The 144,179-nt window shown below is 38.3% G+C and overlaps 1 protein-coding gene, 1 long non-coding RNA gene and 4 other non-coding genes across 7 annotated transcripts; 2 read left to right on the top strand and 4 right to left on the bottom strand.

Moving 5' to 3' along the window:
- Positions 1-26,521: 26,521 nt before the first annotated feature.
- MTF2 (metal response element binding transcription factor 2) lies at positions 26,522-85,875 on the bottom strand. 2 transcript variants are annotated; one of them, XM_072644031.1, is made up of 15 exons: positions 85,430-85,875; positions 53,814-54,012; positions 53,614-53,695; positions 48,986-49,081; positions 48,465-48,565; positions 47,875-48,023; positions 43,900-43,995; positions 43,140-43,208; positions 42,001-42,124; positions 33,367-33,434; positions 32,844-33,014; positions 30,702-30,810; positions 30,512-30,564; positions 30,308-30,412; positions 26,522-28,973 (listed from the first exon to the last, which is right to left on the bottom strand). In XM_072644031.1, exons 1-15 carry the CDS (start codon positions 85,432-85,434, stop codon positions 28,616-28,618), a joined length of 1,785 nt encoding a protein of 594 aa, XP_072500132.1. In that variant the 5' UTR covers positions 85,435-85,875; the 3' UTR covers positions 26,522-28,615. The 2 variants fall into 2 exon arrangements, with proteins under 2 accessions (XP_072500132.1, XP_072500133.1); XM_072644032.1 differs by lacking the exons at positions 53,614-53,695; positions 53,814-54,012; positions 85,430-85,875 and adding an exon at positions 50,942-51,043.
- Positions 85,876-103,653: 17,778 nt separating this feature from the next.
- Positions 103,654-131,489, top strand: LOC140527238 (uncharacterized). The gene is made up of 3 exons (XR_011974725.1): positions 103,654-103,974; positions 125,341-125,432; positions 129,325-131,489. It is a non-coding gene; the product is annotated as an uncharacterized lncRNA (long non-coding RNA).
- Positions 131,490-135,500: 4,011 nt separating this feature from the next.
- On the bottom strand, positions 135,501-135,572 carry TRNAD-GUC (transfer RNA aspartic acid (anticodon GUC)). The gene has a single exon. It is a non-coding gene; the product is annotated as a tRNA-Asp (tRNA).
- A 2,857-nt stretch (positions 135,573-138,429) lies between these two features.
- TRNAE-UUC (transfer RNA glutamic acid (anticodon UUC)) lies at positions 138,430-138,501 on the top strand. The gene has a single exon. It is a non-coding gene; the product is annotated as a tRNA-Glu (tRNA).
- Positions 138,502-139,586: 1,085 nt separating this feature from the next.
- On the bottom strand, positions 139,587-139,669 carry TRNAL-AAG (transfer RNA leucine (anticodon AAG)). The gene has a single exon. It is a non-coding gene; the product is annotated as a tRNA-Leu (tRNA).
- A 1,964-nt stretch (positions 139,670-141,633) lies between these two features.
- Positions 141,634-141,705, bottom strand: TRNAD-GUC (transfer RNA aspartic acid (anticodon GUC)). Its single transcript has one exon. It is a non-coding gene; the product is annotated as a tRNA-Asp (tRNA).
- Between the last annotated feature and the right edge of the window lie 2,474 nt (positions 141,706-144,179).

Below are 144,179 nucleotides of genomic sequence, written 5' to 3'. Positions count from 1 at the left end.
GGAGTTCAGCTGCTTCGTTGGTTAAAGAAAGAGACTGAGACCAAAGTCAAAGTTAAACAATTTGCCCATGATCATAGTTACATGGCAGAGCCAGGTTTTAAAATTCAAATTCTCTAACTCCAAATTCAGCACTTTTCACCTTGCTGTGTTACTTCTTCCTATTTGGTGCATAAGATTTAACTAGTCAGAACCTTGGTTGAGATCGATATACCTCTACTATAGCCTACCCTTGACCTGCCAGTCTAATAACCCTCTAAAAGAAGGGAGTTGAAATTAGTCTGATGTAACATGTTAGGATTTGTAGTGCATTCATGCTGACTCCCGCTGATTATTGCTTCTCTGAGGACTCACACTGTATCCATTTAATAATCTATTCTAGAATTTTGCCTGAGGTTAACAAATCTATAGGCTGATTAAAAATGTGCCCTCTCCTTTATGAAAATGTGGGCTCCTGGAGCAGCTAGGTGGTGCAGAGTCCCTGGAGTCAGAAGGCCTGGTTCAAATCCGGCCTCAGACACTTAATACTATCTCCATGACCCTGAGCAAGTCACTTAACCCTGATTGCCTCAAAAAAACAAAATGTGATCTGCTCATCTCTCTTCTAACCCTCCTCAGACATCACAGAGAGTGATTGAGGGACCACATCTGCAAAGTTCACTTGGTATCCTGCAGTAGAATTTGCCTAGGTTAGGAAAAATGAAGCTCATTTAGACCAAGTAATTTCTCTTGTAATATTTTTTCACTCAACTTGGCCTTTAATTTCCTCTTAATTAATTTTGTTCTGCTTGTTAGAATCTGAAGACCATTCTTACCACACAATACAGAGTGAAATAGGAATCATTATTCTATTTTCCATCCTGTGCCATTGAACCATATGTCCCACGTACATGGTTTTTGCCTCGCTCTTTTTGCCCAACTTAGTGAGGGGAAATCCGCTTTCCTCAGACCTCAGTTCATTCTGACATTTAGCCTTCCTGGCGCCTTCTTATAATAAATGCTACTTTTTTGGGTTCTTCAAAGGCTTTATATGTCCTTTGAAAAGTTTGGGGTCATTGAAGATCTCCCCATGAATTGTCATTCTATTTACTCTTTTTTGACAGAATCATGAGTGATTAGCATTAGAATTTCATTTTTAGTGCCCCTCATCAGTCTGCAAGGACCCAGATCATGGAATTATGTCTATATATATTTTGTCTGAATTTTAAAAAATCTGTTCTCTTAAAAATAGTCTTTAGTAAATATTTGACTTTGACCAGCATTCCACTCCTTGGTAATCAAGGAACTGTACTTTTTCCCCAAATTTCTCTTCACAAATCATCTGTCACTCTTTTAATAGTTAATATTTCTCTAGTACTAGATGGTTTACAAAATTTTTTTTCAAAATAGCTTTTTGAAGCAGAGAATACAAGCATCCTGTGACTTAAAGCGGTGAGGTCCAAGGCAAAGCTAGGATTGGAACGCAAGCCTTGTTTTGTTTCTCTTTCACCTTGTTGCCCGTCTCCCTGACTGGCTACAAGCAGCAGCCCTTCTGCTCACTCATTCTGCCTTTTGGGAGACAAAACTGACCTCAGGTTTTCCACCACCAGGAACAGAATGAGACGTCCAAATGTGTAGGACTGCCATGTCTTCTCTCTGCTGATTTTGTGTACTTCATTAGGAACTCTGTTTCCTCCATTAAACAGTTACACCAACATTGATTAAGTGCCTACTGGTCCCATCCAATGTTCTGGGGAAACAGTGACAAAAAAATTAATCCTTGGTCTCAAGGACCTCACATTCTATTAGTCAGATGATATGTAGTTTTATTTCCACATTAATACTTTTTTCCTTTTTATCTTTACCTGAATATTTTCCGACATGTTTTTCCCTCACATTTATGATTTTTACTTAAAAAAGATCTCTTTTGTACAACATTCACACTTCCATTACCACATTCTAACTGTATATCCCATCCTACCAAGTCTGGGTAGTAAGGCCATATTTACTCAAGTTTGATGTGGTTAAATATACATCTAAGGCCATAGACAGTATTCCCAAATATTACTGTCCTTCTCTTCTCTTCCTGGTTCATCATCATACTTGATACCTTCTCTAATATCCAGATTTACAGTTGTATCTTCAGTCTTTGTCATGAATAATAATTGAATGAATCATCTGTGCTGTTTGAGTACACCCTAATTTTCCTGCTTATAAATAGAAATCTCTCTTTGAAACAGAAGTATGAATTGCATAGGACTCTAGCCCACTGAGCAGCCTTCATTCTCTTTTCCTTTAACAGACCTTTCAGAAATAATGGAGGTTTTTAAGATTTTCCCAATTAGATAAAATAGTTTTGCAGCTATGCCCATACATTATATATTGAACCATTTATTTTACATACTCATTTGCCTTCATCCTAAAATACTTATAATTGGTAGTTGCTTTAAAAAGGGAGAGAAACCACAGGAGTTTACTAAGTTAAAGCATTTCACTCTATTCTCAAGAAAAAGAGTTAAATATTGCTGGTTCCCCCTAAGAAAATAAATGTTTTTTTCTAGCCCTACACCAGGGAGGAGTATATTTACTGAATTAACTATGTGAAAAACTAGCAAATATTTTTATATTAATTATAATGCTCTATTATAAATCTTTGTATGTTACATGTATACCAGGGGGTTTTAAACTTCTTAAAAACTTTTGTTCTCATAGTTACTAGCTTAGAAAAAAACGTTACCACCAGCAGTTGTGTCGAAGCTCAGCAAAGAATCTAGGCCTAACATAAATAGCTCCCTTTTTGTAACTAAAAAAGATTCAGAAGAAACTTTTAAAATTGTTTAATTGTGTAACAATTTTTCAACAACACATTTTTTAAGAGTAAATTTAAATTAACATGCAAATTAACATTTCTTCCCTAAAATGGGTGAAAAGTACCACCTTTTCTGCTTATCACTGTGTGACATGTGACCACTTGTATTAATGTACATTTAATTAGCTATTATAGTAAAAACTTAACTTTGAGAGATGTAGGTAAATTATTTTTGTACAAAATTATTTGGAATCTGATTAGGTCATCACAATGATCCGATCATATTGTAAATCCCCACGGGAAAAGAATTAGCAGTTAACTAATGGCAGGACCTCAAAAAACAAAAACATAGTGAACATAGTCATAACTTGCATTATTTTTTTTCATGTTGGCTTAAATTTGTTTTCCTTCTGTGCAGTATTTTGCAAACCCTCTATTGCATTTTTTGTGTGCAAGATTTAAAATGATCCTATAATAATATGAACTTGCTTTATTTTATTATAGTTACAATTACTAATGGTATTTAATAGATTCTGTATGGTCACTTAAAGTATATGGAAAATCAGCCACATTTAAGTTGAGTATGATACAGGAAGGCTGAAGGCCAAACTGACCACGATGTCCAGTATCAGGTTCCTGTAGCAGATTATAAGTTTGGGTCATTCTATGGTCTGGGCCCAAGTCATGGGAGGACTTGAAGGGGTTCACAGCTACTACTCAGTATTATTATTCAGCTGCATTAAACACTAAGTAGACTTTTATGAGTTAGCCAATGAACTGATTAGTCACTTTTCAACATTAATTTAAAGGAAAATGTGTCCTCTGTTACAAACAAATGACTTAGAAACTTTTAGATCATGCTTTGTATTGCATTTTTAACAAAGTAAATATGGGATTCACTTTGACTGCCTTTACTTTTACCCCCATAATTGTATTCAAACCAGAATTGTAATATAGATGTACATATGCAAGATACATTTGCAATATCAACCTTAAAAGTGGGCATAAAACAACCTTATTTACCCTGACATACAGGGAGAAAACCCTTAGGTAAGGATGACCATAGTCCTGACTTCCTAAACCTGAGACAATCAGATCTAAATTTTCCACAGGTTGGATACCATATGGAATCCATGAATCCTTCCGTAATTGACCAAAAGAGTAATTGCTGTGCACTGTTATTATTAGAGCCACTTCATCTCCAGGGGTCTAGGTGTGGCCTGTACGTCATATCCAAAGGAAAAAGAAAAGGTGTCCCTCTGGGACAATGTAAGTATTGCTTATTAGCAGCCCCATGTGCTTTAATTCTCTTGTTACTTTCTAGAAAGGAAAAGATGCAACCATAATTATAAAAATATAACTCATAAACCAGGGTATAGGTGTGAACTCCTGCATCTTTTCCATGAAACTGTGATGAAGATTTTTGTCTACCTCTTCCATATAGCTGGCTACTACTGTATGTGTGATCTTTACCCAGCACTGACCTTTCTCCAGCTGTACTCAATATGAGTTCTGCCATTGATCTTAGACAACTGTTCTAATAAACCTTTGCATTAGAAATACACTTAATTCTCAATAGTTATTTTATTTGGAAGATAAGAAACTGAAGCTGAAAAGTATGAAATCTGTGGCTGCATTTTCATAGGTACTAAGTGAAAAGAGAAGAGATTATTGTCTTAGGTTAATATCTTGGATTATGAAAAGATAAATCCCAATGCTAGGTTTCAGAAAAAGATGATATACTTTCATATTATTTTAAAAGCTGTATTATCTTCACACTGTTTCAGCTGTCAAAAGTTGTTGATATTTTCTGTCAAATAAAATTATACTAAAAATAGTCATCGTAAACACCTTGGTTGTATCTTTTTTTTGGTTAAATGCCATATAACACATTTTTGGCTTAGGACTAACGCATCAACTTCTTTTCTTAGCTCTGTTCAGTGGATAATTATTCACATGCCCATCTTTGATTTGGATGACAGTGTATAGAGAACAGCAACAGTATTGAGATTATATTATTTGAAGACAAATTAAGACAGGTTTAAGTATAATCCAAGGTAAGATAATTATAGTATCTTTTAAACCCAAAAAGACTCTTCCTGATGGGTGAGAGTTCGTACCAAGCTGACTCCAAGTCAAACCCACCACCCTTCTGTGAACCAGGTGGGGGCTCCATTAAATCTTTAAAGGCACATTTCTTGGATCATCTGTCTCCAGTTGGTGCCATATAGTTCCAACCAAATTGCCCCTTTTGGATTTTCCTGTTCTTCTCATCCCATGAAGGACATCTGTAAAACTTTTAGCAGGGATGACATAGTTCCTCACAACTTTGTGATATTAAGCATCAAATGCTAAGAACCTTTACAGCTCCCAGGCTTCCCTAACCCTCAAGGGGACCAACAATGCAGGCCCCTTTTCATCTAGGTCCTCCTCCACATAGGGCGTCATCTAGCACCGACTTTCTAGTACAACTGATGAACACTTGGCCCCTCTTGGAGACCGCTCCCCCAGCTCTTTATTGCTTTTGTCTTCCTGGTTGCCAGAGAGTCCAACTAACTATGGGTAACAGGTAGTTTTTTAAGGCCCCAAACACACTCTGGTTACTTAGGCTTTTTGCTACTTAGTACAAGGTAACCTATCTTGTGTTTTCCCTGGCCATCAAGATTTCAAAGTAGGACCCTATCCCCTAACTAGAGTCCATGATGGCAAATTCAAGCCTCATTCTATTGCTTATACCTCTCACCCACCAAGTTCAATGGTAGTTCTCCTTCAAATGTTTAATTGATTCACTGACTTCAAATGATCTCTCATGGATGATACACTAAAAAGAGCACAGGATTTGAAGTCAGTGTACTGGGTTCAGCTCCCATCTCCATAACCTCCTACCTGTATGACATTGAGCAAACTTCTTAACTTCATCTGTGAAATGAGGGAATAGGACTAAGTGGACCCCTAAGGCCTTTTTCAGCCCTAAGTGTATCATCCCACGACATTGGCACTTAACTATAATGCTTGTTGATTGTTTCTGAGATTCCAAAGCATAAGTTGGTAGACTTGCCCAGTTATCAGCAAGTATAAAGCAAAGACTATGTCATTCTGTTCCTGGTGACATAGAAATAGAAAGGCCATGCATCGACTCCACTGAACTTTGTATCCTACATATTCAGTGAGATGTGATTAAAATGTTCTAGCTTGAGGCTTCCTTGAAAATAGTCAAATGTAGTTCTAGACTCCTTGATTTCTATCTACCTATCACTTCCTTGAGTCGTTTGCTCTTTAAATCTCAATTTGGGTCAGAATGGATCATGGTGGGGAAGCCATACCCAGAGAATTCCCTCTCCCGTACTGCAGTGGCTCCTGGTGGCACAAGCTTGTGTATAGCCAATGTTCTGTTGCCATGAGGATGCTGCTTAAATTCTTTTATCTCTGCCTGAAACTGGGTAATGTAAACACACCAGCTTCAGGGATGCACTGGTGCTTATACTCTCTAGGGCAAGCCTGCACAACCTGCAATCCACCAAAAGATTTTGGGCAGCACCTGAAAAATATAGAGGAAAACATCTACATTCTTGGGGGGCTGCCCAAGATCCTTTGGCATGCCTGTGGGCTATAAGCACCCCATGGGCCTTAGGTTGTGCAAGTCTGCCCTAGGGTAAGCAATATGAGGAGATCTTTTCCTTGAACACACCAAGCATCGCCTCATACTGATTAAAATTCATCTGCTCTCATTTTCGGCTTATAGAATCTGTTCCATACCAAATCTAGAGTTGTATCTTGTCCCAAGGATCCAGAATCATCAAAGGCCATGGATTGTAGGTCTGAGATAATACCAACTGGATTATTGTGAACTTCTGTTGGAACTATTATAGTCTATTTGCATAACTCCAAATTCTGCTACTTTGTCAATAATAGAATGTCCTCTGGGGAGCTAAGATTGAATCTCTGAGGGTCACATCTTCCTTGTTTTGCCTATAATACTTCCTATAGCATCCTGCAGCTGCTCTTGACCTCAATTATACAAGGAAAACTGCCATTCATGGGACAGACCATCCTAGCTGAAGCAGCAAGGCACCCTGAGTGGTTGACAGCAGCATGTACCAGGCAAACTGAATCACCATCCTGACCACTGTTCCTCCACTACATTGTGGAGTACTGGTCCAGCTTCGCTATCACCTCCAGTAGTGCTGACCAACTGCCATCAACAGATAGGCCCAAGAGCCCTGGGAGTGGCAGCACCCTCCCATCTCCAATTATCAGTCCTCCTTTCCAGACAAGCCATTATGCTGGGTGCAACTCCTCCGAAGAAGGGGTCCACCAACTATCAACCGACTGCCACTCATAGGGCAAGCAAGCCAGTCTAACTGAAATAACACCTTGAGGGAGAAACAGGAGGCAGGTGCGCCAGGCAGGTCAGACCATCACCATCACCACCACCCCTTGACCTCCCTTTCCCTTCAGACCCTGATGGAGACAGCCAGAACTCAGAACCCAAGAGTCTTAGAAATATCATTGCTTCCAGACCAGTGTCAATGGTCATCATCCCAGGAAGCAAAGACTTCAGTTACAGCCTGTAAGTTACAATCTGTAGACCCTACAATCACATCTATTGAAGAATCAGAACCGAAAGTTCTTGTTAGCAAAGTCTTTGGTACTGTCAAATTGCTCAGCATCAGAAACTGATGATTGTATTAGTAGAAATGTTATTAAAGAAGAGACTTTACCCTCAGTTTTGATGCAGTATCCTAGGGACCATGGCACCTTTCCATCTGACTTGCAGCTGAAATCTTCCATATATACTGTGAGCTCCTTGGGAGCAGGGACTCTCCTGCTGTTCTACTTGTATTGTCAGGGCTTTGCACTTAGTGAGCACTCATTCAAGTGAATTACATTTATGTTTGCTAATGACATACTATCCAGGTGAAAGTTCCAGACTTATCAGAGGATGGTTTTTGGTTTGATGGCCTGGTTCCATGTGCATCATCTATTGCCCTCATTTTCACAAGGATTCAAACACACAGTGCCTAGAGGAGAGGGCATCCATACCCACATTGGTTTTCCCTAGCCTATAGTGTAAGATCCTAATTGACTAACATAGCTGGTCTGGTAACATAACCCAGTGTCTGGTAACATCCAACTTTGCACTTGTCAGAATATATCAATAAATTGTCTGTCCAATAAGGCTCAGTATTTGTTTGCAGGTTTCAGATGTCAGTGTGCATGCAACACAGACACAGACACACACACACACATGCACAGCCAGCTCACATACTCATTTCTACCCTCCCTTAGTATATGGTAATTGCTTAATAAAAGCTTTTTATTCTTTCTATTGCATAGAGATTCAAAGGGGTGGGAGGAGGGAGGGGAAAATGGATTTTCCACAAGGATGATACCAATACCTAGAAGAAATGAAGCTAGAACCAAAAAATAAAAACAACAACTCTGGATGAAAGAATTGGAAAGAGAATAAGTATTTTAGAAAAGTGGAAAGCCTTACCCAAGAAATAGAATCCTTGGAAACTACAATAGACCAAATAGAAATTAATAAGTCCATCAGAGCAAAAAATGGCAAAAGAATCTCAAAAGATTCAAAAAATAAAAGAAAATGAAAGATATCTACTATCAAAAGCTGCTTAGCTCTTCTCCGGTCTTGCTGGGGTTACAAACACAAAGATTAACAAACAGAAACAGGTCAGGATTTACTCCTAACTCAAAAAAGAAGAAAAAATTTTATGTTACTTGTTAGGAGTGATAAGCTCTTTATCTACTCTTGGACATCAGCCTTAAAACACTTCGCTTCTCTGAATCAGCCACTCCTGACTCCCATCTCAGGTAAGTGTAAGGATTCTTAACCTGGGGTACAGAAACTTGGGGTTTTAAAAAATATTTTAATATCTGTATTTCAGTATAATTAATATTCTTTGTAATGCTTTATATTTTATTTTATTCATTTAAAAACATTCTGAGAAGGAGTCTATAAGCTTCACCCGACTGCCAAAAGGATCCATAACACAGAAAAGGTAAGAACCCCTGATCCAATCCCTCCCTGCCTTTTACAGACGAGAAAACTGAGGTTCAGAGAAGGTTCATTGTGCCCAATCACGCTAATAACTAAGCAGAGTTCACAGGCTCATAGGCATAAGCTGGAAGAGATCTTAAAGATCATAGAATCCAACCCCCTTCACCCCCATTTTATAAATGAGGAAGTGGAAGCTGAAAGAAGGCTAAGTGACTTACCCTGGGTCATTTAGCTATTAACTATCTAAGGCTGTCCATTTCCAAACCAGGTCTTTCAGACTCAAAGTCAAAGGCCATCCACCCACTACATCATGTTGCATCATTCCTTTCACCACTGCAAGCTCCTTGAATGTGAGGACAAAGTTAGCTTAGCAGAGTATGTATAGTTCCTAGGATAGTGCATAGGAGAGACCCTTGGACACGAGGGTGTCTAAAAGTTTCTGATTAAATGAAATCCACAAAGGGGAATGAGAAGGGGCCTAGAGAAGAGATAGCTGTGTAAAAGACTTGTATAGACTTGGAGCTGTATTGTGTAAGTGGATGACTAGACATGTTAGTAGGTTTCTAATGTAGAAACATTACAGTTGCAAGTACATGACCAATATGTGAGCCCAGAAGAGGGATTAAATAATTTGTCTGAAGTCCCACAGCCAAAAGAGATCTGAGGCAAAATTTTAACTCACGACTCTTGACAAGGCCACTCCTCTTTTCAGTATACCATAGCATTTCTCCATAGTGTAGTGTTGAACTGGGAATTTGGGGGGCAAGTCTTTTCTTGCATTATTTTTAGCAGCTTTACTTCACTTCAGGGAGGTGCCACCTGGCCTGCAAGTACTTCCCAGAATCTGCCTACATCATTTGTTACCAGGCCACAGTCAAAGCTCTTCCAGCTTGTACTCCACAGGTATAGCTTTTGGGAACTCCAAGGTCACCTCTATGGTACAAGGAGGCATCAGGAGGGGACTTCAGGAAGGGTTACAAGAAGAATAGTCAGACTAGAGTGTACTTAATGCAATATCTGAAACATGCAAATCTATTCCTGGTTATTTTCCTGTTAGAGACATACTGCATATATATCTCCAGCGGGAAGCTATTCTAGCTTACACTACTTAACAAAAAAATATGGCGGCTACTATGCTGGCCAAGCCAGTATTGCTTCATAAATATACCATGCTCATTCCCAAATTTAAGTTTTTAGTTAAGCTCTTCTCTCTTCCTCAAAGGCTCCCCGTTTTATTCCTGAGAATAAACTGCCTTGAATTATTACTTGCGTCTTGTCTACAATTTAGTTGGGGGTATCTGCAAGACAGGGACAAGACCATAATTTTCTTGGTTCTGTTTTAGGGGGCAGGGATAACCTTAGCACTTAGTACCATGAATCAGCTGTCTGGAGAGGAGGTAATAGATTCCCTCTTAGGTTTTCAAGCAGATGCATCCCAAAAGAATTTTCTACTATAAATGTTAAGATTCACTGTAGTAGTAGATTATGTGCTACAGTGGGAGACACATTCCTAAAAATGCTTCAATTAAAAAAAAAATTAAGCCTTGCCAATTTCTTTTTTTTTTCTTTTCATGTACCACTTTGTTTATTTCTATGCCATTCATACAACTGGAGAATTTTCAAGCTTAAAATGGAATGTGTTTAAAGAGCCAAAATTTAACGTGAAAATATTAAGGGTGAAAAGTGTATCTTTTTAGAAAGCATTTGTCTGTTGCATATTTGCTATTTATGTATTAAAGTAGCCTTCTAAGGGATAAATGTGCTTTTTTTGGATGTAGTGATCAGGAGGTTCTCTTTATTCAATGTATTAACTACAAATATTTGTGTCACTTGTCTCTAATACAAAACAATTTTAAATAAAAAGCAAGGAAAATGGCATACTATTTATAAATAATAATGAACAAACAAACAAATAAATAAATGACATCACACTGACTACAAAGAGTTCTGGATCGCAGCCACCCTGCTATACACAACCTTACAGACTACAGGAAACCCATCTAACAGATTCCTCATTCTGCCATTTTCAATTTCTGTGACCTTTTTTTTTTCATTTTTAACAGTGCATATCACATAAAACAATTCCAACTTTTGGTCAGGTGATACTTCTTTTTAAAGCATTTACAATATAGACCACAAAAGAAATTTTTTTTTAAACATTAACTAACTGAGACACAAATAATATTTACGTATGCTAACTTCACAAGCCCTTGTCCTGTCTCCACAGTATTACTAAGAATTAAAGGACCCTAACTTATTGTCGTTGGTCTAAAGTCCTAACCCTAATAGCTTAATTTTAGACTTAACCTTGGATGTTCCCCTACCAATAATCTATAATTTAATAGATCTGCATTATGCTTACAAACCTTTTGACTACAGGAAATTGCTACTAAGAGTAGGGACATTCCAGGGAACCAATATCTCCCCAACTTCATGTCAGTTCCAGGTAGGAGTAGATTGTCAACTTGCATTTAGTCAGGCTTAAAGTCTGCCAGGTGTCAGTGGGGAAATTGAGTTTGGAGAATCCTACCTCTGCCCCCGCTGAACAGCCACTCTCCCACCCTTCCCATGGGATCACCTTTTGCAATTCATACCAGCATCTCACAGGCTTACTGGCATCATGGATTGGAGGCTCAGACCACCTTTCTTGCTATCCATACCTGGAGTTAGACTCAGAGGAACAGTCACTTAATAGTTCCATAGCATCTTAAAATAGCAAGTTCCAATAACCAGGTTTCAAATATGACTATAATGTCACTTTGGCTAAGGAACATGTTTTGAGGCAAGTCTTAAGTGGCTTACATGCCTTTCTATACATGTTCTAGTTCCTGATTAAATAGTAATCATAAAATCAAATTTACCATTAAAACCTTAACTTTTCCATCAATGCCAAATTTTATCTGAGGTTACCTGTCTCTAGGAAATTTAGACTAATATTCTTTTTTTTTAAATTTATTTAACTTTTAACATTCATTTTCACAAAATTTTGGGTTCCAAATTTTCTCCCCATTTGTCCCCTCCCCCCACCCCAAAACACCGAGCATTCTATTTGCCCCTATCACCCAATCTGCCCTCTCTTCTATCATCCCTCCCTTCCTTTGTCCCTATCTTCTCTTTTGTCCTGTAGGGCCAGATAACTTTCTATACCCCATTACCTGTATTTCTTATTTCCTAGTAGCAAGAACAGTACTCGACAGTTGTTCCTAAAACTTTTGAGTTCTAACTTCTCTTCATCCCTCCCTCCCCACCCATTCCCTTTGGGAAGGCAAGCAATTCAATATAGGCCATATCTGTGTAGTTTTGCAAATGACTTCCATAATAGTCATATTTCCCTTCATCCTATCCTGCCCCCCATTGCTTCTGTTCTCTCTTTTGATCCTGTCCCTCCCCAAGAGTTTTGACTTCAAATTGCTTCCTCCTCCCATTACCCTCCCTTCCATCATCACCCCCACCCTGCTTATCCCCTTCACCCCCCACTTTCCTGTATTGTAAGATAGGTTTTCATACCAAAATGAGTGTGCATTTTATTCCTTCCTTTAGTCAAATGTGATGAGTAAACTTCATGTTTTTCTCTCACCTCCCCTCTTTTTCCCTCCACTAAAAAATCTTTTGCTTGCCTCTTTTATGAGAGATAATTTGCCCCATTCCATTTCTCCCTTTCTCCTCCCAATATATTTCTCTCTCACCCCTTAATTTCATTTTTTTAAAGATATGATCCCATCCTATTCAATTCACTCTGTGCTGTGTGTGTGTGTGTGTGTGTGTGTGTGTGTGTAATCCCACCCAGTACCCAGATACTGAAAAGTTTCAAGAGTTACAAATATTTTCTTTCCATGTAGGAATGTAAACAGTTCAACTTTAGTAAGTCCCTTGTGACTTCTCTTTGCTCTTTACCTTTTCATACTTCTCTTCATTCTTGTGTTTGAAAGTCAAATTTTCTTTTCAGGTCTGGTCTTTTCATCAAGAATGCTTGAAAGTCCCCAATTTCATTGAAAGACAATTTTTCCCCCTGAAGTATTATACTCAGTTTTGCTGGGTAGCTAATTCTTGGTTTTAGTCCTAGTTCCTTTGACTTCTGGAATATCCTATTCCACGCCCTTCCATCCCTTAATGTAGAAGCTGCTAGATCTTGTGTTATCCTGATTGTATTTCCACAGTACTTGAATTGTTTCTTTCTAGCTGCTTGCAATATTTTCTCCTTAACCAGGGAACTCTGGAATTTGGCCACAATGTTCCTAGGAGTTTCTCTTTTTGGATCTCTTTCAGGTGGTGATTGGTGGATTCCTTGAATACTTATTTTGCCCTCTGGTTCTAGAATCTCAGGGCAGTTTTCCTTGATAATTTCATGAAAGAAGATGTCTAGGCTCTTTTTTTGATCATGGCTTTCAGGTAGTCCCATAATTTTTAAATTGTCTCTCCTGGATCTATTTTCCAGGTCAGTTGTTTTTCCAATGAGATGTTTCACATTATCTTCCATTTTTTCATTCCTTTGGTTTTGTTTTGTGATTTCTTGGTTTCTCATAAAGTCATTAGCCTCCATCTGTTCCATTCTAATTTTGAAAGAACTATTTTCTTCAGTGAGCTTTTGAACCTCCTTTTCCATTTGGCTAATTCTGCTTTTTAAAGTATTCTTCTCCTCATTGGCTTTTTGAACCTCTTTTGGCAATTGAGTTAGCCTATTTTTCAAGGTGTTATTTTCTTCAGCATTTTTTTGGGTCTCCTTTAGCAGGGTGTTGACCTGCTTTTCATGCTTTTCTTTCATCTCTCTCATTTCTCCTCCCAGTTTTTCCTCCACCTCTCTAACTTGATTTTCAAAATCCTTTTTGAGCTCTTCCATGGCCTGAGCCCATTGAATATTTATTCTGGATGTTTGGGATACAGAAGCCTCGACTTCTGTGTCTTTCCCTGATGGTAAGACTTGTTCTTCCTCATCAGAAAGGATGGGAGGAGATACCTGTTCATCAAGAAAGTAACCTTCTATGGTCTTATTTTTTTTCCCTTTTCTGGGCATTTTCCCAGCCAGTGACTTGACTTCTGAGCGTCCTCTCCACACCCACCTGGCCTCCTGATCCTCCCAGCCAGCTCTTGGGGTCTGAGATTCAAATGCTGCTTCCCAGCCTCAGGGCTTTTGGCGGGGGTGGGGCTGCTATTCAGTGTGAGATTAAGTTCAGGTGCTCAGGTGGGGGCAGGGCCACCAGGCGAGGCTCAGTTCCCTCAGGGGGTTTATGCAGAGACCTTCAACAATGGATCCAAGCTCCTGCCTGCTTTGGGAGCCCTTGTCTGCTGCTGCCTCTGCTGCTGCCTCCCAAGGGGGCCTGAGTTATGGGGACTCCCCACTCCCCCCTGGCGAGCCAAAACGACTCTCTCACTGACCTTTAGCGCCCGTGGGTGGAGGGACCTGCGCAGCTGCTGGAAATTCCATCCCTGAAGCCTGCTCGGATCTGCTCCTCTCAGTGCCACATGGCCAAGGCAGGGCTGGGCTCTGCTCTGGTCCGGTGCACAATGGATCTTTGGTGTCGTTTTTTCAGGGCTCTCTGGAGCAGAAATCTGCTCTGCTCCGTTGTTCTGTGGCTTCTGCTGCTCCAGAATTTGTTGGGAGTTCTTCTTTACAGGTATTTTCTGGGCTGTGGGTTCAGAGCTAGCGTATGTGTGTCTTTCTACTCCGCCATCTTGGCTCCTCCTAGACTAATATTCTTTTCCCGAAACTAAAGATGTCTTTGATTTATTCTCAGTAATTCAGTCAATTGTTTTAATACTAATTGCTTTTACATCACTTTGTAACATGTCCAATTTTTCTCCCCATCACTCCCCTCCCCCAGCTTCCTAATACCTTGCATTCTGATTACTCCTTCCCTCAATGTACCCTCCCTTCTATCACACCCTACCCTTCCCTTATCCCCATCTTCTCTCTTTTCTTGTAGGGCAAGATAAATTTCTATGCCCCATTCCCCGTATTTATTTCCCGGTTATATGCAATAAAAATTCTCAACATTTGTTACTAATACTTTGAATTCCAACTTCTCTCCCTCTCTCCCTCCCTCCCCATCCCCAATGAGAAGGCAAGCAATTCAACACAGACTAAATATGTGTCATTTTGCAAAAGACTTCCATAATAATAATGTTGTGTAATACTAACTATATTGCCCTCTATCCTACTCTATCCCTCCTTATTTTTTTTATTCCCTCATTTGACCTTGTCCCTTCCCAAAAGTGTTTATTTCTAGTTACTCCCTTCTCCCATTTGCCCTCCCTTCTATCATTCCCCTAATCCCACTTGTCACCTCCTCCCCTACTTTCCTGTAATATAAGACAGATTTTTCATATCAAATTTAGTGAGCATGTTATTCCCTCCTTCAGCCATATGTGGAGAGAATAGCTTCACTTTTCTCCTCTCCTCTTCTCCCTTTTCTCCTCCACTGAACAAGATTTTTCTTATCTCTTATGAGTTATAGCCTGCCCCATTCCATTTCTCCTTTTCTCCTCCCAGTATTTTCTTCCCTCACCCCTTAATTTTTATTTTTATTTTTTTGCATGGATATCATCTCTTCTGATTCAACACAACCTGTACTCTCTATCTATATATGTGTGTGTGTGTGTGTGTGTATGTACAATCCCTCCACCTCCCCAAATACTGAGAAAAGATTCAAGAGTTATAAATATTTTCTTTCCATGTAGGAATGTAAACATTTCAGCTTTAGAAAGTCTTTTATGCTTTCTCTTTCCTGTTTACCTTTTTATGCCTTTCTTGATCCTTATGTTGGAAAGTCAATTTTCTATACAATTCTGGTCTTTTCATCAATATGAATGCTTCAAAGTCCTCTATATCATTGAATGACCATTTATTCCCTTGAAGTATTATACTCAGTTTTGCTGGGTAGGTGATTCTTGGTTTTAATCCCAGTTCCTTTGACTTCTGGAATATCCTATTCCAAGCCCTTCCATCCCTTAATGTTGAAGCTGCCAAATCCTGTGTTATCCTGATTGTATTTCCACAATACTCAAATTGTTTCTTTCTAGCTTCTTGCAGTATTTTCTCCTTGACTCGGGAACTCTGAAACTTGGCCACAATATTCCTAGGAGGGTCTCTTTCAGGACGTGATCAGTGGATTCTTTCAATATATATTTTGCCCTCTGGTCTAGAATATCAGGACAGTTTTCCTTGATAATTTCATGTGAGATAATGTTTAGGCTCTGTTTTTGATCTTGGCTTTCAGGTAGTCCAATAATTTTTAAATTGTTTCTCCTGGATCTATTTTCCAGGTCGGTTGTTTTCCAATGAGATGTTTCAGATTATCTTCTATTTTTTCAAACTTTTGGTTTTGTTTTTTAACTGCTTAGTTTATCTCATAGTCATTCATTTCCCTGAACTCAATTCTCTCTTTCAATGAATTGTTTTGTTCAGTGAGCTTTTGAACCTTCTCCTCCATTTGGCTAATTCTGCTTTTTAAAACCTCCTTCTCCTCATTGGCTTTGTGGACCTCTTTTTCCAATTGAGTTAGCCTCTTTTTAAAGGTGTTATTTTCCTCAGCATTTTTTTTTTGGTTCTCCTTTAGTAAGCTGCTGACTCGTTTTTCAAGCTCTTCTATTGCCTGAGCCTAATTTAAGTTCCCTTTGAAGGCCCTGGAGGCAGGGGCCTTGACTTCCTCTGATGGTATGCCTTGTTCTTCCCTATCTGAAAGGATGGGAGGAGACACCTGTTCACCAATAAAGTAACCTTCTATGGTCTTTTTTTCCCCTTTTTGGGGCATTTTCCCAGCCAGTTACTTGATCTCTGAGTTTCCTCTCCACCATCACCTCACCTCCAGTTCCGCCAAGCCAGCACTGGGGCCTGAGATTCAGATGAGCTGCTCCAATCCCCCAGGGGCTTTAGGCAGGGGCAGGGCTGCTATTCAGTGTGAGATTAAGATCAGTTGCTCAGGTAGGGGCAGGGCCACCACACAGGGGTCAGTTCCCTCAGGGGTTTTACAATGAGACCTTCAACAATGGATGCGGGCTGCGGCCTGCCTTGGGAGCCCCAGTCCACTGCTGCCTTGGCTGCTGCCACCTGAAGAGGCCTGAATTATGGGCCCTGCTCCCTTCTTGGCCAGCTGAACAAACCCTCTCACTGACCTTTAGCACCTATGGGTTGAGGAGTCTGTGCTGCAGCTAGAGATTCTGTCTCTGAAGCCTGCTCTATCCTGCTCCTCCTGGTGCCTCGAGGGTAAGACTGGGCTGGGTTCTGCTCTGTATCCAGTGTGACAGACCTTTCCCATTGGTCTTTCAGGTCACTCTGGGCTAGAAATCTCCTCCACTCCGTTGTTCTGTGGCTTCTGCTGCTCTAGAATTTGTTGAAAGTCCTTCTTTACAGGTATTTTATGGGCTGTGGGGGAAGACCTGGTATATGTGTGTCTTTCTACTCCACCATCTTGGCTCCCGCCTTGCCAATTTCTACAAGACACTATGCTAGGTGTGAGAACTATACCACAGATACACAAATTAGTATGATTCAAAGTGGAACATGATATGGCTAAAGAAGAGAACCAGACAAAGTTCAAAAAGAATATAGAGAGTTTTCATCGCAGGAAGGAGAAGCATTTGGGGAGGACAAGATTCAATGAAGGTGTCACCTGATCCAGGCTTTGAAAGTAGAAAAAGAGTAAGTTGAAGAACTAGTAAGTTAGAATGTTTGAGGGTTTATCAATGCCTTTTGAAGTCTCTAAGTATCTTAAGTGGGTGACAAATTTCAATAGAATAAACTTCTCAGGGGGAGAGGCTGCTAAATGGTAGTGATAGATGAAGAGTCTATAAGTAGAAATAGGAAACAAAGATTATATTCTGACCTTCCCTTCTGCTTCAAAATGTGACTCAGGTGTATGAGAGAAAATGTAGCCAATACTAGAAAGAGTGATCAGGGAAGCAGTGTCATCAGGAAGGAGTCAAGTCTTCATGAATGCTAGAATATTAGAGTGAGGAAAGATTGGATAAAAGGACGTTTAATTATGGAGCAGGTGTTCTAGAAGACATAGGGGAAGGAGTGGGCAGGTTTAGAGAAGAACATTGGTAGGAGCTGAAGAAGCACGAAGGTTGAAGTGGATGGAAATAAAGGAACAGGCAATGCAAAAATGAGAGAGGGTACATCCAGTACTAGGGAAGGTAATCAGGCAAAACAGGACTGTTTTCTGGGGAGAGGCAGGTTTGTGACTGCAAGGAAATGGAGCATGCCAGTGATGAAGAAATCTAACAATGAAGGGTAATTTGTTAACAGAATAGGGGTTCTAGAAGATATAATGGAGAACATAGTTCTAAATCCTTTTTACTTCACCCATCACATTTTTTCTTTTAGTGATCTCATCTACTTATCACTACTTTATTACCTCTATGCAGATGGCTATCAAATTTATCACCCAATCAAGATTCTGGTAACTGTTATCCAACAACCTCCAGGGCACTCCTACCCCAATGAGTTCAGTACCTGGTTCATATTCTCTGTTATAGAAGAAGTCATTTTTTTGGCTTTATACCTGGAGCACAGTGCCTGGCACATAGTAAGCACTAATTGCCCCACTGACTGACTTCCAGATCCTCTCACCTGTCACTTCCAGCAATCTCTTTTGAGGTTCTTCTAGAGCATCCTACATAGAGCATAGTGGCTATTATCTACTGACACCCAGGTCTGCCTCATTTCTCAATGATGTTGTTTAATACCTAGCTAAGTCTTTCTCTCCATCCCAACCTATCCTTATACTCAGAGACTTCAATATACATGCTGAAGTACCCTCAAATACCTTTGCTCCCCAGTTTGTCACTCCTTAATTCCCATGATCTGCACCTTCACTCTACCTCAGTCACATACAAGGACGGTCATACACTTTACCTCATCACCACTCACAAGTACTCAACCTCTATACCCACAGTAGCATTTCTTAAAGTGATCCAAATCTATCTTTCCAGTTCTCCCAGAACCTCATGACTTTATAAACCTATTTACCAACCTCACCAAAATGTTGTCATTCCACTATTCCCAGTATACCACCTCTGATTTGGTTTCACCTTCCTTCCTTCAGAATTTTGAGCTTTTATTGAGTTTAGCTCTATAATGTCCTTGACCTTGAGTTACATCTTCCACTCTCCCAATCCCACTCATCTCTTGCCAAACCCCAATCCTAAATGACAACCTTTACACTGATCACCATTTTCTCCATTCCTGCTCATATGCTGAAGCCATATAATAATGCTCCCATATAATAATGTTCAACTCAACTTTCAATGCCATGCCTCTTTTTATTCTTCTGATTAAATATCTGTTACTATCCATTGTAGTTGCTCCAAAAAACAAATCTCTTCCCACTCCACTTACACTATCACCTTTCCTCTCTCCCCCCAACATATAGGACCTTGCCTCAGACAAAAAAAAAATATTAAGGCCATACATCTCAAATTCTTCTAGCCATTTCCCACTTCAAATCACCTCAACTGGATCCTCCCACTCTTCTTTTCTCCATTTTACAAAGGATGAAGTGGTCCTTCCTGCCAAGGTCAACTCCAGTTGTACCCTTTAACCTCTATCCTGTATCCCCATTCTGCTTCTGAACTCCCTATTTTCACTGAAATAACTATATTCCAGTCATCCAGGGTCACAACCTGAGTTATCCTCTGCTCTTACTCCCCCCTTCCCCATGCCATATTCAATCACTTGCCATCTTGAAGATACATCTTTCATGTCTGCTTCTATTGACATCAAAACTACCCTAATGTAGGCCCTTCACACACACACACGCACACGCACGCACCCCTCTCCAGACTACTGATATAATTGGTTCCCCTGTATTTCTTCTCTACAAAGCAACAGCCCATCCAATGTACAAGTACAAACATGTGACTTTCCCAGCAACTTGTTATCCCAAAGTGGAATGGACTATTTTGGGAAGTAGTATGCTCTTCCATATTGGAATTCATCAAGCAAAGGCTGGGATGTTCATATATTAAGTATCAGAAACAGTATAGTCTAGTAGACAGCGTTGGACTTGGCATTTTGAACCTAGGCTCACATCACACATTTGACACTTAAAGGCAGCTGGTGGTGCAGAAGATACAGCACTTGACCTGAAGTTAGCAAAACTTAAGCTGAACTCGTCTCAGACCCTTACTAGCTGTATAACCTTTGGCAAGTTATTAACCTTTGCTTGTCTGTTTCCTCAACTATAAAATGGGAACAATAACCTCCCAGTGGTGTCATGAGGATCAAATATTTGTAAAAAGTGATTAGCACAGTACCTGGCACATAGTAGGCATGATATACTTATTCCCTTTTCTACCTTTCCTCTTCCCTCTTATATGCTAAGGGACAATAGGGAAGCTGCAATCTTTCTGTGCCTGTTTCATCTGTAAATTGGAGTAATCTTCTTTGTAGGACTATTTGGAAGATCAAATGAGACATTGTTTGGGAAAGAGCAACTCCAAAAATCTATGTGAATATCAGTTATTCTGTTGCAGAGTCCTGTTAAGATATGGGCTAGACTAGATGGACTCTAAGGTTCCTTTTAACTCATTTTATGTGATGAATACAGCACAGTACTTGCGGGGATGGGACTGGAGATGTTAAGTACAGAGGACTGACCCTTGGCAAAGAGACAGCAACACTCATCTTTTGAGACAGGAACAGGAAAGCAAATGATAAATACAATACTTAGGAAAATTCTCCTTTTACTTTTGGGTATGTTCATGGGTTGCTATATCTTTGCCACATTCAGTTACAGCATTCTGAAGGAATGCAAGCTAATTTTGATATAAGTTTAAGGAAAAAATAATGTATTCCATTCTAAAGTTAGGCACCACAGTTTAAGTGATTTTGTAATGTTAACGAAAATATTCCAATAAAAACATTTCCTTTCAGAATAAATGGCCCAACTTAAGTTTAAATTATATTCCAAACATTGAGCATTATTAAGAACTTATTCAAACATTTTAATATTTTCATAAGACAAAAATTAATGTGATACCATTTAAAATTAGTCTTATGATAAATCTATAACAAGAAATAACTATCATTATAGCATTGAAACTTTATATGAGAATATCATACATCTACCAAGTTTCTGCTTATTAAGTCTGGATCAAACGTGGAAAGAAATGTACATATGTAAATACATGTACGTTTTTTCCTTTTAGTCTAACATTTCCAAAAATTGCATGAGCTTTAACTATGAACAATCATTTCTGAAAGAGCAAAATCTCCCTCTAACAAAACTATAATTTGAAAAGTAAATTTTTAAGAGTTTTAGAAACATGAATTAATTTCATCATTTAAGTTATTAGATCATCCAAGGATATTTTGAGCTTTCCAGTTGTTCAAAGAATTTAAAATCATTGCTAAAGTATGACTGTCTTATTCTCATCTTTTCTGCGACCCTTTATACTTATGTTTAATCATTTTATGCCTACTAAACAATTTTTTTTCTCCTCTATAAAGGATTATGACAACTGCTATGGCAAGATCCTATTGTTTTGTGCTTTTCTGGAACCAACAGTCAAAGTGAACTGTCTGTACAACCTTTCTTTCCCACATTACTTCTGCTAATTCCAGAAAATGCTTATATGGCTCAGTGTTCTGGATGCTAACTCTTGTATTCCTTACATCAAAGATTTTGAATAGGGACCCCTCCATTCAAATAAGTCCACCTATTCCAATCTTCTTACAGTTAACACTTCCAGGTCTGGAAGTCTAAGGCACTGTGCAAATGTAGCATTAAGGAGATCTTGCTTCTAGTTCCATCTTGACTACTGTTAGCTTCTAGTAACCTCTGACTTTCAACAATCATTTGATGTAATTAGGCCTGGGTGTCCCTGAGTTAAGAGAATAGGATGAGATTATTTCTAAGTCCCTTCCAGCTCTGACTCTGAATTTCTGGGAAACCTAGATTGTTGATATCAAACTCAAATAGAAGTGTGATTAGTGAATCCATGCAGAAGGATCCATATGAGCGGCACACTGACTTAGTTTAAAAAACATAATACTACCTATGTTTTACTATATTTTTACTTATTTTAAAATATATTTCTCAATTACATTTTAATCTGGTTTGGGTAGCACTCAGAGTGCTGATGTGTGTCTGGCATCTCACCTAGACCACCACTCCAAAATTAAAATACAAAAAGTCAATAAACATTGAGGAGAAAAGCTGTCAATGTCTCTATGTACTTTACTTCAAATGAAGAAGTATATAGTCACATGCAGAATCTGATTAAAAGTTTTTTTATAAAATAAGGTAACACTTAATGAGGTTAGTTTTTCTGGGTCAAGTTTAAAATTCCTTAGATTAAAACCAAGTTTTAAAACAGATAAAATAGATTACTAACTGTGAGAACCATGAAAATAACACTAACAAAAAAAGAGGAAGAATTCTACTAAAAGGGAAAACTATACTAGCATGATAAGAGCCATTCTCAGTAGAGACAAACTTAGCCCATACATCTCAAAAACCCTTGAGAACACGAACATTTTACTGAAGTGTAATAACTGACATTGACAATTTTAACCCTGGGTCATCAAGAAAACCAATATATTCTAAGAAATCAACAAAGTGTGTAATATATTATTAAAAAATATTTTATAAATTTTTAAAGCTTAAAGGACAAAGTTTAGGGCAGTAATATTCTATCAACCAAAGGAATACGTGTCATTTCTTTTTCAGAAACTTCAAAGCAAACCCAACAACATGGAAGAATGGGGTAAAAAGGAGGGCAAGAGGCACCCTCCAGTGGAAACCAGTGACGAAAGGAAAGCTGGTAATACATGGGACAAAATCACTCCGAAGTTCACAATTTTGTCAATTTTAGGTCATCCCTATTTATTAGGTACAAGACTTGTGACTTCATTAGTGTAGGGAACTCCAGAGTAGGTAAATTCCCTCCTCTGCTTTGGACAGGTGACTGCTGTATAACTACTGCTCTTCAGTCTCCAGAATCACTGAAAGGTCAAATTACTTCCCCATGTGTAGTTTCCCACTGGATTAGAAATTAAAAGATGAAATTCAGATCCTGGTTCTGCCATCTAACTTTTGTGACTTTGGACAAATCACTAACCTGTTTCCTTCTCTGAAAACAGGTTGGACTAGATAACCTTTAAGCTACTTTCCATCACTAAATCTATGATCTTATTATCAGCAGAGCTCAAATCCAGGTTTTCCTGACTCTAAGGCCAGCCTTCTATACACTAGGCCATGTTTTCAACTGAGGTAATGCAAACAGAAGCTATGTAAAGAAGTATTTTGTCATGCAGCAACAATCTAAGAGCTCAGGTCTCTCTCCTATAATTTGTAGTAGTGGCAGAATGTTGATATTTTTCAAAAATATTTTTGCCTCTTTATTTTTACATATTCATTTCCCAAATATGTCCATTCTCTATGTCCTCCTCAGTGAACCATCACTCGTAACTTATATTTAAAAGAGGGAGAAAAATGGCAGTTCATTTAAACTTAACCCATCCATAGACTGTCTTAATAATATCCTAAGGGCATCAATCAAAATGGCACTTTTGGAAAACTCAAGTAGAACCCTTTCTTCATGTAACTAAATGGCTTAAATGAGATGTAACAAAAGCTTCTCTCCAATACATCTTCTACAGCTGCCAAGGATTCCTAAAGTACAGGTCTGACCATATCATTCACCACAACAAACTTCGGTGACTTCCTTGTTGTTTCTATGATTAAATACAAACTCCTGTTAGGCATTTGAAGGCTTTGTTACTACCTGCCTCTGATCTGCTTTCCCAGGCTTACTGTAGACTACTCCCTTCACGCTTTCCACATTTCTAAGTCAAGAGGGCTTATTTTCTGTTACTGACACACATTTCCTCTCCCTTCCCACTCTTTTGTACAGAATGCCCTGATGCCTGGAACACTTACTTTCCTCTTCACCTCTCTTAGAATCTCCACCTTCTTTCAAAGCTCAGTTTGTGTTCTACCTCTCACGTGGTAGGCCTTTTCTGATCTCTTCACTAGCTGCTTGTGCTTACCTTTTAAATTATGTATTTACATTGTATATTTTTATGTATCTCAGTTTACATGTTATATCCCCCTAGTAACACATCCTCTTTGGTTTTAAAATGATAAACGATTGCTTAGTGGATGGGAGTGGAAGTGTTGCTAATTTGAAAACATTTAAAATTAAAACAGGATGGTAGGTCATGACTCCCAGATACTTATTTTGATAACAAGTTCACACACGTTATAACTACATCTGTTAACGAAGCTAAAATCAGAAGGCAAACAGGTAACTGGAGGGAAAAAAGTCTTTGAAGCAAGTTTCTCTGACAAGGGTTTCATTTCCAAGACATAAAAGAAATGGATGTAAACAATGGATATAAACAGGAAGTTTTTTTAAGAAAGAAATTCAAGCTATCAACAGCCACATTAGCAGAGAGGCAGCTGGTGGAGAAGTGGATAGAACTGGATCTAGAGTACAAAAGGCCCAAATTTAAATTCAGCCTGAGGTTTATACTGAGCAAGTCACTTAAACTTTGCTTCAGCTCCCTTAACAGTAAAATGGAAATAATAATAGCACTTATTTTCCAAGGTTGTTGTGAGAATCAAATATGATAGTATTTGTAAAAGTATTTAGGACAATGCCATGCACATAGTAGGCACTATGTAATAAATGTTTTTTTCCCTTTCTTTATGAGGTTTCAAATCACTAATACAGAAATGAAAAATTAAAGTAACTCTTAGGTTCCATCTTACCTATAACCACTGGATTGGCAAAACAGAGAAAAAAGGAAAAAATGTTGGAGTGGCTATGGAAAGATGAGAATTTGGAGTTATGTCCTAAAAGTTACTAGGCTGTACAAGCCCAGTAATACCACCTGGCCTATATCCCAAAGAGGAAAAAGACCCATACCTACAAAAATATTTATAGCTTCACTTTTTGGGATTTCAAAGAACTAGAAGCTAAGGGGGTGTCCATCATTTGGCTAAACAACTCAGAGCATAAAAATGTACAGGAACACTTCTGTGCTATAAGAAATAATGAAGAGGACGGCTTCAAAGAAACCTGGGAAGACTTGTATGAACTGATACAAAGTGAAGTGAGTAGAACAAGAACAATTTATACAATCACAACCATAATGTACAGACTAACAACTTTGAAAGACTTAAGACTCTGATCAATGAAATGACCAGTCACAATCTCAGAAGATACACAATAAAATATGCTACCCATTTCCCTAATGAAAGTGATTAAGCATTCAGATTAAAATAAATTTTTTTGCACATAGCCAATGTAGGAATTTGTTTTGATTCACCATACATATTTATTACAAGAGTTTTGTTTTTTACTTTTTTCTCAATGGGGTGAGAAAAATATAAGGGAAGGAAAAAAATATTTTGTTATTTGGTTCTTTCCACATGATATTTCATGCCATGTATAAACAGTGACTTAGATTAATTGTCCCCATGGAAAAACACTCACATTAAAGTCTCTACTTTAGATATGTTTAATTTGGGGGAGTTTTTCTCCCCAAAAAAGCATGCCTGATCAATTACCACAAAAGAATCAGAAGAAATTTTTCAGGCATGTATACTTAAGCATTCATATAAAATTTGGAAAAAAAAAATTCCCACATTTAAGGCAGAACTCATATAAATATATTCCAACCAATACAGTTTTGTAATAAAGTCATTATGTCTTATAACTAAATCCCACTTAACACTGCTGTATTTACTAACATTTTAAAGATAGCTCCTATGGAACTACCTGCTACCTGTATACTGTTTCATCTAATATTGTGTTTCCCTGGTACAAGTAAGTACCATTAAGGAAGAGTATACGTATAAGAGTCATTTAAAAAATTACTTTCCAAAATTACAGAGACATTTTCTTTTCAATCAATTACAAGACCACTCCCAATCTATATAACCACTGAATTATATGACAGCCTATTATTATTTATACAAATCAGATCATGTCTCCTCCATCCAAACCTAACAGTACACAGTAAAAAGCCTCAGCAAGAAAGAGTTGTACATTCTACATCATTAAACATATACTGTACATAAACACACACAAAATACAAAAATGGTCTCACACTTCTAGTTTGATATCACTTCTTGGCAACGTTTGTTACAAGAATATAGAAGACCTTGACAACTGCATTACATCTTACAAAAGACAATGAGTTTTTACTAGCACTGTTTTGATACTTGCATTCTGGTCACATTTATCTGAGATTCTAAAGATTAGTAATTTCTCAGTAGCAGAGTAAAGAAAACCACTGGTTAAAAATAAACTTCCTTACATGACAATTTAACTGGAAAATGAATTTTAAAAATGAGTATATGTTCCTTTTCGGTATGTAACAAACTTTAAAAATCTAATTCTGGAGCACCCTAACATATAGATTCTGATTTTTTCTGACTTGTAGATGTCCCAATACAAGCGAAAGTTGAAAAACAGGCTGAAAATTTAATAGGTTATTTTTTTTTTTGAGAGAAATACGTAACTTAAATTATCTAATAGGTAGGATGGTTGAATGTCAAGCTTTTTACTTGTTAAGCAGACAATTTAAGATGGACTTGAAATAATTATTTGGAGGGAAAGAGGGAGTATGAGGGCAGTAAAAGTTTTCCACAATTAATTATAACTAGATATATTAGCAGTGGAGTTGGAAAATCCTTACCTCCATGGCTAAGCGGTCAATTACTGCACCAGTGTGTATTTTCAAATAAATACAAAAGCAAAACTCATTATCGCTTTTAAAAATACACACAATTTAATGTTGGTCTGTTTTAATTCTAAGTAAAACAATTCCAAAAATACAAACTGAACATCAGAGCCATGTGAACCACCAAGATAAAATCAAACAGACATTCACAATAATTAAATCTAAAGACAGTTTAGCTGGATAAATTGTCTTCCAAGCGTGTAATAGAAAGCTTTACTACAAATACTGCTGGTGTTCAGTTAGAATTAAAGGACTTTGGGAGAATTAAATAATGTGAATAACAAGTGGAGTGAATCATGTTACACGGGGTTTATACTTTTCCATTACCCCTAGATTTAAACAAACATTCAAAAATCAACACAAACTCTGTTATGAAAATATTGCAGCTGCAGAAAAGGCAACTTTAAATGAATAGCTAGGGGGAAAATCAGGTTCTGGAAGCGGCAAACAGAATTGAATTTTTAGTTTGCACTTTTGTAAAGCTCCTTTATATTTGGCTGACCAAGAACCAAGCACAAGGACAACCACGTTCTCTGCTTCTTTTGGCTACGATGTGACAGAAAGAAGTCATCTTTTGAAGATGTTTAAGGAAATAAAGCAACTTTCTTTATAAACAGTCAAATAATCAATTAATGGAATAAATAAACACTAACCCACATTTTTAACCCATCTTCTATGACATCTTACACATTTTTTCCATTTTGGTGGCAAATTCCCAATTTTTAAGCTAAAACAACACCAGTTAATTTTTAAGAGTAAAATGAATAGCCACCAAAATATGAAAATTCTTCTGTTTACTCTTTGGCTAAAAAAACCCCCCAAAATAAAACAAAAATAGAGGAAAACGACAAAGAAAATACATCTAACACTGGTGATAAAAAAAATTGTCTTTTTACATGTAAAATAAAGTTATCAATTTAAAACTTGGTACATTTTATAAAAACAAGAGGTAATGTTGTAATAAAAACAGTGGCAGCCTAAACAGGCAACATACTGTTTGTGAACCCTGTGCAATAAAATACTTTGTTCATACTACATTTATCAAACATGACTAACGTTACTACAGACACTGTAAGAATCTTTTGTGGGATTCCTACAGACTTGTTAAAACTGGGAGACATTTACAATCATAATGTGCCACAAAAACTTGAATATGTTACTTCTAGTAGGAGATAATGTTCATATCTGATTTTTGTTTTAGGTTCTGAACAGCTGAGTTGCAAGGACCAGAACTGAAAAGCATTACATGAAGCCCATGAACACTGTTGTTCACACCCTTCCATCAGAACACACTGCACTGCTTTTGACATATTTCTCTTCATACATAGCAAGCAACAGCACCTGATAAAGCCTGAGAAGAAATGCTGCTGTGTAAATACTGCAACTATTCCTGAAAAAAGAATTATGGGACATATATATACTCCAAAGCTGCCCATTCCCATAATTTGTATTGCATAGGTCACATAATCACACACATATATATACATATAGTTATGTATATATATATATATGCACATGCAAAGAATATATTAAGACGACAATGAAGTCTAGTCATGGAGCAATTTACAGGCTCAATATATTTTTTACACTTTGCTTGAAAGAAAAATTTCAATATTTTACAGTCTTTCAGTAGGCATTATATACACTGCACTTTACGAAATCTAAAAGGTATTGAAATAGAAATTCATTTCTGCAAACATTTTGGTAACAAAACAGACAATGTTTCTCCAAAGACTTGTGCTATCTACATGATCTGTTTGAGCTGAAACCCACTAATCACAAGAACTGACTCAATGGAATACCTAGAAAAATTATCTAACACCATGCATGAGTTTGAATCATTTTAATATCCTATCCTAGAAACAATCTACAAATCTTAAAAAAATTAAGTCTCTGTTCTGATTTTAAAAGATAGTTTTTATGACAATATCCATTTTGTTAACAGGTACATGTTAAGGCTAATATTTCCTTGTGATGTTTGGTGTGTGCGTGTGTGTAGTTGTGTGTGTATATGTGTGTTTTCAGAAAGAGAGTAAAAGCAAGCTCCTTCAGGGCTCTGAACTGTACCTACAGAAGATGCGAGTGCAGTGAACATAATATTCAGTCAGTCCTACAGTCAGGATGCAGTTGCTCCTTCCCACTCCACCAGATACTGCACCTTTCCATCAAGTGTCACCCGGCGAGCCAATACTCTGTATTTTTCACCACATGCTATTCTACCTGCAGCACCAAAATAACTGGTAATAGAGTTCTTTAGATGATTAAGCTGTAATTCCTGATCTGCTAAATTATTAAGAATCTCTGTGTTAAGTTCATCAAACTGATAATCTTCTTTGCCTTCATCATCTTTCACAATTTCAGAATTCTGCGTCTGGAGTGCTTTCCGAGGAAGGCGCCCCCTTCTCCTCCGCAGGTGTGGTATTGCAGCAGGCCACGATCTTCCTGTTCGAGTTCTCTTTCTGGAGTCAGATAACCTAGAATATATAAGAAGGCAACATGACGTGTAAGATTAAGAACATAAGGCTCATACAGTGCTTTCTAAGTATCTTTCAAATTTAAGTGCTGCAAGCCTATTACAAAACATGAATACATTCAGTGAACAAAATAATAATTAAAGATCCCATTAAACATAATGTCGTAGAGTTAAAATGAGTATTGGCCATCAGCTAATCCAACCTGTACCCAAATGAGAATTCTCTGCTCAAAGAGTTCTTATCCTATAACTTTTTACTGAAAAGTGACCTCTTCCAGACTTATACTTTCTAGCATTCTATTTGTTATTAAGCCATCAGAGCAGTTATTTTAGTGTTTTTTGCCCATCTAGAGGTTTATCCTCATGAACTTTTTCTTCTCTAAAACTCCACATCAAAGCAGCATTGGGGGTTAACAATAAAGGACTCAGAATTGGTATTCCCAATTGAATTCTTATGCAAAGCAAAAAATAATATGTTTACCTAATTTATTTATTTCAATTAATTAATTTATTTCAATTTATTCCAATTTCAGATTGGATTTTTACAAGACTGAGCTTCAACAAGCTTATTAAAGAGTTTATTTTTGTGCAACAGGGTTTTCTTAAAGCAAACCACATCTATCTCTCACGTTAGAGTCATGAGAAACCTACAAAATGGAACATGCCCTGAAACGCTAATATATTTAATTTATACTGCAAAGGTGTTTTGAAAAGTAGAAATCACTTGACAGGTTTAACACTAAACTTGGCAATTCTCTCAGCAAGTACACATTGTGCTGCTTTGCAAACTTCTGAAATGATCTGCTACTATCTTTAAAAAGAAAGTCTAATGTGCTTATGCACGTCCACTTTATCTCCTGTTAAAGCTAGGCCAACAGTCAATCTGCTGCTTTGAATTTTTTTCCTCCTGATTTTGAGGGCCAAAAGGCCCTGGGAAGTAGTACAGATTTTTCATATCACTCCCTTACTTGTTGCTGTAAATGGTTCTTTACATCCACCAGTGCCCACCTCTCTCAGAAATTGGTAAGCAAATTGTGGGCCAGCCCCTGGGAGGCTGTCTCCACTTGAAAAGCTTAGCAGGTTAATTTTGCAAAATGTAAATTGCATTCTTGGCTCTTATTGTGCAGTCAATACTAGAAAGTTTCTGTGTTGAGTTCTGTATTTTTGTAGCATTTTAGATAACGCTGTGTTTGTATTTTTGCTGTGTAGAATGGAAAGAAATTATATTAAATAAACCTCAAGGGTTGGGAAAAAAAAGTTCAGAAGAAAATCAGTACAGAAAACTACTGCTTCAAACAAAAGAATAGTTGTTACTATTATAAAGATAGTTGTTACCCATAATGCCTGGAAATAGTAGATGAGGTAGTTTCTTTTGCACTGGCAGCACCCGTGAAGTCTACATCTGAGGTATTAGATGAATGCGCAGTTCCATCCGGTTTCCTAAGACATAAATGAGGATACTTATGATAAATATCTTACGTAAGATTAAACTAAACATTCAAAAATAAATTCCATGAAGAAAAACAATGTTCTATTTACCCTATGGAGGAAGGTAAATCCAAGGCAGGATTTTCTGGAACTGATTCCTTTTCCTTTAAATATAAGAAAATTATTTAAGTATGAGCACTAAAATAAGTTTTAGAAACCTTACCAATTAGGAATATAATCCTTCCTTGCTTTTTCCCTGCCTAACATCACTTTATGAAGATATAAGCACTCATATACTTACCAAAGAAGATGGTTCAGAAGTCTTTTGAATCATCTTTCTTGTATATGGGCCAGGTGGACGACCTACAGATTTTTTCTTTCCTTTCTTTTCTATACCATTACTTATATCCCTGCAAAGAAAAAGATATGGCATATGTTATTAAGTGAAATTTTATTAAGTAAGGTGATTTTTCATTTAAAACTCTTTTTAAAAATGTACTTGTGGCTACCAGAAAGCTATTGCAATAGAGCAGGTGGTGAGGCGATAAGGATCTGCAACGGGACTGGGACAATGTCAGAGGAGAGAAAGGAGCACATAGGAGATATTGCAAAGGCAGAATCAATAAGATTGGATACAACAGAGTGAGAGCAAGGTGGAACACCCAAGTTGAAAGTCTAGGTGTTTGGAAGGATGGTGGTTACTAACTTACTAACAGGAAAGTTAGTAAGAAGGGAAAGCTGGCGGTGTTTGGATGTGTTTAGTTTAGGATAAGTAGCTTGGATATGTTGAGTTTAAAATGTCTATGGGACATTCAGTTCAAGATGTCCAATAGGCAGTTGAAGATACAAGACTTGAGGCCAGCAGTGAGTAGAGCTGGATAAACGTAAATATCTGCACAGAGATGAAGACTGAAATGATGGGTACTGAAATCACCTAAGGAAATAGTACATAGAGAGAAGAGGGCCTAGGGCAGAAGCTGAGAAGGACATTTCCTGTTAGTGGACAAGACCTAGATGAAGATCCAGCAAAGAAAACTGAGAAGAAACAGTCAAGTGGGTAGGAAGAAAACCAGGAAAGAACAGTTTTGGGAAAACCTAGAGAAAAGAAAGTATCAAGGGGAAGGGGATGAGAACAGTGTCAAAAGCAGCAAAAATGTCAAGAAGTGTGAGAAGTGATGAGAAAAGGTCATTAGATTTGGCTATTAAGAGATCACTGATTACATTAGAAAGCAGTTGCAGCTAAACACTGAAGTCAAAATTCAGACTGCAGAGACCAGTCATCTCTAGTTGTCCTTTTTAAGAGGTTTGGCCATCCAAGTCAGGAGAAATATGATAACTAACTGGGGGGAGGGGGGCCAAGAGGGAACTCTTGATTGCAGTTGTGAGAGGGGAGTTCCAACATGACCATGGGAGAAAGGAGATATTTTATAAATGGAGGCAGGGACCTTACAAACTCCATGCATTTGGTGTTTAGGAAGACTACTCATCCTACCTCAAGAAGAGAATTAGAGCTCCTGGGAGCAATCAACATCCAGAAGTGGGAGACAGGGACTGAGACATTTCTTTGCAAAAGGGGAAAAACACTATCATGGGAGAGTATAGGAGGTGGTAATGAACAGAATCAATCAATCAGAGACACAGAAAAATTCCTACCAGGGGCAACATTTTGGCATATCATCTTCAGGAACTGATATTTTTAAGAATGGGGTACAAACAAAAATAAGGGGCAGAAGGAAATCTATAAGGCAATAATATAAAAACCATTTAGAAGAAGCTCAAAATAGGTACCTTAGAAGTTTTAATTCCATGACAAATAGAGACTAAAGAAAAAATAAGGATAAGGGTTAAGAATCAAACAAAAAAAGTTAGACTAAACAGAAAAAGGGAAGAAAAATAATGAAGAGAACAAGGGAAAAAATCCTTTTTAGATTGAGAAAATTCATTTAGAAGATGAAATAAAAAATAACAAAACAAGTTGAAAAGGAAAAGAACTGGGGGGAAAAAAGGAAAAATTCAGCTATTAAGAAAAAGAAACTAATTACGCAAGAGTCCCAAACTAAAGAAAAAGGTAACACATCGGAGGGGTGGTGGGACGGAGGGTGAGGGGAAGAGAACCAGTGGGAACAGTATTGCATTAAAGTAGATTAAGTTTAAAATAACTGAAGAGACAAAGTGCTATCTTTATTCAATAAGGGCAGGTGAGGAGAGAAAAAAACTTCCCAAGTAACATTAATTCAAACTAAATAACTGAGGTTTTAAAAATACCTTAAAGTAGAAAAATGGCTGAATTATGTTACAAATAAACCAAAAATATTATATTGATAATATCAATGTTAATGTTCAAAACATGCCAAGACCTTATTATTAATTTATCAGCTAAATCTGGAAATGAGTTTATGTATAAGTAAAGGAAAAAGTTTAGACTAGAGAAAAACTTTTTTACCTTGGATCAGGGATAGGTTTAGATGCTTTTCTGCCTTTAATTTTGAATTCATGAGATGTTCCTTCAGGTTCTTTCTCTGCTTTAAAAGCCACATTTGGTGGCACAGGAGGAACACGAATTCTCAATCCAAATAAATGTTTCTTCTTCTTTATTTCTTTTCCTGACATAAACCTACATTAATTAAAAAGGATATTTGAAAAATTTTATATCATTTTAAAAATAATTTCAAGTGATATTCTGAAAATTGTTTTCAAGAAATGTCACCAGCATGAGAAAATGATGAAATTTTGACATTTTTGCAAGAACATACAGTCCATTGCTACTACTTTTATGCCTTTAAAAGGCATCATTTTTGCCTTAAGGCTTAGGGTACCTGGAAAGAATAGGGCTGATAAAGTTTAAAATGAAATGTACCTCTACTTTAAATAATGCTTCTAAATCCCACAGCTCTTAAACAATGCCCTCAATCCTTATACTTACTAAGTGTCTCCCGCATGGGGATACATAAAATAAATCAACTTACATGGTCTTGTAATCATTTAATGCCTCCAGAACATGCTCATATCTTTCAGATTTTGGTGTGTCTGCCAGCTGTGAAGTATCAAGAAACAATTTAACATACTACAATTTCAGCAACTAAGAATATACAGGTGCTTTGGACATTAGATCTATAGTTTTAAAAACATTTCTATGGTCAGAGGAAAATAATTCATTAAAATTATTTTAGTGCCAATCATGAAAATGTCTGACTGTATTCTGCTGCCTTGCCTTTATGGGTTTTAGTATAAATACCTTAAAAATACCAGAAGAAAAAGTATTTAAATGGGAAAGGTGGGTAGATACTTATACCATTTTATCATTCAACATCTCCTCCTGAATAAAGTGGTAAGAAATATTAGCCTCTGTAATTTCTAAACGTATCAGCAGATGTAGCATTTAAGTTTTGAGGCTATTTCAAACCACAGTCAGACCTGACTCCTACCAAAATACTGCAGAAAATTTCCTACAATCATAAACTGAAAACCTTAAAAAAACCAAACCAAAAAAAAAAAAACAAACTCGAATATTTCATTCAGGAAAGGATTCAATACTGATCAACTTGGACCTTCAAAAGATAATTTCCTGCCTCTTTCTCAATATTTTAGCCATGGAGCTCATCAAAGAAATCTTAGCTAAGCCAACGGATCAATTCAAATTGACTTAACAAAGTAACATTAAAATCACTAAGTCTTATGCAAGTATCATTCCGAAAAAACATAGAAAAGGACAGCAGTGTTCAATAAAGCTGCTATATATGTATGTATCATGTAGTTCAGTCTACATCAAAACTGTCAGGTGCTTCATCTGACATAAGCTGAAATTCCCAAGAGTTTTTCAAGAACAGTTCAAAATCAAATATACCGAAAACATCTTCTAAGGAGGCTCAAGTCCATGAATATTAATTCAATTTTTTTTAAAGATTTTTAAGTTTTAAGATCTGTCATGAATTTCTGAAGGGTCAATGGAGAGATGTTACTTCCTTAGGAGAGAGGATAAAAGGATCACAGAATTGGATGTGATCTCAGGTCATCTAGTACAACTTCTAACTAGATAAATCTTTGGCAGATGATCTGTTAGGATCATAATTCAATTAAAAAATGTATTAAAGACCTACAAGGCACTGTGTTAGGTACTAGCGAATAGAAAGATGAAAAACAAAACAGTTCCTACTGCATGGAGCTTTTATTTTTTGTTGGGGAGGAGGAGTGGGGGTTTAAGCAAAATGTACCACTAATGCATGCCAAGAAAAAAAATTACAAAATAATTTTGAGGTGGGGAGAAATTACTGTTGGAAACACCAAAGAGGTTAAACTGTGAAGAAGTTGGGTATTTCCAAGAGGCAGACAAGAGAAGGAAGTACTTCAAGCATAAGGGGCAGCTTTTTCAAAAGGACACATATGGAAGATGGAATATCATGTATAGGAAGTATAAAGTAGGGCAGTTTGGCTTGAGCGTAGAGTGTGTATGAGGTAGAAAAATATGATATCACTATGGAAATACAGGTTGGAGCTAGAACACATATGAGCTTGGGTTTTATATCAGAGTGATAATAAGCTTCTTGAGTAGAGAATAATGTGGTCAGATTTGTGCTTTAGGAATATTGATTATGAAGTTGATTCCACTATTCAACAAAATCAAAAAATTTAACAAATATCAAGCACCTACTTTTCCAATGTGTTAAAGCTCTGATTATTAGGGTTTTTTTTCTTATGTTTAATCAAAATCTTCCTTCTTGGAATTTACATGCACTGGTTCTTAGTCTATCTTCTGAAGCAATGCAAAATAACCTCATTCTCTTTTCAACATGATAGCCCTTTAAATATCTGAATTAGGGTGGGCTTTTAGGTCTTGGGTGCAGCCTTTTGATTGAGTCTGAGTTTTACAGAACAAATCCTTTTATTAAGGGGATTTACTCTGTGAAGTTTGGAATCAAAGAGCTGCACTTGAGGACTTAGAAGGCCCACCTGTAATCGGAGTATTTGAAAACTAACATATCTAAGTCCAAGCTTATGTTAGGGTTTTTAGCAGCTGCATCAACACTGTTTCATATTAAACTTGTGGCCAACTAAAGTCATGGGATATTTCACATGAATCTGCCAAGGCATATTTTATTATACTTAGAGAATTGAAATTAAGCACAGAATTTTCTATTTATTCTTGTTAAATGTCCTCATTTTGTTTTCAGCTTAGCATTCTAGCTTATAGGTAGCATTTAAAATTGTGATCCTGTCATCTCTCCCATCAACTTCCCCAGTTTTGTATCTTTTTTAAGTCTGACAAACATGCTTTGTATTGTCTTCACTCAAGTACTGATAAGAACACTGAATATGCCAGGTGAGAGGCTACAGTCTTGCAGCTGATGATTTAGCAACTTCCCTAAAAGTGAACACTCGGTCATTAACCTTGGTGAATTTGCTAAGCCATCATTTCTCTCAACATCTATATTCCATCAGCCCATCTTACACAATCCACAACATTTTCAAGGGACATACTGATAGATGGCTTTATTGAAATCAAGATAAGCTCTGTTTACAGTATTTCCTTGATGTATGAACTGATAACGCTAACAAAAAAAGAGTAAGATTAATTTGCCATGGCTTGTTCTTACTGAAATCATTTTGACTCTTACTATATCCATTCTCAATATTCACATATTTTAAAATCCGTACCAAAAAACTGCTGAGTAATCAACATTAAACATACCAGTCTATTGTTCTCATAATTTTCCTCTAATCCTTTTAAAAATTGTGACATAATACTTGTTTCTAGTCTTCCAACACATCTTCTATTTTCTAAGATTTCTCAAAGATGAACAACATTAACTCTAAAATTATAACTACAAGCTTTCTCACCACCATAAGAAAGTTATGTTAAGGTTTGGATCTAAAATTACTAACTGCTCCTTTACTTACATTATGACTTCACATATTCTGGGATAATAATAATTCCCTTCTCTAAATGGGTAAAAGTGAAGTCAGGTAGAAGAAGTGATGGTGGAAAAATTGGCCTGAAATATCAAGGACTAATAAGCCTCACAACATTCCACCTATTTTCTAAGACAAAACTGCAAAATTATTGCATACTTTCCAATACAAAACATATTCTTACTAGAAAAAAAAAACAAACAGAAATAACAGAATTGTTTTCCTTTCTGTTATTTATTTCTATCATAAAGTATAAGGTCTATTTCCTTCTATTTCTATCATAAAGTATTAAGTCTTGATCCAAAAAGTGGCTTTAAATGCTTTTCTGATGGTCTTTAGCATTTTTTTAACTCTCGGCTTATCTTTGCCCTTTAATTTCCTGACTGACAATCTTTTATTAAATTGGTATTTACTCTTTTTTACACATTCCTGTGGCTATCTGCCTATCCTCCTGCTTTCTGTATGTCTTTGAAAAATTTGTGTTCAAAGTATCTCCCAATGCAGCCACTGATTTCTTTAATTTATACCCCCTCCTTTCAATGGCTTGTTTATAATTTTGTTTTCAGACTTTCCTATCAACGTTCCCTTTTTACATATTTCTAGTCATATAATAAATAGGATCATATTTATTTTCTTCTCTGAACGTGAAATGTGATTTCCTAAAGTCTAAGGCAAACTATTCAACTATACACATTATTCCTGTCTGTTTGCCAATCTAAAATCAGAAATCATGGTCTTTTTCTGCAACTTCCACAACGCTAGCCATTTTCTTCTTGTTAGTCAGAATTAAATACAGAACAGCAGTTTGTTCTCAGAGATGAAAGTGGCAACATGCAATTGAGGAATTTACCAAATATTCTGAATTTAGAAGAAGATTTCTTATAAAAGGTTGCATGGCATCAGGGGAAAAGTCAGATTAGAAATCTAAAGACTAATTGTTATGTGACTTTGGGCAAGACAATGAATAATTCTGACCCTTCATTTGTTCATCTACAAAATGGGAACACTACCACTTAACCTAATTAACAGGTTTTTTTTGTTTGTGAGGGTCAAATGAGATAATACACATGAAAGCATTTTACACATACTATGCAAATATAATCTGACATTATAGTTGAGGTCCCTTAATTGTTATAGCTTTCTCTCCTGAAAGTTTTCTAATCTATATTAAGAAAGCACTTCCATTCAGTCAGCTAAGCATTCTATAGTATATTCCTGCAATAACATCACTTCTGTCTTACCCTACAAGAAAAGAAAGAAGATGGGGATAAGGGAAGGGAGGGATGTGATAGAAGGGAGGGCAAATTGGGGGAAGGGGTAATCAGAATGCATAGTGTTTTGGGGTGGGGGGAGGGAGAGAGATGGGGAGAAAATCTGGAACTCAAAATTTTGTGGAAATGTTGAGAACTAAAAATAAATAATAAACATAAAAAAATAATATCACTTCTGTTTCTTTCATCCATTATTCTAACCCAAAAATACCTCTCCACATTATGTATTCTTGTAGAAATAAACTGAAAAGATTGTTTGGGGGACTGCTTTTGTATTGCTGTTTTTAAAACATGAATGCCTCAAGTATAACCTATGTCAAATTGCTTTCTCAATAAAGGGGGAAGAGGAGAGAGAGAGAGGGAGAAAGAGAATTTGGAACTCAAGAGTTTTAAGAAACAAATGTTAAAAATAATTTTACATGTAATTTGGGGAAAATAATAATTTTTTACAAATAGACGCCTTATACCAGCAAACTTCACTTTTTTTTTGTTGAGAGTTCTTCTTTACAGGTATTTTATGGGCTGTGGGGTAAGAGCCAGTGTACGTGCATCTTTCCATCTTGGCTCCACCCTTCACTTTTTTTTAATGACTAGATTATTATTTCTTGACTGGATGCCCTTGATTTATTGGATAATTTGTTCATTACAATTTGTATAGTACTAACCTAATCTGAGAAGGCAAACTACTTTAGCAAAGAATACACAGAGAAAGGGTGGGTCTAGATGGTTCTGAACTAGTTGGTTCTATACAACTCTAGATCCCTTGATTATGTCTCTATCTAGGTTATAAAATTAGCCTCTCATTCTGACACCAAGCCATGAGCTAAAATACTAATTAAAACATATCTAAAAGCTCAAAACAGATTTAACTCATTTTCAAAACTATTCATTTGTCTTTATAAATAAAAAGCAATCTTTAAAAGTATAAACTAAGAGGAAACTAATTCATACATAAATGTTATATAGTCTGCTTCTACAAAGAGTTATTATTCTTTAGTAGAGTTTTTAGATTCATCTCAGCTATTAAAAAGGCTGCAGGACTATACAGACTAGGCATTCATTTTAACTTTGTTCCTTAGTGACAAAACTAAAACAACTTAACAGAGAACTTTTCTTATGAGAAAAAAATCATTTATATATGAAACATTCAAGAGAGGCAGCACAGCGTATGGTGGTAAAGAACACAAAATCTGGAGCTAGAGAATCTGAATTTTTAAAATCTTGTCTCTGCTATTTACTACCTGGGTGGCCTTAAGTAAAATCTCTTCTCTTTGATAATATTTTCTTGTCAGCAAAATGAGATACCTGAACTAGCTGAACCTCCAGTTCTCTTCCAGTCATAAACGTTAAACATATTTGGAAATGAGATCATCTCACATACCTAAATACCAGGAATTTTAAAAATGAGAGAAATCATGTTCCAGAATTGTTAAATTTTCATAATATTTACGTTACAGGTATTTAGGGTATAAGGTAAAAAATGTGACTTGCCTCAGGTCATAAAGGTAAGCAGAGTCAGGATTTGAGCAGAATTTGAACCCATGTCTCCATTACACTACTCCTGGATTTGGGTCAAGAGTAAGAAGGATCAATTTACATGTGTCTTTACTATATTCTAAAGCCAAAAAGGGTAAAGTCCTACATTAAACTAATTATCTAACTTATTAGCTGAGGGTTTTTTTAAGAGAGAGAGGGTGAGAAATTACACTTTACCCTATCAGAGATTCAAGTTGGGGTAGGGTAGTTTTAAAAAAGGGAATTCCTTCTGGGGTTAGTATATATTCAGTCCTATCTCCTATACCATCTACAATTCTACATAACAATAAGAATTAATGTTCAGAATCATGACCCATATTCAACATCTATAATCATTATAGAAAAGCATAATACTTCTCTATAGTTAATAGGCCACTCGCCATTATAACATAGATTAAAATATTCATGTAGCTTACTGCTAAAAAAAAAATTGGAAGCTCAGTCTTTTTGGTAATTTGATCATTACAAGATATTCCATACAAGATTCCATTAAAAGATATTCCATAATGGCTAATGTAATGTACTAATAGGTTTTAGAAAGGTCTTCGATATCAAGAGGTGAAATAAAAAGAGGTAGTTGGTTATTTTTTCCTTAACCTTTAATTAGGCTAAATATCTGAAACATATACCCAAAGTCTGGTGGCTCAATTAAATTTAATTTAAATCAAATGAATTAAATTCATTTCTTTAAGATACCAATAGAGCTCTGGTCATTGCTCTAAAAACTGTTTTTAACACCATTTCCCCAGTCTTATGGAGCAAAGAGAAACTGATAAGACTTTTGTATTTTTATGACAATATCTGTAAACTACAAAAACACAAAGCATCATCCCACTGGTGAAGAAAATCTTTTTCCAGAGGTGAAACAAAGACAAAGCAGTTTGATGGTCCTTAGTTTTAGAAAATTAACTTTCAGAAATTCATAAAAAGAATTTTCTTCCATAGACTATTATTCAACTTTAATTTCCTTTATTTTTCTCATAGAAATAAAATCTAAGCCATAATATTTAAAACATAATATAACGAGAGCATTTTAACTAAAACCAATTTCAAAATTCAGTCTTAAATCTGAGGCTGTAGTATGTAAAGCAAATAATTACTGAAGAATTTCATCACTTTAAAGAATAAGAGTACTAACAGGCAGATCCTAGGTAGGTCAAATCTAGATGTATCTGCAGTAGTGCTGAAAGTACCAGCCCCTAGAAGAAGCAAAGTATTTTAAAATGAACATATTACACTGTTTTCTAGATATACAAACTTCTAATGAAAAAGGAGATCTTAGTCAGCATTTTAATCTTATTTTCCATTTCAATAATAATTATTTAAAATATGAGATGGACAAATTACTTTTTTAAGCTGTTCTCTCAAATTTTGTCCATGGAGGAAACAGTACCAAAGGTAACTCATATCCTATTTTTTTTTTTTTACTATTAATAATGTTACTTGTTGTAATTAATTAACCAGCTGTCAGTGGACAATATACCTGAGGAAATGCAGAGAGTGTATCAACTCAGGCAAAAATGTACAACCTTACTAGCTAATGAAAATGTAAATTTAAAAAAACTTGAAAAACTAATGTCTGTGAGAATATAGAAAAATTTGAATTCTTACAACTTCACTGGTGGTACACTAAATTTGGTTAATTTTTGTGGATAACAATCTAGTAATATACAACAAACATAAAATTCTGAAACTCTCCCCCAGGGAAAAATGTAACAAAAAAGTAATCTATACAACATCAATACAACAATCGAGTGAAAGGTCTTTTCTTTAACATATTAAGTCTTCTATTTTATATGATTTGAATTTACCTTTAAAAATTTCCCATTATCTACAGGCCACCCATAATACAATTTTCATTCCTGTTAAGTTAGTACACATTAACTTATATCTTCAAAGTATCAGTTGATGCAAAGCTAAAATCAACACAAACATTCTAGATATTTCACACTAAGCTGAATCACCTAGCAATAAAGAATACTCTATTCCTCAATCTGAAAAAAAAAGCTACAATTAAGTTGATCTCCCTGCAAATGAAAGAGACAAATAAACGTGTTAGAATTCCTAGATAATCTTCACTTCGGCCAACTTCACTAGCTAACCTGTCTCATTCTGAAAAGTATATAACATTCTTTTCATTCCAGTCAAACTTACAAGGGAGTCAAAGTGAAAGGTAAAACCTCATTCATAGTTCCACTTGCTCAAATTAAGTTTGAAAAATTATGACATCAGAAGAAAAAGGAGGCAAAGCCAAGAGCATATACTAATGAGGCAGCCTGGCACAGAGGAAAGAGAACTCCTGGACTCAAAGTCAAGAGATCTAAGTTTGAAGCCTGCCTTAAGATACTAGCTGTGTGAGCATGGGCATGTTCCCTTTCAACTTGGCAGGGCTCCCTCTTTTCTCATTCATCTATACTATAAGAATAGCAAAAATTGTACCACCTAACTCACAGGGTTATTATGAGGAAAGTGTTTTGCAAATTTTAAAATCACCACATAAATTTAAATTATTTTAACATGCAAAACTACAGGAGTTCCCAGTTCCATCCTTTACCACCACCATTTTCAGTCTTTATTGTTTAAAATGGAACTAGGGAAGTTTTCTTTCTTCTAAACTGTTCCAGTCTCTTTGAACATTATGTCTACCTTTTATAATCAATAGGCAATAGCAGCAAGATGGGGCAACAGGCCCCATATATTCTCACTAGAGTTATTTTTCCCCAGAATCAAAAATAATTTTACTTTAAGTTTGCAGACCCTAAAGGCACAGAGGCCTCACTCAAGCAAGTTTACATACTTAAAATTATGTCTTACTCGCTTTAATTAACCAAAAAAAGAGAGAGAGAAAGTAAGAGAAGACACCTAATAAATGCTAATGCCACCTACCTCTCCAGGGTGCAATCTATCCCAGTTTTCATTAATGTAAGTCATAAGTTCAAGTTCAGAATCAAAGTATTTCTTCTTGTGAATAACACTTAGGTTGTAAAGGCAAAGGTGTGCTATATCTACCCTGAAATTCAGAAATTGTCAAAACTTATGAAAATAAATTTTTGAACATTCTAAAAAAAAAAAAATCACATACATTTGCTTTCACAAACAAATAATCAACAAACTTCAGTGGCTCCCTATCACCTCCAGGATTAAATACAAAATACTCTATTTGGTGTTCAAAGCCCTTCATGACCCATTTGCTACATTCCTGGTCTTCATACACCTTATACCCAAACAGGTGTTATTTGAGAAAGGCCTTCTTGCTGTTCCATGAACAACAACACTCCATTTCTGGCTGAGGGCATTTTGTCTCCCTGTTTCCCAGGTCCAGAATGCTCTTTCTCTCCATCTCCACTTCTTGGCTTTCAAGTCCCAATTAAAATCCCATCTTCTACAGGAAGCTTTTCCTGACCCCTCTTTAATTTTAGTGCCCTCTCTAAATTATTTCCTACACGTTCCATTATGTAACTTGTTTGTACATAGTTGCTGGTTTTTTGCTTCCTCTTTACATTTTAACCTTCTCAAGAGCAGGACTGGTTTTTGTTCCTTTCAATATCCCCAAAGCTTATTAGCTGGGTCCCGTCCATAGTAGGCACTTAATAAAATTTGACTGACTGAAACAATTAGTAACCTAGTCTATAAATAGTGATGGTTTCTGAAATATTTCTTCCTTTCCGTTCCCCAGGAATTACAGTAGAGTGAATGCTACATAAAAGTTACAAGGGTATATTTTAAATATAAGAACTATCTATATCATAACATGTTACGTCTAAGATAAAAAAAGGATAATTCAAATATGAAAACTTTTGAAAAATAGAGCATGTAGTAGAAACTGACTATATAAACATGGTGATTTTACTAGCCAAAAGAAAATTAACCTGATGAAAACTATCTACAGGCTCAAGGAAAGAAGAAAAAGGACTGAGGACAGAGTCCTGGAGGGACCAATTTTTATCTAAATACATTAAGCATTTCATCCTAAGAAGTCTAAGTACATGAGGAAAATGCTGTTTTTGTTTAACACTTGTACTTACCATTGTAAGGGCAGACGTTTGAGGTATTCTGGTCCAGAACTACAGACAGAGCAAATGAATGTATAAAATCTAAGGGAAAAAGAGAAAATCAAACATATACCAAATAACCAAGGGCACCCACATAACATTCTAGGTAATGTTCACCAGGCTAAACTTCAAGAAGGCTCACAAGGTGAGAACATGCTTCTGATTAAAGGAATATTCTGATTAAAGGAATATATGCAATTGATCTGGAAACTGAAACTGTTCACACCCCAGGAGGAAGAGGTAGGAGGAGAGAATCACACAACAGGATGGAGTAAAAAGTCTCCTAATCTTGGAATCAGGAGACCTCAGATTTAGCTTTCCACCTGTCACTGTGACCCTGGGTGTTATTTCACATCCATAGGCCTCACTTTGACTATATACAAAATGAGGTGTTTGTCTAAATGCAGTAACATTCCTTGTGGTTCTTAAGAGTCCAAGATATCCTATAATTTATGTGTGTATGAGTTTTAACTTAACGTTATATATAGTTACCCAAGTATGATGAACCAAATCTATTTCAATTCTACTCTTAAACTTCCTACGCTGCTATTTACTGATGCAGAATTTGTTTCAGATTTTGAAGCACAGCATAGATTTTTCCACCTTTGGGGGAGGTCAAATTTTAACTCTTAAAAAAAAAAATCAATGTTATGAGTTAATTGTAGGACTCTAAAACAGCACAAATATTAAGCATATTTAAAAAAAGGAAAAGTAGTAAAGTTTGAATGCTTACCTGTCACCAAATAACATTGGCTTTTGAAGGCATTGCACACAAGCCTCGTGAAACCACTGCTTACATTTGCAGCACTGCAACATTTTTAAATACCAGCTTCAAAGAAAAGCATACGTGAAAATTATTACTTTTCCATCAGAATCTTTTAAAAAAAGCAACATTCTTTATATATTAGAAAAAGGTTTTGTTGATTTTTATGAAAATTTCATGTGTTTTTTTTTGATTATGAAGACAAGGTGTATTTTTAACTGATCTCTATATCTGACTTAGCCCTTGCCATACACAAGACTCTCAATAAACTTTTGTTGCAGGAATTTACAGTTTTGCCAAGGATGAAACAGCAACACGGTGCAATGACCAACTATGACTGACTTAGCTCTTCGCAGCAATACAACGATCCAAGACAATTTCAAAAGACTCGTAACAGAAAATGCTATCCACCTCCAGAGAAAGAAGTATGGAGTCTGAATGCTATTCAAAGTATATTGTTTTCACTTTTTTTGTGGCTTTTGCCTTTTGCTGTTTCTTCTTCTACAATATAGTTAATGTGTAAATATGTTTCCATGATTGTACATATGTAACTTATAGCAAATTGCTTGCCCTCTTGAGATGGGGATTAGGATGGACCGAGGGAAAAATTTGGAACTCGAAATCTTACAAAAAAGGAATGTTGAAAACTATCGTTTCATGTAATTTAGAAAAACAAGATACTATTTAAAAAATATATAGTGGACTTGTAATACTTAAGACTGAAAAAAGAACCCTTTTTTCCCTTTCTTCCTGGTAACATCAGAGTTTTCCTTACCATATGACTATCAGCAATCTCCAACTTAGAATAATCCTAACAAAAGTGCATATATGCTTTAGCCAGTGCCCAGGAAGGCACACCCCAGGAGGAGAGAAACAACAAAACAGGATGCCCAAGCAGTGTAATTGAGCCTTAACAGTCATGGAAGAATTGTAAAAAATTAGATGCAGGTCTAGATGTAAAGAAAGGGAAGAAGCTAAAAATAAATAGGGCAATCTTTTAAAGTCTAATAATCTTCTACATAAATTCCCAGAAAGACCTGACCTGTAACAGGGGTATTTTTACTACCCTCTTAAATATATCCATCTTACAAATTATCTGAGATTTTTATCATTTGGAAGAATTCTATTTTTTAAAATGTAAGTGCCCATTTGAATGTTGGGGGATTGTAGAGGGGTGTCTTGTCATTTACAAATTGGCATGAATTAGTTTGGCTTCCCCCCCCCCCCCAAATAACAAGATGCGTACTAAAAGAACTAAGAATTTTGATCTAGGTAAAGTTGAAATATGTAATTTTGAAACATGAAACACTTTAGCAGTTAAGGTAGAATGAATTGGATTCCTGAGGGAGTGGGGCACTAGAAAGTATGAAAAAAACACAAAAAAGGTAATAGGATTTCAAAGAAAAATACCCACCTACTTTAAAAGTATACCTAGACCTGATTTTGTACCTAAGTAATCTGTCTTCTTTTCTGCACAGTTTTTGTTCCCAAATCCTTTGACTGACCCAAAGCTTAAACTAGTACTGTATCTCTGTTATAGTGTGGCTTTAGAGAGTTCGAAACACTTGTACAGGCTAGTCTGGAAACCAAATCACCATTTACTTCTAACTCTTGATTAGAGCAACTAAAGAATCCTCTGAAATGGTTGCATTATTCCAATTTGCACTATAAATTTCCAATAAAAAACCAATTACTGTATTTTATTATACTTATTTTTATATATTATAAAATACTCATGAACTTGAATATATGCACCAATCAGGACATAGCTGTACAACCTTGTTTCTCTGGAAACATTCTCAGAGTTCCAAACAAGTCCTTCCAAATAAATTTTAAGAAAACTTACTAGTTTATAAGCTGGGCCCTCACTGTACTCCCTTTCAAGATATTAGAAGACACCCTGTTTTCCAGAGCTAAGGCCCAGCAAGCAAGCTGTGCCCTGAGTTTGGCATAACAACAAGCCTTTGAGCTCACCCTCTGGATGATCTCAGTCACAGCAAAAACCCAGAAATGTTTCTGGCTAAGAAGTCAAAAATCAAACTTGTCACACTGTTGCTGTTCAGCCTAATTATCAGGGCTATAGCTCATTGCTCAACCACTGATCTAAGTACTGAGATCTCCCCACATTAAAGAGGACAGCTGCCCTCCCCCCACCCCCACAAGAGGGGCAGGGCTCCAGAACATATGTCCTTGATTGCAAGCTGTTTCCTTCACTTTGAAATTAAACTTCTGTTTGATCCCTGATTCTCCTTTTGCTAGCCTGCTTTGTTCAACTCTGACCACCAGTTAGAGGCTGGTTCCATCCCTTATCACTTCAGTTTCTTCAACAAGCACAGCATAATAGAAAGAACACTACATAAAATCAGGAGACCTAATTCCAATTATTTACTAGTATTGACCTTAAGCAATTCCCTAAACCTCTCTATTAAGGCTCAGTCTCTATACCTATCTCACAGTGTTGTAAGGAAAGCATTTATAAAATTAAAGAATCAAGAGTTAATATTATTATTATAACCATCTCCAGCATACTGTGTTGCCACATCCCAGTATTATACCTGAATATCCAGCATCATAGAAGACAAATTTAAAATAGAAAATGGAAGATCTCATCAAAAGAGCAAATGGTGGTGATATGAGGAAGAGACAAAAGCAATCCTATCATTCCACCTAAATGACAAATGGCAGAGGTATGTGTGTATATGCATGCATGCAATCAGAGGAATATGGTGTTTCATATGGAGCAATTCACATAGGTATAGAATCTTCATGTCTTTCCTAACACCATGAAAAACACTTCTCTCTTATTAGATAAGTCTTCAAGTGATTAACCACCTGGTTCCTGCAGCGGCACACACTACTCCAAAGCACAAGAACAAAGCCATCATTCCAATTCACTATACCTTAAGGGCTCTGTCTTTAGGAGCTACTCAAGTATATAGCCATCTACCCCTTGGACCTTACTATTAGGTGGCTCCAGAATGCTTTAGTTGATAAGTCTGCTTCTAATCCATTGTCCACCATAAATGAGAAAAAGAGAAAACTAACATGATTAAATCAATAGTTCAAATGAAATTCTAAGCCCCTCTCTGGACCAGGATGGTTCTACATACCTAATAGTAAAGCATATAGCCTTTGCAAAAGTTATCTTACAAAGTTTTTTCCCCGTTTGATAGTTTACATAAATACTCTGTGATTGGTTGATGTTACTGAAGTCTGATCACCCTGTACTATATTTTCTTACTAAGAAGAGCTGCTAAGTCCTATCACCATTATTCTGAAGAACTACGTGGCCAACGTCACACAGCTAGCAAATGTCAGAGGCTGGACTTGAACTCAAGAATATGATTTAAACCTCTTATACATTAAAGTACGTGTGAATTAGGAGTAAAACTAGGAACTGAGAGGAGAGTATTGATCTAGAACTAAGATTTAAGCATCATGTCATCATTTATTAACAAACCTAATTTTAAAATTTAACTCCTCTTCTACTCTCAAATGTCTGGCTGGAAAATTCTTTCATTGAAATATAGAAAAACAATTTACTAACTGTGTCTATCTGAATATGATTATATTCAAGTAAGCTTGCACTATTGCTGAAGAATCCTGAGCATATTAGGTGCTTAAATAAATGTTTAATTGAATAAAACATGATTAATCATTTTTACCACCTCCACCTGACAAGAGTAGTAAAATCTGATTTGACTTATTACAAGTCCATTTTGTCCCAAATTCACATCTAGAGGGCCAATAACAATAAGGCTGACATTCACCAAAGAATAGGAAAATCAGGAAAATCTCAGACCTGATTGGGAGATACAGCAGTAAAATTTCTTCTCTAGATTATTAAGTCAACATTACTAGTATTTTGAAGTCCTCTTAAATTCTCAATAAACAAGGACTTATTGACTGTGTTAAATAATTGAGTAGAAAATACTATCTACTTACTCTCCAGGGCCTCCACAGTAGCAGTAACACTGCTGAGCATTGGTTTTATGACCTGGATCCCATTCTAGGTCTGCCACACTATACGGTAAAGTCTGCTTCATGACTTGTAATGCTTTGGCATTTGGTCCTTTCTTAAGAGCACCACCCCTCTATATTATATTAAAAAAAAAAAATCACAACAAAGACAATTGGTTAACAATGAAAGCTAAATTTTAAACACCATTTAAAAATCAATGACTTTCAATATGTCTCCAAAGTTTCCGTTTTAAATATTGTTTTAGAATTATTCTTAAACATTTACCCTTATTGCTTCTGTCATTTAAAAAATACAAGTCAGTACAAACATTTATTAAGGATTCTTTTATCATTCTTTTCTCTTGCATCACTAATTCAACTTCAGAAATGCTGTCAACACTGGCAAGGTAGGTGTAGTATAGTAATCTTTATAAAACAAATTGTAAAGAGTACTTGTTTCTATACAGCTTTAGTTATTCTTAATTTCCCACAAAGTTACATATAAACGAAAATTAAGATAGAAAAATTTACAAAATTGAATTAGGGCCAGAACACAAAAATCTTAAAATATATACCTTTGTTGTTGTTGCAAAAACACATTGTCGACAGAGCCATTTTTCATCAGAATCAATCACACTGGAATCAATATTAGGTGTATGGCACAACTGATGATACCCTAAATTTTGAAAAACAAATGAGATGTCCAAATATGGACAAGTGATTCACCAGAATTTCAAGGGCATATTCCAAAATAAAATTATCTTGCTTTCAACATTTAATATTCTTCATTAATATGCAATGTTTTTTCATTTTGCTATAAAAGTATATGTCAAATCCCTTTTTAGTTCTTGAAGAAGATGAACACAGAATTCAGTTTCTTGCCAAAATATATTTCACATTTCAGGAGTCAATAAATTCAATTATTACATAGAATTTATTCAAAGTAATATTATGTAACATTATGTAATATTAGTTACATTTAATATAAGTCCTCAAATGAGCAATGTATCAAAATATTTATTACTCTTATACAGAGAAATCTGTCTTAAGACTAAGAAAAAAAATTAACATTTTAATGAAGTCATATCCTACTCACCTTGCCCACACTTATCACATATAACCATTTCATTAGGAGCTTCTGAATACTCTTCCTGACATATTGTACAGACCATTTCCCCACTTCCAGTGGCTCCTGAAGATAATTAAAATATTTTTAATAAAACAAAAAAAAAATACAGTGAATACATAAAGAAGGCTTCATAAAAGTCATTTCCATGTACCAGAGAATGGCTTGTAGTAACATGGCTTTGTTGACAGAGTTCAGTAAATTTTCATTAAGTAATACTTAATGAAAACTTAATGAAAACTGCTATTTTTTAAAATGAAGCACTTAGTTATATCACAAAGCAAAAGAAAGAATGGTCAACAATTAAAGCCAAGAATTTCATACTTCCGTCGTTCTGCTATGAAGTAGCAACTACTCTTCTTACCTCTATGACTTATAATGTTTCCTATGCCAAAAATATGTTTCTTTTTCACCTATTAAATTTCTACACACTCTTTAAAGCCCAATTCAAATTGTCCCTCTTTTCCCAGTTCTGTATCTTCTCCCATGGACCTCACATAGCCCTTTGAATTGTGACCTTTTAATGCATTTATCATGTAATAATACATATCTATCATCTATGTTTGTACCCTATCTCCCTACTTAACTGCAGCCACGTAAGCTCAGAGAGAATAGGAATAGTGTCTTCCCTAAATCTTTTATCTGCCCATCCAGTGCCTAGCACAGTCCTCTGCTTATATCAGAAACTTTACAAGTATCTGTTTTCATTCCTCTTAATCATAACATTCCTCAATCATCCTATACCTTTCAGAGAAAAGTCTGCCTAAACTCCAAAACCAATCACCAAACAAAATAGAAAATATCTAGGTAAGGGGTAGTCATAATGGCACTTGACTGGTACAAGCTCTTTACTGGGTAAATCATCTCAAAGCAAACTTTTTAAGTGACCTAATTATTCTTTTTAAGATTTATGTTGCTATCAGAAGATAGATCCATTACTTGTGGAAACTTACATATTCATTCTCTATGCATTAAAATATCCATTTCTGGCTCATTCCTTGTAGTGGGTCTCTTGCTTCATACCTTCTCCTTCTGGGGCTACTATAGGCACTAAAACTTGAACCACAACTGCAAACACAACCCTTTGTCATTTTAGTGGCAGCAAGAGCAATAGCAATGCAGCAAGGCAGGGGGAAGAACACTGGACTGTCAGGGGATGTTTCAAATAGGGTCAAATGGGCTCAATGACCCACATAGATCTTCCCTTTTCTTGCCACTTGCTACCACCATGAAAACACTAGACAAATATGCTTTTTTACTGTCTGGGAAGCAGCAAGAAGGAGGGGAGTCACAGGATCACTGGAACTAGTCAAGAAAGATCCACATTAGAAAGTATCATCTGATAGAATCTTAAGGGGGTCTGTCAAGTCAAAATTATCATAACAATACTAAAACACTTTTTGCTTATTAAAATGCTCCTCCCTTTTCCAATTATGTATTTATGTGAGACCACATTTTCTTTACATACTTCAACCAAAACAACACACTTCAATAGACTGAATGCAAAAACAGATATGACAATCTAGCTGTCTTCCATTAAACCAGATTTTAAAAAGAATAGCAAAAAGCATGTAAAAGAACAATGCCACTCTTTCTCAATAATTTGTTTTGGAAAATATAACTATTTTCATTTAAAATATGTGAACATGCGATGGATTTATTGGTTATTTTAAAATGAAATAACATTTTTAAAATCATGTTCTAATTTTTAGTACAGTAAATACTGATATAACCTACATAATAAGCAAAAAAGTTCTTTTAGGTCCTCAATTTTAAAAGTATAAAAGGGTCCTGAGAACAAAAAGCTTGAAAACCACTGTTTTGAAGTATAAGTGAACCCTTACTATGAAAAGACAGTTCAAAAATCCAAATTTACAAATCAAAGTCTAAAAATTATCTTTTGGGATTAGAGATGATTCAGCCTACTAAGGTCATTGTTGTTGGAGCCCTGCTGTCCCTTTAAATCCTTTGGCTTAGTCTGTTCTCACTGCCTCCTCAGTTCCATCTTCAAAGCATGCCACCATCCCTCTGAAAAGATTAATTACAGAATGGTTACTTCTTTAGAATTATTTGAGCTTTTGAGTACCTGAGAACTAAGTAACATAATCACACATAACGTGACTCAACTCTTCTATTTCATAGTTTTCTTCAACAACTTAACAAGCATTTGTTAAAACATCTAATAGGTACCATAATTGTGCTTGGTGCATGGAAACCTTCCTTGCAAGAAAACAGAAAATGGAAAACTCTAGTAATTTACTATATAATTATGACTTGGGACCCAAAAACAGAGCTCGAAAACTAAGTTTAGTTTTCTAATAAAGTAACCATTACGTAGGGAAATTACTCCCTATAGTGCTGGTGGCTAAAGGGCTAGTAGAAAAGGCCCTGGAACTGAGATAGCAGTGACAATGTATTAATCAACTTTAGACGCTCTACAGAGGGTATCTTCTATGGAAAGTACTTCAATAGAAAAAAATCTCTATATCAGAGTTCTAAATGAACTACTAGCTAATAGTCCCACTTCTATGTTTCCTTTCTAGGTTGGACACAAATCCCCTTAGATTCCTTCCTGATTATCTATAAGGAAATCCAGAAATGGAGCTTCACTGGGCTCTTAAGTATACTTAGAATTTTGATATAGAGATTTCAACATTCTTTGTGCAGTTAAAGGACTTTCCAGAGAGAATACATCCTGTAAAGGGCCATACTTACCAGATTTAAAGGGCAGCTGTTAAACAATGATCTCAACAACTTCCTTGAAATAAGTATCTGCAATTATAATGTATGTTAATGGGAAAATTTTTTTGATTTGTTATGTTAAAGCAAGGGTTACCTGAATTTATTCTGACGCCAATCCAAATCTAATTATTAACCTCATCAAGAAGTAACAAAAATAATGGAGCTGCAATTAATACCATACTCTTATTTATATATATTTTCTACTATAACATGGGGGAGCATTTATTTATGTGTATTTCACTAGGTCCTAACTGTGACTCATAGGATCATGTTGTTGTTGTTTAGTCATGCTCAACTCTTTGTGACCCCCACAGACCATAATATGCCAGGCCCTTCTAACCTCCACCACTTCAAGTCTGTCCAAGTTCATGTTCATTGCTTCCATGACACTATCTATCCATCTTATCCTCTACTGTCCCCTTCTCCTTGAATTTTCAATCTTTCCCAACAGCAGAGTCTTTTCCATTGAGTCCTGTCTTTCCATTAAGTGGCTAAAACATCTGACCTTCCAATGAACTCAGGCTCATAATTGTCATTTATGACAGTTCATAGAAGTGCCCATTTTATCTAACAATATTTTTTCTTATATCAGTAATGCTTTCAACTTCCATCACATGATAATTCTACTGACAAAGATCCAACTCTGTATGACCCAAATGATCTCTCAAACACCAATGAGATATAAAAGTATCTGGGACTAGGTTGATGATTTTTTCCCTTACTTTTTTTTTTTTGAGGCATCAACAATCTACTTTAATCAAGTACATGCATCATTCCCTTAGTTCATGGGAAAAAGTCAACACCCTGAACTTCAGAGAAAATACAAACAGAAATTACAAGCAAAAATTACAAATAGAAAGAACAACAGACAGGGCTTCCAACTGTTTAACCATAGACAATCCATACATCATTACCAGAGAGAGAAATAACAACATCTGGGCTTTCAAAGCTGGGAGGCTTCTCAACATAGCTGCCTACAGTCTCATCTGGCACATGAACCTTCTTCCAAAAAATAAGCCCCAAAGCAAAACCTCACCTCAGAGTATATATATACTCTTTTTTTCCTTTTATTTATTTTTTTTAATGTTCTACAATCACTACCATAAAACTTAGATTTTTACCCCCCCACACACCTACCCCCCTCCCTCCCCAAGATGGCATACAATTCTATATAGGATCTACATATACTTTCCTATTGAATATATTTTCACTATAGTCATGCTATGTAGACTAACTAAAACAAATTGAAGAAATAATAAATCAAAACATAATACACACACACACACACACACACACACACACACACACACACACACAAACACGATCTGCTACATTCTGCGAATGAATTCCATAGTTCTTTCTCTGAGTGTGGAAGGCATTTTGCCTTAGAAAACCATTGGGAATTTTTTTTTTAGGTTCTTGCATTATTACGAAGTTCCAAGTCTACCAGAAAAAACTCTCGCACACTGTGGTCATTGCTGTGTGCAAAGTTCTCCTGGTTCTGCTCCTTTTGCTCAGCATCAGATCATATAAGTCCTTCCAGGCCTCTCTGAAGTCTTCTTGTTCATCATTTCTTATGGCGCAATAGTACTCCATTACACAATGATAGGCATCCCCTTGACTTCCAGTTTTTGGCCACTACAAAGAGTGCTGCTATAAATATTTTTGTACCTGTGGGACCCTTTCCCATTTTTATTATCTCTTGGGGATACAGTCCTAGTAGTGATATTGCTGGGTTTTCCCTTACTTTCTTAAAGATGATACGCTTATTTTAATAACCATGTTCAAGGGGCTGAGACAATTTTTAAAAAAATTAAGTTTCAGTATAGATCACTTTCAAGAAAAATAACACCTGCCTGTTTGTATGTCCTTCCAGAGAACCCAGGATTTAGAACTATCTTCAAATATGATGAAGCAGCTCTGTTTCAATATGTTTATCTGTAACACAGAAGAATATTTAAGATGATCTTTCTAAAAATGATAAGCTGAAAACCAGGATATGATTTTATGTTAAAATTTAAGTTGTGATAAGAAAAAACTATTTTAAATAACTTGCCTTTTTGATAGTTCCAAGATAAAATAAGCCATCTGACCATCTAGCTAGGACATCCTGACCTTCTTCAAATTTACATGCTGGCTTTTTGGCTTTTTGTCCATCCTGTAAAGACAGTTTGGTCAAGGATGTCGGTGTCTTTTGGTTTCGACGTAAAGGAGACCGCTTATGGACCAATGAATTACACGCCCCTGTAGAGTCTCTGTTGAGGAAACAGAAGTCATCAAAAAAATAAATAAATAACCACATCCTAAATCTACAAAGCCCTCACAAAAATTCTCAGGCAAGTGGTACAATAATTACACCCATTTTATAGATACAGAACCAGGGTCAGTGAGGTTAAGTGACTTGTTCAGGAAGCACCTGGCTTGTAAGTAGTGAGGCCAAAGTCAAATGCAGGGCTCCTCACTGCTACATCAGCAGTGCCTTTACTCTAGCTCCCTTGCAATGTACACTGTGGCAAAGCAGGCTGTCCCTATTAGAACAATGTATACTATGCTCTTTGGATATGCTGTGTGAACTATGATTATACTATACTGCCTAAGGAAGAAATACATGTAATGTATCTTTTATGCATATTTGTACTAAAAACCGGATTTGACATTTACAAATGGATCTGTCATAGACACAACCATATAAATAAAACAAAACCTATCCAATCAGGTCCAGAGGTACTGATCTACAATCTGGTCTGGTACAATGATTAATAAAAATACTTGCTACAGAAAAGAGTAGCAAGAAACTCAGGGTCATGTCTGCTAACAGACGTGGAAAAAAAGCAAGGTAGAACACTTGTTAATATTTGCCTAGTTGCCTCAGGTAGCTAGGTGGCACAGTGGATAGGATATTCAGCCTGGAGTGAGGAAGACCTGAGTTCAAATGTAACCTGATACTTACTAGCTGTGTGACCCTGAGCAAGGCACTTAACCTCTGTTTGTCTATTTCCTCCATTGTAAAATAAGGACATTAATAATAGCACCTACCTCCTAGGACTGTTGCGAGGCCCAAGTAAGTATTTGTAAATTACTTAGCACAGTGCCTAGCACAAAGTAGGCACTATACAAATGCTTATTCCCTTCCCCCCCTTTTCCATCTCCACGAGAGGAAGGATCAGCAATCATTCATTAGTCACATATTGTCTTCTGCCTCAGACACTTACTAGCTGTGTGACCTTGGGCAAATTACTTAATCTCTATTTGTCTTAATCTTCTGGAGAAGGAAATGGCAAAACACTCCAGTATGTTTGCCAAGAAAAGCTGTAACGGGACTACTAAGAGGCAAACAGGACCGATCTACTGAACAAAACAAGGTGGCACAGTAGAGAGGTTGGCCTATAGTTAAGAATATCTGAGAATCTCAGGCACTTACTAGCTATATGATCCTGAGCAAGACACTTTGCCAGTTTCCCCAAATGTAAAATGGGGCTCCCAATAGCACCTGCCTCACAGGTTTGTTCAGAGGATCAAATGAGATAGTATCTGTGGAGCACTTAGCAGAGCGCCCTGCACATAGTAAGGCCTTAATAAATGTTTACTTCCCTTCCTTTCTTCTGAACCCTTCCTTCTGAAACACCAAATTCTGGCTTTAAAAGACTATGTTTTAAAAATACAAATATGCCTAGAAAAGTTAGCACCTTATACAGTATCTGCTAATATCACAACAGGAATTGGCTAACAACCAGCTGAGAGTAAGAAAGAGACACAGGATTAGAAGAGTTCTGGGAAACAGTATTTAAGGGTAAGAAGAAACATGGATAAGGGGATGGGGGTAAGGCTAAAATAAACCACTTTTTCATGATTTTGCCAACAGCTGGTCCGGATTACACTTCTCAAAATCATCTCTCGTAACAGAGATTCTGCTGATTCTTCTAGGCATTATGGACTACGAAACATTAATATATAGATTTCATTTTAAAGTTTCATTGATGTCTTTCATTTTTACACTATCATTTCCTAATATACTTCTTCTGCCCATCCCTAACTTTCCCTTGTAACAAAAAACAAAAATGTTAAGTAAAATAACCAACAGAATACACACAACACAACTATATATTTGTGGTCCTCTACCTTTCTAGTGAGCATTAAGAGATACAAAATTATCATGTAAAGTTTTTTCTTTCTCTCCTCCCTACCCCCTTGCCCTAGAGATGGCTATCATTAGACACAAATAAGCATACACAAACACATAGGTAAAATTATTCTATACATACTTCTATTAATCAATTCTTTCTCTGGATGCAGACAGTATCTTTCTACATATGTCCTTTATAGATAATTTGGGTATTTACAATAGATTATAGCTTATTTGCTCAAAGTTATCTTAAAACAATATTGATGTTACTGTATATAATGTTCTCTTGGTTCTACTCATTTCACTCATTATTTTGTGCAAGTCTTTTCATGTTTAGGCTTTTTAAAAAAATCATCAAGCTTATCATTTCTCGTATCACAGTAGTATTCCGTCACAATCATATGCCTGAACTTGTTCAGCCATTCCCCAGTTGACAGGCATCCCTGCAATTTCCAGGGGTATGTATCAAGTCCTAGCCTTACACTCAAAAAATTAAATGTATTAAACACAGAACTGGGGAAGCATACTTAGTACGCAGTATAAAAAAGATTTGGTAGTTTTACTGGTCAGCAAGATCTATGAGTCAACATTATGGCACAATGAATAAAAATCTTAAGCTAAATGAATAAAGTATCCAGAATGAGGGAGGTTACAATGCTATTGTAACATACCTGAAATACTTGTTCAATTATAAGCACCACAGTTAAGGAAGGACTAGAGGATGAACAGAATAGTGAGGGCACTGAAAATCATATTACAGGATTAGATGTGGGAATTGAGATTTGACCTGGAGATGAGATTCAGGAGTGACATGACATGACAACTCTCTTAGAAATTCCATTTAGAATAACTACAAAATGTACAGAATACCTGAGAATCTACCAACCAAGATACACTGATGAACTATATCAATACAACTGCAAAACACTGTATAGAAATAAATAGTCCTAAATAACTGAAGAATTATTAATTGCTGAAAATTGGGCTGAGCCAAAAGATAAAAACGATAATACTATCTAAATTTATTTATTCAGCTACATACCAATCAAACCACTAAAAGATTACTTTATAGAACTAAAAAAAACCCCAAACAAAAATTATTTGAAGGAACAAAAAGTAAAAAAAAAATCTCAAGAGAATAAATGAAATAAAGAGATAACAGAAGGGGCCTAACTATACCAGATCTTAAATTCTATTATAAAGCAAATTATAAATAATTTGGTACTGGTCAAAGAATGGAAAATCTGTGAACAGATTAAGTACAAAAAAGACAAAAACAAATGAATTCAACAGTCAATTTATCAATTTGATAAAACTAAGGACCCAACTCAAGTAAAATCTTACAAAAACTGCTGGGAAAATTGGACAGCAGTCTGGCAGAAATTGGGTTTAGAAGACCAATACCTCACACTATAACATAAGCTACAAATGGATGCATGATCTACATATAAAAAGTCACATCATAAACATTTTAGAGGAACAAAGAAAAAATTACTTTGTAGATCAATGAATAGGAAAAGAGTTCATAGAAAAATCAGAGGAAATAAGTTGGACATACTTCACTACATAAAACCAGAAAATTTTTGCACAAATTCACTGTAGTTATGATGATGAGATGCTGACTGATATACGGATATACTCACTGTCAAATAGGGTGTTAGGACAAAGCAAAGATATGAACCCAGGTTCTGATTACAAATCCACGGCTGTTTCCTCTACTTGGTGCTCACGTTTTCTTTCATAAACTTGTTTTGACACATCACTTCTAAATAAACAATTCATTTATTATACTCTCTAAATAAACAATAAAGCAAAACTTTCTAATATAACAATTACACTTGATAGCACAGCAACTTCCCACTCTCTAGGAGTCAGAGCCATTTAATAGAAAGGAAAAGTGTTTTAAACCTCAGTCATTTGGAATCAACACTGAATAATGTATTTGATCCAAATTCTATTACTTATTTAAATGACTGGTTCATTTTCTGGGAATCATTACCTATATACGCAGCATCACAACTCAGAGGTTATTTAGCTGAAGCTGCTCATTCTATAAATGAGGAAACTTGAGGTTCAGAAAGATGAAGTGACTTGCTCAGAGTCACCCGGCTAGTAAGTAGTAGACACGGGATATGAACTCAGGTCCTCTAACTCTAAAGCCAACCCTCTATCCACTGTGCCATGCTGCACACTAAGAATTATTCTCAAATTTTCCCTCTCCCTCACTCTTCCTTCATATGCAAGCAGTTGTTGAGTCACATGACTTCAATCTCTCTCATATCTTCAACCTTCTTTACTTATATGGCCACCTTAGCTCAGGCTTTCATGTTACCTCCTACTAGAAGCCTTTCCTAATTCCCCTACAGTTATTACTGCATTCTCTTACCTACAACAGCAGCAGTAGCTAGCATTTACATAGCACTTTTAAGGTTTCAAATTACTTTACTAACATTATCTCATTTTATCCTCATGTCTCTGGAAAACAGATGTTGTTATTATTCTCATTTTGAAGATGAGGAAACGGAGGCAGCCAGAAGTGAAGTGAATTGCCCAAAATCATACAACCATTAAGTATCTGCGGCTGTATTTAAATTCAAATCTCCTTGACTCCAGGTCCACTGCTCTAAAATTATTATTTATATACTTATCTATTTACATGGCTGAATAGTAGAATATAAGCACCTTGAGGGTATAGTCTTTTAAATTTTATCTTTCTAGCATATCTAGCCCAGTGCTTGGCACATGGTAGGCAATTGATAAATTCGTTTTGGAGCAGAAAGCTAAAAGTTTTCAATTAATAGGAATGTAGCTTTCCTGGGGAAAAAAATGAAGGAAAACATTTATTTGGTCACTTTTTTCTACTCTGTAGAAGAGAAAAAAATACTCTTGTAAATTATCTTGGGTGTGATTTTTTTTTTATCATCAACAAAAAAGAAACAAAACGTCCCACAGAATATAGTGAGTACAAACAATTCAGCAATGAAACCAGTACACTGCATTTAAAAAGACAAAATTTTTTAGCTTTCAAGTACACAAATGCTGATATATGTTCTGTCCTTTATCTTGAACCAATAATTAAAGATAGATATTGGGTAATGAATTAAGCATTATTTGAAAAACTTTCAGTCAACCACTAGTTTATTACCACTATATGTACATTATTATGTGCAATAAAAAAAGGGAAGGTATTAGGTTGAAATATTTATTGTTGCCTTTAAATGATGAACAGTGTTTCTGTCCACAAATTTCTATATTAACTAAAAGGGAGAAGTGAAAAATCAGAAGGGAAGTATTCATGAAAACTGTCACGGTGATTTGTAAAGAAGAAGCAAATATTACCTTCTTTAATTTCATATAACTAGATATTCAAACTGGGTTGGAACAGAATTGAAAAATCAGGGTCAAGGCGCTGGCAGAAACAGGCTAGAGGTATGAATAGTCTCACTAAAAGAAATTGTGTGTATGAACATGGATTTGGACAACTGATTCACTATAAAAGCTCAGCTCCTAATGAATTCAGTCTCAGAATTAAGAAATTTCATCAACTGGTCCCATCACTTCTTGGAAATATAAGAAATTTCTGCAAATCTGGAAACTCAACAGTGGCCACTGGACTGGAAAAGACCAATTTATATCCTGATTCTATGGAAAGGAAACGTCAAGGAATATTCAAATTACCAAACAATTGCACCAGCCTTTTTGCTAATTTTTTTTTGCTAATTCTCAGTTCACATATTGCTGAAGTCTAGCTTGCAGAATCTTAAGCATTGCCTTGCAGGGTGATTTTCAAAGACACAGAAGAACTAGAGACCAAACTGCCAACATTAGCTGGATAATGGCAAAAACAAGGGAATTCCAGAAAAATATCGACTTCTGCTTCATTGGCTACACTAAAGCCTTTGACTGTGTGGATCACAACAAAATGTAGCAAGTCCTCAAACAGATGGAAATACCACATCATCTTACTTCTCTACTGGGGAACCTGTATGCAGGCCAAGAAGCAACAGTTAGAACTGAATATAGATTGACTTAAAGATTGGAGGAGTATGATAAAGCTATATATTGTTACCTTATTTACTTAACTTATATGCAGAGTATATCATGAGAAATGCCAGGCTGTATGAATCAAAAGCTAGAATTAGATTGCTGGGAGAAATACATACAGATAATACCATTCTGATGGCAGAAAGTGAAGAGGAATTAAGAAGCCTCTTGAAAACAGTGGGAGAGGAGAGTATAAAAGTTGGCTTGAAGCTTGACATTAAAAAAAAAAACCTAAGATCTTGACACCTGGTCCCATCATTTCTTGGCAAACAGAGGGAGAAGAAATGGAAGCAAGGTTAGGTTTTATATTCTTAGGCTCAACAATCACTGCAGATAGTGACTCAACCCATGAAGTTATAACACACTTGCTCCTTGGAAGGAAAGCTACTACAAACCTGCATAGCATACTAAAAAGCAGAGATCACTTTGCCAAGAAAGGTCCCGTAGAGTCAAAGCTTTGGTTTTTCCAGCAGTAATGTATCACTATGAGAGTTGGACTATAAGGAAAGCTGAGTACCACAGAAGTGATGCTTTTGAACTGTGGTGTTGAGAAAAATTTTTCAGAGTCCCTCAGAGAGTAAGAAGAACAAACCAGTCTATATTTAAAAATAAATTAGTTTAGGCTATTCACTGTAAGGTCAAATACTGAAACAGAAGCTTAAATACTTTGGCCAAATAATGAGAAGATGAGGCTCACTGGAAAAAACCCTCAAGTTGGGAAAGATTGAAGGCAATAAGAGAAGGGGATGGCACAGGATGAGATGGACAGAAAGTATCATGGAAACAACAAACATCAATTTGGACAGACTTCTAGAGATAGTGGAGGATAGAAGAACCTGGTGTCCATGGAGTCATAAAGAATCAGACATGACTGAATGATTCAACAATGAAAACAATTAACAGGTAAAGCATGACCTAGTGGAATTTGGTTTCAAAGCAAGATAAGATGGTAATAGGATAACTTTATGATTTATCCAATTTTCCAATGGAAATTAAACTGACATTTCTTAATACAGCAAATTGAACAAATTTTTAACTTTCTTGAGTTCTCTTCCATGAATAAAAATGATGTATTTTATCAATTTTTAATCCATAATTGACTTTAAGGATTTATATCCACAGAGAGGGGATCATTATACACAAAATTCATAAATCGTCTTTAGAAATAAAAAATGAAGTTCTAAAATGAAGACAGTAAGCTATATTTTTTTTTATCCAAGAAAAACCTGCTTCAGGGAACCAAATGCTTAGTTATTTCTTCATATTAGAAATGTGGAATTTTGAGAACTAAACAGAACCCTAGAAGTGACCTTCTACAATAACCCACCTGTATCATAAATCCCCTTTACAAACACTCTCCCCTCCCGCCCAATCCAGTCTCTGCTTTAAGACCTTCAAGAATAAGAAGTTCACTACCTACTAAAGTAGAGCCAGGGGAGGGGAACTTTTGGTCTCAAGGCTACATGTGGCCTTCCCACTTCCTGGGTACAGCCTTTTGACTGAGTCCAAGTTTTACAGAGCAAATCCTTTTATTAAGGAGATTTGTTCCGTGACGTTTGGATTCAGTCAAAGGGCCGCACTTCAGGACCTAGAGGGGGTACATGTAGCTACAGGATCCCCACCCCTGGTAGCCCATTGCACATTTTTTAATGGCTTTAACTTTAACAGAGCTTTCCCCCAAAAGTTGAATGAAATCTCCCTCCCTGTAACTTCTACATGGTTCCAGACATGAATTTAAGTCTAATTCTCTTCCACGTAACAACTTTTCAAATACTTGGATGTGTCACCTTCATAAGTTATCTGTTATCTTCACTAGAGGCAAGAAAAAGGCCAGGTGGCCATTTGCCAAGTATGTTTATTATAGAATGCATTACTGTTCAGATACAGGTTGATGACCTCTAAAGTCCCTTCCAAGAGGGGCTGTGTAAAGGAAAGCTTACAAAGGCACTGTTGGTAGGAGCTGTAAATTAGTAAGCTCATTCTGGAAAACAATTTGGAATTATGCAAATAAAGTGACTTAAAATGTACATACTTTTTGATCAAGAGATTCCACTGGTGGGCATATAACTAAAGGAGGTCATTGCCAAAAAAGGAAAGCACTATATATGTCATAATTTATAGCAGCACTTCTTTATAGTTGCAAAAAATTGGAAATAAAGATGCCTATCAACTGGGAAATAGGTAAACAAATTGTGGTACATGAATGGAATGGAGTATTGAGCTATAAGAAATAGCAAATGTGACATACTGAAAGAAGTATGGAAAACTTATATGAACTAATACAAAGTGATATATAATCAAGACCAGTAAAGGAACAAGCACAAAAATTACAATTTAAGTGGAAGAAACAACAGAAACAGAATGCTGTAAAATTATAAAAACAAGGTTGTTCTTGTCAAAGAAGAGATATGAGAAAATACCTCCCCCACTCCTTTGTAGAAGATAAGGTCCTTAGTTGTGTAACACTGCATATAAAGTCAGATTTTCTAATGTGTTGATCAGTTTTTAATTTGTTTTTGCTTCTTCCTTTTTTTCTAAGAAAGATGCCTCTCTAGGAGGTAGAGGGACACAAGAAGAAATGTAGGCAATGTAAAAACAATAACAATGAACATTTATTACAAAAAATAAAATCTCTTTTAATTTAAGATTCTGTGATTCTGACAATGTGTAGCCCAAGAGTACATTAGCCTTTTGGCTGGCATCAAACCTTGCTGAATTGCATTGGAATTGCATTGGACTTCACAGTTCAACCCAATAAAACAAGACATTAAACAGTTTGTCCAGAATTCTGAATCTCCTTCCCTGAGTGTCTTTACATTCTAGGTCTGATCCTTAGTTGAAAAACCATCAGCTAGAATAACCCATGAATCTCAGTTTGCTCATCTGCAAAATGAATGAAAATGAATTTATTAAGCATTTTACCATGTGTCAAGTGATATGCAAAAGGGTTAGGAGAAAAAACTCAAAGATAGTCCCTAACCTCAAGGAAGTCACATTCTAATGGAGGAAAGAATGCATATAGGAGAATTACTGTAGTCTGGAAAATTACAAGGATGGTGAAAAAAGTCATAGGATAATTGGCTTCTTTCTGGGAGCAATGGCAGTACTTTTTTGATTATGGTTTCAGAAACTGAAGAAGAAAGATGAAAAGGACAGAGCATATATGTACAGAGGGAAGGAAAGTAGGGGAGTCGGTAGCAGGATTGTTGTTAAGAAAAGCATTCTGCAAATTTAAGAAAAGGTCATCCATTGTGTAAACACTTACCAGTACTACCGTTAGTCTAGTAAAACATTATATTGACTACTATAGATGTATAATATAAAAAAACAGTTGAATGGTAATTAGCGTAGCCTTTTCAGTCTTCTGTCCATAATAACCATGTTCTTATGTTGCCTTCTCTAACACAGAAAGTGAGAGGTGCATTCTGTGGCTAAAGTGCAACAATTCCCCTTTTTTTGCAACACTAGATCCATACAAAAACTGTCTCCACAGAGTAGGCTTCATTAGCAATGAATTCTAGCTAAAATCACCCACATGGATAGGTTCTCATTCTGCTTATGGCTCCCCTTAGTATTTCCTAATCAAATTTAATTTCTTTGTTAGTTATTTTGCTGTACTTTCCAGTCTGAAGAAGAGATAACGTAAGTAAAACAGGAGTGTTGAGTAATTCTGCTTTTTCTCTATCATCTTATTCCTTCATTTCTCCTTTTCTAAAAAGCAAGAGTCCCATCTCTCCTCATGACTCTTGCCTCCAACACTGCTTTTTAAAAAGTAAAAAAATCTAATTGTATTTATTATGAACTTCAGTTGATATTAGCCTTTAGCCTAACACAATTTTCCCCTGACCCTGTCACTTTTTCCTCTCAATTTTCCTCATTTACTTACGTTTGGATTCTACCTTTTGTACATTTCATACCCTTAAGTCTGAGATTATTTGACAAACTCTTTCCACTGTCATATCAGTCTCTTAAGATGCTTTTTCCTTTTCTTTCTCATCAAAATAATTTATAATGGCATAATCAGGATCTTGTTCTTAAGGCACCAATCACTCACGTAAATTTCCCTTTTAGATTTCTTAATCACGGGATACTAATCAAAACAGAGCAATGAAGATTATTTCATATCACAACATTCACAATTACGAATTACTTGTCTAACACATTTCAAAATCAGTTTTACTGGTATGCTGCAGAAAAAGTCCAAGGCAGAAAAAATTTTTTTAGTTAAAAAAGAAAAATAGCTATCATTCAACTGCACCTCAACTTTACTGACCACTGTGTTGTTTCTTCATTTTAAGCTTCTGGTCAAAGTCCACTTAACATGAACTGTTATCGTCGACCTGAAAGTTTGGTTAAAGGAGGAAACAGAATTTATACTGTTTATTCTCTTAAAGTTAGCAAGATACCTGTTGCATGGAGCCAAAACATAAGTTCTAACTATCTGATAAAAGAATGACTAGCTTGAAATACGTTTTAGAACAATTCCAAATCAGAATCTCTCTGGCACTCAAATTTATGTTCTCCATATATGTTTTAACCATATTATGAGAAAAGAATTTTCTTAATAGGTTGTAAATACAGTAACATAAGAGGTGACAAAATGTCGATTGAAATCATGACTCAGGATATCCGTTTTCTTTACTATTAACATGACATAACATGGTATAAGTCCATATAATGTCTCAGGTTAAAGGTCTCATCCTTAATGGTCATAAACAGAAAAAATGCTCTTAAGTCAGCCCCATCTGGCCTTGTTGACATAGGAAAAGGTATTCTCTGAGCTTACTCAGAGAATAAATGGCTATCTGTTAGGTTCAGATTCTTTTTCTTTTGACCGATTAGTTCAGGCTCTGGTCCTTATTGAGGTTCAAATGATATTAAGTGATTATTATTATTATATAGTCAAGTTTCTCATAGTTTGTATTTGTGTATGTGGTTTTTAAAAACACAAACATATGATTTTCTATTTTGTCCTGTTGCAAACTGCCTTCCCCCTCCTCGCAAAAAACAACCACCAATGGGCAGCTAGGTGGCACAGTGGATAAAGCCCCAGGTTTAGAGTCAGGAAAACCTGAGTTCAAATCCAGCCTAAGATGCTGGGGTTTGATTTTCTTTTTAAAAGAAGGAGGGGAGAGGGTGAGTACTGCTGAAGAACAGGTTGCAGTGGCTACTATAGTCTTTCCTTACCCTTAGAATGTCATATTCATTCCTGAAAAATCCTTCTAGGTCCAATTCTTGGAAGGTAAAAACATAAATACAAAGAATGTTAATGGGAAAATTTTTTATGTGTACCTAAGACCCCAAATTAGGATTCATTTGTGCCAAAACACCATTGAATTGCATTAAAATGGACACACTTCAAAAGCAATAATTCAGACTCCTAGTCAAGAGACTCATCTTTGCTCACTGATAGCTCTAGAACTCAATGTAAGCCCCAAGTCTTTGGTCCCAAGGAGGTCTAAAAATTCTTTTCTATTATTAGTTAAGTGTCATGGAAATTACTGCCCTCCCCCTCAGGGTAGTTCCAGAACAAACCCCTCCTTACTCTTAGTTGAGGGTGAGGGGAGGAGGAAGGGCAAGGCTGCCCTCCAATTACCCCCATCTACTCTAGGATCAGCTAAACCCAAGGCAATTCCACCCTTACTCCCACAAAATTAGGAAATATATGTGTGTTCAGTTCCCCGCCCAGCATTTCATTTGGTGTCATCAGCTCAAATAATAATTGTGCCTTTTCTCTTATGATTGAAAAACTAAGGGTCATATAAGGTTTTGTGGAATCCTTTATACATTGCAACAAAAATTCCTCAAGTTTCTCCACGATGGGATGCCTCTTCCAAGACATTCTTAAATTTGTACCATTAACAGCAGTCTCAGCAATATATATGTGTGTATATATATACATATATATACACACACACACACACACACATATATATATAAAATCTATATCTATATATTTCCCCCTTTTGAATGCAGATAAATGGAATACCAGTATCTGTTACCTTATACTTCATCAATGTCATCATAATTACATTAAAAAGAAAGGTTTTTTCTTTCCAAGCTCCTTAATTTTTGTTTTACTTGTTTTATAACCACTTCCCTCATTTTAAGAGATATTATAAAGAGCCTAACTCAAAAACTAGCGTTCATTCAGCTACTTATGAAGCAATGAAATTCAGAATGTCCTGAGTAAATGTGAAGAAAAATTTCATAAGCTCAATTAAGTGAAACTCCTCAAGTCAAGTTCTCCTAACCCAAATGGGTTTATCTCAAGAGGCAACAGAGTGGATGGAGTATAGGACTTAGGAGTTAGGAAGGGGTTTGAATCCCGTCTCAGACACTTAATAGTTGTGTGACTTTAAGCAATCATTTAATCTCCCTAGGCATCCTTTCCTTATATGCAAAAAGAGGGGTTGGACCTGATGACCTGTAAGGTGGCTTCCAGTTTGGTATCTTTGATTCTATAACTATATATTCTAATAAAGGCATTTTTTCTTTTTTAATTTTTTAATTAATTTTTTTAAACTAATTTTTAGTTTTCAATATTCACTTTTATAAGATTTTGAGTTTTAAATTTTCCCCCTCCCTCAGACAGCATGCAATCTGACATAGGTTACACATATACAATTGTGTTAAACATTATTTCCAGATCAGTCATGTTGTGAAAGAAGAATCAGAATAAAAGGGGAAAACCATGAGGAAAAAAAAAAAGAGAAAATAGTATGCTTTGATCTGCATTCAGACTCCATAGGTCTTTGTGGATAGCATTTTCCACCACGAGTCTTTTGGGATTGTCTTAGATCACTGTAAATCGCTGAATAGAGCGGTCTATCAAAGTTGGTCACAGCACAATGTTGCTGTTACTACTGTGTGTAATGTTCCCCTGGTTCTGGTCACTTTACTTAGCATCATTTCATGTCAGTCTTTCCAGGTTTTTCTGAAATCCAGAAGGCATCATATCTTGTTTAATCTTTGTATCTGTCCCAATACCTAGCATAGTGCTCTCATGCTACACACACACACACACACACACACACACACACACACACACACACACACACACAATTTATTTTGCTGAACTGAACTAGTGAGAATGAAGTAAACAAATTGTCTTCTCACTACTACTGGCCTTTTACCCTTACGCCATGCTGCCACCCCTCCCCGCTTTAATTGTTCCTGTAGAACCTCACTACTCCTGTTCACCGTCAATTCTACTCCATTTTTAGGAATCCAGCAATGGGCATGAGAATCTGGGAATCTCAGATTCTTGGTAACTGGCACCTATGGCAAGGAGTCATTGGTTCCAAATGCTGGAGATCAGGGAAGTGTTCTTGGCATCTCAAATTGAAACACTACACATTTTCTAAAAGAAACATGGAAATGAATGGTTGTTAGGATTCACATCTGATACTATAGTTTTACTATATTTGGAATTTAAAAGACCTTCACAGAAAAGTTTAGGATTGTAAGCATTTAAGACACTCCCATGGGAAAATATGTTAAATTTTAAACAATTGCCTTACAAATGACTTTGGGAACCAAGTCTATTCATAAATTGCAGTCACAAAATTTAAATATTAATAACTTAAAAAGTATATATCTGCTTATGGTCTCAAGTAAGATAGCCAATTAACCAGAATATTCCATTCTTAAATCAATTTAGGTAAAGAATCAGAATTTATTCTTCTTTCCAACATGATTAATGATTAATGTGGAAATATGCTTAATATGATTGTACATGTATAGCCTATAACAGACTGCTTGCCTTCTTGCGAAGGGAGGAAGGGATAAAACTTAAAATTCAAAAACTTATAAAAGTAAATGTTAAAAACTAAAACCAGATAAATAAAGAGAAAAAAGTATAAGAATTTAATCTTTACAAAAATGGGAAAATATGACAAGTTTAATGTAAACCTTTGTTGTTTAGTTGTACCCAACTCTCCATGACCCCATTTGGGGTTTTCTTGGCAAAGATACTGGAGTGGTTTTTGATTCCTTCTTCAGTTCATTTTTACAGAAGAGGAAACTGAGCCAAACAGGGTTATGTGATTTGCCAGGGTCACACAACTACTAAGTGTCTGAGGACAGATTTGAATTCAGGAATTAGAGTCTTCCTGACTCCAGGCTTGGTACTCTATCCACTATACTTAGCTACCAATGTAAACCTTACCCTACCTTCAAACCCTGAAGTGTTGTAACGGCACAGCATTACCTATGGGTTTCCTCGCATCAAATTTTTAAATTTATATTGTCCTTATTGTGTCCAGTTCTTGACCAGTTAAGCCAAATATAGTTCTTAATAAAAGTAAGATTTCTTTTTCTTTTCACTTTGAAAGTGAACTCAGCTTTGGGCTCAAACCCAAGCCCGACATAAATTCTATATGGTGAAGCTACATTTCCCTTTCAGACATATCAGACTTGAGCCCCATAGGATCAAAACCAGCATGGGAACTGCCAGTTCATCAAGCAATGACCAAATTATTTTCAGCTCCAGTGACTTTCATACACTTCAAAAGTTACATGTAACTTTGGAGTACTTAAAATTCATTTTTCAAAAAGTGGTAGTAACCACAGGATGTGCCATTATTTTATAAAAAGTAGTTTTTAAATGATACTTTTGTTTAAAATTGTTGCCACAAAAATTTTCAAACCTAATACAGTACCTAAAAAAAAAAACAACTTGCCACAATTAAAACATGTTTTAAGCAGAAAATAACAGAACATCCAATGAGAAGGCTGCATACATAACATATTTTACTTCTACCAGTATCACTGAGATATTCCTGGGAACAAAAAGACAAATTCTAAAAGAAGAAATATGTAGATCAAGTCAACAAGAATTTATTAAGCCCTTATTCTCTGTGTCAGACACTGTGATAAGCATTATGGATACAAAAAAAGGCAAAAACAGTCCCTGTCCTCCAGGAACTTGTGATATAATGGAGTAAAAGTATGGAAACAACTGTGTAAGTACAATATACAAACAAAATTTGGGGTAATCTCAGAAGCAAGGCACTAGCATTGTGTCGTCCTTTGTTGCCGAAGATCATGCCATCAGAGAAATGATGACATGACTTGTACTTGACTTTGTTTTGAGGGAGGGAGGGCTGTGCAGGTCACCAGCCTCACTTCTCCTCCAGAGTCATCTGAATCCAGTGACCAGATATTCATCAGGATGCCTGGAAATGACCCAGGATGCACTGGGAGACCTTAGGTCCTTTAGGCTAAGGTCTCTGCAGGTACTCACTTAGGGTGAGGCAATGCCCATTCATTGAATAGGCCTGTTTAAGAAGTAGCCAGGACATGGCCCTTTTAGTGAGGCTAAGAAAAACAAAGACACTGAGGTAGACCTTGAAAGTCTTCTTACAGATGATGAAATTTTAGCTGGGGCTTGAAGAGAGAAGCCAAGAGACAGAGAAGAGAGAACAAATTTCAGGCATGAGGACAGCAAATGAAAAGGCAGAGTCAGGAGATGGGAGTGTCCTGCTTGAGGAACAGCAGCAAGGCTGGTGACACTGTAGACTATCTGAAGAGGGGTAAAGTGTAAGAAGGAAAAGAAGGAAGGAACCAAGTTATAATGAGCTAACAGATGAGTTAACATTTGATTTTGGAAGAATAAGGAGCTGTTGTACCATTGGGGAGTCACAGATCCCTATTATTAAATAGTGAGGAACATGATCAGGATTGCACTTTAAGATCACATCAGTAGCTGAAATGGAAGATGAATCTGAGTAGGAAGACACTTGTGGCAGGGATACCAACCAGAAAGCAACTGCAATAATCATGAGGTGATGAGGGGATGAACCAGGTTTGGTGGCAGTGTCAGAGGACAGAAGGGGGCATGTACAAGAGATTTTGTGAAAGTAGAACTGAACTTGAACTTGCCAACAGTTTGGATTGGAAGTGGTGGTGGTGTGAGAGAGATTAAGGAGTGAAAGATGATGCCTGGGGGCAAAGCCTGGATAACTGGGAAATTGGTAACAGAAAAGGGTAGGGGGGTTTTGAGGTAAATACAATGAATTCAGTTGCAACCTTCTTAGCTGCATGTAATATGAATAGACCCAAAGAACCTCTGCAAGGTTTTATATATGCTATACTGTCTCAAAGGATATTATATAACACCTTAGAACACAAGATCCAACAGTAAAAGTATAAAAATACACTAGTAAATTTTAAATCAATTTTTACAGAAAAAATGTTAAAATAGTACATAAAATCAGTAACTTAAAATTATGTTTTACACTCAAATATCCATGTATTTTAAAATTTTCATTCTATACAAGTACTCTAAATGTATAAAACTGTCAGAGTTTTGAACCATTAGAAGTACAATGCTAAATACTGAATGGTATAACAAAAATGTTTGTAAGAGAATTAAAAGACATAATGACTAGCTAAATCTTGATGTCACAATTATAACTATAAACAAATACATTATCTGTATGAACAGAGTGGTAAAGATACACCTGTCCAAGGAGTTAGAAGTGGACAAGCATACACAATCTGTCCAAGTTGACATCTCTCCAGTAGTATATGATGTGTGCATTCTACCACAAAGAATCACCAAAAACTGATCAAAATTGATTTATATAACTGGAAATTTGGCATTGGTTTATCAATGAACACTGCTATGATGATACAGAATCAGTTGATTATCACTGTTTCAACAGAATATAAGTAAAACTCTTTATAAGCTGTTTTTTTAAAAAGCTTTTTAAAAAACAAATATCCACAAAACTAGGTCCAATGTCAAATTACAAACACAAATGAAATCTCCAAGTACGAAAATTATCTGCAATTTAGGTTTCCTTCTAGAAATCCTGTTGAAATGAGTATTTTATCAAATCTCTAAAAAATAGTTTCATGGTTCTCAAAATATTAAAAAATATTGACAAACAAAACACATATGAACTTAAAAGAATACTGATACCAATCAATCATACTCTTCACTAAATAGCTTGTGATACTGATAGGTTCTGAGAAAAAGTAATAATAAAAACTATGAATTTGTTAAACAATAAGTCATATTATTTAGCCATCTTATATTATTATATTATCTTATATTAGCCATCAGGCATTTCTGGAGAAATAAATTCTAAAAGTTTTCAATTTGCAGAATCTGACTTTGAAATAAAAGTTTCCATCTCTGCAAAGTTTGACAACAGCTACATCATTTATCTTTGAGGAATTACATATATATTCCTAACCCTTTTTCATTGGCAGTAATTATAATTAAGTTGTATTCCTCAAGCATTTATCAGCTTTGAGACCAGGGAAGTAGGCCCAAGAGAGTGTTGAATGATAAGGAAAGCAACTAAGGGTTAAAAAAATTCCCTAAGTTGACCAAAACAAACAATTCCCAAATAGGTAATTGAGAGTTGTCTGCATGTATGCAAGCCCAGACACTGGTTTTCACTTTAAGTACGGAAGACCCAAAGAATACTCTAAACATGATAATCACAAGTTTTGTCAGACAAAAATAAATGCATTGGTTGAAAACTACAGAGGTATTTATTATAAGCCTGATGGCAAGGGAAAAACAAAAAGATGAGCCACCCTGTCATCTGGCAAGTCACTGTATCCATCCCAAGATGCAACTGTGAGTTAAAAAAAAAAAAGTGATGAGCTTAGTTTTACTTAGTTTCATTGAGATCAATGAACACAATTTCGTAATACCTACTGTTGTAAGTTTGCAAAGCATTTTCTCAGCTCATGTTACCTTCATAACTATTTGAAGTAGGTAGGAGGATTACCCCAACTGACAAGGAAGGAAACTAAGACAAAAAGAGATTAAAATGACTTGTCCAAATTTCCAAGGTCCAATAATTAATCAGTAACAGAATCAGGACTAGAGACAAGTCTGCTAATTTCAATGTGATACTCTTTCTGACCTTAAGTTCAGAAAAGTAAGAAAGATTCCTACTGTTTTCAGATCTTCCAAGTCAGCTCCTCACACTTTGGTTCTCAAAATATTACACAGGATCAATATTACTTTTAGTCTACAATGTGAAATCATTCAGGATTTCTAATGGACTATTTTAGCTACAGCCTCATCTTTGGTATTTTAGTCAAGGGGCTTCTCCAGATCCAGGGCAAACAGGTTTCTACTGGTAAAGGTGGATATTTTCCAGGTCTGGTCTAAGTTGGTTCTACAACATCCTACAGTATATGTAGTTTAGGAAACAGACAGATCCAAAGTAGTTTTGATAGAGAGAGAAAAGCCTCCAGTAAACTATTTCTGAGCTCTGAATTTTCAAAACCCCTTTCAGAAAATTTCACAAGCAATTCACAACTCTTCAAACACCAATGAGAACGTAGGAAATTAAGCTTCTATGAAACTGCCAACTTCTATAAGCACAATTGTAATGTGGGTTTTTTTTTTTCAAATGTATGCCTTGTCTCTACTACGAGACTATAAGCTTCTAAGAGGCAGGTGCTGTTTTCTTTTATCTCTCACACTTTTCCACATCCTAGATATTTATTTGCTAATGATAACGAAAACTGAGAACAATATGTTTTGAAAGAGAATCTGATAGATTTTTAAGGCTGAAAGATACAGTGTTAGAGATTGGACCTGTGGTTTCAACTCCCTCTACCAATGCAAGTGGGCACCTTATCTCCAACTTCTAATCTTAGAAGCTATTAAAGCACTGAGAAATTAAGTGATTTGCATAGATAGGGTCACACACAGAGAGAGTGAGTGTGTGTGTGTGAGAGCGTGTGTGTGCCCACGCCTATAGGGGTCTGAGTGGCTCTGAGGTTGACTTTCTATTCAATTTGCCATGCTACTCCTTAGAGAGTTGAGAAAGCACAAGATGTGGAGTCAGAGGACCTAGGTCAAATCCTCATTCTTTTACTTACCACCTGTGACCTTAGACAAGTCACTTAACTTCTCTGGGTCTCTTTCCTCATTTGTAAAAATTAAATTGGACAAATTATGATCTGTATGCACACTATCAACTCTAAATCTCTGATTCTCCTGACTGGAGATTACCTCTCCCAGAGCACCATGTAAGAGCTTCTTTTAAGCCCTAACTAAAAGCTCATCTTCTACAGGAATTCTTTTTCAACTCTTCTAAATTCTAGTGCCCTCCCTCTGTTAATTATTTCCTATTTAGTTGTTATATAGCTTGCCTGTACCTATTTGTCTGTTGCCTTCCTCTTTAGATTGTAAGCTCCTTGAGGGCAGGAATTACCTTTTGCCTCTTTTCTGTATGCCCAGCAAACTGTACATTTGACACAAAGTGCTTAATAAATATCTGATTACTTCCTCTTCTCTGACCACCTCCTCCACACCAATAATCTGGTTCCTACCCTTTCCTCCCTCTACCCATCCCCTTCAATTTTGGAAGAATGATTATAACCATATAAACTCTACCCACTGTTTCTGAATGGGATGCAATAATCTACTTCCCTATGATCCCATTCACCATTCCTGAAACTTTAAGTATAAAGTGCATTTCCCTGACCAGAGCTGTCTATGTGTGAAGCTTTGTCTTCAAGACAAAAACTACCTTTGCTTTTTTATTTGTATTCTTAGCACTTAACACAGTGCTTAGCATAGTCTAAGAAATGCTCTTCGATGTATTGATCACTTGTCTGAGCTTTTCTTTTTCCCTCTATAATAAATACTATTTGTCATATAGAATGCCTCTCTAGGAGTGAAGAGAGAATATACATGGAATGCTAAGTTAAGAAACAGAAAATATCAATAGAATTATAGAATCTGAAAGGATGCTTTATACTTTCTAGTCTGACCTACCCAATTTAGAAATATCCCCATAAACAACCCTTAAAGATTAGTCTCTCCTGATATTTCTAACTCCCTTAAATGGCAGCATATTACATTTGCTGGGACAGCTTTGGGGGTAAGGCAACACAATGTAGTTTACTCATCCTTGTTTAAGCAGCCTATGGTCACTGCTACTCCAGCATTCATTACATTCATCCTTAACTCTTTTGGCCTAAATAAGCAGCACCAAGAGTGGGGAATTGGGAGAAAGAATCAAGAGAAAAACTTTTAACCTTTCTGCTACAATATGACAGGTTGACAAACTCGATAATTTTTTTGTGCCTGACTGTCAACCTCTGCTCCTTTGAACTTTTTAAACTCTCAACCTAGGAAATATTTGGACTGTCACTCAATTTTCCCAATCAAATTTTCTAATCAAAAAATGTTTGCCACTTTCATCAATCATATAAAAAAACTCCTCTATAACAGACATTTATCACATTACTTTAACAGTCTAAATCAGTCAAATATTTACTGAGAGCCTAGCATTTTCTATGGTAAACACTGAAGATACAAGAATAAACATAATATGGACCCTGTCCTCAAGGAACTTACCTATCGCAAGTGTGTGTGTGTGTGTGTGTGTGTGTGTGTGTACGTGTGTGTGTGTACATACATAAAAGTTATTAAAGCTTAAAATTGCACTAGGACTTTTGGGGATTCCTGTTATATGCAAGGTAATTAAATCTTTTTTGAAAAGGAGATAATCATTGTTAGAAGGGAAGAGATTCAGAAAGGTTTCATGTAGATGGCAACTTAAAGGAAAATGGGGATGCTAAGAGGCATAGGCGAGAATGGAAAGTATTTCAAGCCTGAAGGGCAGTCACTGAAACCTGAAATGAAATGCTATATATGAGGAAGAGTAGGGAGGCCAGTTTTGCCCAAAGTGTGGAATGCATGAGTGGGAAGTTAGTTAATAAACATTTCTTAGTGAATACTATGTTCCAGATATTGTGCTCAATGCTAGGGAGTTCATTGTGTTTGTCCTTCGTTGCCGAAGACCATGCCATTAGAAAAATGATGACATGACTTGCACTTGACTTTGTTTTGAGTGAGGGAGGGCTGTGCAGGTCACCAGCCTCACTCCCCCTCCAGAGTCATTTGAATCCAGTGATCAGATACTCATCAGGATGACTGGAGATGATCCCAGGATTCACTGGGAGGCCTTGGGCCCTTTAGGTCAAGGTCTTTGCAGGTATTCACTTAGGGTGAGGCAATGCCCATTCATTGAATAGGCCTGTTTAAGAAGTAGCCAGGGCATGGCCCTTTTAATGAGGCCAAGAAAAACAAAGATATTGAGGTAGGCCTTGAAAGTCTTCTTACAGATGATGAAATTTTAGCTGGGGCTTGAAGAGGGAAGCCAAGAGACAGAGAAGAGAGAACAAATTTCAGGCATGAGGACAGCAAATGAAAAGGCAGAGTCAGGAGATGGGAGTGTCCTGCTTGAGGAACAGCAGCAAGGCTGGTGACACTGTAGACTATCTGAAGAGGGGTAAAGTGTAAGAAGGAAAAGAAGGAAGGAACCAAGTTATAATGAGCTAACAGATGAGTTAACATTTGATTTTGGAAGAATAAGGAGCTGTTGTACCATTGGGGAGTCACAGATCCCTATTATTAAATAGTGAGGAACATGATCAGGATTGCACTTTAAGATCACATCAGTAGCTGAAATGGAAGATGAATCTGAGTAGGAAGACACTTGTGGCAGGGATACCAACCAGAAAGCAACTGCAATAATCATGAGGTGATGAGGGGATGAACCAGGTTTGGTGGCAGTGTCAGAGGACAGAAGGGGGCATGTACAAGAGATTTTGTGAAAGTAGAACTGAACTTGAACTTGCCAACAGTTTGGATTGGAAGTGGTGGTGGTGTGAGAGAGATTAAGGAGTGAAAGATGATGCCTGGGGGCAAAGCCTGGATAACTGGGAAATTGGTAACAGAAAAGGGTAGGGGGGTTTTGAGGTAAATACAATGAATTCAGTTGCAACCTTCTTAGCTGCATGTAATATGAATAGACCCAAAGAACCTCTGCAAGGTTTTATATATGCTATACTGTCTCAAAGGATATTATATAACACCTTAGAACACAAGATCCAACAGTAAAAGTATAAAAATACACTAGTAAATTTTAAATCAATTTTTACAGAAAAAATGTTAAAATAGTACATAAAATCAGTAACTTAAAATTATGTTTTACACTCAAATATCCATGTATTTTAAAATTTTCATTCTATACAAGTACTCTAAATGTATAAAACTGTCAGAGTTTTGAACCATTAGAAGTACAATGCTAAATACTGAATGGTATAACAAAAATGTTTGTAAGAGAATTAAAAGACATAATGACTAGCTAAATCTTGATGTCACAATTATAACTATAAACAAATACATTATCTGTATGAACAGAGTGGTAAAGATACACCTGTCCAAGGAGTTAGAAGTGGACAAGCATACACAATCTGTCCAAGTTGACATCTCTCCAGTAGTATATGATGTGTGCATTCTACCACAAAGAATCACCAAAAACTGATCAAAATTGATTTATATAACTGGAAATTTGGCATTGGTTTATCAATGAACACTGCTATGATGATACAGAATCAGTTGATTATCACTGTTTCAACAGAATATAAGTAAAACTCTTTATAAGCTGTTTTTTTAAAAAGCTTTTTAAAAAACAAATATCCACAAAACTAGGTCCAATGTCAAATTACAAACACAAATGAAATCTCCAAGTACGAAAATTATCTGCAATTTAGGTTTCCTTCTAGAAATCCTGTTGAAATGAGTATTTTATCAAATCTCTAAAAAATAGTTTCATGGTTCTCAAAATATTAAAAAATATTGACAAACAAAACACATATGAACTTAAAAGAATACTGATACCAATCAATCATACTCTTCACTAAATAGCTTGTGATACTGATAGGTTCTGAGAAAAAGTAATAATAAAAACTATGAATTTGTTAAACAATAAGTCATATTATTTAGCCATCTTATATTATTATATTATCTTATATTAGCCATCAGGCATTTCTGGAGAAATAAATTCTAAAAGTTTTCAATTTGCAGAATCTGACTTTGAAATAAAAGTTTCCATCTCTGCAAAGTTTGACAACAGCTACATCATTTATCTTTGAGGAATTACATATATATTCCTAACCCTTTTTCATTGGCAGTAATTATAATTAAGTTGTATTCCTCAAGCATTTATCAGCTTTGAGACCAGGGAAGTAGGCCCAAGAGAGTGTTGAATGATAAGGAAAGCAACTAAGGGTTAAAAAAATTCCCTAAGTTGACCAAAACAAACAATTCCCAAATAGGTAATTGAGAGTTGTCTGCATGTATGCAAGCCCAGACACTGGTTTTCACTTTAAGTACGGAAGACCCAAAGAATACTCTAAACATGATAATCACAAGTTTTGTCAGACAAAAATAAATGCATTGGTTGAAAACTACAGAGGTATTTATTATAAGCCTGATGGCAAGGGAAAAACAAAAAGATGAGCCACCCTGTCATCTGGCAAGTCACTGTATCCATCCCAAGATGCAACTGTGAGTTAAAAAAAAAAAAGTGATGAGCTTAGTTTTACTTAGTTTCATTGAGATCAATGAACACAATTTCGTAATACCTACTGTTGTAAGTTTGCAAAGCATTTTCTCAGCTCATGTTACCTTCATAACTATTTGAAGTAGGTAGGAGGATTACCCCAACTGACAAGGAAGGAAACTAAGACAAAAAGAGATTAAAATGACTTGTCCAAATTTCCAAGGTCCAATAATTAATCAGTAACAGAATCAGGACTAGAGACAAGTCTGCTAATTTCAATGTGATACTCTTTCTGACCTTAAGTTCAGAAAAGTAAGAAAGATTCCTACTGTTTTCAGATCTTCCAAGTCAGCTCCTCACACTTTGGTTCTCAAAATATTACACAGGATCAATATTACTTTTAGTCTACAATGTGAAATCATTCAGGATTTCTAATGGACTATTTTAGCTACAGCCTCATCTTTGGTATTTTAGTCAAGGGGCTTCTCCAGATCCAGGGCAAACAGGTTTCTACTGGTAAAGGTGGATATTTTCCAGGTCTGGTCTAAGTTGGTTCTACAACATCCTACAGTATATGTAGTTTAGGAAACAGACAGATCCAAAGTAGTTTTGATAGAGAGAGAAAAGCCTCCAGTAAACTATTTCTGAGCTCTGAATTTTCAAAACCCCTTTCAGAAAATTTCACAAGCAATTCACAACTCTTCAAACACCAATGAGAACGTAGGAAATTAAGCTTCTATGAAACTGCCAACTTCTATAAGCACAATTGTAATGTGGGTTTTTTTTTTTCAAATGTATGCCTTGTCTCTACTACGAGACTATAAGCTTCTAAGAGGCAGGTGCTGTTTTCTTTTATCTCTCACACTTTTCCACATCCTAGATATTTATTTGCTAATGATAACGAAAACTGAGAACAATATGTTTTGAAAGAGAATCTGATAGATTTTTAAGGCTGAAAGATACAGTGTTAGAGATTGGACCTGTGGTTTCAACTCCCTCTACCAATGCAAGTGGGCACCTTATCTCCAACTTCTAATCTTAGAAGCTATTAAAGCACTGAGAAATTAAGTGATTTGCATAGATAGGGTCACACACAGAGAGAGTGAGTGTGTGTGTGTGAGAGCGTGTGTGTGCCCACGCCTATAGGGGTCTGAGTGGCTCTGAGGTTGACTTTCTATTCAATTTGCCATGCTACTCCTTAGAGAGTTGAGAAAGCACAAGATGTGGAGTCAGAGGACCTAGGTCAAATCCTCATTCTTTTACTTACCACCTGTGACCTTAGACAAGTCACTTAACTTCTCTGGGTCTCTTTCCTCATTTGTAAAAATTAAATTGGACAAATTATGATCTGTATGCACACTATCAACTCTAAATCTCTGATTCTCCTGACTGGAGATTACCTCTCCCAGAGCACCATGTAAGAGCTTCTTTTAAGCCCTAACTAAAAGCTCATCTTCTACAGGAATTCTTTTTCAACTCTTCTAAATTCTAGTGCCCTCCCTCTGTTAATTATTTCCTATTTAGTTGTTATATAGCTTGCCTGTACCTATTTGTCTGTTGCCTTCCTCTTTAGATTGTAAGCTCCTTGAGGGCAGGAATTACCTTTTGCCTCTTTTCTGTATGCCCAGCAAACTGTACATTTGACACAAAGTGCTTAATAAATATCTGATTACTTCCTCTTCTCTGACCACCTCCTCCACACCAATAATCTGGTTCCTACCCTTTCCTCCCTCTACCCATCCCCTTCAATTTTGGAAGAATGATTATAACCATATAAACTCTACCCACTGTTTCTGAATGGGATGCAATAATCTACTTCCCTATGATCCCATTCACCATTCCTGAAACTTTAAGTATAAAGTGCATTTCCCTGACCAGAGCTGTCTATGTGTGAAGCTTTGTCTTCAAGACAAAAACTACCTTTGCTTTTTTATTTGTATTCTTAGCACTTAACACAGTGCTTAGCATAGTCTAAGAAATGCTCTTCGATGTATTGATCACTTGTCTGAGCTTTTCTTTTTCCCTCTATAATAAATACTATTTGTCATATAGAATGCCTCTCTAGGAGTGAAGAGAGAATATACATGGAATGCTAAGTTAAGAAACAGAAAATATCAATAGAATTATAGAATCTGAAAGGATGCTTTATACTTTCTAGTCTGACCTACCCAATTTAGAAATATCCCCATAAACAACCCTTAAAGATTAGTCTCTCCTGATATTTCTAACTCCCTTAAATGGCAGCATATTACATTTGCTGGGACAGCTTTGGGGGTAAGGCAACACAATGTAGTTTACTCATCCTTGTTTAAGCAGCCTATGGTCACTGCTACTCCAGCATTCATTACATTCATCCTTAACTCTTTTGGCCTAAATAAGCAGCACCAAGAGTGGGGAATTGGGAGAAAGAATCAAGAGAAAAACTTTTAACCTTTCTGCTACAATATGACAGGTTGACAAACTCGATAATTTTTTTGTGCCTGACTGTCAACCTCTGCTCCTTTGAACTTTTTAAACTCTCAACCTAGGAAATATTTGGACTGTCACTCAATTTTCCCAATCAAATTTTCTAATCAAAAAATGTTTGCCACTTTCATCAATCATATAAAAAAACTCCTCTATAACAGACATTTATCACATTACTTTAACAGTCTAAATCAGTCAAATATTTACTGAGAGCCTAGCATTTTCTATGGTAAACACTGAAGATACAAGAATAAACATAATATGGACCCTGTCCTCAAGGAACTTACCTATCGCAAGTGTGTGTGTGTGTGTGTGTGTGTGTGTGTGTACGTGTGTGTGTGTACATACATAAAAGTTATTAAAGCTTAAAATTGCACTAGGACTTTTGGGGATTCCTGTTATATGCAAGGTAATTAAATCTTTTTTGAAAAGGAGATAATCATTGTTAGAAGGGAAGAGATTCAGAAAGGTTTCATGTAGATGGCAACTTAAAGGAAAATGGGGATGCTAAGAGGCATAGGCGAGAATGGAAAGTATTTCAAGCCTGAAGGGCAGTCACTGAAACCTGAAATGAAATGCTATATATGAGGAAGAGTAGGGAGGCCAGTTTTGCCCAAAGTGTGGAATGCATGAGTGGGAAGTTAGTTAATAAACATTTCTTAGTGAATACTATGTTCCAGATATTGTGCTCAATGCTAGGGAGTTCATTGTGTTTGTCCTTCGTTGCCGAAGACCATGCCATTAGAAAAATGATGACATGACTTGCACTTGACTTTGTTTTGAGTGAGGGAGGGCTGTGCAGGTCACCAGCCTCACTCCCCCTCCAGAGTCATTTGAATCCAGTGATCAGATACTCATCAGGATGACTGGAGATGATCCCAGGATTCACTGGGAGGCCTTGGGCCCTTTAGGTCAAGGTCTTTGCAGGTATTCACTTAGGGTGAGGCAATGCCCATTCATTGAATAGGCCTGTTTAAGAAGTAGCCAGGGCATGGCCCTTTTAATGAGGCCAAGAAAAACAAAGATATTGAGGTAGGCCTTGAAAGTCTTCTTACAGATGATGAAATTTTAGCTGGGGCTTGAAGAGGGAAGCCAAAAGACAGAGAAGAGAGAACAAATTTCAGACATGGGGACAGCAAATGAAAAGGCAGAGTCAGGAGATGGGAATGTCCTGTTTGAGGAATAGCAGCAAGGCTGGTGACACAGTAGACTATCTGAAGAGGGGTAGGGAGTTCATAGTATAATGGAGGAAACAAGTATGTACAAAGATACATACAGGATAAACTGGAGATAATCAACAGTGGAGTCACTAGAATTAAAAGAGATTGGGAAATATTTCCTGTAAAAAGGTGAAATTTTAGTTTAGACTTAAAAAGGAAAGGCAGAAAGCAGAGATGAGGGAAAGCAATCCAGGTACAGGAAATAGCTAGTGAAAATACTCATTCTGGATGTGTCACATTCATGGAACAGCAAGGAAGCCAGTGTCACTGGATGTCAGAAGTGGGGTGGGGTTGGAAGACATGAGGTATAACACTGGAAAGGTGTGGGGGAGAGGGTCAATTATGAAGGGTTTTGAATGCCAAACAGAGGATTTTATATTTAATCCTGGAAGCAACAGGGAGTCACTGAAATTTTTTGAATGGAGGATGGTGGGGTGGTAGAAGGGAAAGCTGACATGGTCAGCCCTGGATTTCAGAAAGATAAGGGATAGTTGAGAATGTACTCAAGTGCGCAGAACACCAACCAGCAGGCTACTGCAATAATCCTGGAATAAAGTGAAGACCTGCATCAGGGAGGTGCCAGAGTCAGAGGAGAGAAGGAAGCATATATGAGAGATGTTAAGAAAATAAAATCAGCAGGCCAACAAGCCTTGAATACAGACTGGATTAGGGGAGGTAAGTGTGAGGAGTTGAGGATGAAGTTGCAAACCTTGAGGGATTAGGAGGACAATAGTGTCTTCAACTCTAACAGCAAAGTAAAGGAATGTGGGGGAGGGGGAGAGAAAATGATACTGAATTCAGTTTTGGACATATTTAGTTTGAGATATCTAATAACAATCTGAAATACAACACTTGAGGTCAGTAGAGATGTCAGGGCTAGATATGTAGATATGAGAAACATCAGCATAGAAATGACAATTGAATCCATGGAAGGAAAAAAAAACCAAGGGAAATAGGATAGAGAAGAAAAGAAGGCCCAGGACAGAACCTTGGGGGACACCCCTGTAACTTGGATGAAGATCCAACAAATGAGAATTTGAAGAAACAGGTAGGCTAATGCAACGAGAAACAAGAGAGAGAAGTCACCAAAAACCTCAGATACAAACAAAACTAGAGAGTACAAAGGAGAAAATGATGATGAACAGTGTCAAAGCCTGGAGAGGTTCCTAAGTGAGGGCAAACCCTGAAGTGACAATGGGGAACAAGAAGTATTCTAACTCCCCCAACTCTGGAGAGGGGGAAAGGGGAATGAGCTAAAGTGAAGTAAATGCTGGAAAAGAGATCAGGAGCATTATATCATGAGGAGGAGGTCAGGTCTCAATGAGAGCCCGAAGATAGGAGAAATGGGAAAGGAGAAGTTTAAGATGAAAACAAATTTGTTGCCTACATAGCAGACATGCCAGAAAGCACAGTGGAATGAGTGAACAGCTTCAGAGGGGGATCACTGGTGGGTGGGGAATGGTTTAAAGGTAATGGGAAAAAATGATGAGGGGTTTTAATAATATCACCCAGGAATTCAGAATCATTGGGATGGGGAAGGTATGATCAAGAGAGTTTGTTCATTCTTAAGGAATGAGTTCTAGGTAGATTTTCATTGTTTAAAGGGGTTTGGCTTCAGGACTGAGGTCTCCCAGGACCTTAGGCAGTTCAGGAGAGAGGACAATAGGATGGAGACAGCAGAAAGATACAAGGTTGGTTGAAGTGCTTAATTTATAGAGGAATTTACATGGCTTCATATTTTATTTTAGAAGTAATGGAGAACCATTAGAGTTTACAGAGTACATTTAGGAGAATGGTGCTTTAGGAAAAATGCTATGTCAGTTCCTGTCACTACATGTCTCTTTATAGCATGATTTTCAAGTTGATAGCAGTCCTAGTTTTTGAAAACTAATAAAGAAAAATCTCTTGAAATGAAAAATCAAACTTGAAGCAGATCTTGTAAGTAGTTTTCTACTGGTCCAGAAATGGCTACCCTGATAGTTTACTGTTAATCTTCATAAATATGACAGAATGCACAAAGTATAGGAAGGATAGAAAATGTCTAATTAAAAAACATTAAATGAATTTAACTTTTCTATATGTATCAAATCCACAGAGCAGTATCTTTCTTCAATAGTACATTCCAGTAATTTTTATATTGTATTCTATTTCAATAAATTATCTATCATAAAAACAAGTAAAAGGAAATCAATAAACATATTACTTTGGGAGGCGGTATTCTAGATTAGTGAAACAAAGATAGTTATAGTTTTCAGAAGGTCCTATTCCCAGCATCACCATTAGCTAGCTAGAGACTGTGACAAAACCAATTTCTCAAAATTTCAATTTCTCTGTTAAATTGGGTTATCACTATCTGTTCCCTCTCTATCTCAAATAAAAGTTGTATGGTCAAACCAAATGAAATTGTTATCTGTGAAACCCTGTCCTAATACTAATAAAGGCAGTCCTCTCAGTCCACAAATATTTGGTGGGGTACATTATCTACAAGACACCATGAGGGAATAAAAATATGTACAGCAATCTTTGGAGGAGGGGTAGAGACTATGTGGTTTCTGATATAACTTATGAAAGCTGTTAAGGTTATTCAGTTACCCAAATCTGTAAAATAAGGGAGCTGAACTAGATGGTGCATCTAAGGTCCCCAACAGCTCTACAATTTTAGACCTGGATCTATACAGATATGGTTGAAGATATGTTGGGTGGGAAGGAGAAGTATCTAGATCTGTGACTTTACAGGTACTTCCTTCCAATAGGCTTCCTCTACCGAAAACATCTGCCACCGTTTTGCAAGTTAGTATCTTAATAAAGTTTCTAGGGTCATTGAGAGGTTAAGTGACCTGTCCAGAGTCATACAGTCAAGTATGCATAAGAAGGGGGATTAGAACAAGTTTATATTACTAATTTCCTTTAATATTAAAAGCCTTTATGTACACAAGTCAAGAAGCAGGAGAATAACGAAATGAAGTATTTTAGGTAGTTTTTAGTATTTTGGAAAAAATCTTCTGAAGGCAAAGGAATCATTAAATTTAACTTCAAACATTTTTACTTAAAGGTTCTGAAATTTTTATCTTGCACTGTTTTTCAAGCTGTCATTGCAAGTACAAAGCAAACAATGTTCCAAGTCTCAAACAAAGAAGAGAATATTTTACATTCTGAAATGTAAAACTGTTTTCTGTCCACAACTACAAGGTTCTTAAAGCTGTCATTCAAAATGGTTCCCTTTAAAGAACCTTTAAAAAAAAGTACACAATACATAGGGTGCATTTTATTGAAACCAAAATAGATATTTTAAATGTACTTTTTTTTGCAGTCCGCTAAGCACAGTATTCGGAGCTAGTGATAAAAACATGAAAATTAAAACCTGTCTGTAAACAAGCTAAACAAGAGGGTCACATGGATTTAATCTAAAGGGAAAAAGCTTCTGCTACCACTAAAAGATGTGGAGTAGAGTAATATTAGACAATATTTACATGTTTCTAGCTATGTACTGACCTCACATTTTGTGCTCTACTGTTCAATGCAGAAGAATACCTCTATTTAGTCAGATGATCTCTAAATGCAGTAACCAAAGCAAAATTTCTCATCCCCACACGTATGCGTCCTTCCCATTGTTTCCCCCTCATTCTTCTAATTACCCACAATATTCCAGAATGCCCACTTCCACAGCAAAAGCCAAATTTCTTGATCAAGAACACTAGACTGGACACCAAGAGACCTGTTTCCTTGCCTGGTTCTGCCAATGATTTATTTAAGGATTTGGGGGTTTATGACTCAAATTCTTTAAATCCCTGACATCCTCAGTTGTAAACAAAAAAAACAACCCGAACCCCCGAACCCCATCTGGGCAGTTATGCACAATTTCTCCCTACCAAGAATGTATGGAGAACCGAGTTTTAAGGAAATCAAATCACGGAAACTCCACAAGTTCCATCCTTTTTCCACTTAGTCGTGTGTCCCCAGCCCCGGCCCGGTTCCTCTGAGACCTAGCTGCTTTTTCCCATCCCCCTTAGTCTTTACTGCCTGCCCTCCCCCACCTCCAACACCCCGATTCTTTCTCGTTCCTCTTGTCTCTCCTCACTTTCTGCACTCCCCTGGGTGCCTTCCTGTCCGGTTCCTGTTGCCCCACAGCACCCCCATCTGGGGTGGCAAATTACGCTTCCCCCCAGCCTCCCCCCAGCCTCCCCCCGCCTCCTCGTCACCAGGGCTCATCCTGCCCCTCCAACCGTCTCACGCCCCCAGGTTCCTTCCTGCCTTCAGTCGCTCGACCCTAAGCCGACCCCCCGCCTCGCCATGGTTTCCTCCCGATCCCCCCTCGCACCCAGCTCCTTCCCACCCACCCTTTTCACACTCCTCCAACCCTAAGCACCAGCTCCCCCCACCCCGCGTCCATCTTTCCCCCTTTATCCAGCCCTCCCCTCCCCCCTCTCCTGGTCCTCCGTGCCCCGGAAGCGCCGGGTCCCAGTCCAAGGTTTCTCACCTCATTCGGTCACTTCAGTGGTGCCAACCGCTTCATACAGGAAAAAAAATAAAAATAAAAATAAAAAATGAAAAAATAAAATATAAAACAAAATTACGTCCCCCTGGGCGTTTCCTCCCCCTCAGACTCTGCGCCCTCGCCAGGCCCGCGCCACACCGGGCTGCACACACACGCCGAGGTGCTGACGATGGAGGTTTGAGAGGAAGGCTGAGGGGGACGGGGGTGGAGGGGGGTGCTCACACCCGCCTCCAACACAACCCCGCTTCGCTACGGCCCTTCGCCATTTTGGTTTCCCGCGGAGTGGCGGTGCATTGTGGGAGCGCGAAAGACTGCTTGCGCCGAATGGCAGCTCTCCAGAGCCGCGGGGGGGCGGAGTCTGAGAGGCGGACGCGGAAGGACGCGGTGCCCTTCGGCTCCGGCCTTGAGTGAACAAAGAGGGACTCTTTTAATTCCTCGGTCGACGGGCATGGGATCCTTCCGCCGCCGGCACTAGCACAATAGCGCAGCCGGGGGAGCTCGCGCTGCGCGTTGGCCGGCGCTCCGGGAGCTGTCGCTGCAGGATGGCGCCGGGCTCCGGTCTCGCCGACCGAGCGTCCTTTCTTGTTGCTGCCGTTTCGGAACGGCGTCCGCGGCCTCCGCTTCCTGCAGCCCCGGCCGCGTGACTCGAGGCAAACGCTCGCTGTTTTACAAAAGACGGGCCCCCTCGTCGGCGCCTTTGCTCTTAACCCCGGGCCTGCTCGTGGTCAGTCAGCCTTTGATCTCTAAAGCCCGGTGTCTTCTTGGAAAAGTGTCAGATTTTTTACGCTTTACACTCTGAGGCCGCAGACTGGCCATCGCAGCTCCGCCCCACGCATTTTACAGAGCAGGTCCGCGGGGCTGAAGAATCCCTTCACCGGGCGAACTTAGAGGTTGCTTTTTTTTTAAATTCCTTCTTACAATTAGGTAAGCTCCTTGAGGGTAGCTACTTCGTTTTGGGGGTCTCTTTGTTCCCTGAGGTGGGCGCTTAGTGGGCATTCAGCCTAAATGAGGTAATGAATTCTTGGATGCCGCCCTCTCTTCCTACTTCAAAGTGCCCTCGCGCCCACCTCCCTTTTTACATAACAATGGCCAGTTACAAACCGAATTCGTGAACATTTCCTCTTGTTAATTCTTCAAAAGAAGAAGTGCGGTGACCCCACCTCCCAAGAGAAAGGAGCACGTTCGGAGATTATGCGTGAACCGCGACTTTAACCCCTCCCCCCCCTCTCCCCCCGGTTTTGTGTCCTTTAAACCCAAGGTAGACTACACTGACCCTTCGAGGAAATTAGTTCAAGTGACCCCCTTGAAAAGAAAGAAACCGGTTCGGGGATGAAATGATATGCTTAACTCTCTAATCCACAGTTTCTCTTTTTGCAATCCATTAAGACCTTTTGAGGTAGTGTCCCCATTTAACAGATGAAAAAAACTGACTCCCAAAGTTGAAGTGATTTGCCTTAGGTCATGTAGCTTCTTAGCGGCAAAACTAAAACCTGACTTTTAAATTGAGTATTTCCATTGTTTCAGAGGTTCTTAACCTTGTCTGTGCGTGTGTGATGGATCCCATTTACAATCTGTGAAGCCTATGAACCCCCTTTCAGAAAAAATTTTTTAAATATATAAAATAAGACACGGAATTGCAAACGAAAATAATTATATTGAAATAATTATCAAAACTGTTTTTTAAGTTCACAGACCCCAGGTTTAAAACCTCAACACTACATACCATGATTCATCTTAGAATAACAAAAAGCGACTCCTTCGGGGAATCTAATCCAATGCAACAAAAGTTAAGAAACCTTTTAAATATATATTATATATATACATATATATACATATAGAGAGAGAGAGAGACTTAGAGAACAGGAAGACCTCGGTTGAGGTTCCTCCACTGACATAGACTAGCTGTGTGGACCTTGGACAGTCACAACCTTTCAATGCTTGACTCTAGGCAACTCTTAGACACAAAGTTTTGAGAACTGTTAGTTGCTGATTTTCGGTGGTAGAGGGAGTTTCTTCATTTGAATTCCCTAAATCATTGAAATGACTGCTCTGGCAAAAAAATCATTGAAATTGCTGATCTGGCAAAAAATGAAAAACAAAACCTGTTCAAAGCACTACCAGGTGACAGGGAGACAAAGCAAAGGGGAAATTGTCCTGTCAACGAAGGAGTTTACATTCCACAGTGGGGATACAACATGTAAACTGCTATGTATGTGTATAGATAGTCATTTTGAATAGAAGGGAAGGAAAGGGAAGAGGGAGAGAGAGAGAGAGAGAGAGAGAGAGAGAGAGAGAGAGAGAGAGAGAGAGAGAGAGAGAGAGAGAGAGAGAGAGAGAGGAGATAAGGGTAAGTTTTCCATCGGAGGTGGCACATAGAGCAAGTCTTGAGAGATCCTAAGAGGTGGAGATGAGTGAATGAATGCCAAGTGTAGGAAATAACTTTCACAAAAACACAATTCTGTGTTTGTATTGCTAAATTCAGGGAAGAGCAAGGCCAATTTGGCTGGAAAGGGACTGATGTACGATGAGTCTGAAACGATGGATTGGAACCAGATTATAATGCGAAGCTCAGGAGTTTTGATTTAATCCTTAGAGGCAATAGGGAGCCATGGACGATTTCTAAATAGGGATGTGATATGATCAGACTTGTGGTGACCCTGAATGATTAGAAGAAAGAATAGTTGTGTTTTGGCAGAAATAAGGAATTTTAGAAGAGATTTAGTTTAAAGGGAAAGATGACGAATTTCATTTGGTAAGAGAAGAGTTACAGATTCTGGGTCAGACTCATGGTCTATCTAGACCAATTGCCAACAGAAGCCCCAAAGAATGAGTAATGGAAAGTGATTCCAATTCAACAAAATTTTATTAAGTGTTTAGTGCCTGCTTTCAATGAGCATATGATTAAGTGGCAATGGAGTAAGATATTTACACAAAACTAGAATACACAAATAACTAGAATACAACTTAGATTAAGTGAATAGAAGAGCTCAAGCAGTAAAGTCAAAAATTTGAAAAAGAAGAGATTACTGTAGGAGGGAGGAAGGAATCAGGGAAGGAGCATTCAAGAGGCATTTCATCTGGATCTTGAAAAAAAAACAGGGTAAATGGGGAAGGGATTTATTCCAGGTTTTAGGGATGATATATTTAGTAAAAGGCAAGAGAAAATTAAATCAGGCAACAGTTACTATTTTAGTTTGACTGGAGCATATGAAGGGGACTAGTTTGAAATAAGTCTAAGAATGTACATTGTAGAGAGCCTATAATTTTAGGCGTAGTTGGTATTTTATCTTGTCAGTAATGGGAGCCACTGAAGCATTTCAGGGCAAGGGAGTGCTGTAGTCATAGCAGTAACTGAAATAATGCTTTAAGATTTGCAAAGCATTCCTTCCTAGACGTTATCTCATTTACACTTCACAACAGCCCTGTTTGGTAGGCACTATAGATGTCAACTTCATTTTCCAAATGAGGAAATTGGGGATCAGAATGGGCCATGACCAACGTGTTGGAGATAGGATAGGTCTTCATGACTCCAAGTCCAGGGAAGTCAACTCAGTCAGTCAACAAACATTTATTAGGCGTTTACTATGTGATAGGTACCTGGAACAAGCACTAGGATACCAAGAAAGGCAAGAAACAATCTCTGTCCTCAAGAAACTCCAGGTCAAACAGAGGAGACAACATATAAACAACTATGTACAAACAAGATATATACAAGACAACCTGGAGATAATTACAGAGGAAAGTTACTAGCATTAAAACAGAAATTGGGAAAGATTTCCTGTGGAGGTTAGGATTTTAGATGGGATTTTAAGGAGACTGCGATGAGGAGGGAGAGCATTCCAAACATGAGAGACAGCTAGTACTGTCTAGTACTAGTACAGCTAGTAGTCTGGAGTCCAAAGATGAAGCATCCTCTACAAAGAACAAGGAGGCCAATGTCAGTGAATCATAAAGTACATGAAGGGCAGGGTAAGGCATAAGAAGACTGGAATGCTAGGAAGGAGTCAAGTTATGAAAGGCTTTCAAGCCCACAGGATTTTATTATTAATCCTGGAGGTAATAGGGAGCCACTTGTCAGACTTTTGCTTTAGGAAGATCAATTTGAAAGCTGGGTGGAGAATAGATTGTAACAGTGCAGAGACCAAGGAGACCAACCAGCAGGCTATAACAGCAATAGTCCAGGTGTGAAGTGATAAGGACCTGGACTGGACTGGTAGTAGTGTCAGGGGAAGGAAGGAAACATATATGATATATATTACAAATGTAGAATCATTAGAAATTGGCAATAGATGGGATATGGAGAGATGAGAAAGAAGGAAAGAATGAAGAGTTAAGGATGATAGGTTGCAACTATGGTGACTAGGCAGATGGTGGTACCTTTGAAAGTAGTGAGAAATTTAGGAACAGAAAAGGGGAAGGGGGAGGGGGAGTGGGAAGATAATGAGCTTAGTTTTGGTTATGATGAATGTGATATGTCTGTGGGATGTCCACTTCAAAATGTCCAATAAATTATTATAAAACCAGAAATCATGAAAGATTAGGTCTTGGACAAGTAGATCAGTCATCTGCATAAAGATGATTGATAAATGAAACCATGTGAGCCAATAAGGTTACCAAATGAAATGAGAAGAGAAGAAGGTTCAGGACAGAGCCTTTGGGAACCCCAGTAGTTAGAGGACATGATCTAAATGAAGATACAGCAAACAAAAAATAACAAGTGGGAGAACCAGGAGAGAATAGTATCACACACACACACACACACACACACATCACTAGAGACGAGGGTATAAAGGAGAAGGTGATTGATGGTATCAAAGATTGGAGATAGGTAAAAAATGATGAGGATTGAAAAAAGGCCATTAGATTTGGCAGTTAAAAGATCATTGTTAACTTTGAAAAGAGTAGTTGACAAAGTTCAAAGCCAGAATGTAGAAGGTTAAGAAGAGAGTGAGAATAAAGGAAGAAACTGTCAACAAGGAGGGAAAAGGACGTTGTCAGAAGTTGGTAAAGATGCATAAGAAATTCACGAAATGCCTTAGATTTTAAAAATGCATGTGCAGAAGACAAACACCTGAGCTTGAAATCTGAAACCTGCCATCATTTGACTCTAGCCTATTTTTCTAGACTTATTGTGTATCATTCACCTTTATATACACTCCATATTCCAGTTAAACTACTCCCGCCTACTGTTATTGTCTGACTCCAGCATTCCATCCTCTCTCTCTGTGCCTTTAAACAAGAGGAGGCATCGTGGAATAGGAACGCTTGTGCACTAGGCGGGTTTTGCTAGCCACTATGCAAAATGCTGGTGATACAAAGAAAGGTAAAAACCTGGTTCCTGCCCTCAATGACCTCATATTCTAAATGCAGAGGCAATCAGCAAAAATAAGTGACATATGCAAGATATATTTACTACAGTGTAATTAGAAGGCATTCTCAGAGGGAAGGCACTGAGTAGGGTAGAGGAAATCAAGGACAGAAGCTAGATACTCTCTTACTGTCTCATTATTTATCTTGGCTATCAACTGTTCAGCTGCTTTTAGACTTTTCGGTTTAAAGATAATGTTTCTGGCACATAGCAAATGCTTAATAGATATTTGTTGGCTGATTAATTTGATGAGTCCAAATCACCTAGTCCAGATGATTCCTTAGATGCTGGAAAAACTGGCGGACATGATTGCAGACTGTCAGTGACAGTTGAGAGATTATGGAGGAAGGGAGAGCAACGACAGGTTTGGAGAAGGGAAAAGGTCCAAGTTTTCAAAAAGGGGCAATGCAGCCGATATGCCAGTGAACCTGACTTCAATTTCCCCCAAATCCTAGGTTGTATTAATAACATAGACACCTAGAAGGGTCAGCTAGAGATAGAAGTTCATAGGATAGAGCCCTGGGTCTGGAGTCAAAAAGACCTGAATTCAAATGAGGCCTCAGACACTTAACTAGCTGTGTGACCCTGGACAAGTCACTTAATCTCTGTTTGTCTTAATCCATTGGAGAAGGAAATGGCAAACCATTCCAGTATCTTTGCCAAGAAAATCCCATAAACAACATGGCACAAGGTCATGAAGAGTTAGACACAACTGAAAATCAAGGACAAACACCTAGAAAAAGGAGTGATTACAAATAACCTATAAGGCTTCATTAGGAACAGAATCTGTCAGATTACTCTTATTTCCTTTTCTGACAGGGTTACTAAAACACCATCTCAGGGTAATGGTATAAAACATTTGATAAAACTTCCCATGCTACCCTTATAGAATAATGTAGTGCTGTGGTCTTCATAAAAATACAAATAGGCAAATTGGGGCCTGATTGAACAGCCAGGCTCAGAATGTGCTCTTTAATAAATCTATGTTTTCTTGGAAGAATGTCTCTTAAGTAGCATCCCAGGGATCTGTTTTTTGGTGCTGTGCTGTTTAACAATTTTAACAATGACCTGGATAAAGTCATAGAGAGCATGTTTATCAGATTTTCAAATGACTCAAAACTGGATGAGATAGTTTATACACCAACCTGACAAAGTCAGGATCCAAAAATATCTAACAGTCTAGAACACTGAACTAATTAAAAAAGGGGGAAGAAGGAGAAGAAGGGAGAAAACCTAGCAATGTTAAAGAATGGTAGAGACAGATGAATATCTGTTAGAAGACCTAAATCTTCTTAGTAAAGTAGAAAGCAAAGTTCTCTCTTGAGAGACTTGAAAGTAGAGGCCTGAAGAGAAGGGAGACATGGAAAGAGTGTTGGAAAGAGGAGATAAAGAGTCAAGATAGGATTAAAAGAACTTGAGTTTGAATCCTGACTCATACACTTTTTAGCTCTGAGACCCTGAGCAAGTTTCTTAAACTCTTAGCACATTTCCTCATCTGGAAAGTAGAGATAATAGCATCTATCTTACAAAGTTGCATGACGATCCATTTTTTAAAAATATGTAAAGTGCTTCCTAAAACAAGATAACCCCAGTCAAAATAACCAAGATCAGCATCTTTTGATTGGCTTAGAAATATACATAAAAAAGGATTTAATCCTGAGTTTATAATAAAGTTGAGCCCCTTAGCAGAATCAAGACCAGAAAAAATATGAAAGTGAATTAGGATATTAGAAACATTAGATAAATGGACAAAATTTTAAAAAACTATAAAAGTGCACAAAAACATTAGTTCTTTAAAATACATTCATATACCAACAAATTCTCAACTACTTACTAATCAACCAAATAGCATTTGTTGAGTGCTTACTATGTGCTAAATGTTGAGGATATAGATAAAAAGCAAAAAGAGAAGCTCACATTCCAGTGAGGGAGACAACGTATATAAATCAGAACGTAAAAGATAAATACAGAGAAGATGGAGGATAACCGTAGAGAGGATGGCTGTGGGGGCTAGGGGTATAGGAAAGGTCTCCTACAGGAAGAGAAGCTTGAGTTGAGTCTTAAGGGAAGCCAGGGATTCTAGGAGATGGAAATTGAGAGAGAAATGGGTGTCTTTTATATTGGTTGATATAGAGAGACAGAAAAGAACTATCAGAACCCACAGGAAGACAAAACATTCTAAGATGACCTTTCCCTTCACTGAACTTCTTGTCAAAGGTCAGGAAAATGACAGCACTTAAAATGCATTCCTTTAATGTTAAAAAGAATGCAAGTTCCCCTAGTATAATCAAACTACTAGATGATTTCCCTCCTCTCCCCATAAATGTTATAATTATATCTGCTGTATAGTAGTTTGCTTGTTTTTCCCCCCAGTATTCTCTCCCCAGTTTATATACTGTTCTCAATCAAGTAATTTGTGGTAAATGTTTATGGATGAATTTAAGAAAATAAACAAAATCAAACTTTTTACTTGTCATCTTGAAACAAAATAGATGATTATTATTGAAATGTATCAATGCTAACATAAGCCAAATAACAGATGAATGTATATTATCATTTGATTACATCCAAAGGAAATAGCATAGATTAATGGTGAAATTGAGAAGCAACTGCTTACAAAACAAATGCATTTTAACCACTTTTTGATGAATTAAAAGGCTTTTGCACTTATTTTGATGTTTTAAAGTATGTGAGGCTTTAAATACAGAATCTTTTCTGATTACGAAAACCTCAAAAAGAGTCAACAAAGGAACAATGTCCCTGTAACGTGATATCCTACAGATAACTGCATCAGAACTTTCCAAAAGGCAATTTTCAAAGTCATAGCCTTAAGAAAGAACTTAAAATTCATCAGCACATAGGACTATTTCCATGAATGAAGCCACCTTACTTAAGTTTTTCTAGCTCTTTTCTCTAAATGCAGGTTTAAAAAATTGTTTTCCTGCTCCATCTAATCAAAAGGCCATTTGACTTTTGATAAAAGATGGAAATAGATAATGTTAGTGGGCAAGTGGACAGAATGCATTATTGGTGGACTTGTGAATTAGTATGTTTATTCTGGAGAGCAATTTGGAATTATGTAAATAAGAGGCTAACATATCCATCTCCTTTGACCCAGAGCTTAGACTGCTAGCACTTAACTAAGGAGATCATTGATAAAAAAGAAAGGCTCCACATACACAGACATTCATAGCAGCACTTTTTGTGGTAGCAAAGAGTTGTAAACAAAGTAGATGCCCCTTATTGGGAAATAACTTAAAAAATTGTAGTGCAGGGACATTAAGGAACAAACTGTGATGTAAGAAGCAATGAACATGATGAGAACAAAGAAGCGCTGAAAGACTTACATGAACTGAGGTAAAGCAAAGTGATCAGTGCCAGGAAGACAAGAACGGCAATGACTACATCAGTGTAAATGGAAATAATAACAAGGACCAATTTGGCTCCAAAGAAGAAGTAAGATCATCTCCCTTGACTTCTTTTTTGAAGCTGGGGTCCCAGGGGTGAAACATTGCATATAATATCACATAAAGATCAATTTTGCTTATTTTTTCTGTCTTTAAAAGAAAGAAAAACCTTTGTTAAAAAGAGATGTTTCTCTGGGAGGAGAATGATTACAAGGAGAAATCTGGACAATGTAAAAATAAGAGATATCTAGTATTTTGTCAAAAATTAAAGTCTACCTCCCCCCAAAAAAGTCTTAAAGGACCATCTGGTAGAAGGTAAGTAGAAATTTATGACATATGTCAAAAATTTCAAATTAGCAACACATATTCCTCTTGGGACAGAGTAGTCACTGATGAGTGTTGACTTATTCTTGAAAAATACATTTTTTTGTAGTTGTGAATTTTGTACGTGTTTTGATCTATTGAAATATTGAGTCATTCCTTTGCTCTGGGAATTCAGATTTTATTTCAAATGAGTTTACCGTAAAACTTATGAAGGAAGTAAGAGTATCAAAGATCATTACCTGAGAAAAGTTGCAAAGAAACTGATTGGTGAAGATTACAGGAAGTTGTTATATTGCTGAACACTTCCTGTTGATTTTGGATACAAATGACAGTTCTCCCTTTGAATTCTAGTAGGGGCACCAGAGAAATGTGTGAGGGTTACCTATTCATATTTGCATTCTGTGGGGTGGGGATAAGTCAGGAGGATGCTTATTTAATAGAAAGAAAGTTCAGCATTTTTTCAAAGACTACCCTGGGTCCCTTCTATTATAAACACGTGGGAACATAAACATAATCTTTCTTCCCTTCTGCTTTACTAAAAAAATTCCTCTGTTCCCCACCCCCGCCAAAATATAATGGCACAAAATAGGAAGATAAGTAGTAGGAAGGAAGGTTATGTTTGTATAAAGAATCATTTCTAATTATGAAAACCACAAAAAGGATCACACACACAGGTTTGCATACATTACGTAGAGGTTGTTTAGAGAAGCTCCTTCATCAACTTAATGAACTCCCCAATCAGCTTGATGAGCTTACAGGATGGTGATGCTTGGAGACAACTGATAGGGTGGGAACATGCTCACTGGAGCCTTGTTTAGAGGACAGGGGGATCTTCTGATTGGGTTTCAAGGATTGGGGCTATTTCCAAGACTACAGGCGTACCTCAGAGATATTACGGGTAGGTTCCAGACCACCACAACAAAGTAAATATCACACTAAAGCAAGTCTCGGATTCCCAGTGCGTACAAAATTTATGTTTACATTCTATTGTAGCCAATTAAGTGTGCAATAGTATTATGTAAAAAAAATGTACATACCCTAATTAAAAATATTTTGCTGTAAAAAAAGATAACCATGATCTGAGCTTTCCGTACATTTTTGCTGGTAGAGGGTCTTGCCTTGATATAAATGGCTGCTGACTGATCAGGTTGGTGTTTGCTGAAGGTTGGGGTGTCTGTGGCAAGGGATAGGGAAGCCTGAGGGGAGGGAATGGGGGAGAGAGACAGAGACAGAGAGAGACAGAGAGAGGAAAGAGAGAGGGGAATTTCCTGAGTATGGTATTTTTTGGAGAAAGAATATACGTCTCAAGAAGGGAGTTAATGGACAATATCGTTGAACCCAAACTTCCCATACGTGAATGTGCCTTTTGAATGACAGCACAGAGTAGAGCACTGGCCCTGGACTCAGGAAGCCCTAGATTTGAAACCTGTCTGAGATACGCACCAATTGGGTGACTTTGTATGAGTCACTTAACCACTAGGCCTCAGTTTACTCTGAGTGCTGAGGAGTACGTTCTCAGTAACCTCTAAGCTCCCTCCTAGCTCCCTACGTGTGACTCTAAGATCTTGGTTTGAGAAAGGAAGATCTGAATCTTTTAGGCCTGTATTTCCACAATTTAGTCTAGTAGCAGTGAAGGGAAGGCTTTGTTTTGTTCTTAACAATACAAGCTTTTGGACTTAATCTTTTAAAACAGAGATTCTTAAGCTGGAATTATGAATTAAGAAATTTTGTTAACTGTATTTAATTATAGTTGGTTTCCTTTGTAATCTTGTGTATTTCATTTGACATATTTAAAGATACTTGTAGAAGGGGACTGTAGGCTTCACCAGACTGCTAAAGGGATCTTTGACACAAAACAGGTTAAAAACATTTGCTCTGAAGTAACTCCAAATTTGAGAGTTCAGGGACTTTTCCTCTAGAAAGATAAAGGGACTCCTGAGGAGTGTGCCTTTTGGGAAAAGATGGGAATTGCCTGAAATTCTGTGTGACTTTGAATCTTGTATATGACCCTGTATAGGATTTCTAAACTTTCTGGTGTCATGGACCCCTTTGGCAGTCTGCTGAAGGCTATGGGCCTCTCCTTAGAATAATTTTTTAGAATGCGTAAAATAAAATACACAAGATTACAGAGTAAATCAATTATATTGAAATAAAAATGTTATTTTTTTTCCATCTAAGTTCATGGAGCCCTTGGAGGTTGATGATTGGTAGACCTCAGGTTAAGAAACTCTGCTTGTAAGAAAACTAGGAATTCACTGGAATGTTGGAAGTATTGCCCCAATGGCAATCTTGAATTCAGTTCTGTTCAAGGGGAAATATTGTGAGTGTTTTATGTAATTGTTTTTATTGTGTTTCTTGAGTCTTTTGCATCTTTTTAATTTCTATAGGGTGAAATAAAGGTGTTTCTTTGCCAGATATGCATTTGTAACCTTGACTACTTGCACAGAATTTAAAGACCCACATTTGTGAAAATAAGACATGAGCATATCTAGAGATTTTCCTGGGGGGAGGGAGTAAGGGTCAAAGAAAATATTGGTCCTTTTGCGTTAACCCTAATTCATGCGTTCTTCATGAAAAGCTCTGAATCAAAAATTACTGATTCTTTTTTAACTTCACTGTCACTTCTCTGTATTTCATCCTTCCAATCTTCTAACAAAGAGAAAAAGTTAAGCAAAACAAATGCTTCAACTATATCTGATGTGCATCTCTTCTAGTACCTTTCTTTTGGAGAGAATAGGAGTTAAGTGACTTGTCTAGGGTCACACAACTAATAAGTGTCTGAGGCTAGATTTGAACTCCAGGTTCTCCTGACTCCAGGGCTGGTGTTCTATTCACTGCGCCACCTAATTGCCCCTCTGCTACCTTTCAATAAATAATAAGAAAATATATTTAATTTGTCCTCTGAAATCAAAATTGCATGTACTTCAATGCTGACGTCTTTTAGTATTATTTTTCTTTATAGTATATGATCATTGTGTTCTCTTGATTCTGCTTTTATCACTTTGCATCAATCCCTACAAATCTTCCCAAGCTTTTCTGAATTCATCATTTTTTTTTGTTTTTATGCTGTAGGAACACATTACATCTACATAACATAATTTGTTTGACCTGTCCTCATTTTATTTATAGTTTTTTGCTACCACAAAAAATATTGTTATTAATAGTTTGGTATGTTTGAAACTATCTCTTTTGTCTTTGTCTTTTGTCTCTTTTTCCTTGGAGTATCTGATAATTGATAATACTGAGTCAAAGGGGATGAATATTTTAGTAATTTTTTCATATAATTTAAAGTTGTTTTGCCATATCAAATGAGAAGTATTTCTTGAATCCTGTTAAAGTGCTCAAAACTTTATACCTGTTTGTGTTGCCTTGTTTTTCTCTTGAGCAGTCAGAGGGGAAGTTAGTCAATGATTAAGTAGGAATATGTGTAGACCCAACATTCCAAAAGTGGATATAGGGCATTCCTGATTGTGTTAGGCCTAGGGAATTGTGTGACAGAGTAATTTAGAAATGAGATACCACCAAGTCTGGGAATGAGTGGTTTTATTTTATGTGTAGTTATAATTAATTTATCCTGGTGTATTATTTCTGAATTTACATAATCTCCTTTTCCTTATAAGTAAACCTTAGAAATCCACTCTTTTATTTTGGAATGTGTGGTGGGAGTAGAAAGGGAAAAGATGTATAGATGCCAGAATCATTTATCTCGATTCAATGGCAGCCACAGTAGCCATTGTAGCAGGAGGAGGAAAGGTAACTAGAGACTGAACAAAGCAGGTCACTGAATTAGGGAAACAAGTAGCCTCTGTGAAGTTTAGGAGGCTCAGTGTTTGGAACTGGGCTCAATAATCAGGAGTTTTAGAAATTCATGAATGTCGAGAAAAAGTACTGGTTCTACTTTCACTCTACATTTCTCTCAGTCCCTTTTCCTTTTTGAAATCCTGTAATCTGCCTTCTGTTACCGTAGCTCTGGGAATGATCATCTTTAAGGCTACTACTGATTTCCATGATAATAGTAAAAACTTATGTAAATATGACATTTATGACTTTTATATATATGTATGTGTGTGTTTTTACAACCTGTTAGGTGGGTTATATAAGTTATTATTATTTTTCAGATCTTATCAGTGCATATGGTCTCCTGGCTGGTAGGACTCAAACTCAGACTTTCAATCTTTTCAATTTAATACTTTTCTTAATGTTGAATACTACCTCTCTTTCCCGCTGTCCTATACTATGGTAGATACAGAACTTGATTTGCAGCCTGGAAGACTTGGGTTTATGTTCAGTTCCTAACACTTAATAGCTATGTGGCTAGGGGCAAGTCACTTAATTTCTGAGTCTCAATTTACTTAGTGGAGCTAATAATACCCACAGGTGGTTGTGAGACTCACATGAAATTCTGTACACACAGAATTTATGTATACACAATCTGTACATAGAGCTGTACACACAGTTGAGATTTAAACTATGGGTCACCAAAAACTGATGAGGTTTATGTCCTAATTTCTTTATACAGGCCTCACTGCTCACTAGAAAAACAGGTGTGTCCCTTAAACTCATAGTACTTGCAGAAACAGCAGGCATGGGAACTCGGTCACTGCCTCTACCCAGCCATAACCCCCAGACCCATTCCCACAGAAACAGGTGTGTTCTTGTAATCGACCACAATCACATCACTCATCCAGCCCGAGACAGGACCTAGCTATCACTCTTGACCAGACAGGACCACAATAGCTAGCCAATTGGAGGGCAGCATGACCAGAATGTTTAACCACCAAACCTTGCATGAGACCCCTCCTCCATTACCTAATCCCTTAACAAACTACTCCTGACTTTTTAATATTAATCATATCCCTGTATTCTATGTAAATTTCTGTTATGTAATTACATCTTTACCCTATAAAAATTCATCTTGCTTTCTTTGAACTTAGCCTGCTCCGTGAGAGACGTCAATCTCAATAAATGCCTATACTTGGATTGGAAGTGTTCTGACTCTGAATTCTTTGAGACTGTTCCACCACAACACATCACGAAATCTCAACAGTTTTAGGTGTCCCAGAGTTTAAACCTCAACAGTTTCTTGCGTCCCTGGATTTAAGCCTCAACACACACACACACACACACACACACACACACACACACACACACACATCCTGGGTATCATTTTCAACTTCTAAGTTTCTCACTACCTTCTCATTCCCCCTCCCTCCTACTCCACCCCTCCCATCTGTTGCCAAGTCCTGATGACTGTACCTCTCTCTTATATGTCCCCTTTTCTCCTCTAACATATCCCTCACCCTGGTCCAGGTCTTTATCTCTTCATGCCTGAACTATTGCAATAGCCAACTGATTGGTATTCCTGCCTCAAGCCTCTTCAGTGTATCTTCCACTTATCTGTCAGACTGATCTTCCTAAAGCCCAGATCTGACCATTCATTCCCCTATTTAATAAACTCCAGTGGCTCCGTCACCTCCAGAAGCACATATAAAATCATCCGTTTGGCTTTTAAAACTCTTCATAACCTGCTTCCCTCTTGTCCTTCTGGTCTTCTTACACCTTACATTTCTTTATGTGCTCTCTGATCCAGTGACACTAACCTGCTTGCTCTTCCTCACACAACCCACTCCTACAGACTCCTGGCCCTTTCCTTTGTGGCTCCCCTGCCTGAAATGCCTCGTTCCCTCATCTTCACCAACGGCTTCTCTGATTTCCTTTACGTCCCAACCTTTACAGTAAACTTTCTTGATTCCTTTTTAATACTACTACCTTCCTTCTGTTGATTATCCCCAACTTATCCTGTATATACCTTGTTTGCACATAGTTGTGGGCCTTTGTCTCCCCTAGAAAACTGGGAGTGTCCTTGAGAACAAGGACTTTCTTTTCTGACTTTTTTTATATTCGTAGTGCTTAGCACAGTGCCTGGCACATTGTAAGTGCTTTAAAAATGCTTGTTGACTGATTCGCTGATACTTTTATTTACAAAATAAAATGAGCATTTTCTCAAATCTTTCTTTTCTTTCACTTCACCTGCAACATTTCACAGTTTTGTCCTTTGTTTCATGACCCGTGTTGGATGTACCGTAGAGAGATTCTATGTGGGGAACAAGTTGAACTGGATGGCCTCTCTGATCTCTTCCAAATTCAACATTCCATGATAGTCTCTTGGGATGCTAACATTCCAGGAAACTGACCAGAGATAAATAAGGTCTAAGACTAAGGTGGAGAAATTTCACTTGTGTCTGGCAGCAATGGAATCTCAACTAAGTTTCCCTCCATACATGAAAGGAGGGTCTAACTACATTGTGCGAGGACTCTTAAAAATTTCCCATCCAAGAGATTCTTGAAGATACCCCATCCAAATGAAACTGGGGAATGTCCTCAAAGGGTTGCCATTGGTTAACTTATCTCCCAGGTATATTATACATAGGTGAATATCCATGGGAAACTGTAGTTGATAGGTCACCAGGCTTAATACTAGAATAATAAAAGAGTACTATCATTCAGTTTGCCAGTTTCTTTGAAGGTCTATCAATTCAGAGGTTTCATACACAACCAAAACTGATCCTTGGATTGCAGATTCTAGGAGTCTATTGTTATTTGCTCATATCTTGGAGGCTTTTCTTATCTATGTGTAGCATATGTTCTAACTCAGACTATTATGTTGCTTAGAGTTCCCCCAAAGCTGTCCACTGCTTTCACTTTAGGGTGAGGATGGGGAAGGGCACAAGATATACCCATGAGCTAAATGTATATTCCATCTGTACAGTCCTCATTTCCCTCCATGTGTGGGGAAAAAAAAACAACCTGCTTTTTCTTCTAGGTAGATACCTCTAAGTCAGGAGTTCTAAACTTTGCCACAAAACTTCACAAAGAAATATATCATCCTTTATTATTTTCCTCATTCTTCCCTTCCACAGTGAAATTCCTTGAAAAAGTCTTTTACTTGACTTGCCTCTTCCCTTTTCTGTCTATAGCTACCCCTTCCTCTTCTTTCTCTGATCAACACCCATGATGCAGGCCCACTTACTTTGGATATTCTCTCAGGTTGTGGCATCCTGGGTTCTCCTTTTCCTTCCTCTTCCTCCCCCTCCTCTCTCTCATCAGCTGCTATCAGTTCACTGTCTACTACCTCTTGGCAGATCTATTACATCTGTACATGGATTCCAAATCTTACTCTGGAGCTCCTATGGCATATCTGAAATTCAGCAGGCACAAAATGGAACTCATCTTTCTTTTAACCCTACACCCTTTTCTTCTGGAATAGATGGGGAACTTATTAATTTCTATGAAGGACATCAACATCCTTCAGTTACCCGGCTTCCCACTTTCTACCTTGTACTCCATACTCTAACCTTCCCTGTCTCTGACACGTTAGATGACTCAGTTGCCAACTCTTGGTCCATCCACCTCCACAACTTCCCTCATGTATCTATGAGAAAAATCTAGAGTCAATTGGGGCTTTAACCTTTCTTTATCTGACTGAAGTCTGCATTCTTAGGCTAATTGACTGCCAATCTTGTGGTGGGAAAAATCACTACCAAAGTTCACTCTCTTCCCTCCAATTTGGGTTGAGCTAATTCTTTTCCTTAAAAGGTATTGAAACCTTGTTAGAGACTAACAACTCAGGAGACTGACTTCCAGGTCCTTGATACAGCTTCCCAGACTCTTGAGAACACAAAAGCCTCTCTGCTCCAAGAGGCAGGAGAGATGAGCTCAACTAGATTAAGGTTGTATCCTCGTTGAATTTCTTTTCCTGTCTCTGACTATTTTTCTTCTCCTAGGGTTACATAGATCCCCTTTAGTGATCTGATAAATGGACTCTCATTTTGTAGGAAATCTGGAACTCGTCTTGAGGTGCCAGTCTGATATAAGCCAGCTTGGCCAATACAATCCTACCCTACCTTGATTCCCAATCCCCTCCCACCACATTTTCCCCACCAGACACCAGCAGCAGGAGCATGAGGAAACTCTCTGTATTCCAGCCCAACCTGCCTGTTGTCTGGTGTCTCTTTAGAGGCTCTACATAGGTTGTCTACAAGTCCTGGCATACATTTCTATCTCCCCTCTAACTATTAGGATCCTCAGATTCCTACAAGACCCAACTCACGACTTTTGTAACACCTCCCTAATTGCTGGTCCTTTTTCTTCCAGGAAAACTCCTACAGCTATTTATTTGTTTTGTTGATTGAATCACTGACCCCCTTCCCACTCCACTCCACCTCCAGGCTCTTGCCTCAGGAGATTGAAAATTCCTAAAAGGCAGGAACTGTTCTTGGATATATATATATTTTTTTGTATCTCCAACACCTAACAGAGTGCCAGGTATGTTAGTAAGTGCTTGAGAAAGGCTTCTTGAATGGAATCGGGTAGGACTGCAAGCTTCCAGGTTATAGACTCGATATTGTTACTCTTGGCAGAAGAACCCTAGATTTTGTCGTCGAAGTTCCCTCGAGCAATGCTGATAGGCACCTGGCAGCCTCAAGAATGTCCTTTGAAGAATGGAGAGTTTAGAATCCTAGACTTCGGGCTGGAAGTCTACTAAGCCCTTCATTTAGTAGATCAGGTGACTGAGTAAACTGAAGGGTCCTACAGAAAATCTCAGTCGGGAAATACCCTGGTGGTGGCAGGGGTATGGTTTGAATGGTGTAGGCTGGAGGAGGAAGGGAGGGCTGAGGGGAAAAGTGACCTTGATGGTAAGAGGTGTTATGTGTTTTTCCTTGGAATTGAGCTCCCCCTCTGGATCTGACAAGGTAGAGGTAAGGAACCGAGGGACGATGTCCAAAGGGAAGGCGACTGAAGCAGTGGAAAGCCAGGGCGTGACTTGGAGCACGCATTTCTCTGCCTAGGTTTGAATGTCCGTCTACAAGGATTTTCAGGCTCCTAAGGGTCCCTGTTAATTTGATGATGACTGTCTCTGGGATTAAGTTCCTCAAAGGCGAGGGAAGATTTTTTTTCCTCCTTATTTTGCAGCTGGGAGCTATGTAGAGTTCCTTCATTCCAGGTGATCTCCCTGTTGTCCTCCCCACTCCCCTGCCCCTAGGCCACTGGCCAGGCAAGGGGGCGGGAGTGGGCTTGCCTGAGGTTACTTGGCTCCTCCTGCCTGTGGGGACTTCGGTGGCCAGAGGATGGAGAAGCAGTAACTATCGGGTCATCCAACTGGCCGGGAGAGAACAGGAAGCTTGAGGCAGGAGAGAGAACGACTGAAGGGCTGGTCGCCAGCGCCCTCTCGCCGTCCACTTAGGAGCTCGGGTTCAGGATTAGCCTGAGCAGCGAGTGGCCCCACTGCCGGAGCCCCAGTTTATGTTCCCGATAGGACGCGCCTTTTTGGAGGAAGGTTGCGGCCCGGCGAGAAACTGCTCACAAAGAGCGGCGTCAGCTTCCTGGTGGCGGGGTTGCGGTTTGGTCGCCGTTTGGTCATCTGCAGGGTAAGGAAGGGCCTGTGTCTCGCGTTCCGCCCGCCAGCCCCGCAGGTGGTTGGGGGCTGCGGGGCGCTGTTCCTGGCTCCTGCGGGGCATCCGGATGGATGTCCAGAACGAGCGGGAGAGGGAGGCCCAAAGTAGCCGTGGCCGCTAGCCTTCTAGAGCCTGGGGGAGAGGTACGTGAAAATGGAAAGGGATGGGGGAGAGCGCTAGAGAGGGATCCGTCGGCCAAAGCGGGGCCTTGGAGCCGCGAGAGGTGAGTGCGCTTGGCGTGGCGTATCGGAATTGCGGGAGGAGCGGAGCTGGGGAAATGGAAGCTGGCTGGCTGGTGTAAGCTTCTGGGAGGCTGGAGGAGACCGAGGTGCTGGTGAGTGTAGACATTTTGGACGAGACAAGGTGGCCGTGACAGCTGGTGTGAGAATGTTTTAACTTAGACCAGGTAGATATGGATGCGGTGTTTCATCGCCGCCGCCCAGTTCCATTCCTGGTCAGGGGACATCTTTTGCTTGGCTAGAGATCCGATGAAAACCCTTCTTTCCCCCCTGTTTCCGGGGCCCTCCACAGAATTCACTGCCCCTCTAGAAGCGATCACCGGCCTGCTTTCTCTCGTGGTTGCCTGCTTCTTGGGACCACTCCCTCAAGCGGCAATTCCCTACTCCACCAGCTACAGCAATACACACGCTCAGCAACCAGGGCCAAGACTGCTCAGGTCAGCTGCTACCAGACAAAGGCATGTTCAAAGAGTCGGGGAAACTCGCACCTGCCTCCCTGAAGACGGGTCAAGGCAGAAACGAGGACTGACATTCGATTAGGGAGCACAAGCTCAACATCCTCGAATACATTATTGGCGCTTCAGACAACCATCGGTCCCACCTTTTTGCAATACCCTCTGAATTTCGTCGAGAAAAATCCCTAAATAGATATACCCCAAATGGAGTTGAAGAGAGAAAGAAAACTCATCTATACATAGAGATTAACATATTTCTAGAGACTGTCTGGAGAGGCTTAGGGAAACAAGAGACAACGTGAAAATTTGGGGGCAACCTCTTGACCATCGATTGGGTGGGCGATTGGCGATTCAAGAAAATCCATTGGGATGCCATTTGGCCCACGAAGAACCAACCAGTAGGAGGATTCAGAGAAACAAGGGAAGAAGGGTTATAGAAAGTAATTTGCAGGGAGTTGAAAAGAACCCAAAAAAGGAAGAAATACCGGGACTACTGGAAAGTCAGGTACAGAAACACAAAGGAAGTCAAAAGCTGTATCATTCGATGTAGGGACCAGCCTTGGCACCGGGAAGACAAAAGCATGGGAAAAAAATGGAAAATCAACAAAAGAAATAAAGCCCCCAATCCTGGTAAGGGAGAAGCTGGTAGGTTAAGTAAGCAAAAATCAAACCTTCCTCCCTCCGCCAGCCTCCAAACCTCTCCCTCTCAAAAATTAAAAAAAATAATCACCAAAAGATGAAAAGGGGGAAAAACTTTAAAGGGAGAGAAAAAAGGACAAATAAAGAAAGGAAGAAGAGAAAGAATTAGAGGAAAGGGAAAGGAAAGATGTCAAGATTTGAGAACCAGCAAGAACTACTTGGTTAGGACTTTAAGTTGGATCCAGAGAAAGATAAGTTTCCTATAGTAGGGCCTAGTTCAGGAGCTGCCTGTTAGTTAGTGGCTTTGCCTCAGTCTCTGAAATGCCTTTGTTCCCCATCTTCACATTGTGGTCTCCAGAGAACTAAGGTTCTTAGGCTAGGTAAGATGGAAGATGGGGTGGAGAACTGAAAACAAACAAACAAAAATCCAAAGAATGGGTTAAGAGGCAGAGAAGGGGTGTTAAAAACAGTCAAGCCCAGTATGGGAGTGGCAGGAGGACCAGGGGAGGAGTGGAAGGTGATGTTTAAGATAACTGCTCAGAACCATAATCGGTACCCTGTTTCCAAGCTGAGAGCACCATAAGTCCCTTTCTGGGATCAGCCTCCCTTTGGCTACAGACAGACTTGTTCATTTTGGGCCTAGGCTAGAAGACACAACTCATGGTTGTGGTGAATAGAAAAAGGCTATGTCAAAAGTGGGATTTGTATGCCTGGCTCCAGCGAAGGTGGTAATATTATCGCATTGAGTGAGACCACTGTAGTCATCCTCACAAACTCTTACAATGGACTTCCTCCAAATTCTCACCTCCCCTACTTATTCCCTTGAAAAAATTGAGCCATTTCTTCCCCTCTTTTGGCCCACAATTTAGGCGTATGCTGGAGATGGCTCTAAGTAAAAGCTAACAAATTTTCAGTGTAAAAATCCTACGAATTAGGACTTGATTTATTGTTTTGTTGATGGTGATCAATGAGGGCCCACATGATTTCCTCAAGGACAAGGCAGCTAAGACTGCCCAACTGGGCTCCAGTTATTTCACCTACCTAGTGTACATGGCCCTAAAGCTATCTCCAACTGGCAAATTACTCCTCTTACCCCATCTCAAGATAAGAAGTTTGCTTCCTGCTTGTATAACTATTCCCCAGTTTCCTTTGCTAGATTTTCATCTAAAACTAATTGTGGGTGTCCCTCAAAGGCCTGTCCTGGGTCCTCTTTTCTTCTCCCTCTGTTTTATTTCACTTCATGATCTCATCAGCTTTTATTGTATCAAATTATCAATTCTCAGATGTCCAACTGCCAAATCCCCTATTATTGTTGAAAGCACCACTATCTTCCTGGACTTCCTAGACATCTACACAACCTCACTGTCATCCTCAACTCCTTACTGGTAATCCTACCACTGCAGTGTATTCTATGTTTGTTCATTTTTTTCCTTCACAGCCTCTCTTGTCTATACTGGATTCTTTCCTCTGACGTTACTCCCATTCTTATGCAAGCCCTCATCATCTCACTCCTAGATTATTGCAATAGCTTTCTAGTTGGTCTTCCTGCATCATTCTTTTCCCTTCCTAAAGTATAGGCTTGACCATAGGAACCTTTTAGTCAGTAAAAGAGAAAATCCCCTGTTTAGCTTTTAAATCCTTTCATACCAAGCACCCATCTGGACCTTATTCCTCTTCCTGTAGTCTTCAGTGAACCTGTCCTTATTTCTATTCCTTAAACAGAACACTCTATCTACTCTCTCTGTGCCTTCTCATTGACTTGTCCCATGCCTGGAATTTTCTATCTTCTTATCATCACCTCCTGGATTCCATAATTTTCTTCAAGATTCAACCTCCAATGTCATCTCCTGCAACAGACCCTTCTTGGTCCCCTCCACTGTTAGTACCTTCTGTCTGAGATAACCTCCCATTTATATACCCTTCTAGTATACTTTGTAGTTACATAATTGTTTTCATGTTTGGTCCCCCAATGAAATGTGAATTATTTGAAGGCAGAGACCCTATTTTTGCCTTCCTTTGTATCCCTAGCACTTTGCTCAGTAATTGGCATAGAGAAAAGGAATAATAAATGCTGACTGAGACCTTAACTGCTAATCAATAGCTTTATCATCTTATCCCTGGCTGCGGAGGAAGAGAGAAGGTTCACTCATCCAGTGGTTTCTTGGATCCAGTCTTCAGGAAGATTGACCCAATAAGTTTGAACTTCTTTTCAATAAAGTTCCTGCTGACTCTTTCTTGACTTTCCTTCGTCTCATCTTGGTAAAAAGTGACCCAGGTCTCAGATTCCCAGCTCCTTCACAGGTCTCTATTCTTCCAGGGGAAACAGCTCAGGCCCTCTTCCACTGGCAGGCCTGCTTTCCTCAGGGATAGTGGGGACAATTCCTCTCCAGAAAGGGCTTGGGAAACCTAAGGGCAGTCCTGTTAAGAGGCCTTTGTTTTCTGTTACTAAATATTAAATTGTAACTACATATGTACACTGAATATTTATTGACTTGGAAGAAAGGAGATCCTGTCAATGATTTGGTGGTTGTCTGGAGTTCATGAATGAAAAAGAGAGAGTGCTTATGCAACATGATGACTGAAAGAAGAGTGTAGCATTTCAAAATGGGATCCTAATGGGACAGATAAATATTATTATCCCCTTAAATGAAGGCCCAGAGGTGAGGATGATCTGGTTGATGGGAATCCTGAGAGGGTCATTCTAGAAGGCAACTCTTATGATTCTTCATTGGTAGTGGGACAGGTTGTTTGGAGGCAACAGGTCAATAATCTCTTAGTTACCTTCAGATGACCCTGATTCTGATTCTGATTAAGAATTGGTGACTGTGATAGAAGTATCATGTTTGCTATAACCCTGATATTTCTGTGTTATTCCTGGTCAGGGTCAATAACTCATAAGACCCACCATGAACTACAACTATTGAGCATCATTCAATCCTATGGACCAGATGGTTGAGAGCTCAGACTGGTCTTTCCAAAAAAAGGAGGCAATACCTAAAATTTCTGATCTTTATTCTCTCCCACCATTAGTCACAACTTCAGAGGGGAATGTGATAATTTCTTGTTTTTGTTTTTCAGTTTACAGGTTTTCTTTTCTTTCTTTTCTCAAAAGAGCAAAATATTATTATTTTTGTTCTTTTTTCAATTTATTAATTTATTTTTAGTTTTCAACATTCATTTCCATAAGTTTTAAATTCCCTCCACAAGATGACATGCAATCTGATATGGACTCTACACATACATTCTTATTAAACACATTTTCACATTAATCACGTTGCGTAGGAGAATTATAATAAATGAGAGAAACCATGAGAAAGAAAAACAAAACAAAAAAGAAAATAGTCTGCTTCTCCCTGCATTCCAACTCCATTGTTCTTTCCCTGGATGTGGATGGCATTTTTCTTCATGAGTCCTTTGGAATTTTCTTAGATCCTTGCATTGCTGAGAAGGGCTAGGTCCATCAAAATCAGTCCTCACACACTGTGGCTGTTATTGTGTACAATGTTCTCCTGGCTCTGCTCACTTCACTCAGCATCAGTTCATATAAGCCTTTCTAGGTTTTTTTGAAGTCTGCCTGTTCATCATTTCTTATAGCACAATAGTGTTCCATTACATTCAGCCATTCCCCAATTGATGAGCATCCCCTCAGTTTTCAATTCTTTGCCACAACAAAAAGAGATGATATAAATATTTTTGTACATGTGAGTCCTTTTCCTATTTTTATAATCTCTTTGGGATACAGCACTATTGTTGGATCAAAAGGTATGTACATTTTTGTAGCCCTTTGGGTATAGTTGTAAATTGTTCTCCAGAATGTTTGGATCAGCTCACAGCTCCACCAGCAATGCATTAGTGTCCCAACTCTCCTATATATCATCTTCCTGTTTTGTCGTGTTAGCCAGTCTGATAGGTGTGATGTGGTACCTCAGAATTGTTTTGATTTGCATCTTTCTAATCAAGTGATTTCTGATCAATAACATTTTTTCATATGACTATCGATAGCTTCAGTTTCTTCCTCTGAAAGTTGTCTCTTCATATCCTTTGACCATTTATCAATTGGAGAATGACTTGTATTCTTGTAAATTTGACTCAGTTCTCTAGATATTTTAGAAATGAGGCCTTTATCAGAGACACTAGTTGTAAAAATTCTTTCCCATTTTTCTGCTTCCCTCCTAATCTTGGTTGCATTGGCTTTGTTTGTGCAAAAACCTTTCAATTTGATGTAATCAAAATTATCCATTTTGCATTTCATGATATTCTCTATCTCTTGTTTGGTCATAAATTCCTCCATTTTCCATAAATCTGACAGATAAACTATTCCTTTTATATGTAAATCATGTACCTATTTGCATTTTATTTTGGTATGTGGTGTAGACATTGGCAAAATATAATTATTTTGAAAAATTAAATTTATTTAAAAAATTTTAAATACAAAAATGTGGCATTTTCATGTGCATAGCAGCACATAAAAGTAAAAGTCTGTATGAGAGAATGAGTCTTCATTTCATACTGCCTGATTTTATAAAAATGATTAAACAAATGCAATATTCAGTTTGTTTTGCTTCCAATTATTCCCTCCTATATATTTCCTTCCTTCATAACCATCCACTTTCCCTATCTCCCCTCCATTAGTTTCCCAGTTGAAATTGGAGTGTTTCTATCCAAGATGTATGTGTGTATGTGTGTGTGTGTGTGTGTGTATACATGTGTGCTTGCACACACACACATGCATACAGGTAAGAGTTCATGGTCTCCATCACCTCTCTTCAGGGTCCTCTATGTGATCTCTTTCCTGGGCAAAGACTCTAGCATGATACTGCCTCTTCTTCTTCTTCTTCTTCTAGTTTCATGTGCATTGTAATGATTATTATTTTCTGATATAGGAGGATAGTAATCTAGTACAGTGTCATAGTGCCCAGAACTGAGCCAGCTTAGCCAAATACTTTTTCTGTGAGAGTTCTCTGGACCCAAGGAGTGAGTGGTTGTGGATATAGTGGGATTCTCCAAACTGCCTCCTAGAGTTAAGTGAATGTTGACATTGAGGATATGCCCCAGAGCCAGCATCTCTGGGTAGCCACCCCAAGTGCTCTTCTGTGCTGCTTTGAAAAGAAACTCCTCCACATCACCCTCAATGAGGAATCTGAAGAAATCAAGGTTCCCAGCTATGTAGCTGACAGTCATTTCCCGAAGCTCCAGGTGCTGGTCCTGGTGCCCATAGACTGCCTTGCTAATAGCTCGGTAAAGGCAGTTTCCATCAGGAATGATGTGGTAGCGGTACTTCATCCTCTCCTGCAGGTACAGGTCCTGTTTTTCTATTTCCTCCAAACCTTGCCAAACCTTAGCCATTGTATTGGCTTTACTGTTCTCTTCAGGGGCTGAAAGCCCCTTTTCAGGATAGAAGAGCAGATTGCTTGATTGGTTTGTTTGCTTCCCAGCTCCTGGCCCTGGAGGCTTGCTCCCTCAGGTCTACTATTTACCCCAGGAGTTTCTTGGGACTAGAATCTAGGCCCCTAGACAGGCAACCAGGGTCTGAGTCCTTGAAAGCAGCCAGCTGGGATTTCGCTCAGTCTGAGACCTCCACTCTGAGATGCTCTTAGAGCCAACTGCTCTCTTCCAGATCTCTCTTTGCTGTCGTAGGTCAGGACTCACCTTGTTCCTGAGAGTGTTCTGAATTTCTCTTCCTTGCTCCAGCCTCTGGTCTGCTTCTTCCTTGCTTCTCTTTCCCTTTTATACTAGAATCTCTAAAGGTGTGTACTCTCATAAGTAGCTTTCATTAAGTGGCTTTTCATTTGAGTGACAGATTGACAGACCGTGTTCACACCTCCATTACCTCTGAGTATCAGTTGACTTATTTCCTGACCTTTTAATACTATGCAAATGATTACTAAAGCTTCACACTCTTTAAAGGTGAGAACCTAGAAGCTTAAATCTGAAGGAATTCACACTTTACAAAGCCATAACTCAATTGCAATGAAATTTATCCTTAACTCTCATTTTCCAGCTGTCTTACAACTTTAGATTTTTCCGCCTCTCATTTTCCAGCTGTCTTACAACTTTAGATTTTTCCGCCTCTTTTTAAATCCTTTCAAGGAACACTTTGATGACTACTGCCTCCTTAATCTCAAGTTATTTTTTTGTGACAAATAGAGGTATTGTAACTTTGTGAAGTTTTAAATTCAATTTTATTTTGTTTTCAGCTCAGAATTCTGTCCCACCTCTCTTTTTCCCTTGAGAAAAATAAACAAAATCCATTACAAATACCTTGTCACATGAAACAAATTCCTGCATTCTTAAAAAATATTTCAGTCTGTATTTTGAGTTCATCATTTTTTTGTCTGGAGACAGATAGCAAGTTTAATCATGAGTCCTCTGGAACAGTTATATAAATTAATTATTAATTTCAAAATAGTTTGTCTTTACAAACTTACAAACTTTGTACAAATTGTATCCTGGTTTTGCTCACTTTGTTTTGCTTCCATTCATGCAATTCTTCCTGGGTTTCTCTGAAACCATTCGATTGATCATTTTTTATAGCACATTCATATGCCATAATTTATCCAGCCATTCCTGGATTGACAGGCACCATTCCACCCCTACCTCCAACTAGCTTCTTAATCTTTGCTATCATGAGAAGAACTTACCCCTATTTTTGTACTTAGGAGTCTTTTTCTTCTTCTTTCTTTGATCTTGGAATATGGAATGAATGTTGTTATGACTTGGTCCTTAGGTATGTACAGTTTCATAGTTTTTTTGACTTTGTTCCAAATTGTTTTCCAAAATGGCTGGACAAATTTACAAGAGGACATTAAAGAACTTGTTTACCCACAGTATCTCCAGCATTTGTCATTTTCAATTTTTGCCAACTTTGTCAATCTGATGATTTTCTGAGCTGGTAACTCAGAGTTGTTTTAATATGCATTTCTCCAATTACTAATGATTTAAAACATTTTTAAAAGAGCCACTGATAGCTGACATGTCTTCCTCTGAAAACTGACTATTCATATCCTTTGACCATTCATCCATTGAGGAATGGATTTAATCTTATAAATTTGATTCAGTTTCACATATGTCTTAGTACAGAGAATTTTATCAGAGAAACTTGCTACAAAGAGTTTTACCCAATTGATAAATGGTCAAGTATGAACAGGCAATTTTTCAGATGAAGAAATTAAAGCTATCTATAGTCATATGAAAAAATGTTATTGATTAGAAATCACTTGATTAGAAAGATGCAAATCAAAACAATTCTGAGGTACCACATCACACCTATCAGACTAACATGACAAAACAGGAAGATGATAAATGTTGGAGAAGATGTGGGAAAGTTGGAACACTAATGCATTGTTGGTGGAGTTGTAAACTGATCAAACCATTCTAGGGCAATTTGGAACTATGCTCACAGGGCTATAAAAATGTGCATATCCTTTGATCCAGTAATACCACTACTAGGTTTGTATCCTAAAGAGGTTATAAAAAAGGGAAAAGGACCCACATGTACAAAAATATTTATAGTATCTCTTTTTGTTGTGACAAAGAATTGGAAATTGAGGGGATGCCCATCAATTGGGGGATGGTTGAACAAGCTGTGGTATATGAATGTAATGGAATACTATTGTGCTATAAGAAATGATGAGCAAGCAGGTTTCAGAAAAATCTGCAAAAACTTATATGAACTGATGCTGAATGAAATGAGCTGAAACAGAACATTGTATGCAGTAACAGCAACAGTGTGTGATGACCAACTTTGATAGACTTAGCTCTTCTCAGCAATGCAATGATCTAAGACAATTCCAAAAGGTTCATGATGGAAAGTGCTATCCATATCCAGAGATAGAATTATGGAGTCTGAATGCAAATCAAAGCATACTATTTTCTCCCTTTTTTTCTTTCTTGTGGTTTTTCCCTTTTTTTCTGATTCTTCTTTCACAATAGGACTAATGTGGAAATATGTTTTAATATGATTGTACACATATAGCCTATATCAGATTGCATGCCATTTTGGGGAGGGGGAGGAAGAGGGAGGAAGAAAAATTTAGAACTCAAAATCTTTTAAAAGTGAATGTTGAAAACTAAAAATAAATTAAGAAAAAAAGAATTTAGATGCTTTAATATTTTAGTGCATATATGAATTCATTTTCTATGGTGCCTTTCAACAAAATGTACTTTATCTTCTTTAATTAGATTTTTTTTTTTTGCTAATGCTTTGTCTGAGATCATGATTGCCACACCCTGATTTTTTTTTTAACCTCAACTGAGGTATGAAAGATTTTGTTCCATACCCTTATTTAACTCTGCATGTATCCTTCTATTTTAAGTGTATTTTTTATAAATAACATTTTGGATTCTAGATTTTAATCCCCACTGCCTTTCTCTTCTGTTTTATGTGTGATGTTCATCCCATTCACAATCACAGTTACAATTGTTAATGGCATATTTCCCTTAATCCTATTCTTTTGTTTTTTTCTTTTCTTTGTTTTCCATTCACTCTTGAACAGTTTATTTTGCTTCTAATTAATCCCTTCCTTAACCTACCATCTCTTTAATTTTTTTCCTTTTCTTTGATACCTTTCCCTTCTGTTTCCTGGTTGGGTAAAATGTATGTGTAGTCTTCTCTCCTTTGACCTATTCATATGCGAATGTTGTCCACTCTCCCCCTCTACTTGTGCACCCCATTTAAGTGAAAAAAAAATTAGCCCGTTATTTCTCTCCTACAATGTGTTCTTCTCTTTCCATTTATCTTTTAAGGTCATCAAAACAGAACAGAATCACTCCCAGATTGTCTGTCAGATTATACTATCTCTATGACCTCTGATGATAGGGTTCTCAGGGAATGCATGGATCATCTCTATTTAATAATGTAAGCTTAAACTTGTTTAATCCCTTATGGTTTCTTGTTCAAATTTACCTTTTATGCTTGAGTCTTATTGTTTGTATGTTAAACTTTCTATTTAGCTCTTGTCCTATAAAGAATAGAATTCTTCTATTTATTAAAGCTCTGTTTTTTCCCCTGTAAGATTTTCCCCCCAGTTCTGATAGGTAAATTATTCTTGGTTTTAAGCCTAAATCTTTTGCCTTCTGAAATATCGTGTGCTAAGGCCCCCGCTCCTTTCAAGTAGTGGCTAATAAATCGAGTGTGATCCTGACTGTGGATCCTTGGTACTTGAATTCTTTTTTGCTACTTGAAGAATTTTCTCCTTGACCTCAAAGCTCTGGTTTTTGGTTATAATGTTTCTTTGAGTTTTCATTTTGAGTTTTCTTTTCCTGAAAGTGGCCAATGGATACTTCCTAGTTCTTCTACTTTGCCCTCAGGTTCTAAAGATCTGGAAAGTTTTATGACTTCTTGAAATATGATATCTAGGGTTTTTGTTGTTATTGTTGTTGTTAATAGCTTTCAGGTACTTCAGTGATCTTAAGTTATCCTGAACCTGTTTTCCGGGTCAGTTGATTTTGTTGCAAGATACTTCTATTTCTTTCAGTTTATTTTTTTTTTTAACTTTTTTTGATATTTCTACGAGTCACTAGCTTCTATTTAGTCTGTTCTACTTTTCAAGGCATTCATTACTGGGGTAAGATTTTGTACCTCTTGTTCCAATTTGCTAATTCTCTTTTTATATCTTTCTTGCATGTTTCTGAGATGATGGAATCTCAGGAGATTATGAATCATTTCTTTTCACAGTTTTCCTCTACTCTTATTTGATTTTTAAATCTTTTTTAAAAAGATTTTTAAAAAATTTTAAATCTCTTTAAAAAATAACTTTTGCTTTATCTTCTCCAGGAGTTCTGGTTAGATTTGTCCCCAACCTGCATTTTTTCTTTGAGACTTTTCTTGTAAATATTTCTGAGTCATTCTTTTCTCTGTGTCTTTAATGTACTTATTGACATAATAATAATGTTATTAATAATAATCCCACTCTTCATGGTGGGATTCTTTTTTGTTTACTCATTCTTCTAGTCTACTTTTTCATTTTAGACTGTGTGTTAGGGCTTGGATCTGAGCACTTCTGGGGAGAATGTCTGAGAGGAGCTTCTGCTTGCATCTTTCTGCTGCTTTTACAGCTCAGGTTGAGTTCCTATAAACTTTCAGTGCTCCCAAAGTGATGATAACATCTGAAAAAAATTCTGCCTTTCTAGTCTGAGCTTTTTGGGTTTCTGACACACATTTGTTCTGTTGGTTTGTCTCTAGTTAGAGGTTTGAGTGAATTACTATTGGATTCAACCACTAAAGTGTTTTGCAGGTTCAGAGGGATTGAGCTATAGATTCCTCTTTTGATCGGAGATTCTTGCCATGATTATTTCCCTGCAGGTTTCACCCTGACCTGGAGGCTAGAACTGTGTCCTTGCTCTACTCCTAGGATCATACAGCTGCTGTTTGCTTTTGAGTTTATTCCTTGTCTAGTACATCCAGGACCTCCAACTGTAACCACTCCTCTCCACTATCTCTAGGTTCAGATTCTTTCCTTAGCCTACCCTAGATCAGTGATCTGCAACTGAGTAGCTGCCAAATGGCACCCATTCCTGTATAGGTCAGTGATCCCCTAGGACCTCTTTCTGCCTTAGTATTTCCTGCTTTGGTGTACAATTTTGGCCTTGGGTGGTAGAATGCTCCTCTCTGTCTTTCTCCCCAAGGTTTCCTAGGCTAGAAAAATGACTCACTGTGACTTTTTCTTGGATTTCCTGATCAGAATTTGGTCTGAGACATTTCCTAGATCTTTCTGAGGAAATATGATGGAGCTAGGCTACACTTCTTTCTTCTGCTCTGCCTTCTTGACTCTGGCATCAAGGTCAGCTGCTACACTGATGGTAAATTATTTAACCTGAAAAGGCTACAAGCCAAGACTAAAGTGGAGGAAGAGTTGGTACAGAATCTTTTGTTTGCAGATAGTTGTGCATTCACTGAAGCCTCTGAGGCTGAGATGCAACAGAATGTGGATCAATTCTCTGATGCTAATTTTGGCCTGACAATGAACACCAAGAAAGCAGAGGCTCTCCAATGGCCAGCACTGCATCATCCATACTTGGAACTATCAGTTAAAACAAATGTAGAAATTTTGAATACTGTGGATAAATTTATTTACCTTGGCAATACACTTTCCAGGAATGTACACATAGACGATGAAGTTGATGCATGCATTGCCAGAGCTAGCTCAGTGCTTGGGAGGTTCCAAAGGAAAGTGTGATAAAGAAGTTCTATAGAGCCTTTGTGTGACCTCATTGTTGTATGCCTATGAAACCTGGACAGTCTACTGACTAGGATTTGGGAGTATAATTCCAAATTGCTTTCCAGAAGGGCTGGACCAATTCATAGCTCCAGTAATAGAGCATTAATATACCCTGTCCTCCCTGCAGTCCCTCTAACACCTGTCACTTTCCTTTTCTGTAATCTTTACCAATCTGATGTGTATAATGTAGAACATCAGAGTTACTTCAATTTGCAAGTTATTATTAGTAGTTTAGAGCATTTTTCACATGTCTGTGGATAGGTTGTATTTCTTCTTTTGAGAACTACTTTATGTCCTTTATCTATTAGAAAATAACTTATTCTCATGTATTTAAGTAAGATCCTTAGATATTTTGTAAATCACAACTTTATCAGAAAAACTTAGTGCAAATATTTTCCCCAGTAAACTGCTTCTGATTTTATATCCATTGATTTTGCACAAAACCTCTTCAATTTTGTGTAATCAAAATTGTTCATTTTATCTTCAGCGATCATCTGTATCCCTTGTTTGGTCGTGAATTCTTCTCCAACCCATAGTTTGAAAGCTCCTGCTTCAATAATTTGTTTATGGTGTAGTCTTCCAATTTAAGTAATGTATCCATTTGGAATTTACTTTAGTATATGATGTGGGTATTGGTATAAATCAAATTTCTGACAGATTGCCTTCCAGTTTTCTTGAAAGTTTTTGTGGTATAGTGTTCAAGTCCTTACTCTAGTTATTGGCATCTTTAGGTTTTTAGAACTCCTGCTACTAAGTCTCTTTCCATTTCTATGCTGTCTACCTCATCTTTTACAATGATCATCTTTTCTATTTCTTAACCAGGATCAAGTATTTTTGTTGCTACTGTATTATAGTATACTTTGAGACCTGGTACTGCTAGATCTCTTTCTTTCCTACTTCTCCTTCCCCCCACCCATTATTTCCATTGACATGACTCACCTTGGGTTCCTCCAAATGATTTTCTTTCTTCTCTTGCTCCCTTTCACATGATGTCTCTGTCTTAGGCTGGTTACCCAGGTACTGGGTTTGATGCTCATCAGTGTTTCTTCTGGGGGCAGGTCAAACAGCTGGTGTCCTACGGCTTGTTATTCACTGGGCAATTATAGTATCCAGTAACTTCTGCTTTCAACTCTGATGCAGTACTCTTCTGAGATACTATGGCTCTCTTTCAGAAAATTCAGGGTCCCTTATACTAGGTAGTGACTAGTAGTGAGTAAAGTGACACTGATCTCCTACGCTAATAGAGTTTTCCCTCCAAGATGATCTCTCGTTTACACTATGTGCATTATGTAGTTACACAGTTGTTTCCATGTTATCTCTCCCATTCGAATGTGAATGCTTTAACTTTCTGTGTATCGCAACACTTAGTACAGTGTTTAACACAGATCAAGGACTTAATAAATACTTGTAGATACATTCATTGACAGGTAATCATTGTTATTATTATCATACCTCTGACTGCTGGGGATGAGGAAGGATTCTTCTGTCCAGTGGTTTCTTGGAACCATCCTTCGCCCAATAAGTTTGGATTTCTTTCAGATAAAGCTTCTCTCTTGCCTTTCTTTAGTACTTTTTTGAGGCAGAGTCTCTGCCTCCTCAACATTTATTCTATTTCCTTCTCTCCAATTACAGGCTCTACCTGTCTTCAGACACTCATGACTTCTCACCTGCTTCCAGTTGATCCCCTCTCCCATCTATCTTCCACACAGTTACCAAGTTAATATTTGGACAAACACAACAGTTTCAATAGGTCATCTTGGTTTCTACATCAAGAGACTCATAGTTTTTTTTCTTTCATGGACCCCTAGGACCCTCTGGTGAAGCCTGTGGACCAGAATACAGTTTTTAAAGGCATAGAATAAAAACATGTAGGATTATAAGATTATATTGTAGTATAGTTGTAAAAATATTAATAAAAACAAATTCACCGACCTTCAGGTTAAAGACTCCTAGGACAAACTGCAAACATTACCCTGGAATTCAGAACCCTCTACAATCATTTCCAGCTACCTTTTCAGAGTTAATTTATTACTCCTCTTCATTCATTCTTCTTATCAGTATAACAGCATTGCTGCTGCTCCACCCTCCAAATCAGGAGAGAGAGAGAGAGAGAGAGAGAGAGAGAGAGAGAGAGAGAGAGAGAGAGAGAGAGAGAGAGAGAGAGAGAGTTTGAAGTTTTACTTTACTTTACTTTACAAAAATACATAACTTAAAGGCATATGATAGAATCTATCCTACCATGAGTTTTTCAGCCATAGAAACTCTCAAAAGTCATCTATGAAATAAAAGAGGTCACACGGCATCAATGGACAGAATATCCATTGGAAGCTCCTTGAGGGCAAGGATTGTCTTTTGCCTTTTTTTGTATCCCCAGAGCTTAGCACAGCATCTTACTACCATAGTAGGTGCTTAATAAATGATTTTTGAATTGAATTGTATTATTTATTACATGTTATATAGAGGCAGATAGCTGGTGCAGTAAATAGACCATGACACCTGGAGTCAGGAAAACCTAAGTCCCAATATGCCTCAGATTCTTACTAGCTGTGTGACCCTGGCTAAGTCACTTGACCTCCTTCAGCTTGTTTCCTCAGTTGTAAAATGAGGATAATAATGACACCTCTCTCTCAAGGTTGTTGTCAGGATAAAATGAGATAATATTAGTAAAACACTTTGCAAACTTTGAAGTGTTATATAAATGCTAGCTACTATTTATATTAGACTAAAATGACCCACAGAAACCTATGGTCTCTTCCCTTAAAATATTAATATTAATTAATAATAATTAATATTAATATAAAATATTAATGTACAAAAATTCTGTTGAATTCTTTTGAAAGTAAGGAGGGAAATTCTGCCATGATGAAATGTTTTCCTAAAAATATTTTTAATGTTTGAATGAAATAATCCTTTCATGAATTGCACTGAGAAATAATAGAAAAAACAAAGTCAAAGGAAAATCATGTTGAGACTTCAGTGCTTTTGCCTACCAAGGACACAAAGTGTAATTTATTTCCATGAAAGGACCATTGTCCAGTAAAAGACTGGATGGAAGCCCCAGCTGTAGTCTGTTGGGTCTTGTGGTCTAAAAGCAGGTGGGAGTTTCTACTTGTTTAAAAAGCCATTTCTCACATTACAGTAATCAAAGCTGTAAAAAAAATAAATAAATAAAGAGCAGATTGTGTTTCATTCTTACTATATTTAGGGAGGGTGGGCATATGTGACTAGTGTGTGAAAACAGATTCCACTCTTAACTTTAAATGTGTCCTTTGAATATTCACTGGCCTGGCAGCTGAAATCCTCAATCTGTAGGTGTCTCCTTTTGACCCTGAGGTCTCTAGGTTCCAATGCATTGTTTTGATGGCATTAATAAGTTAAAGTTGAAGTCAACAAAAAATACCACAATGGCTGGGAACTGTGAAGCCAAATTCAGATGACTTTCTTTTCTTTCTTAAAAAATCAATTTTTACTAATATTTTATGTTGTTTACATCACACATTACACAGTATTCCATGTGTCTCTCCTTCTCCTTCTTCCCAAGAGCCATCTTTTATGACAAACTATTTTTTAGAATGGGAAAAACAGTTACAACAACTGATCAGTACATTGAAAAAGTTTAAAAATTTGTGCATTGTGTTACATTTGTGGACCTCTCACCTCCACAAAGGAGTAGGTTGAGAATGTCTTCTCATATCTCTTCTTTCGAGTCCCACTTGATTTTTATTATTTGGTTACATTTACTTTTGATTTTTTGGTGTGTTGCTATTCTTTCCATTTATGTCATTGTAGTTACCATGTTCTTTTGAATCTGCTTGTTTCCCTCTGCATCAGGTCATATACATCTTTCCATGTTTCTTTGTATTCATCATACACATAATTTCTTATTGTATAGTAGCATTCCATTACATTCATATACCATAATTTGTTTCTCCATTCTCCAACTGATGGGCATCTACTTTGTTTCCAATTCTTAGCTGTCACAAAAAGTGCTGCTCTACACATTTTGGAATATAGGTGCTTGGGTGCTTGGGTGCCTATGCTTGGACTCCAATGTTAAAATCAAATTTCTCTCTAAAAATCACATCTCCCTGGCCTCAAAACACTATTCCAGGCAGTTTCTCTCCAGCACAAGAACAGTCTGCCCTAGATCTCTCTTCCTGATACAATAGCCAGCTGTACCTATAGAATGTATTAGTTTGAACCAGCTGTTTACTGGCTGGGCTGGCTGTGTACTGGGTCATAAAGATATTAACTACTCACTGACCGATCGTATGTATCTTAGACTTAGACATATGTATACTCCCTCACGTTTATCTTGTCTAACAAGACATTGATGGGGGCAGCCTGAGTATTTCTCAGTCTGCCTTGACCCTTGACTTAGTGACATTTCAGGCCTAAAATCACACTTCCATGTAGCCCCTTCTTGGGCTATTTCCCAGTGAATTCTGGGTAAAATACCTAGGCAGTAGATACTAAAAGTGTATGTTCCTTTAAAAATTAACCACTCCTTAATCCTGCCTTGAATCACCTAGTTAGCATATTTGGCACATGTTTTACTGTAGAATATCCTGTATAAACTGTAACTGTACCCCTCTAAGTTTGCAAGTTCTCTAAGAACTCTTGCCCACTGAAAAGCATAATATGTCTTTACCACTTTGACTTCAAGAATGCTTGAGTCTTTGAATTCTTTCTGGACGGCCCACCCAGGGAACTCCAGTCTTGGGATTTTTGTATTTTTCCTGACCCTGGTCATATGGTGCCTAACGTGGGGCACAGTCTGAGGTCTCAGGGTATTCTTCAAGTCAAGGTAAATTCCCCTCTCTTCCCCTCTCCTCTAAATCTTTACCACCTTGCCTTCAAGAATGCTTGAATCAGTGAATTCATTCCAGGTGACCTGCTTCTGTACTCTAGTCTTTGCGAGGTTTCATTCCCCCCTTTCCAATCCTCCTTATGTGGAGACTTTTTTCTTATCAGTGACTTCCTTCAAGTATAAGCCCAGTTATAGAATTTCTGGTTCAAAGACTATGGACATTTTAGTCACTTTATTTCCATAATTCTACATTGCTTTCCAAAATGATTGTTCTACTTCACAGCTTGACCAACAATATATTAGTGTCAGGCCACTTATTTTCTCATGAAAAATGACCAATTCACTCAAACAGCAAAATGAAACCTTGTCTAAGTTGTTGTATGGGTGTCTGTGTGTCTTTTAAGAGTTCTGAAGTGAAAGTGATTGGTATTAACTTCCTAAAATTCTGTAATAAGCCAAACAAAAATAAGACTTCTTCAGTCTTAGAAAAGATATCTTAGGAAGAATACCCCAAATTTATGGGCCTTTTCTCCTCATCTTCATTTCTTAGGATCCCTATCTGCCTTCTAGGGTTAGCTCAAATTTTACCTTCTATGGGATACATCTTCTGATACTCCAGCTTTTTGAACTTTCCTTGCTTAAATTATCTTCTCCTCACTTTTCTTTTTATATGTTATAGTCTTGCATTGGAATGAGGGCAAGGGATGTTTAACCCTTTTTTTGGTCTTTGTATTTAGTTCAAATCATTAAACATTTATTAAATGCTTGCTCTCTGTTAGATGCTGTCCTAGGTACTGGGGATAGAAAGACAACAAAAAGATAATGTGGCATGATGTAAAGAACATTTATTTTCTTTGGATACAAAGACTTTGGGTTCGAATCCTAGATCTTATGTTCTCACCTGTAGGAGCTTGGGTAAATCACTTAATCACTTAAGTCTCAGTTTTCTCATTAATACGATGAGGGAATTGAACTAGATGGCCTCTATAGTTAAGTCAAGGGACTTAACATTCTACTGGGGATAAATAGCACCTGTGTTGTTTTGCACATAGTAGGCATGAATTTCTATTGACTTTTAGTATATTACTGATTTTTATACTTTCACTTTCAGTTTCAGTTCAGAATGAAAACTGCATTTATTGAATTTTCATAATGCCATAAAATATTCACAACCCAGTAAAACATGCTAAAGGTACTCTGCAGGGGATCTTCAGAAACTGATAACCCTGGGTACAAAGCACCTGAGAAGGAACATAGAAAATGCGTACCTTTAGACAGAACTTAAATATTTGGATATGTGACTTGGGAAAACTTTTGAAAATGACAACTTTTAGAGACAACCTTCTTCTATACTTCAAAACGGCTGTGACTACATCAGAGTGAGAGATGTCAGAGTCTGAACAGAGCGCTGGACTTGGAATCAGCAAGATCTAGGTTTGAACCTCAGATCCTCACTAGTTGTGTCACCCTGGGCAAGTCACTTCTTTTTGAACTTCAGTTTCCCCACCTTTAAAAAAGGAGGCATAATAATGCTTTACATGATTGTAGTGAGGATAAAAAGAGAATGCATGGGGGCAGATAGGTTGCCCAGTGGATGAAGCACCAACCCTGAAGTCAGGAGGATCTGAGTTCAAATTTGACCTCAGAAATTTACTAGCTGTGTGGCCCTGGGCAAGTCACTTAACCTCAATTGCCTCTCCCGAAAAATACAAAAAAAAAAAGAATGTATTTAACGTGTAATTGAATGGGTATTGCCTCAGTCAAAGTGAAAATTTGGAAACACCTTAGCTTACAAAGGCCAAGGTCTCCCATTGCATCCAGGGCCATCTCCACTCATCCTGATCTATATCTTGCCACTGGACCCATATGACTCCAGAGAAGAAAGTAAGGCTGGTGACCTTGCACAGCCCTCCCTCACTCAAATCGAAGTCACTTGCAAGTCATGGCATCATCTTCCTGATGTCATGGTCCTCTTTGAGAATGAAGAATAAAGGACAAAAAACAATGAGAAACCTTGACAACTAATGAATCAACAAGCATTTTTTTCTTTATTTAATATTTTATTTTTCCCACTCACATATAAAAACAATTTAAACATGCTTTTTTTTTTCAGATTTTGAGTTCCAAATTCTATCCCTCTCTACCCTCACCCCCCCCATTGAGAAAGCAAACAATTTAACATAGATTATATATATGTAGTCATGCAAAACAAATATCCATGTAAGTCATGCTGTGAAAGAAAACAGACAAAAAACCCCCAAGAAAAATAAAGAAAAAGTATCTTTGATCAGCATTCAGGCTCTACCAATTCTTTCTCTAGAGATGGATAGCACCTTTCATCCTAAGTCCTGCAGAATTATCTTGGATATTGCTGAGAATAGCTAAGTTGTTCATAGTAGATCATCATACAATATTGTTGCTACTACGCACAATGTTCTTCTGATTCTACTCAATTCACTTTGCATCAGTTCATGTAAGCGTTTCCATGTTTTACTGAGAGCATCCTGTTCATTGTTTCTTAAAGCACAATAGTATTCCTTCACAATCATATACAACAACTTGTTCAACCATTCCCCAATTGATGGACATTCCCTCAATTTCCAATTCTCTGTCACCACTAAAAGAGCTGCAGCAAATATTTTTGTACATATAGGTCCTTTTCCTTTTTATTTTTTATCTCTTTGGGATACAGACTTAGTAGTGGTATAGTAAGGATTTATTTTTTAGATACCTACTTGCTGGGGATGGAAGCTCAATTCCAGGTGGACAGTCTCGGGCGGGTAAAGGTGGGAACTTCTAAATCTTAGAGTTTTCACGAGGCCCCCCCAGGAAACGACTGGGAATCGAGGTGAACCAAGCTATCTCGTGTATTTCCGCCTCTTCCCGTGAGAAACGTGATGGGAGAGAGCTCTCCCCGCCCTCGAGATTGTCCCGGATCTGGGCACACTATTGTTATCTAACAGCACGGTATTCAGATGCAAACTATGCTGCTGGAGAGTTTAAGTAGGATCAGGAAAGCCTGAAAGTTCTCTTGGGCGGAGGGGCGCGGAGCGGACAGGACACAAGGCTCCGCTTTTCCTCTCTCCTCTCTCCCCTCCCCCTCTCTCCCCACTTATACTTCTACTTCCAATCTCTTATTGTAAGATCTTTGCCTCCTTGGGAGATTCTTCGTTCCCTCCTAAGGAAGAATTCCCCTGCACTTGTAACTAGACCCTGAAATAAAGCTCAACCCTTGTTCGACTCTGGAAAGTCCTTTCTCTCATACGAGCATACGGTTTGGCCAACCGAAGACCTCGGGAGGTGAGGTAAGGGAAGACTCGGGTAGCCCTCAGGCCTCTAGGCCTGGCACCTACTATGTGCCAAATTCCTTCCTAGGCACAGAAGATAAAAAGAACAGTGCCTATACTAAAATGTCTAATATTCTATTAAGAGAAAGAACGCATACACACATAAGTTTGAATTGAAAGTTGCTGATCTCATGAGTAGAGGGAGTTTTCTCACTGGGACTTTCCTACACTAGTGGTTCTCAAAGTGGGATTTGGGGCCCCCTTTGGGTCCCTGAGACCTTTTTTGACTTTGAGGTCAAAATTATTATTATGATACTAAGATATTTTAATTTCAAATATAGTAAAAATACACATACACATATGCATTACATATAATATGACCCATATAAAAACTCTTTAGGAGATCCTCAGTAATTTTTAAGGATGCAATGGAGCCCTGACACCAAAAGTTTGAACAGTGCTGTCCTGTATCAATTAAATTACAAATATGGAGAAAAATAGATGAACTAATTTAGTGTAAGCAAAATACAGAGAAATGTTCTTAGAATATTCAACTGGGCATTATTATAGAATAATTCTGACAGTGTAGATGTAGATAGAATTATTAAATCCCATCAGAACTTTGTAGCAAAAAGATTAAGTAAATTAATACATCACTTAATTGTGCTAATTAGTTATCTATTGTTGCAGGGAAATGAAGTAGAGAAACTCACAAAAAAATCAAAAAGAGCCTCCAAATCATGTCAACATCTACCTTGATACTTGGTGACTTCGGTGTGAAGGTGGGTACAAAAAAGAACCATGGAAGAAATGTGTCAGAAAGAATGGTTTAGGTAGGAAAAGAAAAAAGTCAAAAGCTTATAGATTGCTCAGAATTCACACAACTACAATCATGAACACAAAATCTAATAAAAGTTAGAAGGTACCAGACATAATGAAGAAGGGAAACAAGCATTTATGAAGTGCTTACTGTGTGCTGGGCACTGCTATGAGTTTTACAAATATAATCTCATTTGATTCTTACAACAACCCTGGGAGGCACGTTGTGTTATTATCCCCATTTTAGAGTTGAGGAAACTGAGGCAAAGAGAGCTTATGTGACTTCCCCAGAGTCACACATCTGAGACTGGATTTGAACTCAGTTTCCTGACTCCAGGTCCAGGGTTGAATCCATTTTGCCACTTAGTTTAATGATGAACACAGGACATTTTTAAAAAGCAATTGACTAAGTTAATAAACAGAAAATAATAGATCATCTGTCCCTCCCTACCTTTCTGGGATTCTTATACCTATTCTCCTCACATACTCATTAAGCCAGTGACATTAAGCCTTGCTGTTCCACAAACAAGACCCTCTGTCTCTTATCTAAGCATTCCCACTGACTGCCTCTCAAATTCCTTCCTCATCTCAGCCTCCTGCCTTCTCTGGCTTCCTTCGAATTCCATCTAAAACCCCACCTTCTACAAGAAGCTTTTTCCAACTCCTTTTAATGTTAGGATCTCCCCTTTGTTGGTTATCTCCAATTTATCTTGTGTAGACTGTTGCAAAAACCTTAGTGAAGTCTGAAGTACTATAGTAACTTGTATACTAATAGCTGTATATATGTCATTTGTGTAGCTCTTTGCATGTCGTCTCCTCCATTAGACAGTGAGTTCATTGAGAGCAGGGACTGTTTTGGTTTTGTTTTGTTGTTGTTGTTGTTTTTTTTTTTTTGGTCTTTTTTTGTACCTCCAGCACTGGGCACAGTGCCTGGCACAAGTAGGTGTTTAATAAATGCTTGTTGATTTGATTTGACTGCTACCATGAAATTCATCCCAAAATGTTACCTTCATTCAGTCAGATCACTGACTGGTCAGAGAAGAGATCAAAATTAACACCATATTTGAAAAAATGAAAAAAGGAAGCAAACTAGAGGATGTGGTGTATGTGTCATATATAATAGCACCAATTTTATATAAGCCTCTAAGTTATAAAAATAGGAAATACATAAAAGTGAAGACATTGACTCTGATTATAAAGATTTCTTTGAATTAATAATAATGCAGAAGTATTACATAGTCATCTACGGCTATATGACTTAGATTGAATGTTGTTCAGTCGTGTCTGACTTGGTGACTTCACTTGGGGTTTTTTGGCAAAGATACTGGATACAAAGATACTTTGCCATCTCCTTTTCTAGCTCATTTCACAGAGGAGGAAACTGAGGCAAACAGGGTTAAGTCACTATCCAGGGTCACACAGTCAGTATTCATCTGAGGCCAGGATGAAATGAAGTCTTCCTATCTTCCTGATTCCCAGCCCAGTGTGCTATCCACTGCAACACCTAGCTGTCTATCAAGATTTCTTAGAGAATTTTAATTGATATAATAGCTAATATATAGTATTATTATATTTATATATATTGTTATAATATAATATAATGGCTGCTGTAATGAGGTCAAGAGACTCCAGAATCCATCTCAGACAGCAATCACCATATCCGTGACAACTGGAGAGATACAGAAGCCAAAGGTCTTTTAGTGTCCTCTTTTTTTTCAAATCAGTCAGGCTTACTCTTTATATTTGCAGAAAATAAATGGAAAGGAGTCTTAATCAGGTCACCACATAAGGAAGAGGAAAGGTAGCACAAGTGTCAGTTCCATCTCCTGCTGAGCTGTCTGCCTGATCTGCAAGCTATAGAGGAAAGAGCAGAGGACAAAGAGTGGGGGGCCAGGGAGGAACAGAGAGAGGGCTCTCTACTGACTGCAAGCCTTCCAGTAATGCCTTCCAGTAACACCTCCCAACTTGTACTTTGTATATCTCCTCCCTCATCTCCAGCTTCCACTGGGAAGAGGGAAGATGCCTTTCACTTAATGATTAACATACTCTCCTCCAGTCATTTCCTACATATCCCAGTGATTCTGAAACCCTTGTAGTACATCATTCAGAACCAACTCCCCATCTCCTACCTGATTCCTTATTCCTGTCTCCTCAACCCACCCTCTCCAAATTTCCAACCAAAATGCTACCCTCTGGAATGCCTACTTTATAGGCAACAAAGTTGTTTTCATCTTAAATCTTTTCCTTTCCCACTCATTCCATCTTCTGGCTTTCACTGAGATCTGGCTCCCTGCTGATAACACAACCTTCCTGACTACCCTTTCCAGTGTTGGCTTCACATTTGCTCATTCATCCCAGTTCATTGGTTGAGGTAAAGAAGTTGGAATACTCTTTTATCCCCATTGCCATTTCCAGGTTCACCCCTCACCACCATCACTCAGATACCTCTCTTCCTTTGAGGTCCTTATAATTCATATCTACCATCCAATCAAAATCATGACAACTATTGTCTATAGACCCTCCACCCCCACCCCTTCCCTTCCTCAACAAGTTTAGTATCCAGTACATAATCTTTCCTCCTTAACTTTATACCAGAAGACTTCAGCATGAGTTAATATTCCCTCAGAAACCTTAATCATCCAGTTCCTCAGCCTGCTCACTTCTTATGACCTATTCATCCACCCCACTTCAGTCCCATAAATGATAGTATTTTTTATTTTGATATCTGTCACCACTGCTCTACCTCCATGTTCAAGAACTCTGAAATTTCCTTGCATTATCATAATCTATTGGCTTTCCATTTCTCCCTCTTCCCATGCCAAACTCTACTCTGTGTCCAAATCTTCGCCTCCAATTCCCTGACCCCTCAATTCTCTTCCAGTCTATGTCCCTTGCACAAATGTGCTATATAACCTTAACAGAGCTCTCCCAGCTGCTAGACAATCCTTGTATATCTTCCTTCTTAACTCATTCTCCCATTCCACAATGACTCTTCCAAACTTTTCCATCCTTCCTCAAACCTCCCAGGATTTTGTCTCTCTAGACTTGGCTTCACCTCCCTTTGCCTCATATTTTACTGTAAAAACTGCCCTACGCACCTGGAATGCTTTGTATCTTCATCTCTACCTTCTGGCTTCCTTCAAGTCCCAGATAAAATCACATCTTTAACCCTTTCTCAATCTCTCTTAATTTTAGTGCCTTTTATCTGTTGATTATTTCCTATTTATCCTATGTATAGCTTGTTCATACATATTTGTTTGCATGTTATCTCCCTCATTAAATCATTGATTCTGAGAATTTTGCCTTTCTTAATATCCCCATAGGTGCTTAATAAATACTTATTGACTGACTTCTTACATTTACTGGCAAGTGTCCTCTAAGTGAACAATTTTGTGATAAACTAATCACTGCATGGGGCGGGGCAGAGGGGATGATAAGAAATAGCTCACACATACAAACTTATGACTTCTGTAATGAGATTCACTGGAGTATATTAGCTGTAGATAATAGAATTCACCAGATTAGGAGATAAAATGAAATGCTTCTTAGGTCAGTGTCTTTACTCGATTCTCCTTCAGCTCTCTAAGGCCAGAAATGTCAGATTGGCCAATGGGTGGAAAGTGGTTACCCCCCAGGGATCTTGGTGAGAGTTGTAACAGCAGAGATCTTTCCACCAGCTGTGTGAGCAGTCCAGAGATTGGCTATTTTAGGCAGCCATTGAGGGGGTGGGTAAAGATGGTGGTAGCAGCCATAAATTATTTGTTTTCAGTTTTCAAGTGGGGTAAATTTTTTCTTCTCTCTGAGAGTTTAAGTATTGTGTTAAATTTTAAAACCTGTTTTATTTTGTCTTTGCAGGAAACAAAAGTAAGGGCATAAAGCAAAATTAGAGTTAGAGCCTGAGCAACAGTAGCAGTAACAGTAACAACAGTAGCATCTCCAGGAGAAGTGGACCAAGAGAGAAGTCCATCACAGCAAGCACGGACAGCCCTGGTCTGTACTTTCAAGGACTCAGGTCCTGGTTGCCTGTCTGGGGCCAAGAAGCTCTGGGGTTGAGCAACAGACTTGGGAGAGCAGGCCTCCAGGGAAGAAAACACACTGAGCAAGGCACCTACCATTCAGAGTTTGTGGTGATAGAGACACAACCTGAAAAGAAGCTCTCTTTGGCCCCTGAACAGAAGGAGCACCAATACCATGATATCGAGCAAGCAACAGAGACTGGAGGAAATAGAAAAACAGGACGTGTACCTTCGGGAGAGGATGAAGTACCGCTTCCACATCATTCCTGATGGAAACTGCCTTTACCGAGCTGTTAGCAAGGCAGTCTATGGGCACCAGGACCAGTACCAGGAGCTTCGGGAAAAGACTGTCAACTACATGGCTAGGAACCTTGACCTCTTCAGACTCCTCATTGAGGGTGATGTGAAGGAGTTTCTCTTCAGAGCAGGACAGGATAGCACATGGGGTGGCTACCCAGAGATGCTGGCTCTGGGGCATATGCTCAATGTCAATATTCACTTAACTCTAGGAGGCAGTTTGGAGAATCCCACTATATCCACAACCACTCACTCCTTGGGTCCAGAGGGTTCCCACAGACAAAGTATTTGGCTAAGCTGGCTCAGTTATGGGCACTATGACACTGTATTGGATTACTCCCTTCCCATACTTGAGGATGACAATTTTTTGTGTGGGGGAGACAACCTTTTCTTTCTTTTTTTGTTTTTCATTATATTTTTGTTCCTTTTTATTTTCAGTTCCAAATCTTCTTCCTCCTCCCAGCCCCTCCCCCAACCATTGAGAAGGCAAGAAATAGGATACCCATTCTACATATAAAGTCATACAAAACATATTTCCTCATTAGTTATTTTCTGGAAGGGAAAAAAAACCCAAGAAAATGAAAGGAAGGAAAAAATTTTGCTTCAATTTGCCCTCTGAGTTTGTCAGTTTTCTATCTGGAGGTGAATAGCATTTTACTTCGTGAATCCTTTGGAGTTGTGGTAGATCACTGTAATGATCAGAGTTACTAAATCTTTCATGGTTAATTATATTTACAGTATTGCTATTACTATGTAGATTGTTCTGGTTTTTCTCACTTCATTTTATATCAGTTGATATAATTCTTCAAAGGTTTTCTGAAACTGTTGCCTTCATCATTTCTTATTGCACAATAGTATTTCATGACATTTACATACCACAGCTTCTTCAGACATTCCCCAATTGATGGGCATCCCCTCAGTCTCCAATTCTGTGCCACCACAAAGAGAGTTGCTATAAATATTTTTGTACATATGGATCCTTTTCCTTTTCTGGTGATCTTGTGTTATAGACCTAGTAGGGGTCAAAGCCTATGTGCAGTTTTTTAGGGCATAGTTCCAGATAGTTCTCCAGAATGGTTGGACTCCACTAGTGTCCCTATTTTTCCATATCCCTTACAGCATTGCTCAGAGAATAGCAATTCCTTCAAACAACATGAAGCTAGAAGAAAAAAGAAGAAAAGTTATTTCATTCTTGAAGTGCTAGAAATCGTGTCCAGTAAGTGCTGGCTCACAAAGTCCTGAGGAGAACACACACACATATACACACAGAGCTTGGAGAACTCAAACTCCATAAGAAAACAAATGGACAGTGGTGGGGAATAGTAAGGAATAAGAAGAATGGGTAATTATGAGGAAGAAAATATGGAGGAGGGAATAATTGGAAACTAAATAAAGTGAATATTGAATTTATTAAATCCTGTTTGAAAAAGCAGGCTCGATGAAATGGAGATTTATGCTTTCATAAAGAATCTCATTTTGTGTGCTGCTGTATATATGAAAACGCTCATTTAACTGTTAACATTCGGAATTTTAAAATGTAATTTGATATTTAAATTGTGATTTTTTGCTCCTTTGAGAAAAAATAAAGAAAGCATCTAAACTTTAAAATAGTAAAAATAAAAGAAACAAAAATTATTACTGACACCCTCCTAAAATTTTGACAAAATATGGAAGAGAATAAAGAGCAGAAATTCTAGGCTTGCCTTACTTCTTTGGAAAGATCAAGTATGAGATCCAAACCATCTGGCCTATGGAGTACATGATGCCCAATAGTTACAGTTCATTGTAATTTGAGATATTGACCTGGATCATGATTAGTGCCAGGAGTATCAAGGATTACAACACACATGATGACACCTCTATCTCAGTCATTTATTCTTAATCAGTCAGGGATATCTGTAGTAAGGTATCTAAGAGTTCATTAGACTCCTGCCTGAAAGCAGTCAGTGAAGATCACAAGAGAGATCCTCTAGAATGATCCCCTCAGGGTTCCCACCAAGTAGACTATCTTTCTCCCTCAGCATCTAATTAAAAGAATAATTCTAAATCTCATACCATCTTTTAAGATGCTACACTCTTCTTTCACGTAGGTGGTATGAGCGCCCTTTCTCTCTCTGTCTCTCTCTCTCCTCTATCTCTGTCTATCTGTCTCTCTTCTTCACTGAGGAATTCTTGTTCACCAAAATCATTGAAGAGGTCCCTTTTCATACAGGTTAACAAACATTCAGCATAGACAGTGACCCCTTCAAGTACCTGGTGGTAATATAAAACAAGGCACTTTCCATTGAGATCACCCTTAGGTTCCCCAAGTTGGAAAGCAAAAGTTCTTTTCCTGGAAAGAAGTTGTCCCAACCAACCCAAAGGAATGCAGTCCTGCCAGTGGAGGGGGTCCTGAGCTGTTTACCTAGGAGCAATGGAGCCCTCTGAAGGGACAGAGAACCTGAGGTCTTGGTCACTTTGGACCAGGGAGGGACTAAAGAAAATCAAAAGCGTCTTTTATCCAAAAGAAATACCAACTTTTTAGGTTAGTCTCCCTGGAGTCTAGATTCAAGAAACCATTGAGTAGGAGAGTCCTTCATTTTCTTCAGCAGTCAGAGATACAATGATGAACCTCTTGAGCAGCAGGGAGTCAATGTCTCAACAAATATTTATTGTTCCCTTTCTCTCTGTGCTAGGTGCTGGGTATGTAAAGAAAGGCAAAAGCACAGGTTCCTTGCTTTCAAAGCCCTCACGGTGGAAAGGTCTGACCCAGAGGTTCCCAAAGTGGGTAATATTGGCAATACTACCCCCTAGGAGGTACTGGAATGATCCAGGGGAGGGCTATAGTAGCCTCGGGTGTAATTGGGGGTGTTGAATAAAAATAAGGGGGAGGTGGAAGCATAAGGAAAGAAGAAAATATAAGAAAATTTTGAGAAAACGTTCATACATGTTTCATCTGCTGTATAGCACAAAGTCATAATGATTTCATTATTTTCCAAATAGACACACAAAATGCAAGTTATAACCAATCAGTGGTCAAGTCTGACAATAAGTCTTAACAAGCAAGTGTTGGCAGTCAAGCATGTGAGCATTGTGGGGAAGTCCAGCATGCATTGGCAGCAATATGTTTGTGTAATGACTTGTTTACAATACAATACTATATAGTTACATGATGCAATACTGTGACATCAAAATTTCAATTCAGGAAAAAACCCACAAATTTACAATAAATTATTAAATTTAAGATGCATCATTAAAAAATTTATATTCCTTTGAAATGATGCAAATTTTTAAGATGGTAAAGTGTTAAAGAAAGTAGATGTCCAGGGAGCATTGAGTAATTTTTTTTAAAGGGAGCAGTAGGCCTATTTGGCCTCAAAACCTCTGATCTGACCATATCACAACCAGGTTTCCACCTCTCCCTTTTCTTCCTCCCCATCATACTCAAATTCCAGTGGCTCCTATGGTTTCCAGGATTAAATACAAACTTTTTTGTTATGCATTCAAAACCTAACCTAGCCATTCTCACCTTTCCAGTCTCCTACCAATTACTCTTGCCCAGGTCTTCTTTAATTTAGAGGCAATGTTACCCATGCTGTTCCACAAACAAGACACTCTGTCTCTCAATTTGGGTATTTTCCCTGGCTGTCTCTCATACTTGAAATGGTTTCCTTTCTCATCTCTGCCTACTGGCTTCTTTTTAATCCAAACTCAAATTCCATCTTCTGGGAAACCTGTCTCAACCTCTCCTAAATCTTGTGCCTTCTCTCTTTTATTTCAAATATGTCACATACATAGCTTGTGTGTACCTATTATGTATATTTGTTGTTGTCCCCTTAGATTGTGAGCTTTTTGGGAACAGTTACTGTCTTTTGGTTCTTTCTGTATCCCCAGCACTCTGCACAGTGCCTGGCACAGAGTGGTAGTTTAATAATATTTATTCATTAACTGCATGACTAGTGGGGGAGAAAATATGTGAGTAACCATGTAACTACAAGCTTTATACAGTGTAGAGTGGAAGTCACCTCAGAGGGAAAATACTAGCAATGGAGCTGACCAGGAAGTACCTTTGGCAAAAGGTAGCATTTGAACCAAGTCTTGAAGGAAATCAGAGAAGAGGGAAAGTGATAAAGAGGAGGGAGGGAATTCTGGGCATGAGGACAGCAAGTGTAAGGGTTGTTGTGAGGAACAAAGGAAACAGTATTTGTAAAGTTCTTAGAGCACTGCTTGGCATATAGTATAACAGGCATTGAACTGAATGCTAGCTGGTATTTCTAGAAAATCTACCCAATGGTGGCATGTCTGAAACTTCTTTCAGGACAGTTAACAATCTCGAGATATAGGACTGATCCAAAGACAGGAGCTCTAAGAAGTGCAGAGGATGACTTTATTTTTTTTTTTAGGCCCTTTTCTCCCTCCAGCCCATCCCCTGAGAATGCGCAGTGGACTGATGTGATGCTAGACTGACTTCCATCAAGTCCTCTCTTTCGGTAAAGATGCAGAAGCTCCCCTAGGAAATCCTCCCAGGCCACACTGTCTTTGTCACCACCAGCAGGACCCAGAGTCGAAAGTCTTCTTGACCAGACCTGGTCAAATTCACCCTCTTGCCCACTTCTGATGACCCCGAAAGCATTCCCTTGTGCCTTCCACAGACTTTGTCCCCCTCTGTAGCCTGTGCCTACACTCCGTTTCTCCCTGAAGGTAAGGAACTGAGTCATTTTTTCAGGTTCTCACACAGCTTTCTCACGCCCCTTTCACTGGACATAGGTCACTGTGTGTGTGTGTGTGTGTGTGTGTGTGTGTGTGTGTGTGTGTGTGTGCGCGTGCGCGCGCGCGGTCTCGCGTGTGTGTATACTCTCCCTATCTTGCCGCATAACCCGTAGAGGGTGAACCCTTTTCCACTTTGACCACCTTTCAGGGAGTCGGCGGCGAGTTCTGAGGAACTATTTGTGTCTGGGCCTAGTGAAGGCTGATTTGGAGGCGTCTTGGTCCTGGCTGTTGAGGATGTTAAGTACTGCAAAGGCTGATGGAGTGAGGAATTGCTACATCAGGGAAAGAAGCAACAGGTGCTCAAAGCCAATCAAACAAAAGACGCGTCTGGTTCCTAGCTGCGAAAATGCCAGAGTTTAACTCAGACCACCAGTGAGCACCCAAGACACCTGGGATTCAGCAATCACTGTAGCCTTGTGTTGTTCAGTAAACTTCTCCATGTAAGTTATCCTCCGTCTATCTTTGCATGCAACACATTCGATTTCCCCTCTATCTGCTTCGGATCTGAGCACCCGCAAGTTCCGACACCATTCTCTCCTGTCCACTCCTAACTTCTACACAAAGTGGCCAATCACTTTCTTGTTCCTAGACTCGGGAGCTGTTGCCCTTTCTGGAAAAAGCTTGTCCTCGCAGGGAGCAAAGTCCTCAGGACAGCAACTGCTGAGGCTGGAAGCGCAAGCGAGTCCCCCTTGCTGCCCAGGCTGCCCCAGAGAAGTCCAGCCTCCGACTCAGCAACGACCCGCACAACCTCCTCGAGCCATCCTGTCGTTTGCCCTAGCTTCCTATTCCCTGGGTGCTAGTTGGATGGACTCAGAGCTGCAGTTTTTCTTTCCTGTGGTCGCTGAAGTGTCTGTGGGCAGAAGGAAAGCATCCTCGGGACCTCTGCGCTGGGGCACCCCACGACTGGAGTCAGGTGAAGGAATTGTGCGTGACCTCCAGGTGCAAAACAAGAGGAGAAAACAACGTTTGCTCCTCGTCGGGGAATCGAACCCCGGTCTTCCGCGTGACAGGCGGAGATACTCACCACTATACTAACGAGGACTCACATGCGACCCAATACCTTACTCTCCAGACATGTATGTAGGCCATCTCTCCCAGGCAGAGGAACCTGTCCTATAAATCACACCCTATCTTTGCAGAGATCCTACCCCAATCCGTTTGCGCCTTGTTCCTCTCTTCTCTGCAGATAGATCCAGGCGGCTGAAAGCCAATTCCACTCAAATCCCCATCACATCCAGACCCTCCTCCATCCCCCCTCCCTTCACTCAACTCTCCCAGTCACCACCGAGGCCAAGTCTCCAGTAATCTACCAAGATTCACCACTCCCCTTAGGGAAACTTCACCCTTCCCACCCATGCACCTTCACCCGGGTTCGCCTCTGCAACTTCGTCCCCACTCCCTACCCTTACATCGCCTCCAAGCACCGTTACTGGCAGATATTATCTGTGCGACTTTATTCAGCACACTGCCACTCAACCCGCCTGAAGTTCCCTCACCTGTCAAATTAAGGACTTACATAATGAGTGACGCCTAAGGCCTCCTTTAGTTCCCAAACCAGGACCCCGGCTTCCTACCGCGGTCTGACAGTAGGTAAGTCATTTAAGTTTTCCGTTCTCCCGGGCACCTCCTTCAGGGTATCGAGTTGGACGGCAGTTGCCAATCGGTCTTAGCAGAAGGAACTTCTCAACGGGGTCCCCAAAATAATGAAGCTTCTTGGGTCAAGAGCAACAACATCGACCCCACTACATGGAAGTCTTCAACTCCATAGCAGAAGCATTTCTCCGGCAGCTCTCACTATGTCTGAGGCACCGAACTAGGCACTGGGAATACAAAGACAAATCCCAGCCCAGTCCTGGCCTTCAAAGAGTTTCCAACAGGGATAGTGGTGGTGGTGGTGAAGAGTATGCGGGCAGAGATTCAGCCTGCAAACAGATACATAGCTATAGGAGCATTTGAAGAATGAAAGAGCAGGAACAAGTAGGGTAGATGTAGATGTCGATAAAGGGTCTCCCTAGGAGGTGGCACATGAATTGAGCTTTGATGGAATCTGGGAATTCCAAGAGGTAGAGAAAAAAAGATTTTCCCTGCTGAATCCACAGATATTGGCTCTGAGGTGACTGACACTTTTCGTGATCTGTTTGGAGCCGTTGACTTTTGACCTGTCTTCTTCCAAAAACTTCCTGTTACTGTCCTTGGACCATGAGTCTGTTAGAGGCTCTTCAAGTCCCAGACTTTGTCAGTCCCCCCTCCCCCAGTCCCACAGGCTGTACGTCACACTGAGAAGGTGGCAGCAGATAATAGGTGATGCTAATATTTGTTCCATCCTGAAGTTTCTTTCTTCATTTCATTTGTTTTGTTTTATGTCAAAGCTTACAAATGTTATGGAATCATTTTTGTCTCTGTAGGCTTCTACGTGTGATGTCCTCTCTCTGCCTTTTTTGGTTAAGAATTCTTCATCTAGTCACATTTGTGAAAAGCACCTGATTCCTGTTCCTTTCTATTCTGTTTTTAAAAATAACACTTCCTTCCTCAAAGTTGGCTATCCATTCTGAGATAATTGCATTGCAAGGTGTAAGATGTTGGCTACCAACAAGGTCTTTGAGTAAGAGAGGGACATGATCACATTTTGCTCTTGGAAGAAAATTTTGGCAAACTGTGTCAAAAAATGGTTGGAGAGAAGAAGTATTGAGAGCCCAGAGATCAATTTGAAAAACTGTTCCCATAGTCCAAGAGCACCTAAAGGAGGTCTGTGACCCTTGAAGCTGAGAGGGGGAGAAGGAGATGAATATGAAGGAGGGTATAGAAGTGAAGAGGCCAAGATTTGGAAACTGAATGGATGTAGTTTGAGAGGAAGAGGGAAGGGTGGTGTAATATGGATCGTTAGGTGGAGGGTAGAGAGCAAGGTGAGTGGGAAGATGGCTGCATCTTTCACAGAATTACAAAATTTCCTCTTCCCTAGATCTCTTCACCCAATGGGAAGGTGGGAGGGTTTGGGAGAGGGGAGATGAGATCCATTTTGTACTTGTTGAATTTGAGGTGCAATGGTTATGTGCCATAGGAATGCAAAGGGGATATTGGTCTCTATATATACATCTCTGCAATGTGCCAAGAGTTAGCAGTAACTGGAACCAGTGGAAGAACTGAAGAGATCAAAGAGGATGAGATGTGAATGTCTGCAGAGTTGGAAGACAAGAAGGTCCAGGAATGGATATCCTGGAAGGACACCCATAGTGAGTGGATCTGGATCATGAAGTCTTCTGAGGCAAAAAAGAGGAAGGCATAGCCATGGAGTAAGGAAGAGAAACTGGAGAAAGAGCCAGGTTAGGGAAAACGAGGATGAAGAGAATATCCAAGTAGAGGGGTTGCATTGTCCAAACCTGAAGAGAGATTCAGAAGGATGATCTCTCTTTCCCTCCAATCCTCTCTGACCTGGGTGACGGCAGTTGCAGTTGAGGAATCAGATGAGAAGGTGCTCATAGGAAGGGTTGGTGGTGAGTGGGAGGAAAGAAAGTTGTGATTAGTTGTCTGAACGGCTTTTGCTAGGGGATTCCCTGCAGAAGTGAAGGAAGGATGACAGCTTCTAGGTAAGCTTTTCTTGCTAAAGAGTTCCTTGTTAGCCTGTCCTTGTAAGACCTGGTCTGTCTGTGTCTGTCCAGGAGTAGGACAAAGGAGTAAAGTAAGATACCCACCTGTCCCCATCGCCCTATCACCACCACTGTGGTGCACCCAAATACGGACCACCCCCATGGAATCCCAGGGCCTCCCTTCAAACGCTAATTGGATGGGGATCGGGGCTGAGGTTCATTACCACGTTGGAAGACTAACTGCAGTTGGTATAGTGGGGCCTTTCGCACCAGCCAAGAGACTGTAGTAATTGGGTGAAAGATACGTTTATCGGTCCCTGGTGGTCTAGTGGCTAGGATTCGGCGCTTTCACCGCTGCGGCCCGGGTTCGATTCCCGGTCAGGGAAGAGGTTTTTACACTCCACCAACCCAGTGAAATAAATACACTCTCACTAGCCTCGGCCTTTTCACATCACCTATCCCTAAGCGAAAGAAGCCAGCACCCACATTCTGGGAAAAGGGGTTCGCTTTCTACTGTCCCGCAATACAGGCTGCAATCTTGGCATCAGCTGCTGGCGCCGCAGCCGGCAATCGGACCCAACTTTCAGCAACACCTTTTCGATTTCGCCGAGAAAATTCCCTAGCCTAGTATCTCCCTTACATTTTGGGCATATTTATAGGTTAAAAAAAGTCAGACAGCTCCTCTAGATACCTAAAGACTAAAATCTTCCTACAAGCTGCTGGGAGTCGGTGAGGGATGATCGAGATGACGTAAAAAAAAAGGGAGCCCCACTCCTGTACATTAGGGTCTCGAGTCTGGAAACAGGTAGATGGTCTAAGGAAGGATTCCTAATGGTCCTCGACCTAAACCGCCACTAGGAGGAATCCAGAGAAAGAAGGCAAGAAGAATTGTATGAACGGATCCACATTGAGCTCAGCAGAACCAGAGAATGTAAGAGATGCTCAGTGAAGGGAAATGTCAATGCCAAGAACCCAAAAAGGAAGCCAAGGGTTCTGTCATTCATTTTAGACTAGTCCTGAGGAAAGTTGCTTGTGCTGGGAAGAGCGGAAGGAGATGAGACTGCCAACAGTACCTCTCCTGGAGTACACAGAGGGGTTGAGATTGACAGATCGGCTTGGAAAGTTACGACCGAGTCTGGAGCAGCCTTTGTGTTCCCTGGCACCGCACCACTTCCCAAACGCCTTTGAGGGTGGTCTGGGAACACCAGATTATGGCGCCAGAGAACGATGGTTCCTGGGCTTTTTTTTTTCCGGACGGGGGCCAGAAAGGACAAGATTTACAGATAAGCAGAGCTCCAGGGTGTACCGGCAGAGTGAAATGAAGAGCCAAAGAGGGGCTTTCGAAGGGTGAGTGAGTTTCCGTTTTGGGATAAGCCTGTCTTCGGCTTCTGCTTGTCTTATGTTGACGTCCAGCCTTTCCTAGGAGAAGAGAGTTGACAGTAACACAGGATGAAGAAGGAAAAGCACTTTTTGTCAGAAGTGGGATTCGAAACCACGCCTCCAGGGGAGACTGCGACCTTAACGCAGCGCCTTAGACCGCTCGGCCATCCTGACTACTTTGACGAACTTCTCAGTTACATCACCCTTGGCACAAATCAACTCTTCCTTTGAATGCCTTAGGAGACTGACTACAGTAGCTTCCTCCTCTTGCTGGGTCCACATAAACCTCATTGGTCTCCTAATTTCAAGATAACCTCACCAGAGGCTGATGTCCTCCCCATCAACCTCATCCATAGCACCAGCCCCTTCACTACACTCCCACAGCCTTCCAATGAAAGCAACCAGAATGGAAACACTTCTCCCCTCAAAAAAGCTGACCAGTCTGTTAATGGCTTCTGTCTCTCTGTGCATCTGTCAGACTGGACCCGTGGGTGCCCACCTCCACACTCGGCTTCCAAGTCTCTGAGAAGCAGACATTGTCCTAGGGCAGGCCAGAGAAGATCCTTCATTATGAAGTCAGTCTGTTCCAGTATCAGGAGCTCTCCAAGTCCATTCAGAAACTCTCTGTCCTGCTCCAAGTGAGAAGGACTGGCAGCTGGAAGCTCAGCCTTGGGGAACCAAAGCAAATTACCTGGTGGCTTCCCCTTAGGGCCATTAGGCTCTGCTTTGGGAGAAAGTGGGAGTAGGCACAAGCCAAGGAGAGCAGCAAACCCAAGAGAATCTCTGGGAACAGGCTCCAGGCTGGACACCCCCATTTGGCACCAAGGAATGCCTTTGAGGCCATTAGAAGGGGGCAGGAGAGTCAAGTTGATCAGACCTGAAGGGAAAGACATTCTGGTCAGGGGTGATGACTGCAATAAAGGAGACCTAGGCCAGGTGAGGAGGTTTTGGAATGGCAGATGTTGCAGTGGTAGAGACCCTGCCAAGGTGCAGAGGCTGCAATGAGCACTTTGATTTGTGGAGACAGGGAGGCCAACTCTGTCTGTCACCAAAGCCATCACCATCCATCGGGCCTGGCTAAACTGAAGGGAACCAAATGGGCCCTCAGACCTTGCTGAGCTGCTCTGGTCCCCCAAATGCAGGCTGACCAGGAGGAAGTGCAAGGAAGGCCAACACTGCAGCCCCCTCAGGGGCACAGAGTTTATCCACTCCTGGCCCTCATCAGTGGGGATCTTGAGAAGACAGTCTCAGGCAGCCATAGCATGGCTAGGGGCCCTAGAGTCACCCCGTGTGGTGGCCACCCAGGCCTAGGCAGAAGAGGAAGCACCACACAAAAGGAAATGGAGGACCTGACATCTATCTTCATTCATTCACTCACTCATTCCTTCATTCATTCACTTCTGAATTGACTCAGAAGACTCAAGATTCCAGGTCCTTAATAAAGTTTCCCAGCCTCCTGAGGAACTTGGCTTTTCCAGAGACTGGACAGGACCTACTAAAGGCCATTGCCCTAAAGCTCAATAACTGGGTTCAGCTGAATGAAGACTGTACCCTTGTAGAATATCTTTCATTGGCTTGGATATCCTTCCTCTCTTAGGGCTAAATAACCCTTTTGTCAGTTGATATATGGACGACGAGTCTTATTTCACCAGAAACCTTGGACTAGCTTGGTGGTACCAGCCCATCCTGAGATAGGCTATACAAATACGATAGATATTGTCCCATCCCTAATGCTAACCCTTTTCCCACCCCAGATCTCCACCATCAGTAGCAAGCACCTAGTCAACTCTTTATCTTCCAACCCAATCTGCCCCCTGTCCGTCCCCTGTCCTTCCTTTCATGAGAATCCAGTGTTTGGTCTTCAAACAGGATTAATATAGGCTATACTCTAAGCCAGCAGCACACTCCTTTTTTTTTCTCTACCTCAGAAGCCAGACTCCATTATGGCTCAGGCCTTGGGAAGTTTCCAACCATTCCCCACTTGTTGGTGGTCCTTTCTTCCTCAAATACTTTTTAAGCAGTTTGAATCCCTATCCTGTCTCCAGGCCGAACGTCACTCGAAGCTTGAAGTTGAAACACTTCAAACTCAACAAGGTAACAAAAGGGGAAAAGGAGAGGAAAGAAAAGCCAAGCCCGTACTCCTCGTCGGGGAATCGAACCCCGGTCTTCCGCGTGACAGGCGGAGATACTCACCACTATACTAACGAGGAGCCGCTGCAGCGGCCTAGAGTACGGCATAGATATTTATGGAGGCCATTTAATGCAGACTCAGAAATGTTTTCTGTAAATCACACCCTATCAATACAGATTCTACCCCAGTCCCTTTGCACCTTTTCCCTGCCTTCCTCCCTTCTCTGCTGACAAATCCAATAGGGGAGAAACGCAATTCCTTGGGGAATTAACCCTCACCCTCACCGTCACCACCAGGGCCAGGCCTGGGGTCTTCAGTCAAGACTTACCTCTCCCCTCAGAGGACTTTCTTCTCTCTCACCCATGGACCCCCCACACCCCCCATGGGTGACCTCTTCAACCTCCTTCCCACTCCCTACCCTTACACCGCCTCCCAGCCGCTGGGAGTTTCCTGGCAGAGATTATCTGTGGGACTTTATTCAGCACACTGCCGCTCAATCAGCCTGAATTTCCCTCACCTGTCAAATTAAGGACTTTCATAATGGATGAAGCTCATAAAGCCCCATCTAGTCCCCAAACCACGAGCCAGGCTTCCTACCGCGATCTGACAGTAGGTAAGTCACTTAAGTTTTCTGTTCTCCTGAGCAGAGAGAGAATGTTACTGTTACTGTTACTGTGCTTGGACCATGTTAGAGTATGGTTCTTCAAGTCCTAGAATTCGTCAGTGTCGGGCTGACTGTCACACTGGGAGGTTGGGGAGGGGATGATAGGTGATGCTAATATTTGTCCCAACTAGCAGTTTCTGTCCTTATTCTATCCTCCTTGATTTGTTGCATGCCAAAGATTCCAAATGTTATATACTCATTTCTGCCCCTTTGGACTTCTACATATAATGTCCTCTCCCTTGTTTGGATAAGATTTCTTCATGTAACTGTTGGTGTTCACATGACCCCAAAATGTTGGGGTTCACCAGAATGAAGAGGAAGAGATGGAAAGGTTGCAGTGTCTGTCTTGAAAGAATTCACTTGGTCTCCAAGTTAAAGACATTTATTGGGATAACACACCCAGAGGGCTCCCTTCCTGATAGGAGGTCAAAGCAATTAGCCAGATTAGGTGTCTGCTCTCAATACAGTTTGAAAGGAAGGGGAAAGGGAAACAGGAGGAGGGGAGTAGGGGCATAGGAATGCTTAGAATATCAGGTAGTCTGGGACTATCTGTCATATAGATAGGCAAGTGGAACAGGAAAAGGGAAAGGGAGTTGTTCTGGAATGTCAGGTAGTTGGGGGGTGCTTTGTGAAAGTACACAAATAAGCCCATGGTGGGGAAATCAATGCATAATCCATGGCTGGTCAGATCCTACATCTTACCTTATATCTCATATAAGGCATCCTGCTTTCTTCATCTGCCTCTAACACTCTATCTATCTCAGCATAGCCACAGCTGTGAGAATCACCTAATTCCTATTCCATCTATTTTAAAAATATTTCCTTTCAAATTCCATTCCATGATGATTGTATTTTAAAGTGTAAAATGTTGGTTACCAACAAGGCCTTTGAGTGAGAGAGGAACATGGCCACACTCTCGAAAGAAAATTTTGGCAAACTGTGTCAAGAATTGATTGGAGAGGAAAAGAGAGACTGGAAGCCCAAAGACCAATTGGGAAACTGTTCCAGTAAGCCAAAAGAATGGTAATGAGCACCTAAAGTAGGCCTGTGACCCATTGGTTCTGAGAGGGGTAGAAGGAAATGAATGTGAAAGAAGGTGTGGAAGAGGCCAAGACTTGGAAACTGAGTGGTTGTGGTTTGAGAGGAAGAGTGAGGGATGTAATATGGATTTTGAGATGTAGGGTAGGAACCAAGGTGAGAGGGAAGATGACTGTCTTTCACAGAATTACAAAATTTCCTGTTCTCCAAACCTCTACACCTAGTGGGAAGGTGGGAAGGTTTGGGAGAGGGGAGATGAGCTCCGTTTTGTACTTGTTGAATTTGAGATATAATGGTTATATGCCGTGGGAACTCAAGAATGATATTGGTTTCTCTCTATATATCTTTGTAATGTGCCAAGGATTAGCAGTAATTGGAACCAGTGGAAAAACTAAAAAGATCAGAGAGAAGATGGGATATGAATGTCTGCAGAGTTGGAAGACAAGAAGGTCCAGGAATGGATATCCCGGAAGGACACCCATAGTGAGTGGATCTGGATCATGGGGTCTCCTGAGACAAAAGAGGGAAAGGAATAGCCATGGAGAAAAAAGAAGTTGGAAAGAGAGCCAGGCTAGGGAAGATGAGGATGAAGAGAATATCCAAGTAGAGGTGATGCACTGTGCAAACTTGAAGAGAAGTTCAGAAGAATGGGGGAATGGAATCTCTTCCCCCCCCCCTCCCGCCCCCATCCTCAATAACCCAGGTGAGAGCAGTTGAGGGATCAGATAAGAAGCCCCTGGGAAGGGTTAGAGGTGAGTGGGAGGAGAAAAAGGTGTGGCTAGTCACCTGAAAGTCCTTTTCTAGGAGATTCCCTGTAGAACTGAAGAATGAGGGAGGATGACAGAGAATGG

Source organism: Notamacropus eugenii, chromosome 2 (genome assembly GCF_028372415.1).
Source record: "Notamacropus eugenii isolate mMacEug1 chromosome 2, mMacEug1.pri_v2, whole genome shotgun sequence".
Lineage (NCBI taxonomy): Eukaryota > Metazoa > Chordata > Mammalia > Diprotodontia > Macropodidae > Notamacropus > Notamacropus eugenii.
The sequence above is the reverse complement of the archived record's forward strand: the minus strand, read 5'-3'. Positions and strand labels throughout refer to the sequence as shown.

Coding starts and splice junctions, on each gene's coding strand:
- MTF2 (XM_072644031.1), bottom strand. Junction 49,082..53,613: donor CTGGAAGGACATACAAACAG/GCAGGTGTTATT, acceptor AATTATCTTCAG/GAGCCACTGGAAGTGGGGAA. Junction 33,015..33,366: donor TTAAATGATTACAAGACCAT/GTAAGTTGATTT, acceptor TAATTAATGTAG/GTTTATGTCAGGAAAAGAAA.